The sequence below is a fragment of the Homarus americanus genome, unplaced genomic scaffold (genome assembly GCF_018991925.1).
Source record: "Homarus americanus isolate GMGI-L3 unplaced genomic scaffold, GMGI_Hamer_2.0 scaffold47790, whole genome shotgun sequence".
NCBI classification, from domain to species: domain Eukaryota; kingdom Metazoa; phylum Arthropoda; class Malacostraca; order Decapoda; family Nephropidae; genus Homarus; species Homarus americanus.
The window spans coordinates 129,334-270,000 of record NW_024747575.1 but is presented as its reverse complement, the minus strand read 5'-3'; the positions used below and the strand labels follow the sequence as shown (position 1 = coordinate 270,000).

General features: G+C 41.8%; 8 protein-coding genes across 18 annotated transcripts in view; 4 read left to right on the top strand and 4 right to left on the bottom strand.

The window, feature by feature from the left end:
* The first annotated feature begins 21,992 nt into the window (after positions 1–21,992).
* LOC121879645 lies at positions 21,993–74,679 on the top strand. Of its 7 annotated transcripts, none has more exons than XM_042386322.1 (3): positions 21,993–22,240; positions 44,708–45,106; positions 70,246–74,679. In XM_042386322.1, exons 2-3 carry the CDS (start codon positions 44,761–44,763, stop codon positions 73,950–73,952), a joined length of 4,053 nt encoding a protein of 1,350 aa, XP_042242256.1. In that variant the 5' UTR covers positions 21,993–22,240; positions 44,708–44,760; the 3' UTR covers positions 73,953–74,679. The 7 variants fall into 7 exon arrangements, with proteins under 7 accessions (XP_042242256.1, XP_042242257.1, XP_042242255.1 ...); XM_042386323.1 differs by lacking the exon at positions 21,993–22,240 and adding an exon at positions 22,650–22,978 and having other exon boundaries at positions 44,711–45,106; XM_042386321.1 differs by lacking the exon at positions 21,993–22,240 and adding an exon at positions 22,650–22,978.
* A 3,925-nt stretch (positions 74,680–78,604) lies between these two features.
* LOC121879648 (protein argonaute-1-like) lies at positions 78,605–83,335 on the bottom strand. The gene is made up of 6 exons (XM_042386328.1): positions 83,327–83,335; positions 82,886–83,076; positions 82,046–82,255; positions 80,987–81,104; positions 79,406–79,578; positions 78,605–78,692 (listed from the first exon to the last, which is right to left on the bottom strand). Exons 1-6 carry the CDS (start codon positions 83,333–83,335, stop codon positions 78,605–78,607), a joined length of 789 nt encoding a protein of 262 aa, XP_042242262.1.
* Positions 83,336–92,402: 9,067 nt separating this feature from the next.
* On the bottom strand, positions 92,403–95,592 carry LOC121879646. Its single transcript, XM_042386327.1, has 4 exons — positions 95,468–95,592; positions 93,767–93,938; positions 92,841–92,967; positions 92,403–92,653 (listed from the first exon to the last, which is right to left on the bottom strand). Exons 1-4 carry the CDS (start codon positions 95,478–95,480, stop codon positions 92,459–92,461), a joined length of 507 nt encoding a protein of 168 aa, XP_042242261.1. The 5' UTR covers positions 95,481–95,592; the 3' UTR covers positions 92,403–92,458.
* Positions 95,593–98,978: 3,386 nt separating this feature from the next.
* On the top strand, positions 98,979–105,599 carry LOC121879644 (carbohydrate sulfotransferase 4-like). Of its 4 annotated transcripts, none has more exons than XM_042386315.1 (5): positions 98,979–99,328; positions 101,052–101,311; positions 101,993–102,665; positions 103,499–103,603; positions 104,464–105,599. In XM_042386315.1, exons 1-5 carry the CDS (start codon positions 99,279–99,281, stop codon positions 104,720–104,722), a joined length of 1,347 nt encoding a protein of 448 aa, XP_042242249.1. In that variant the 5' UTR covers positions 98,979–99,278; the 3' UTR covers positions 104,723–105,599. The 4 variants fall into 4 exon arrangements, with proteins under 4 accessions (XP_042242249.1, XP_042242253.1, XP_042242251.1 ...); XM_042386319.1 differs by having other exon boundaries at positions 98,982–99,096; XM_042386317.1 differs by having other exon boundaries at positions 98,982–99,101.
* Positions 105,600–106,775: 1,176 nt separating this feature from the next.
* Positions 106,776–115,233, bottom strand: LOC121879640. The gene is made up of 6 exons (XM_042386313.1): positions 115,158–115,233; positions 109,429–109,918; positions 108,980–109,133; positions 108,532–108,666; positions 108,195–108,306; positions 106,776–107,717 (listed from the first exon to the last, which is right to left on the bottom strand). Exons 2-6 carry the CDS (start codon positions 109,883–109,885, stop codon positions 107,481–107,483), a joined length of 1,095 nt encoding a protein of 364 aa, XP_042242247.1. The 5' UTR covers positions 109,886–109,918; positions 115,158–115,233; the 3' UTR covers positions 106,776–107,480.
* A 6,633-nt stretch (positions 115,234–121,866) lies between these two features.
* On the top strand, positions 121,867–129,118 carry LOC121879643 (luciferin sulfotransferase-like). The gene is made up of 8 exons (XM_042386314.1): positions 121,867–121,965; positions 124,538–124,731; positions 126,350–126,446; positions 126,995–127,169; positions 127,381–127,501; positions 127,900–127,994; positions 128,246–128,434; positions 128,541–129,118. The coding sequence occupies exons 1-8, from the start codon at positions 121,880–121,882 to the stop codon at positions 128,649–128,651; spliced, it is 1,068 nt and encodes a 355-aa protein (XP_042242248.1). The 5' UTR covers positions 121,867–121,879; the 3' UTR covers positions 128,652–129,118.
* A 277-nt stretch (positions 129,119–129,395) lies between these two features.
* On the bottom strand, positions 129,396–133,502 carry LOC121879638. Its single transcript, XM_042386311.1, has 4 exons — positions 133,229–133,502; positions 131,837–131,930; positions 131,138–131,277; positions 129,396–130,612 (listed from the first exon to the last, which is right to left on the bottom strand). Exons 2-4 carry the CDS (start codon positions 131,910–131,912, stop codon positions 130,367–130,369), a joined length of 462 nt encoding a protein of 153 aa, XP_042242245.1. The 5' UTR covers positions 131,913–131,930; positions 133,229–133,502; the 3' UTR covers positions 129,396–130,366.
* A 6,564-nt stretch (positions 133,503–140,066) lies between these two features.
* The window catches only part of LOC121879651 (serine/arginine-rich splicing factor 4-like), a 12,905-nt gene continuing 12,304 nt past the window's right edge, over positions 140,067–140,667 (top strand). For both annotated transcript variants that reach the window (XM_042386337.1, XM_042386336.1), the window contains exon 1: positions 140,067–140,196. The gene's annotated coding sequence lies outside the window, so the exon portion shown is untranslated. The remainder of the gene's footprint in view (positions 140,197–140,667) is intronic.

Below are 140,667 nucleotides of genomic sequence, written 5' to 3'. Positions count from 1 at the left end.
TTCTTCTTCTCTTCCTCCTCCTCATCATCACCATCATCGTCTCCTCCTCCATTTTCCCCTTCTCTTCCAACTCCTTTTCCTCTTCCTATTCCTTCTCCTCTTTCTCATCCTTCTTTTCTTCCTTCTCCTCTTCCTCCTCCTAGTCTCTCCAACAACTTTCTTGTCTGTTTTCTTTTGTTTCTTCCTCCTCCTTCCCCAATTTCTCCTTCATATTTTTTTTCTCGTCCGTATGGCTGACAACATGGCTTGCTGGTGAAGCCTCATCAGCCATCACCTTTAACGGCACTTTAATGTCACCTCCTGCGCCGTGAAAGATAACACCAACACAACGCCAACATAAACAAACAAACACCAACACAAACACCAGCACAAACAAATAAACAACAACAAAAACACCAGAACAAACAAACACCAGCACAAACAAACAAACACCAACACAATGCCAACATAAACAAACAAGCACCAACATTAGGAACACCACACAACACTAGCATAAACAAACATAAACAAACAACGCCAAAACAAACAAAACGCCAACATAAACAAAGCATAAACAAACGCCTTCAAATACAAACACACATTACAACAGCAACAAAATAAGCAAACACTAACCACACGTACAGCTGCTGTCCTTAGTGGTGGTGGTGTACGTGATGTTACGGACAAACACCAACATCTTTATTCTAACACCTGTTGTTTGTGAGAACGTGTACTGTAAGGGCTGTTATGTTGTTATAGGGGGCAGTTATGTTTATAATGAGGGGGGGGTTTTCGTAGAAAGTGTAGATAGAATATTTAGCTGTAGGATTGGAAACTGAGGAAGTTTGGTAGCGTGGCCGGTTAGTTATTCAAAAGTAAATACGTTCTTAGGGGAAATCTTTCTAAAACACTGCTTCAATACAACTATTTATTAATTAAGTGAATGACATGGACACATTAATAGCACATCATATTTACGTTACTAGACACTGACTCTCGGACACAAACGTGAAATGGATACACTTCCCACCCTATGGATAGCTCTGACAATGACTCGTGTGACCTGAGGGAGGCCCAGCGGGTGCTACTGGACTATTTAGTCTCCTATGGGAGACTCTACTAGCTGGAGACGCGGTGCTGGGGAGGGAAGCTTGACTCCGTCTTCTGTCTTCAGTGATGTGAAAGTAATTCCCGTAGAATGAGCTGCAGGGCCTTTATATTAGAGGAGAGCCGGCAGATGACCTCTCCTAATTAACACTAAACTGGTTAGATCTGGACGGCTGTGTTGCGTGGTCTTGTCGCCGGTTGGTAATGCTTCATTATTATTACCACCCGGGTGTGTCTTGACTGGGTGTTGTTTCTTTAACACAGCCATGTCGCCGGGTTAAGGTGAGGACTCTGGGTCAGGTCTTAGGGTGTGTCAACCTATGTGGGCGTCTTCTTACTGGTATATTGTATGTGGTGTTCTTCTCTGGGCTGTAAGCTGTGGTCTGATAAACAATTATTACATGTTGTTATGAGGGGCTGTTATGTTGTTATGAGGGGCTGTTATGTTGTTATGAGGGGCTGTTATGTTGTTATGAGGAGCTGTTAAGTTATGGGGGGCTGTATGATCTTGTGTACGATAAACTAACTATAAGAGAACATGTTGCTTTATTTTGCCTTTGTGGGTAATAATAATAATAATAATAATAATAATAATAATAATCTGTTGACGTCTTGTTCTCGTCTTTTAGTGTCTCTCTCTCTCTCTCTCTCTCTCTCTCTCTCTCTCTCTCTCTCTCTCTCTCTCTCTCTCTCTCTCTCTCTCTCTCTCTCTCTCTCTCTCTCGCGGCCCTGCTATTCAAGCCAGGGAGCGCTATTGTTAACAGGTAATACACTGAGTCTGTGAATTTCTACAATCTATGGACTTCTAATAAAAGCATCAGCATTATTTACAGCTATTGTTTAAGTCGTCGGAAATATCTGTACCCGGGACAATACAATACAGGAACTAACAATAGCCCCCCACACTACCCCACCCACCCACCCCAGTCTCATAGCTATTGTTAGTAAGATGGATATCGTTTCAGTCGACGGAGATATCGTAATGATTGTGGTAGTCTTAGTAAATAAAAGTAACTCGGCTATTTTTTTCTTTTAGAAGTATCGGACTTGGCATTAAAAGTTCTATCGTAATAATAATATACTCGTGTAGCAAAGAAACGTTATTAGACCTTTTTTTTTAGCTATTGTTTAATGTCGAGGGGTTTATCGTACAGGAGGATACAGTATTAACGAACAATAGCGATAACTAGCTATTATTTTTGGAGGGTTCTTTTGTTAATAATATCTTGTTAAGGGTCTATCGTAAATACCTCCCCCCCCTTACCCTTTAACAATAGTATTCTTTGTGTCTATTGTTTGTATTGTTAGAAATAATGGGGCGTGGGGATTATGGCCCAACAATAGCGCCTGCACTCAAAGCAATTTTTTTTCTATTGTTATGCTCAGTGAGGTAAACTTCTAGAGTCTAGACCAATCAGAACTGAGATACGCTAACTACAGGACCAATCACGGCCATTGTATTGGAAGGAGAATTGTAATCTCTATCTCTCTCTCTCTCTCTAATAGCAGGGCAACATTCTCACTCCATTGATTAGGTTGTTCGTGGTAATGAACACAACATTGCGAACCACTAAATAACAACAACAACGACGGGCATCGGCAACAACATTAGGGAATAATTTATCTTACGTAATGAATCTCAAGGCTTAGATTAACGAGGGTACGAAATATCCTTTGGTTAACGTGAGACTCTGTAAACACAAACATCAAGGAACACCTCAGAAGACTTTCGATAATATAATGTTAAAAGTTGAACAAATATTAGAGAAATGTTTATGTTTACTGATTACACACACACACACACACACACACACACACACACACACACTGCAGAAGAACAATGCATGATAACGACAGGTGTACGGAGATGCACCAGGTACGCCAACACTTGAGGACAACAGCCCCTCTAGCTTTATCACCTTCCTGTACGGATTCACTCTTATGTGATATCCAGCAGTCTCCGTCAGATCACTCTCACGTATCGAGTCCCGCCTGTACCTCATCTCACACACACATACTCAACTTGTTCCTTAGACACTATATGGTAGCTCCTCTTCCTCCCGTGTGGTGATGCTGGCAGGTGGTGGTGGTGTTGCTTTTATCAGTCAATTAGTAAAGTCATTAAGAAATAGACGAGTCAGGAAAATTTTGTCTGATTTTCCCTCTCTAGCGATAACCATCAATCAGAAAACTCTAGAACGCGCTCTTTGAAACAGAGATGATAATCCTTGTTTGTTAGAAGTGCTGACACAGGTACGGCTCTCAGGTGAAGGAGCAACCCTTACCTCCCACAGCAACAGTCATCTCAACCACACCAGCGAATTAGTGTCGGTAAGGTCCCCCCCCCCTCCACACACACACACACACACAAAGACTGATATGCCCCGAGCCCTCACGCCTTATACTAAGACCGGCCTTGCTACCCCGTAAGACGTTTTTGTTCTTTTTATTCCAATTTAATCAGAATGTCACCATCCCTCTGACAAAAAAAACAAGAAAAATTAACTGAGGTTGTAAATTCATTCATACAGCCAAAGACCCATAACCAACAACCATCTTCTTATCACTTCACAGACCAGATGAGGTCACCTAGTTCATCATCCTCAGGTACAAGAGAGAGCCAACGACCTGTAATTCTTTTCTTAGATATCTGTAAACTTTTTAACCCACAGGTAGGTAAGTCAATTAGTACATCAGGATCAAGTAGATGATGGACTTGAGTAGATGATGGACTTGAGTAGATGATGGACTTGAGTAGAAGATGGACTTGAGTAGATGATGGACTTGAGGGACTTAGAAGATGGACTTGAGTAGATGATGGACTTGAGTAGATGATGGACTTGAGTAGATGATGGACTTGAGTAGATGATGGACTTGAGATGATACTATACCTGTGTTGTTGTGTTTTATGCTTGTTTGGTCTGTTTGTTTACATCTTTAAGGCTGAGACCCATCCAAGAATTATAACTAGTTTGGGTCATATAGTTGGGCTGGTGGTCTGTTACTCACTGTAGGTTCGAACTCCCTTTTGAGAGTGTGATTAATATCCAGTGTGGGACGGTGCCAATACCTACCCGACTGGAGAGTACTTACCTGGCTGGACAGTACCTACCTGACTGCACAGTACCTACCTGGCTGAACAGTACCTACCTGGCTGGACAGTATCTACCTGACTGCACAGTATCTACCTGGCTGAACAGTACCTAACTGGCTGGACAGTACCTACCAGGCTGGACAGTACCTAGGCTCACCACGGAAAGATGTGACACCATTATCTCAAGTTGTGATATGTGACGTACAGGAATTTTATGATAGATTTTTTTAAGGAATTTTTTGGGTTTGGTGTTACACGGGGGATATTTTTGTAGCATTTTCTTATACCAAAGTTGAAAATGTTAACGCTCACCTAACCTAACCTAACCAAACCCCTCCAAGTAGCGTTAGTTTATTTAATCATCAGATGAAATAAACTGGAAGGTTAATCAACTAATATTTCAACTGTTAGGTGAAAAAAATACACTCTGAATATCGTACAGTATAATCAAACAATACTTTACTATTGTTATTTTATGTATCGAAGTATTACGTGTCCATCTCTTGTTATACACATTCAGTATTAGTGTGTGTTGATGCGCATGATAATTGTAATGAAGCGTTTTATGTAAATGTATTGCTGCCACTAGTTGCTGTATGCATGTTTGGTTGAGTATACGACTGCCTGTTGATTATTACCTGTATTAAGGTTAGGTTAGGTTAGACTTTTGTTAGGTTAGACTTTTGTTAGGTTAGGTTAGGTTTGGTTAGATTAAGTTAGACTTAGTTAAGGTAAGATTAAGCTACGTCGGTTCAAGGTAAGAAGCCTTAATTAAGTCTTCACCTGCCATGGCACACGCGGTCGGGCAGGAGTGACTGTCAATTAGCAGGTGGTGGGTCACTACGCCTCCCTCAGATGGAGAGCAGTACGCTTCAGGCGGCCGCCTACTCTGATCAGGCCGTCTGCACTCGGGTACCTATCAGGTTTGATCCGTTTCCCGAAATGTATTGTGATTGGTATGACCCCTGGGTAGCTTGTTCGGATGATAGGTTATTGTTTCGAAAGTGTAACTGTTCAATTTGAGTAACGTCGTTAATAAATGAAGAACCATTATGATTAGTTCTCAATTCCCTTGTGTTGACTAAAACATTGTCATGCATGTCTTTGGTGTTATGCAGTAATACAGTGAGTCCTAAATAATAAGTGTTTCATATTTTCTCCTCTGAAGTGCTGTATCTTAGTTCCCCTGACCAGCCTCCCTCAGTCTCCCCTCAGACTAACAGCAAACATAAACAAACACCTTCCTCATCTCACAAGTATAACGAACACAGAAGAAAAGAGAATTGGATTAATAAAGAAAGAGTAAAAGTAAGAAAAAAATGAATAAAAGATTAAATAAATGAATAAATAAATAAAAAAAAATTAAAAGACAATATAAGAGTAATTTGGTAGATAAAATATGTTACATTAAACAAGTAGGGACATAAAATTTGTTACATTACTATCCCACCATCACAGGTAAACAGTGTAGGTACCAGCAGTGACAGTCTACCCTGCGGCACCTTGAAGACCATATTATTTCTCCTTTTTTCTTCTTTTTTTCTTTTTTTTTTACATTCAGTCACCAGGTACACCACGTAGGCCACACGCATATAGCCCTGTAGGATCACCTGAAGATTAGACACCCCAGTTTATTTCACCTGAAGATTAGACACCCTTACGCTACCTGGGGAAAGTTTTGGGTAGGTAGAGAGAGAAAAAGCGAGCGAGAAAAAGGATGGATGGAAAGAGAGTGAGAAAACGGATAGATAGGGAGGAGAGAGTGAGAGAGAGAGGGCGATTCAGTATACACCATTCCTACATCAAGAATTCCCTCAGACCTTTTCCACTCTTGTTGATAGCAACAGGAGTGCAATATGGTCTTGACGCGGAGGTGCAATGTACCTGTAAGTCACCTGAGCTCGTCTGTGGTAAGGAGGGGGTTTTTGGGGAGGAAAGGTTGTGGATAGGGTAGTAGTTGGGTAGTGATGGGTAGGGTAGGAGAGAGAGAGAAGAAGACTTGATAAATACGTAATAGAGAGAGAGAGAGAGAGAGAGAGACTAGATGCATATGTAATAACAAAGAGAGAAAGAGAGATAGATTAAATACAAACATGACGAAAGAAAGAAATAAACAGAGAAAGAGAAGCAATTAAAATCCAGACACTCAAACACCCAGCCAAACGGACAGACAAACAGACAAACTCGACACCCAAACGACAAACAGACAAATTCGACACCCAGCCAAACAAACAGAAACAGACAAACTCGACACTAAAACGACAAAGACCATTATATTTGTTTTTGTCGCCATAATTCACATTGGCTGACAAAATGCATGATAACAACCGCGTTTAAGGTGATTAGCTCACCTGTGTTTTTCACCTGGTGTGTGTATGTGTATGTGTTTTTATCTCTTTTGTTTTGTAACTTGTAAACTTTGCTGAATACTAAAGCAGAGGGTTCCTCACCTTACCTGGATTTTAATTGAAATTTACCTGTGTATTTACCTGGACGTTACCTGTACTTTACTTGTACTTTACCTGGATAAGTTACAAAGCGTTGTGTGTGTGTGTGTGTGTGTGTGTGTGTGTTTGTTTGTGTGTGTGTGTGTGTGTGTGTGTGTGTGTGTGTGTGTGTGTGTGTGTGTGTGTGTGTGTGTGTGTGTGTGTGTGTGTGTGTGTGTGTGTGTGTGTGTGTGTGTGTGTGTGTGTGTGTGTGTGTGTGTGTGTGTGTGTGTGTGTGTGTGAGTGAGTGAGATATATTCATAGATTATTATAGATGTGGTAGGGATATGATTACAGGTACAAATGTAATTAACAGGTACGATACAGAGATTTTGAGTGTTTGTTTGGAGATACAGGGAAGAAGGCTACAAACATTACAAATATCTCTCATTCTGCCTTCTACCCTCACTCTGCCTCCCTCCTCTCCTCACCTCCTACCTCACTCCTCTACCCTCCCTCCTCCTACCCTCCCCTCTCACTACCCTCTCCTCCTCTCTCCCCTCACTCTACCCTCCCTTTCTCCCACCACCCCCTTCAGCTGTATCTCACTGTGTCAAGCCACACTCATTAAATATTCATGGACACAACTCATCTACCACCTCTCACCCCCTCCACTTACCCCTCTCCCCTCACCTACAATACAACCTCTCACTCTTCTGTCTTACGACCTCTTATCTCTCCACTGTCCACAACCCCTCACCCCAACTCCTCCTCACCTCACCCCCAGCCCCTCACCTCTCACCAGCAACTCCTCCTCACCTCTCCTCCCCAGCCTCCCCTCACCCCTCACCACAACTCCTCCTCACCTCTCACTCCCACAACCCCTCCACCTCTCCTCCCCCAACTCCTCCTCACCTCTCACCCCTAGCCCCTCCTCACCTCTCACTCCACAACTCCTCCTCCACCTCACCCACAACTTCTCCTGCTCTCTGCCCACCCAACCCATTTACCCTCAGTACATTACTACTGACAAAGAGAGAGATTCAGCCCTTACACATTCTCTCACTAATCATTGGGTGACCTTTAATTAGCAGTAAACACCAGAAAAAGGTCACTGTATTTTGTCCTTTCTTCATCAGTAAGTGTTATTAAGGTCTTATAATATACCTGAACCAATTAACAGGTAGGACAGGTGTTGGTCCAAGCTAACACTTGTCGGACACTTGTTTATACCTCATTAAAGTCTATTCAAGAAGGCTTAGATAGATAGATTGATAGATAGATAGACTCTTTCCATTGGCCATTCACAAGACACCTGTACCCCCCCCCTCCCCTTCACCTGTCAGTTGTGGGCCTCAAGACACCTGTTTTATCTGCTTGTATTCATAGGTAGCACAGGTGGGTGGATGGACCAGGTGGCTGAGCCAGGTCGGTGTGCCAGGTGACCGAGCCAGCTGGATGAGCCAGGTGAACGAGCCAGATGGGTGAGCCAGCTGGATGAGCCAGGTGGACGAGCCAAGTGGATGACCAGGTAGACGAGCCAGGTTGGTATATATTTGAAGCTCGTATGCATGATAACATGATAACAACACTCATGGTCACTGTGTTATCATAGCCGTGTGCATGACAAATATAGCTTGGTAAGTCCTTGGGGAGGGGATGTATTCTACTCGTGTATGATAATACTACTCGTGTATATGTATGAAGCATGTATACTCGGCATGTGTATACTGTCTCTCATTGCCAAATACAGCCTCTAGTTGCTATACACCGCCTATAGTTGATGTTCGAGGAGAAATAGTGAACTCTAAAGAAGAAAGATATGAGCACCAAACAAGAAGGAGTTTAACACCAAACAAGGAGGAATTGAGCACCAAACAAGAAGGAATTAAACACCAAACAAGGAGGAATTGAGCACCAAACAAGAAGGAGTTGAACACCAAACAAGGAGGAATTGAACACCAAACAAGAAGGAATTAAACACCAAACAAGGAAGAATTGAGCACCAAACAAGAAGGAATTAAACACCAAACAAGAAGGAGTTGAACACCAAACAAGGAGGAATTGAGCACCAAACAAGAAGGAATTAAACACCAAACAAGGAAGAATTGAGCACCAAACAAGAAGGAATTAAACACCAAACAAGAAGGAATTAAACACCAAACAAGGAAGAATTAAACACCAAACAAAAATGAATTAAACACCAAACGAGGAGGGGGGAAGGAGGAGGGGGGGGGGGCTCTTAAACATAGGCTACTCGGCTCTTTTATGGAGGTTTATAATGGCGCTTTTTTATGTCCCTGTCTTAATGGCGCTGTTATAGCTCTTTTATGGGGCTCTTTATGGTACCTTGTGTAGAACTTTTATCAGGGGGCTTTTTTATGTCAGTTTTAACGGGACTTTTATAATGGAACTTTTTTTAATGGGACTGTTTTAATTGGACCTTTTTATTGGAACTTTTTAATGGGACCTTTTAATTCGGCCTCAATTCCCCTCTGCTGGGTAAAACTTACGACTACACGGGATTAGGAAGCACTATTCTTCCTCCCTCTTCCTTAACTCTTCTTCCTCCTCCTCCTCCTCGTCTTCCTTAACTCTTCCTCCTCCTCCTCTTCTTCTTCCTTAACTCTTCCTCCTCCTCCTCCTCCTCCTCCTCCTCCTTAACTCCTCCTCCTCCTCCTCTTCCTTCATCACTTTCTTCCTCCTCCTCCTCTTCCTCCCTCTTCTTCCTGCTCTTACTCCCTTCTCCTCCTTGCTCTATCCTTCTCCCCTCCCCTCCTGCTAATTCTCCTCCCTTCTATTCCTTTTAATCTTCATCCTCCACCTCTCCTCTCTCCTCCTCCCTCCTCCTCCTCCTCCTCCTTTCCTTCTGTCCTCCTCCTTCTCATTCCCTCCCCTCCTCCCCTAATCGCCTATTATCACTTCTCTTCCTTCTATCTTTTCCCTCTCATCCTCTTCCTCTTCTTAATAATCCTTTTCTCTCTCTCCTCCTCTTTCATCTTTTTCTTCCTCCTTTCTTCACCCTCTTCTTCTTCACTGAGTTCTCCCCCTCAAGAAAAGGATTACATTTTTTACGTAGGGCAGTGGGGTCTCTCTCTCTCTCTCTCTCTCTCTCTCTCTCTCTCTCTCTCTCTCTCTCTCTCTCTCTCTCTCCCTCTCTCTCTCTCTCCTCTTTCTCTCTCTCTCTCTCTCCCCTCTCTCTCTCTCTCTCTCTCTCTCCTCTCTCTCTCTCTCCTCTCTCTCTCTCTCTCTCTCTCTCTCTCTCTCTCTCTCTCTCCCTCTCCTCTCTCTCTCTCTCTCTCTCTCTCTCTCTCTCTCTCTCTCTCTCTCTCTCTCTCTCTCTCTCTCTCTCTCTCTCTCTCTCTCTCTCTCTCTCTCTCTCTCTCTCTCTCTCTCTCTCTTTCTCTCTCTCTCTCTCTCTCTCTCTCCTCTCTCTCTCTCTCTCTCTCTCTCTCTCTCTCTCTCTCTCTCTCTCTCTCTCTCTCTCTCTCTCTCTCTCTCTCTCTCTCTCTCTCTCTCTCTCTCTCTCTTACTCTCTTTCTCTAATGATAGAGTCAGTCACAGCCCTCTAAAGCGTCAGGCAATGTTTTCCGTTGTGTGACAGATTGCGTGACATTACCTGGCATAATCAAGTCAGCCCTACCTACTCTTGTTTACCTGGCCTTACCTACCTACTTACCTGCCTTTACCTACGTATTTACCTACTTTTACCTACTTACCTGCTTTTACCTACCTACCTACCTACCTACCTACCTACCTACCTACCTACCTACCTACCTACCTACCTAATTTTACCTACCTACTTACCTATCTAATCTTACCTACCATTAAGGCCCAGAATGTATTGTAATCTCTTTTATGCACCAGTAAGACTCTGAAGGTAATTTTCTTTTCTGGGTCATTAAATGTGTGAAGGTAATCTCTTTTATTTAGCTTTTATGTATATTTTATGTGTCTTTTATGTAGCTATAACAGTAATGCTATAATATATTACTATCACCTAAATCCTATTAACCAGGGTGACGGTAACCTAACCTAACCATTACCTTTTCACCTGAACAAAGAACAACATTATTTTCGTGAACAGGAGATAAAAAAATAATATGAGCTATAAATGTAATTAAATTTTTATGCATGAATAACTGTAATAAATTATTCATGAACGTGTGCGTCATCAATTCCTCTCATGCACGAATAATTGTTGTATGAATTTTCTGTCATGCATAAATAAATGTTGTAAAAAATTCTGTCATGCGTGAATTATTCTTGTAAAAAATTTCTCATGCACAAATAAATGTTAAAAAATATATCCACTAACTTTTGTCTCTTAAGAATTTTGTCATGCATCAATATGTCACCTAACCTAACCTGTCACTCACCTGTCATGCACGAATAAAAATAAGTAAATCATAATCAACTCAATTTCGTCATGCAGCATTAGGCCGTATACAGTCATTCGGTCTTTGTCACGTACAGGTCTTGACTGTAACGTGACTCACTCTTATGACAGTCGCTATTGTATGCATGACACACACACACACACACGTGTCTAGGTACCGTGATTCATAAGACATTGCATGACATCAGCTCATATATATGTCGTTTTGTTTCTTGTTTCATGCACGCTTGTTTTGTTTTTTTGGCTCATACACGCCTTCGTTTTAATGCCTCACACACGCCCTGTTTTATAGCTCATACACGCCCCAGTTTTATAGCTCATACACGACCTCATTTATTAGCTCATACACGCCCCTGTTTTATAGCTCATACGCGCCCTCGTTTTAATAGCTCGCAATACACATTGTTATCAGCTCATACAAGTCTTTTGTTGTGCGCCGTCATCGTCATTATCTGGGCAAATTGGACTCTTATATTTGAAACCCAATTTACGTCACAAAACATCCTATTATTGCACCTGTAATTGGCCTTCCTATTAATACCTGTAATTGGCCCCCCTCTTCCCCCTATTAATACCTGTAATTGGCCCCCCTCTTCCCCCCTATTAATACCTGTAATTGGCCCCCTCTTCCCCCTATTAATACCTGTAATTGGATATAATTGGCTCCCTCTCCCCTATTAATACCTGTATCATTTCTCACCCCCTATTAATACCTGTAATTGGTCCCCCTCTTCCCCCTATCTAATATACTATAGGCGTGTGTCTGTTTGTCTGTCTGTCTGTTCTGGGCAGCCGAAACGGCACAATCGTTTTTCATCAAACTTGGTGGAAAAATCGCAAAAAATTCGTAGAGTGGAACAAACCTGGTCCCATGTCGATGGTTTCTTTAGGAAAGCATTAATTAACCATTTTATTTACGATGGAAAACGATACAAGTCTACGGACTTGGCACACCCCCATTCGCTGTACGCTGTCACGAGCGTTCAAACTCTCACAAGGGCACGAATGTGCCCGCGATCACTTGTTAATACCTGTAATTGGTCCCCCTCCCCCTTGCCGAAAGAGATTTTCCTCCCACAAGGCTCTCTTATCCTTTCTAAAACTTTCAAAATCTTTCTAAACTTTCTAAATCTTTCTAAAACTTTCGAAATCTTTCTAAACCTTTCTAAATCTTTCTAAAACTTTCTAAACCTCGCTAAACCTTTTAAAGAACTTTCTAAGGCTACCTAAACCCTTCTAAAGCTCGCTAAACCTCTCTAAAGCTATCTAAAGGTGTCTAAAAGCTATCTCTCATCATGTCATTATACTGAGCTGTGTTCATCACCGCTCTCATTTAATTAGCATATCAATCTAAATTAACTGCTGAAATGAATACGGTTGTAATGGCGAAACGAATGATAATTAATATTTTTTGAGGGGGTAATGTTCAAGTTTTTTATTATTATTATTGTTTTTGTTCTATACGGATGTTCTTTGTTTGGGGTTTTGTTATTTTTTTGTTTTATGGCGGATGTTCTTTGTTTGTTTTTTAATTACTATTTTGGGGGTCAGTATGTGTGTTTTTGTGTTGATTCTTATTTTTTTGGGGGCGGGCAGTACGTATGTTTTTGTTTAGTGTGGGTCTTCTGGGGTTTTTTTCGGTGTTTTGTTTCACTTTTGTTGTGTGTTTTTTGTTCAGTACACGTGTTTATTCTTCAACTTTTTATTTTTGTTCAATAGAGATTTAAGGGATGGAAGGGAAGGAGGGGGATACTGGAGAGGTGCAGTGGGAGGAAGAACAGGAGGGATGAAGGAAGAGGTACACACACACACACACACACACACACACACACACACACACACACACACACACAAAGACACCCACACATTCATACACAAGCACACATACAAACTTAGTCATACACAAAAACAGTCATGCACAAAGAAGTCACGCATACACACACACACACACACACACGAAACAGTTTTAACCCTCTCCAAAGTCCATGCAGATCAGCCCGGGGGGTTGAATTGTTTCAGAATAAAGTGTTTTTGCGTCAACATCATCCAACACAGTTCAATTTAAATGCTAATTTCTGAGCTAGCAAGTACAGCTACACCGTGTGGGGCCCACCTGTTGTTCACCCACCACACCGTGTACGTCCACTACCCGACACACACACACAACAAAAAATAAACATGTACGTTCTGGTTACATAAACAAAAACACATTAAGCTGGTGATAAATGTGAGTCGTGCAAATACAGTAAGAAAAATAAATACAGTACATAAAAAAGCTTCTGGTGAGATGAGACAAAGACAGAGGTTGTGGTGAGCTGAGACAAGAACGATGGAAGGGTCTTGTGAGCTGTGACGTGAGCAGTGGAGGGTCTTGTGTGCTGTGACGTGAGTAGTGGAGGGTCTTGTGTGCTGTGACGTGAGTATTGGAGGGTATTGTGAGCTGTGACGTGAGTAGTGGAGGGTCTTGTGAGCTGTGACGTGAGTAGTGGAGGGTCTTGTGTGCTGTGACGTGAGTATTGGAGGGTCTTGTGAGCTGTGACGTGAGTAGTGGAGGTCTTGTGAGCTGTGACGTGGTGAGTGGAGGTCTTGTGAGCTGTGACGTGAGTAGTGGAGGGGTCTTGTGAGCTGTGATGTGAGTAGTGGAGGGTCTTGTGTGCTGTGACGTGAGTAGTGGAGGGTCTTGTGAGCTGTGACGTGAGTAGTGGAGGGTCTGTGGAGCTGTGATGTGAGTAGTGGAGGGTCTTGTGAGCTGTGACGTGAGTAGTGGAGGGTCTTGTGAGCTGTGACGTGAGTAGTGGAGATTTCTGTGCGCTGTGAGAAAAACAAACAAAAACAAGAGAGATGGTAGTGAGCTGAGAGATGGTGGTGAGCTGAGACACACTTCAAAACAAATTCCTCTTTTCTCTCGTCTCCCCTTCCCCTAAATTCCTCCTCCTCCTCCACCTTCCAACCCTTTGTCAACCCTTTCTAGCCCACCCCTCCCCTCCCATCCTGCCTAGAGGGTCCGCCCCTTTCTCCTAGTCCCCTCCCCCCTCACCTTACACCTCCCTCACCCTTTTAGTTATACCTCGACATCCTCCCTCATGTCTCCTCCGTCCTCCCTCATGTCTCCTTCATTCTCCCTCATGTCTCCTCCATCCATATCCTCTCTTCTCCGCCCAGCAGTGTTCATTCTCTTTTCTCCTCCAGCCCTCCATCCTTCCCTTCATCCCTCCATCCTCCCTCCATCCCACCTTCCTCTTTCTTCCCTTCCACCTCCATCCTGTTGGGTTTATGAGGGAGGGAGGGGAGGGGAGGGGGGGGGATGGGGGTAAGGAGGTGGAGGAGGGAGAAAGCCACGCCCACCAACACAATGACCTCACATACCAGAATACACTCACTCACACCACTCACTCACACCACTCACACCACTCACTCACTCACTCACTCACTGCACCATTAAATTCTTAGTAGGTTGTAAACTTTTAAGGTCTACAGTAAACCACAGCTGTCTGGGGTGTAGCTGTGAGGTGTAGTGTGGTGTAGTGGGGTGTAGCTGTGAGGTGTAGTGGGGTGTAGCTGTGAGGTGTAGTGTGGTGTAGACTCGTGTATACATTGTGGTAATGTGGATGTAAACTTTAGCTTGGGTGTTTATATACCCAGGTACACTCAGGGGTAGGTACAGGTACACAGATACACAGGTATATTCAGGTAGACTCAGGTACGCTCACACAGGTACACTCATAAGAACATAAGGTGCATACACAAGGTACACACAGGTAGACTCAGGTACGCTCACAAAGTACACACAGGTATACACAGGTAGACTCAAAACTCATTAACCTAGAAAATATATCAGGTTAACTACAGAGGTCAGAGGCCGCTATCACTTGGCCTATGATATCAAACTAGACCACATGATAACCAGGTTGACCAGGTGTTGTCTCGGTGTGAGTGATGTCAGGAGAGTGTGAGTGATGGTAGGTGGCTATAGGTGATGTCAGTTAGTGTCCCCAAATGATGTCAGTTACTGCCGTGTCTTCAATTGATGTCAGTTACTTTCGTGTTTGCAAGTGATGTCATTTAGTGTCTTCAGGTGATGGCATTTAGTTATTATCTCACACCATACCGTCGTGTTATCTTGAAGTAGCCAACAGTACAAACCTGTTATCTTGAGGTAAGGTCGTTAAGTGTTACTCGAGCTTATCTTTCCCGTTATCAGGACACGATAACAGGGAAGTAATGATTTGTATTTCTTATTAAAACTACAACAACGGAATGAGTTTATCCCCAGCTTATTTCACCTGAAGATTAACCACCCTAATATAACCTAACCTAACGTAACTTAACCTAACCTAATCTAACCTAACCTAATCTAACCATACCATATCTAATGTAATCTAATCTAACGTAACCTAATCACCACTAATCACACCATACCTAATCACCACTAATCATTACCAATCACTACTTATCACTACCAATCATCTCATTACGACTAATTACACATAATCATTAACGTTCATATAATTACTACTAATGACGTAATCACTATCAATCACCCTTACCTGTTTAATGATATAAAACGGAATATAATTATCATACGTAAAACTTTGGTATAATGTGTATGATGTATCTTCTGTGTATAATGACAGTATACTTTCATTGTGTGTATATTCTGGCATAATTATATCCATTGTGTGTGTATATTTTGGTATAATTACTTGTATATATTACGAGTATGTTACAGTATATCTCAGTATATCTCAAATACGGTACAGTATAGTTCAGTAGATTCTTCAGGCACCAATCAAATCAGTTTATGTTGTATATTGTATTCTCCATGTATGAATTGTTGTGGTTTATTGTATGAATCTTGTATATATTTGTTGTATAGACTATGTATATTGTTTTCATCTTACAGTGTATGAATTTGTGTATGAATTATGTATGATGTATCACTATGTATGAATATCAGTTTAGTGTATAGTTCTTTTGTATAAATTCTGTGTATTATGTATATTTGTATGAATTTATCTGAGATAACATCTTTAAATCCCCTGTCAGCTGACGTCACTAAATCCCTGTGAGCTGACGTCTTTAAATCCCCTGTAAGCTGACGTCAGTAAATCCGAGTGAGCTGACGTCTTTAAATCCCCTGTAAGCTGACGTCAGTAAATCCCCTGTGAGCTGACGTCAGTAAATCCCCTGCGAGCTGACATCACTAAATCCCCTCTGAGCTGACGTCTTGTTATAAATTCTCGGTATTTTCTTTTTTTTGGTGTAATTTTTTGGTTAAAAATCCTTGAGTTAAATTCCTTTTATGTAAGTTTTTATATAAATTCTGTGTACTTTCACCTGGTGTAAGTTCTGAGGTGTATCATTTAATCTGTACTCGTGCGGTGTAACTTCGACCATAAATTCTGTAAATTATATTAGTTTGGTAAAAGAAAGTTCTAGCATGGCTGTAAATCGTGATCTGGTGGTATAAATTCCGGGGAGTGTCTTTCTGGTGTTGGTGTTTACTCCCTGAGCACCGTGTTCCCCTGGTGTAACTCCCTAAGCACCGTGTTCCCCTGGTGTAACTCCCTGAGCACCGTGTTCCCCTGGTGTAACTCCTAAGCACCGTGTTCCCCTGGTGAGCACCGTGTTCCCCTGGTGTGACTCTGAGTACCCCCTGGTGTAACTCCTAAGCACCGTGTTCCCCTAGTGTAACTCCCTAAGCACCGTGTTCCCCTGAGTGCTCCTAAGCACCGTGTTCCCCTGGTGTGACTCCCCTGACGCTCCCTAAGCACCATGTTCCCCTGGTGTAACTCCCTCCCCTGGTGTAACGTGTCTCCTAGCACCATGTTCCCTAACTCCCTGAGCACCATGTTCCCCTGGTGTAACTCCCCTAAGCACCGTGTTCCCCTGGTGCTTCTCCTGAGTACCGTGTTCCTGGTGACTCCCTAAGCACCGTATTTCCCCTGGTGTGACTCCTAAGCACCGTGTTCTGGTAACTCCCTAAGCACCGTGTTCCCCTGGTGTAACTCCCTGAGCACCGTGTTCCTAGCACCGTGTTCCCCTGGTGTAACTCCCTAAGCACCGTGTTCCCTGAGTACCGTGTTCCCTACTCCTAGGCACCGTGTTCCCCTGGTGCTTGACTCCTAAGCACCGTGTTCCCTGGTGTAACTCCCTAGTGTGTAACTCCTAAGCACCATGTTCCCCTGGTGTAACTCCCTAAGCACCGTGTTCCCCTGGTGCACTCCCTGGTGTTCCCTAGTGTGACTCCCTGAGCACCGTGTTCCCCTGGTGTAACTCCCTAAGCACCGTGTTCCCCTGGTGTAACTCCCTAAGCACCGTGTTCCCCTGGTGTAACTCCCTGAGCACCGTGTTCCCCTGGTGTGACTCCCTAAGCACCGTGTTCCCCTGGTGTGACTCCCTCCCCCCGTGTGGTGAAGGTAGACTTGAGCAAGCGGCGGGTGTACAGGGCTGGAGTGGAGGCAGTGTGTGTGTGTGCGTCAATACACTGGTGTGGTGGTGGTGGTGGTGGGCTGGGGAGGGAGGAGGAAGGTTAAATCCACCCCAGCAGAACCCCGGTTGAGTGAGGGCTCGTCCCCCAAGCACCCCAGCCCCAGCCAGTCTCCCTCCCCCAGCGAGCCATTAGAGAGGGTGTAGCCGCGCTGTGTGGGGACACTCAGCTGCGCGGGTGAGCCAACGCCCGGCTGACAACACCACCGACCCTGCTACACCCGTCCCCTGGCTGACATCCACTCTACACCCTTGCCAGGCAGCCAGCCAGCCCACCCTGCTGCTCTTCCTTGCCGCACCCCACTCCCCTGGACCTGACCCCGGCGACCAACACCCGTCTCTCCCCCACCCCTCCCGGTACCCAGTAATAACCCCCCCCCTTCTCCACGTCCTCTCTCTTCCCCACCATACCACACACACACACACACTCCTCCTCCCTCACCCCCCGCCACAAACACAGTCATCTCTCCCCTTACCTCCCTTATTCTCCCCCCCCTCCCCTTCTCTCCCCAACCTCGCTACATCACCACCACCACCACTATCATCATCACCACACTAGTCATCATTCCCAGTCTTCTCCCACCACATATTTCTCTCTTTCGCTCCTCCACCCCCCCCCCAGCAACACTTCCTCCCCTACCCCCACCCCCACCCCAGCGTCGTTACACTTACACCACATCACACCCTCCTTCCCTCCCTCTTTCTCAACACCACCCTCCCCTTTCCTTCCCTCTCTGTTTTTATCATTTTATCTGCCACCCCTCTTATGGCCAGCCCCCTTCCTGCACTGCACACTCCTCCCCTCCTCTTCCTGCCTCCGCCCCAGACGGTGTGAGTCGTCCTTCCGCTAGCTGGGGTTATGAGGATGGTGGACGGCGGTGGCGGCGGCACCAGCAGGCTACCCCAGCGGCCTGCCAACCCCTCCTAGGCAGACAGGGAGGCAGGCAGGCAGGTCGACTCGGCAGGTCGGGTCGGCCGTCCCACCCCGTTTATGGGCCCCTCTCTAACCCCCCCCCCACACTACTCCCTCTCCCCCTCTAGACCTTATTTCGGGACCAATCAGGAGAGAGGGAGGGTGTCTGGGGTTCTCAGATCTTTATTTATCTCTCTAAGTCTGTGGCGTAGGCAGTTCTGGGGGTGGTGACTGGTGGGTGGAAAAGTTGGCTAGGGTGCTGGTTAGAACTGGGATAGCTGGTAGTTAGAACTGGGATAGAGGTTAGAAATAGGATAGGTTATGGTAGAACATGAGATAGGTGGTGTTTGAAGCTTGGATACTGGTTAGAACTGGAATATTTGGTGATAACGGGATAGTTTATGTTAGAACCGGGATAGTTGAAGCCAGAATTAGGATATTTGGTGTTAGAACTGGGCTGTGTGGTGTTAGAACCAACTGGTGTAAAAACCGGGATGGGTGGCGTAAAAACCGAGCTATTTAGTACTAGAACCCGGAAAGATGGTGCTGGACTGGGAATGTTTGGTGCTAGAACGGGGACGGTTGGGTTGACTCCTTTGTCCAACCCAACACGTACCCCCAGGCCCTGTATCTCTCCCCCCCAAAAAAAAAAATATCCTCAGGGACGAGCGAGTTCTTTCGACTCTTGGGGTACAGCGTTCACTTCTAAGCTGTCATTAGGTCGTTAGATGCGAAAGAACCCATGTACTTTACGGTTTAGAGTTCCGGCGCGGTATCAACACCATTTCAGCAGCTGGGGTTGCATTCATATACAGTTAGCTACGTTGTTAAGAGTCCGAAGCAAGGAAAAAAATAAACGTACTGTACGAAGCTTTAAGACTGTGAGCTGGAAGAGAGCCAAGACTTGTGACAACGGATGGCGTCGTTTGAAACTGCTGCACCCATAAAAATGGATATAAATCAGCATTACTGGCAACCATGTATTAAACAACGCCATTATTCATTTTTTTTATTGTGAATAAGACTAATGGAAACAAGATAGCCCCCAAAAGTATATACGTGTACGTGAATAAATTATATAATGGTAGTCTTCCTACGTAATCGCGATGGTGTTGTGTTTTTTCATTTATTGTCGCTTAGTTGCATAATCCACACCATTAGTCAAAACATTTATAATCAATCAATATTATTTCATCGTAATCTCACGGAATAGATTATGTAAAAACGTTAGATAAATTATTATGCTCTTTAGTTCCACCCTACATTAAGTTTCCTCCAAGTCAACTATGCCGAAATATAAACACAAACAACCAAACTTTGTCAACCAATTACGGCAACACAAGCAGCTCACCAATTTGGTAAATAAATGTGGAGAACAACAAGCTTCAGGCAACGCGAAAATCATCCAACATAAAAAAACAAAAGCTTCCCTGTGGCCTGAAGCCCCTCGCAAAGCCCTCATGAAGGCAGAATATATCAACATAACTCATACAGTGCAGCACCCACCAGCCCCCGCACCCGACGCTCTCTAGAAATACACCACCATCCACCATACCGCACTTCACGTCAACCGAGCATGCCTCGCCCTCATTCATAATTTACATTCGACTCATGTTCATCCGTCTGTGTCAGTGGAATGATCCAATGGGGTGGCAGCGGAGGGGCGTTGAAGTATACAGTCATACAGGGGAGGGTGTTGTATACATAGGTGGTGTATACTTCCCGTGGTGGATTATCAGCCCGCCGGCCCTAGGGGTGACGCCACACTTGGTGGATTATTATTTTAACGGCGCTCGTGCTGTGTATTTAGACGGTCTGTTCTGTGTTTTATTTATGGAATGTTTGGTTGGGAATATGGGTGAATAGGAACGGGGATCTAATTCACTCTGGGATGCTGATTACATTAGCGTTTCATTAAATCCACATGAAACTTCATAACCCACTTCTATCGATTGCGTCCTTTTCCCTGATTGGCTGCTTAGGTTGGCTCATGGTTGGCGGGTGCGCGATAACAACGCTGTGTATGGTATACTTTTAATAACTTTCCTTGAGAGTTGTTTTATAAAACATTGTCAAGTGCACTACACTATAGTATATTAACGTTTACAACATCCACCAAAATGTGGATGATTATGCGTGAATAAACAAAAGCAATTTAAAAAAGAGTTTCAGCAACTGTAATCATTGCGACAGATCTATTAAACATGTGTTTGGTTGGTGCAGAACTGAAAAACAGGTTATCTTATTTCTGGTGTTGAGCACCACCAGCACTCGACGGTGCTAGCTAGCCTCGCCTCGGGTGCTGACTCACCATCCCTGCTACTTGAGAGAGCGCCCCGTATGTTTGTTTGATTATGTTTACCCTGTAATATGCGTTTTCGTTATTTGCATATGTGAAACTCGGAGTTAAATAAATCACTGTAATGAACTGACATGCTGATGAAAAACGTGACAGAAAATGGTGAAATATACGAGTCCGTCAGGGAACGCCAGCCAACCATTACGTGGATAAATGGTGAGGCGTGCGGGACCTGGTGCGAGGCTACGAGACAGACGCAGCAGTGCTCGCTTCCCCACTCCCGCGCTCTAACCCGTGCTCGAATACCAGCCCCAGACTTTAGTTCCGTTTGAATTAATTATAATCGAGCACGAGTCAGCATTCATGAGACACAATAGCTAGACGGCGCGCGGATTTCTAGGTGGATTCGCGGTCCAGTTCCCGTCGGTATACATATCCCGGGTAATTTTAATCTCCCCCATTGTAAAACCCAAGTCGGTTGCAGCTGCAGGGTTCGAATAAGCGTGGTTGTGGTTGTCGCTGTGGGTGTGGAAATGTCCCGGTGCAGCAAAAACACACCAAACTGGCTGACAGCTTCAACCAATTACAAATTCTTACCAGCTGTACTAGAAATGGCATGAGGGATTTATGCAGGATATTGCTTTGAAGGTTGGGTTAATAGGGCTCTTAAACGGCTAAAATGGTCGGCATGTGGCGATTGTGAGTATAGAATGTCATGCTTTACGAGTATTGAACGCGTGATTGATCTATCCAAACATCACTGTAGCGTCACATGAACGCTGCTTCTGAAAATGTAATAAAATCATACATACATAATCCCGAACGCATGTGATAAAGATAATTTAGAACACCTCTGTGTATTTTTTCCAGTTCACTATCAACCAATCTGAATCCCCTTATCAGGAAATGTATCTATACACCCCAATTAGAATGCGCTTCAGTGTATATCCTTTGTGTAAACATGCTGAATGTTGGTGAATAGGAACACTGGGGCCGTTACCATGCCAACCGGGTGTATTTCAGACCATCAATTTTCTTCCCCTGCACCCCTAGGCTGGTACGTTCCTCACGCTGATTGGTTAGGTGGCGTGGAACGCGACCGCTGATTGGTCAGGTGACTGGAAACTCGCGCGGGGATTGGTCAGGTGGTGATGATAGTGACTGGAGATTGGCTGTGTGTAATGGTGCAGCTGGTTCAAGCTGGGGAGGGCTTGGGGCTGGTCCATGGGGTCTTGGGGGGACTGGGGGGTGATACAGCGAACCCGGGAACCTTCTCCAACCTAGCCATGGCCTGTAGACCTGGACTTGCCTCAACACAGGCTACAGTGCCACCGGTTCTCCTCACTGTACCGTGCATTATAAAAACACTATACTGTAGTGGTGAAAGTTATCTATATACATCGGTGCCTCGTTGGACTTAACGATTTGGGAGAGTTGCCAACTCATGCATTAACTTGTCAAGTTTATTTACCATACGCGACGCCATCTTTGAACCAGCTGCACCATGAGGAGAGCAAGACATCGACTGTAGATGGTTAGTGAATAGCCCTATTACCAATTTTTCCCAGTTTACCCCCAGTTTACGTCTGGATATGCGCTGTGGAGTTGAGTTTACCCAACATTGGTGTTTTAATCGGCTATTGATTGTTTAACGACACAATCATATGACAGGTGCGTGTATACATAAACTATACATGAGTTCATGAGTGATAAGTGTTTTTATTCTGTTTATGCGTTATCATCTTTATGTGAGTGTTTTGTGAGTTAAATGTTTTATGGGAGTTAGACAGTCAGTGAGTACGTTCAATGACCGTTATGAGTGGGTGACTCGGAGTTAGCGTTGTTGGGTGACTGGAGGAGAGAAGGGGGGGGGGTGACGGAGGGAGGGACAGTCTCTACATTGCGCGGGAACTTTAGAGTTTGTTGTGAGTCATACGAGGTGGTGGTGTAGCGCGCTAGTGGTGGTGTGTGTATACCGGTATTAATATACGGTGTGTGCGCTAGACTGGGAGACGGACGGACGTACGGACACGGTCGATCCCTCTCTCACTCACCCACATACTCTCTCTCACCCGCGTGGATAGTGAGTATACATACGTATTGAGCGTCACGGATATGGTGATGTGGTGGTGTTGTGTTGCGCCATCTTGACTGAAGCGGAGTGAGTCATTTGCGCAGTGACTAGGTTGAGCATACAGTGTGGTGCTATAGCAAGTGAAGTGTGATGACGTCAGTGTGGAAAAATACCGGCCTAGTGTGATGACATCAACCGGTAAGAATATTGTTTTGGTATTGACATCACTGGGATTGTTGACTGTGTGGTGTTAGTGTGATGACATCAGTGGGAATGTTGAATGTGTGGTGACAGTGCAGTGACATCAGAAAGAATGTTGACTTCGTGTGTTGACGTCAGTGAAAATATTGGCAGTATAGTAACACCAGTGAGAATGTTGACACTAGTGACATCAGTGAGAATGTTGACACTAGTGACTTCAGTGAGAATGTTGACATGATAGTGACTCATTGAGAATGTTGACACTAGTGACATCAGTGAGAATGTTGACACTAGTGACTTCAGTGAGAATGTTGACATTATAGTGACTCATTGAGAATGTTGACACTAGTGACATCAGTGAGAATGTTGACACTAGTGACATCAGTGAGAATTTTGACACTAGTGACTTCAGTGAGAATGTTGACATTATAGTGACTCATTGAGAATGTTGACACTAGTGACATCAGTGAGAATGTTGACACTAGTGACATCAGTGAGAATGTTGACACTAGTGACATCAGTAGAATGTTGAAACTTCAGTGCCATCATGAGAATGTTGATACTATAGTGACATCAGTGAGAATGTTGACAATCAAATGACGTCAGTGAGAATGTTGACATTAGTGACATCAGTGAGAATGTTGACAGTATAGTGACATAAGTGAGACTGTTGACAGTATAGTGACGTCAGTGAGAATGTGGACACTAGTGAAGTCTGAGAATGTGGACACTATAGTGAAGTCTGAGAATGTTGACTCTTGACTTCAGTGAGAATGTTGACAGTATAGTGACATCAGTGATAATGTTGACAATATAGTGACGTCAGTGAACATTTTGACACTATTGACTTCAGTGAGAATGTTGACACTTGACTTCAGTGAGAATGTTGACACTATTGACTTCAGTGAGAATGTTGACACTATTGACTTCAGTGAGAATGTTGACACTAGTGACCAGTGAGAATGTTTACAAAATAGTGACATCAGTGAGATTGTTGATACTATAGTGACATCAGTGAGAATATTGACAATAAAGTGACGTCAGTGAGAATATTGACATTAGTGACATCAGTGAGAATGTTGACAGTATAGTGACATCAGTGAGAATGTTGACGCTGGTGAGTCAGTGAAAATGTTGACACTATTGACTTCAGTGAGAATGTTGACAATATAGTGACGCCGGTGAGAATGTTGACACTATTGACTTTAGTGAAAATGTTGACAGTATTGTGACATCAGTTAGAATGTTGACAGTATAGTGACATCAGTGAGAATGTTGACATTATAATGACGTCAGTGAGAATGTTGACAGTATAGTGACATCAGTGAGAATGTTGACAGTATAGTGACGTCAGTGAGAATGTTGACAGTATGGTGACGTCAATGAAAATGTTGACAGTATAGTGACGTCAGTGAGAATGTTGACAGTATGGTGACGTCAATGAAAATGTTGACAATATAGTGACATCTGTGAGAATGTGAAAATATAGTGACATCTGTGGGTAATAATGTTGGGTTAGTGTGATGACATCAGTAGACAAGAATGTTATCATGCAAGTAGGTAAAAATGTTGATAAAGGTTAATGACTTCATTCTGTGAGACTCGACTAATGTGAAATCATGTGAGAATATCTAGTATGATGATGTCAGTAGATTAGAATGTTTACTCTAACATCCGTGGGTTAGAATGTTACCGTAAATACATGGTGACATCAGTGGGTTAGAATGTTACCGTAAATACATGGTGACATCAGTGGGTTAGAATGTTATCGTAAATACATGGTGACATCAGTGGGTTAGATTGTCGGGAATGTTTTAAGTGGGAGAGAACGTTACAGTTGGTGTTCGTACGTTGATTACTGGAAGATGGCTCACACAATGTTTCCTGTTGACATTCTGAAGTGACATCATTATTCTGTAGACTATAGTGTTATGTTTCCTGTTGACATTCTGAAGTGACATCATTATTCTGTAGACAATAGTGTTGTTTCCTATTGACATTCTGAAGTGACATCATTATTCTGTAGACTATAGTGTTATGTTTCCTGTTGACATTCTGAAGTGACATCATTATTCTGTAGACTATAGTGTTATGTTTCCTGTTGACATTCTGAAGTGACATCATTATTCTGTAGACTATAGTGTTATGTTTCCTGTTGACATTCTGAAGTGACATCATTATTCTGTAGACTATAGTGTTATGTTTCCTGTTGACATTCTGAAGTGACATCATTATTCTGTAGACTATAGTGTTATGTTTCCTGTTGACATTTTGAAGTGACATCATTATTCTGTAGACTATAGTGTTATGTTTCCTATTGACATTTTGAAGTGACATCATTATTCTGTAGACTATAGTGTTTTGTTTCCTATTGACATTCTGAAGTGACATCATTATTCTGTAGACTATAGTGTTATGTTTCCTGTTGACATTCTGAAGTGACATCATTATTCTGTAGACTATAGTGTTATGTTTCCTATTGACATTTTGAAGTGACATCATTATTCTGTAGACTATAGTGTTTTGTTTCCTATTGACATTCTGAAGTGACATCATTATTCTGTAGACTATAGTGTTGTTTTCTGTTGATTTTCTGAATAGTGACATCATTCTCTTGACTATAGTGTTGTGTTTGCTGTTAACATTCTGAATAGTGACATCATCATTCTGTTGACTTCAGTGCAATATAGTGTTTCCTGTTGGCATTTGGTAGTGACATCATCATTCTGTTGACTATAGTGCAATATAGTATTATGTTCAGCATTGTGAAATCACTGTACTGCTGACTATAGGCTCGTGGCATTATGTAATAGTGTCGTGTTATTGTGACACTGAGTTAAACTTAGTGTTACGTGTGTTTAAATGAGTTTATATAATGCAGCTATGGTGACAGTGTCCTTGAGTTAGTGTTATGTTGTACAGTGAGGCAACTTAAGTGTATAGTGTGATTGGCAGTGATATGAGTTGGATAGTTTGTTTGTCGGTGATAATCATCATACAGGTTCACGTTAGTTGAGCAATTACGTTCACACTACAGGTATACAAACAATACACATAAACAGTATAGGTATGCAAACAATATACGCAGACAGTACAGGTATGCAAACAATATACGCAGACAGTACAGGTATGCAAACAATATACGCAGACAGTACAGGTATGCAAACAATATACGCAGACAGTATAGGTATGCAAACAATATACACAGACAGTACAGGTATACAGACAATGGTGCATAATAAATGGGTCAGCTATCCGTAAAACTACCAATTGCTTATTACTAACTACGGCACGTAAGTAAGATTAAAACGTTAATTATAATAACAGAGAGAAACACAACAACCTACTATATCTTACCCCCAAAATTCGACTGGTGTGTGTGTGTGTGTGTCTGTCTAAAACGTGTCTTTTGAACAGTAAGATAATTTAGGCACAAAAGTTATGTCATCCACTCCAGAGTTTAATAAAGACACTAACTGGCCTTAACATACACATATTGTTTATTAGATCAAAGGTCAGAGTGAGTTAGTTAATAGTTAAGAGGGACTTGGGGGCTGGGGGGAGTGAGGTAGACAAATGCTTAAGTTACCCCTCCTCCTCCTCATCCCTGCCTCCCTCCCTCCCTCCCTCTCCCTTGATAGAAAATTTACAATGGAAAACGTACTCTTTAAAATGCTCGCTTGGTTATTTGTGCATTATTGGTGGCGTAAGTATATAGTGTTTATGGTGTTGTATGGTGGATTTTATGGTGTCGTGTGGTGGATTTTATGGTGTGGTTTTATGGTGGGTGTTATGGTGGTTGTGTTATGGTGTTAGTGTATGATGTTGTTATGGTGTTAGTGTATGGTGTTGTTATGGTGTTAGTGTATGGTGGGTGTGTTGTGGTATTTGTGTATGGTGGGTGTGTTATGGTGTTAGTGTATGGTGGGTGTTATGGTGTTAGTGTATGGTGGGTGTGTTATGGTGTTAGGTGGTGGGTGTTATGGTGTTAGTGTATGGTGGGTGTGTGTTAGTGTATGGTGTTGTTATGGTGTTAGTGTATGGTGGGTGTGTTATGGTGTTTGTGTATGGTGGGTGTGTTATGGTGTTAGTGTATGGTGGGTGTTATGGTGTTAGTGTATGGTGGGTGTTGTTATGGTGATGTGTGATGGGTGTTATAGTGTCAGGTGTTATGGTGTCAATGTATGAGGGGGTGTTATGGTGTCAGTATGGTGCCTATCTTTATCCTTACATAGTGCATGTCCTTTGTAGTAACATTTGTATGGTGTCATTAACCATATAGTGCATTTGGATAAATTATAGTGACAGCATTTCACAGTATCATAATTTGTTGAGTTATGGTGACAACCTGAATTATGAACACTAATTTATGGTGATATATTGTGAATTATAGTGCAATAGTGAGTTATGGTGATATATTGTGAGTTATGGTGAAATGCTGAGTTATGGTGCAATATGAGTTATGGTAATGAGACAGTAAGTTAGTGATTCTTCGTGAGTTATGGTGAGTGAGTTTCATACATTTTCTCTCATAGTGACATTTTCTGTGATCTATGGCACCATTTTCTGTGAGTTATAGTGACGTTTTCTGTGAGTTATAGTGACATTTGCTATGAGTTATAGTGACGTTTTCTATGATTTATGGCATCATTTTCTGAGTTATGGTGACATTTTCTGTTAGTTATAGTGACATCTCCAAATAGTAGCAGTGCCCTTATTTATGATCTATAATTAACCTTGAATTATAGTGACACGCCTTAAGTTATAGCGGCCATAATTAGGGAAGTACTGTAGGTATAACTCGCTATAAGAGTTGCTAGTAATTATTTTGGTCATTAGTTTTTATGATTATATATAATGACTTGAGACTGTAGTGACATGTATCTTATGTATGTATGTATGTATGTATGTATGTATGTATGTATGTATGTATGTATGTATGTACTAAGTAAATTACGTAGTTATGTAAGTACTGTATATACTGTATGTGTAGCTCATGTTAGTGTGCTGTAAGGAAATACGATTAGTCATATATGTATTTCATGTGTATTTATGTAGTGTAAGGATATTATGTAGTCATCTGATTAATGTGTGCGTGTGTGTGTGTGTGTGTGTGTATATATATATAAACGTACATGAATGCCTGTATGTATGTATGTATTGTCACAGCAGGGGTTGTGACTGATGTGTGTACACCATAATGTACCATGCCATGCTTCACTGCTGTGCCTCAGTGCCCAGTGTTACAGTGCCTCAGTTAGTGCCCGGTGCTACAGTGCCTTAGTTAGTGCCGTGTTACAGTGCCTCAGTTAGTGCCCAGTGTTACAGTGCCTCAGTTAGTGCCCAGTGTTACAGTGCCTCAGTTAGTGCCCAGTGTTACAGTGCCTCAGTTAGTGCCCAGTGTTACAGTGCCTCAGTTAGTGCCCAGTGTTACAGTGCCTCAGTTAGTGCCCAGTGTTACAGTGCTCAGTTAGTGCCCAGTGTTACAGTCAGTTGCCCAGTGTTACAGTGCCTCAGTTAGCCCAGTGTTACAGTGCCTCAGTTAGTGCCCAGTGTTACAGTGCCTCAGTGCCCAGTGTTACAGTGCCTCAGTTAGTGCCCAGTGTTACAGTGCCTCAGTTAGTGCCCAGTGTTACAGTGCCTCAGTTAGTGCCCAGTGTTACAGTGCCTCGGTTAGTGCCCAGTGTTCAGTGTTACAGTGCCTCAGTGCTCAGTGTTACAGTGCCTCAGTCAATGCCCAGTGTTACAGTGCCTCATTTAGTGCCCAGTGTTACAGTGCCCAGTGTTACAGTGCCTCAGTAGTGCCCAGTGTTACAGTGCCTCGGTTAGTGCCCAGTGTTACAGTGCCTCATTTAGTGCCCAGTGTTACAGTGCCTCATTTAGTGCCCAGTGTTACAGTGCCTTAAACAGTACCAAGAGTAATGCACTATAAGAGTCAGAAACATAACACTGTATTCAGACAATCTCTGTACAGTACGTGTACAATACAGATGTCATGTGCTGCCGGGTCTGTAATATTTCCTCCCTTGTGGTCAAGTGGTCACAAAGCTGTATTTTGGGTACAGTGTCGTGAACCAGTGAAATGCAGTACTGCATTCCTGACGACTCTCTGTATTACTTAAATTACAGAATACATTATGACCTGATGTATTATTCTCTTTGTATTAAACAGGAGATATTTAAATTACTGACCATAAAGGGGATTTTTTTATTAACTAAACCAATATAGATGTTGATTGATATTAGTGAAGAATACATTAAGAAAATGTAAATAAAGTGTGTGTGTGTGTTCACCTCTGTAGGAGTATGCGTAGGTGTACCTGTATGCATGTGCACTATATATATATATATATGTGTGTGTGTGTTCTGTGTATATGCATTTATATATTTGAATGTATGTGTATATCATACCTTAAATACTACAGCCAATGTTTGTAATATGTGACTATGTAGTCACTATTAATACGTGTAATTATTGTAATTAATGTGCGTTTCTTTATATGACCGTATGATATTAACTTCAGTACGACATTATTCTTGTTGTTATTATTGATGTTGTTTTATTGTTCATCGTAATATAGCACAACAGGTGATGCATTGTGGGTCACCTATGTACCCACACTCCATGGGTTCACCTGTGTGGGCCAGACACTGCAGTATCTCCGCCATATAATTGATCGGTTCACTTTCAATTACAAACCAAGAACCATCAGCTGTTACTTCACACACAACCAGAGATGGCACCAAGATAAAAAAGGTAGTGGGGGCTCGCTGCTGTTGTATTCGGCGGTTTTGTGAACAGCTGATCAGTTCCCAGGTGTTGTTGGTGGTCTGGGAACACCTGGTGGACGAAGTTGATTGTGTTTCAGGTGTTGTCGACGCTGCGGTAACATCTGGTGATTTCACAGGTGTTAATTATTGGTTCTCTGGGAATAATGGTTGTATAAAGTAGTGTGTTTCGTGGCATCTCTTATCACACCTGTACGAGCACCTGGGTGGATCACCTGACAGGTGTTGTCGGTTCCTCGGTCACACTTGTACCGACTACCTGAAGATGAGTCACTCCACAGGTGTCGCATGTCCCTGGTCATACCAGTTTGTATGAGTCTGAGTCAGTTCACAGGTTTCGTGGACTCTCTAGTCGCATCTGTACGTTAACCTGAGCGTGAGTCATTTCACAGGTGTGGTAGGTTCCCTAGTCGCAGCTGCACGTGTCCCTCAGTCAGGTGTATGTCAACACGCCTGGGTTCCTCGCTTGTGGCTCAGTCAGTATTGTGTAAGTGGGGGTGTTCCATGTTGCACAAGGCGGAATGAATCAATAATGTGTTGCGTGTTGGAGTGTCGTGGCTTTGTGTTGACACGTAATGAACACAAGTTTATAACACACACACACACACACACCTGTATACACACTAAAGGTCATCTTTTGGGGGTCATATAGGGTCAATACACAGTCAGTAGTTAGTGTTGTGCTAGTTTTGCACTCAGGTAAAACTTAACTCGATATAGCGTCGTTGTTTCTAGTTTAGCGCCATTATTATGCAAACGTCATCATTATGGTGCAAAAAAAAAACGTAGATGATACCGTGTAAGTTTGGCATTAGAGTGGTGACAGTGTGGTGTAGATGGTGGTTATTGTGCAGAATCGCCTGTAGTTTCGTGTATTGTGACGCAACGCTAGTCAAATAGTGATGCAACGCGAGTCAATCTTTTCTAGTATGACATGATATTGCATCTTTTGAGTATTAATGCCTTTTGATTGCAACGAGTGCATGAATGGGTGACATCAGTGTGGCTCTGATTGCAACGAGTGAATAGGTGACATCAGTGTGGCTCTGATTGCAACGAGTGAATGAATGGGTGACATCAATGTAACTGATTGCAACGAGTGAATGGATGGGTGACTTCAATGTAACTGTACTCTACCAACTTGCTGCACATTGAGTCAGTAATATACAGGGGTGACATCAATATCGCTCTGGTGACATCAATAATATCATAAAGAGGCCATTATCAGCTGACGTCACCATATGGATCATGATACTTTCGAGATGTACAAATATTTCCTCGGGTGGGAAAGTGTACACAGGTATTTCCTCGGGTGGGAAAGTGTACACAGGTATTTCCTCGGGTGGGAAAGTGTACACAGGTATTTCCTCGGGTGGGGAAGTGTACACAGGTATTTCCTCGGGTGGGGAAGTGTACACAGGTATTTCCTCGGGTGGGAAAGTGTACACAGGTATTTCCTCAGGTGGGAAATTATCTCCTGAGGATTTCTCCATAGTGAGGATGCTCTTCACGCACCAGCGGTAAACCAGCAGGTGGATGTGAGAGACCGACTTGTGGCCAGAGACCCATCTTCTGTGGTCCATCCTGTTGGTCCATCTTGTTAGTTCATCATGTTGATCCATCCTGTTGGTCCATTCTGTTATTGTCGTTGGTCCATCCTGTTGTTCCGTCGTTGGTCCATTCTGTTGGCCCCTCGTTCGTCCATCATGTTGGCCCATCCTGGTGAGCATGAGCGAGTGAATGAACCGGACCGACACCCCGTCATGGTGATGCTGGTGCCTGGTTTTGTGATTCTCTGTCTATCTCTCTCTCTCTCTCTTTCTCTTTCTCTCAACATCCGGGTCTTGCTCACCAACTTCCAGGTTCTATATTGCTTACTTCCGATTTCCGTTGGCGAATTAGTGAGGTCTATCTGACGATTGATGAGTTACGTTGGCGATTTACTGACAGCTACTTGGCGATTTTAGAGTCCCATTGGCGATTTCTTTAGTCATTGGCAATTATTTTTGACCCACAGGCGAAATCTATTATATCTGGCGATTTAAGATTTCCATAGCAATTAGTGAAATCCTCTGGCGATTTTTTTGGGGGTTTAAATCGGCATATTTTTACGTTTCTCTCGTCAACCTTCGACTTTTATTGGCGAGTTATGAATAATGTTGGCGAGTTGTGAATAATGTTGGCGAGTTGTGAATAATGTTGGCGAGTTATGAATAATGTTGGCGAGTTATGAATAATGTTGGCGAGTTGTGAATAATGTTGGCGAGTTGTGAATAATGTTGGCGAGTTGTGAATAATGTTGGCGAGTTATGAATAATGTGTACATTTATGAGTCATTTGTATTCCTGTGAGTCATTCTGGCTTTGAGAATTAAATTAACTGACTCGAGAATAGTATTATATGAGTCGTGAGTCGTGAAGTGTTATGAGTTACGTGTTAGCTTGTGAGTATCCTTGTGAATTATGAGTTGTGAAAGTAAGCCACAGGAAACCAGATGTGTATGTATGTATGTATGTATTTGTGTATGTATGTATGTATTTGTGTATGTTTATATGTATATGTATGTTTGTTCACGGGACTGTTTGCACTCCTACGTTTATTTAATGTAGGAATATGACGTCATTTCCTTTGACTCATAACCTGTGAGTGTAGATTGTGAGTAGAGAGAATCTACTCGCTCCCATAGGTGACTCACACGGGAATCATTTATGAGTACCTCGTAGACTCATATTACTGTGTTGAGTGTCTAGATGAAGTGTGTTGATAGCGGGTGTGTGTTGAGTGTCTAGGTGAAGTGTGTTGGTGAAGTGGGTGTGTGTGTGTGGAATGTGTAGTGGAGTCTAGGTGAAGTGTGTCGAGTAGGTGTGGCGAAGTGTGTAGATGGAGTGTGTTGGTAGGTTAAAAGTGGGCATGGGGAGTGAATGTGTAATAATGATGTTAAGGATGGTTGTGTGGAGAGAGGGAGAGATAGTCGCGTTGTGTTGTGAGCAGTGAGGTGTGAGAAAGTGGCGGTAGGGGTGTGGTGAGTGGTAGGGGTGTGGTGAGTGGTGGGGTGTGGTGAGTGGTAGGGGTGTGGTTGTGTATTGATGGTAGGCTTGGTTGTGTAGTGGTGTGGTGGTGGTTGTGTGGTGAGCGGGTGGTGGTATAGCGTGATGAGTAAGTGGTGGTGGTGGTAGTGGAGCTTGGTTGTGTGGTGAGTGGTGGAGAGTGGCTGTGTGGTGAGTGAGTGGTGGTGGTGGTGGCGTGGTGAGAGTTGTGAGAGAGTGGTGGTGGTGAGTGAGGTAGGGGGTCGATAAGCCTCAGGTCGGAGTGGGCCGGGAGCCAAGAGCCGTAAAGAGCCGCCCCGCGCGTTGCTCTTCCACTCTGTGGCTCTGCCTCCTGGCTCTCTAAACCCCTCCTCCTCCTCCACCTCTTCCCGCCTGGTCGCCAGTCCCCCCCTCCCTCCCCCCCTCACGTCGCTCTAACCACTCCTCCTTCCTCTCTCCCTCTCTCCACTCGCTCGCTCGGCCAACTCGTGCACTCCCTCCCTCCCTGGCTCTTTTCTCCCTCGCTCTCTATCGCCAGTGTCTGGCTCGGGGAGCGCGGCGGTGCGTGCGTGCGTTTGTTCGAAAAGTCGCACTGGGGAGAGACCCGACTCTACTCAGCATATTCTTCGCGCCAAGCCTGTGTGTTGTGTCGGCATATTCTGGTGGCTCTGTGTGTTTCCGCTGTTGAACGTGACCTTGGTGATCGGGCACGTATTTAACCCGCGAATTAAAAAAAAGTTTATTGTGTATTATGCGGATGGGACTGTGTAGTGACGCAATGTTTACCTCTTGGCCCTGCCTGGATCTACTACAGCTGCTGGGGTTGCCTTTGAGCACGTGAGTCTGAGTTAGAGTTTGGTCTCTCTCTCTCTCACTCTCACTCACTCTCTCCCTCTTCCTTACCTGTGTATTCAAGACGTCGCCGCTACACCCCTGCTGAGGTGAGTCCTGTGAGAGGTACTGGGGAGTTTTTTCCCTCTCTTAACGTACCCGTTCAGTGATCTCAGTGATGAACTTAGTCTTATGTCAACAAAGTGTGTCGTCCACTAACTCACTCCAGCGTGTGTGATGTTATTGGCATACAGTTATTAACATTTCTCGCTGTTATTTACCGGACGACAGTGTTGTATCAAGACCATAAAACCACGTTATTTTTTGTGTTTAATAACGTTTCAACTCACGTGATTGGCTGGATGTTATTGATACTGAATTATCATCTTAGGTCATCAATAATCGTAATTTATCTGAATTTAGTGATGATACAAATTTTAAAGCACAAACGTAGACAACATTTGTTTACTCTGGACGTGTTGTTTATGCAACAGTTATTTACATGTTTGTGATGTTCAGCAAAATGTGAATGTTTACCTACTGTTTATTCTCATACTGCAAACAAATGAAAACATTGTTACTATGAAGAGCTGGGAAGTGTTTGTGACAAAAACACAGTTGGATCACAGTGTGTGTACACGTGTTTGTGTTATCAGTACTTGTTATCGTTTCCCTGTGTTTTGGTGATGTTTTATCTCACTATGCTCTAAATAATACGGCATGATCACCACCTTGTTATCAATTCAAGGTAATGTTATCTTTTACTTGTGTTGTGATAACGTAACGTCTATAATAACAGTTGTCCGCTTTTTTACTATGTTTGTGTTGGGATGTTGTCTTGTTTGTGTTGGGATGATGTTGTTTGTTGTTGTTTATGTATGTTTGTTTTTGTGCATTTATTTTGTGTTTGTGTCTTGTTAATGTTCTTGTGTTGTCATACTGTCCTGGTTGTGTTGTCATACTGTCCTGGTTGTGTTGTCATATTGTCCTGGTTGTGTTGTCATACTGTCATGGTTGGGTTGTCATACTGTCCTGGTTGTGTTGTCATACTGTCATGGTTGTGTTGTCATACTATCATGGTTGTGTTGTCATATTGTCCTGGTTGTGTTGTCATACTGTCCTGGTTGTGTTGTCATACTATCATGGTTGTGTTGTCATACTGTCCTGGTTGTGTTGTCATACTGTTTTGTTGTCATAATTTAATAAAAATAATAAAAATATTTTTATTATTATAATTATTATTATTATTATTATTATTATTATTTTATTATTATTTTATTATTACTATTATTATTATTTTATTATTATTTTATTATTACTATTATTATTATTTTATTATTATTATTATTATTATTATTATTATTATTATTCACGATATATACAGTACAATTTCCATAATTTTATTTATATCGGATTGTTATAAATGTACCGTTATCATATATTTCTGTTATATAAAATTTATATTCCCTGTGCTTTGGTTATCTTACATGAGTCACTTCTCTTGCATGTGTTATCTTATTTTATCAGAGTGTGTCACGTTGCACCGGTTATCACATTTGTCTCTGATACTGATATATGTGTTTCTGTTATCTTACCTGTGTCTGTTATCTTACTTGTGTCTGTGTCTGTGTGTGTGTGTGTTATCCTGGGTCTGTTTTTGCTATCGTTCTTGGTCTTATGTTTGGAATAGTGTTATCGACTTTTGGCGTTGTTATTGTCTTACTTGTGTGTTTGTTTATGTTATCGTGTGTTTGTTTGATGCTATTGTTGTGTGTTTGTTATCTGCTTGGATGTGAGTTGATATTTGCTTTCATGCCTGTGTGTGTTTGTTGAGTGTTATAATGTGTTTGTTTGTGTATGAATGTTATCGTGTGTTTGTGTATGGATGTTGTATGTCAGAATAATGATGAGAATGTGTTGTGTATGTCTACGAGTTTAATAATGCGATTGTTTGTTTAGTTAGAATATTCATGTGTTTGTTTTTATATATATACACGTGTTTATCCTCACTGTTATCACTAAGGAACGGTTGGATCAGGTCAGGTATGGCCAGGTGTGAACGACGGGATAATGACCTCATTCTTCGTTTTATTTACACCTGTACGTCATGGAGTCGAAATTTGTAAAGGTGTTTAATGTGTTTCTCTCTCATTAGTAACTCTATTTATTTATTGGTTTATTTATTTATTACTGTTGAGTAGTTTTGTATTTTATTTATTTATTTATTACCTTTTTTAGTTTTTATTTATTTGTATTTTTTTTATTACCCATATGAGTTGTTTTATGTATTGTGCAATTTTTTCTTATTTTTTGTTTTTTGTTTATTTGGATGTTTTAATGGAGGGGACGAACGTGGTGAATCGAATCAGTATGAACTAGTGAAGCAAAGTGTGTGTGTGTGTGTGTGTGTGTGTGTGTGTGTGTGTGTGTGTGTGTGTGTGTGTGTGTGTGTGTCTGTGGCTTTGTCTGAGTTCATGTTCTCTCGCTTTTCTACACTTTCCTCCATTACTGCTCCCCTACCTCCCTCCTACTCCTCCCCTTCCTACTCTCCCCTTCCCTTCCTACTCTTCCCCTCTCTACTCCTCCCCTCCTACTCCTCCCTCCTACTCCTCCCTCCCACCTCCCCTTCCTACTCTTCCTTCTACTCCTCCTCCTACTCCTCCCCTCCTGCTCCTTCCTACTCTTCCCCTTCTACTCCCTCCCTCCTACTCCCTCCCCCTTACTCTCCTTCCCTTCCTACTCTCCCCCCCTTTCCCTTCCTACTCCTCCCCTTCAAGTATTGGTTAGTTACGTTAGATTAGGTTAAGGTAGATCAGGTTAAGTTAGAATAAGTTAGTTTAAGGTTAAAATAGGTTATGTTCGTTCTATGTTCGGTATGTTCAGGCGGTTGATAATAAATGAAATTATTAAAGTAAAATGAAATGCAAACGTTTTTTCCTATTAAGTTGGCAACACTGACACCTGTTAAACGATTATAATTGGCAACACTGTAACCTTGCCCTTCTTTCAATATTTTTTCAATTTATTTATTTATTAAATTTTGCTCAACGAAAATAAACTGATTTGTGTATTACAGTAGTGGGAGAGTTTAAAGTGTCTGTAATTTGTGATGGTGTACACGGTTTAGTAACCTAACCTAAACCAGGAAAAGTTGGGACTTACTCGCTGTGACATTTTTTTCCGGCCGTCGCACTACTCACAGATGCTGGCTGCTCTGTTTACATCTCAGTCATTGAATTGTTAAGTAGGGTCGACGCTGGAGTACCTAATTTGTTTTTATTTTAGGAAAGGGACAAGTAGTAGTAGTAGTAGTCGTCGTATTAATAGTGGAAATAATAATAAAAATCATACCAATAGTTGTAGTCATATTAATAGAATAGTAATAGCACTTGTAAGAAGAAATATTTTAGGCTCGTTATGCATTTGAACATATTATCCTTTATAGCGACCGATGGCAACTTTAGTCCCTCCTCTGATGAGTTGCCGATTATCCCTTTTATCAGCAGGTGGATAAATATATTTTCCCGTGCAAGATACAAGTATTACTCACTACAGTAACCTTAATGTAACAGCTCATTCATGGTGTTAGTGGAGAGATGCTTCATTAGTCTTTCTTCTTTTGTTATGTTACTCTTTCGTCTCAGTTAACGGGTAATGATACGTTTTTTTTTTCAAGAAGTATTTTTGTTTTTGCTTAATACATCCCGTGATTCAGGATGTGTTTGTTATTGCTGTTCTTATTAGTGTTGTTGTTTCTGTTATTATTATTGCTGTTATTGTTATTACAGCATTATTATTGTTCCTGTTATTGTTGTTATTGTCATTTTATTATTATTATTATTATTATTATTATTATTATTATTATTATTATTATTATTATTATTATCGTTTCTGCTGTAATTGGCAGTGTGTGAAGGAGGGAGGAAGGGAGAGGGGCATTTGTATCTCTGGTATTCCCGCTGCTCGCTGTAATTTATCAGAAATTATAATTGAAACGTTTATAACTCAGCTGAGGCCTTTGATAACCCCTTTCCATCCTCCACCCTTCCCACCCTTTCCAACCTTCCTACTCTTTCTACACCCGTCCCACCCTTTCCACTCTTTCCACCCTACACACACTCTATACACTCCACCCTTAGCTCCCTTACTCTTCAGACCCTCCACCCACTACACCTACACCCTCCACACCTCCACTCACCACAATTAAACAAAAGCTCTATTATCTACACCTCTACACCCCGCGTCTTCCCTCCACAGTCTGTATATTCAATACTTCCCTCTCCCCCCTCCCTCACCCTCCCTCACCCTCCCTCCCCTCTCCCTCACCCTCCCTCACCCTCCCTCCCCCACTGTGTCCCCAATAAGTATCTCCATCTACACTCCATCACACCTTCCTCCCTCTCCATCTACACTCCATCACACCTTCCTCCCTCTCCATCTACACTCCATCACACCTTCCCTTTACACACCATCACCCGGCCTCTGCGTAGACCTGTCTGTGTGTCCAAATCTGTTTCTCTCTCGTAATGAACTTTGAATTTAATGAACCAACTATACTCCCATTTGTGTCTCTACCCACCCTAGGATAGGTTAGGTTATATTAAGTTAGGATAGGTTAGGTGAGGTGAGGTAAGGAACAGTAGAGCGGTGCAGCAGAAGGTGGGGGTATGGGCCTCGCCAAAGCTCCTCCTCCGTGCTGTAGGTCAGGGTTGTTGGCTCGTCCTGCAGGAGAGGTACTGTGTGTGTGTGTGTGTGTGTGTGTGTGATGAAGTATATAGTATTTCAGGGGTCACTTGTATATTAGGCACCCCAGCTTATTTTACCTGGTGATTAAACACCTTAACCTAACCCCTCAGGTAGCGTCAAGGTGTTTAATCATCAGGTGAGATAAGCTGTTGTTTTCTAGCACACACAGACACACACACACACACACACAGACACAGACACAGACACACAGAGACACAGACATACACATACACACACACACACAGACACAGACAATTACACACACACACACACACACACACACACACACTGACACACAGACACACACACACAGACACACACACACACACACACACAGACACACACATACACGCACAAAAGCACACACTGACGGAAGATATTTTATTCAATTTTTGAACTTAACTCTTTCCCCGCCAAGGTCATTTGTGTCACAGTCCACTTAAGGTGAAATATGACGTCACACACCCACCAAACACACCTCTATGGTCCATTCCCGTGGAACATTTGTTTGTTTGTCTTATTGATGTGGTCCATATATGGTCCACTTGGTCCTTGTTGGTTCCTGTGTCTGGTTCACGTGTGTGTGTGTGTGTGGTTCAACGGAGGGTCAGGCAGTGTATGTCATTAGCATTCTGTGGAGGGTGACGGCCAACTCACCGGAACTGTTCGTGTATGAGAGAGAGAGAGAGAGAGAGAGAGAGAGAGAGAGAGAGAGGTGGCATGTGTGTGTGTAGGTGATAATTATAGGTTCCAGAATTTTTATGTACACACACACACACACTACCAGTCAAAGTAGGAATCTCAATACGAATTTATACCATTTAAAGCTATCAGTTGAGCCGTACTGAGTGAGCTTATCTAAACAAAACACAATTAAATCCTTTAAGCCATAAACACAGAAGAACAAACATAACCTCATCTCTACACATACAAATGGCTACGAAACTCTATTAAGACTCTACATTAACTACAAACATTTATTCATACAAAAAACTCACTCGAAAATATTCATAAACACGATGAAAAATATTAACGCAACTACGAATGTTTTTTTTTGGGGGGGGGGGTAGGGGGAGGGGGATCCAAGCGCATTTATCACCAGGTTTAGTGAGGATGGGGGAGGGCGAGAGGAAAGTGAGAGAGGGAGGGAAAGGGACCTGACTTAGTAGGCCACCGGGGACACCTGCTGGGGGCCTAGTAGGAGGGGGGGGGGCGGGTGGTACTATATAGTAGGCAGTCCGCGGCCCATTTTCCGCCTCCTTCTCCTCCTCCATTGGCAGATTGAAGGTCATAGCAACAGGTCTCTCCTCCATTTTTAAAACCCACCCGACTTTAATTTCTATCCTTACCCCTCCTCCCCCTCTCTACCCCCTACCTACCTACCTAACTCTTCGTTTTTTTTCTGTCCCCCTATTTATTGTACCTACCTATCAGTTTCTTTCTCCTACCTCCTTTACCCCTATTCTTCTTCTTTCCTCCTCCCCCTACCTACCTTCCTCTTTCACCCTTCCTCCCTCCCCCTCTCTTCTCCCCCTCTCCTCTCCCTCTCACCTTATCCTTTCCCCACCCCCCTCCTTCCCTCTCTTTCCCTGTACTCCCTCAACTTTCTCTTCACAGTAAGTCAAATATTAATCGGAAAAGAACTCCACAAAACACTAAACTATTTTCACATATTAAAATAATCAGAGAGGTAGGATCAAGTGACGTCATCATGTAAACAAATAAGCAACAACAACATGGTCTGGACACGTGACGTCATCATGTAAACAAATAAGCAACAACAACATGGTCTGGACACGTGTAAACAAAGTACCTTAAGATGGTGAACTATGACATCACTGAGTAAACAATAATAACAGGAAGTGACGTCATGATGTATACACCAAAACATCGTAGCAGGAAAAATAAACAGCATACATCCGGAAGTAAACAAATGACGTCACGATATAAAAATACTTGAACCTATTTGTAGAAGTTAACTTATAAAGGTAAATGACCTTTATTTGTGCAGGTGAAAAAAGTATGTTATGTGTACAGTAATTTCCTAGTACTGAGAGAGAGAGACGTCCTCATTACCTCTCTCTCTCTCTCTCTCTCTCTCTCTCTCTCTCTCTTAATGTAACCAGTATTTATACCATCGTTCGAGTCTTTTTCCTCTATCGGAAGAGTGACACGGCTGAGTTTAAAGAGGGGTTGTGGGAAGACAATATAACCAGGGGGGGGGAGGGTAGGGATGAGAGACACCACCATACTGTGTGACCTTCATGTTTACTTTGCGTGGGAACTACCTGACACACACGGGTCGCTGGCTGTAAACGATCCATACTGAAGGACGGTTTTGTTGAGCACCTTTTGTGTTGACATCTTAACGAAACTCACCTTCCCTCTCTCACCTCCCCTCTCTCACCTCCCCTCTCTCACCTCCCCTCTCTCACCTTCCCTCTCTCACCTTCCCTCTCTCACCTCTCACCTCCTCCCACCTCCTCTCACCTCCCTCTCACCTCCACTCCTCTCACCTCCCTCTCTCACCTCCCCCTCTCTCACCTTCTCTCACCTCCTCTCTCACCTCCTCCCTCCTCCTCCTCTCACCTCCTCTACTCCTCACCTCCTCTCACCTCCTCACCTCACCTCCCCCTCACCTCCCTCTCTCACCTCTCACCTCCTCTCACCTCCTCTCACCTCCTCTCACCTCCTCCTCCTCCCTCACTCCTCCTCTACCTCCTCTTTCATCTCCTCTCACCTCCTCTCACCTCCTCTCACCTTCCTCACCTCTCAACCTCTCACCTCCCTCTCTCACCTCCTCTCTCACCTCCTCCTCACCTCTCACCTTCTCACCTCCTCCTCCTCCCTCCCTCCCCCTCACCTCCCACCTCCCACCTCCCTCACCTCTCTCACCTCACCTCCACCTTCCTTCTCACCTCCTCTCCTCACCTCACCTCTCTCTCTCACCTTCTCTCACCTCCTCACCTCCTCTCACCTCCTCACCTCCTCACCGTCTCATCTCCCTTTTCCTCTTCTCATCTTTCCTCTCTCACCTTCCCTCTCTCACTCTTCACTTCCCCTTCACTCTCCCCTTCACTCCCTCTCTCACCTCCCCTCTCTCACCTTCCCTCTCTCACCTCCCCTCTCTCACCCCTCCCCTCTCTCCCCTCTCACTAAGAATTCTCAGAAGTTTATACGTGAACATTTTATTTGCGGTAACTGGTTGTAGGAAAATGTTGAATCTTTATCCGTCCGAGATTTTCAATGATTGTGTTGTATGTTGTTATTATTATTGTTATTTATTATTATTATTGTTAATTTTATTATTATTATTAGTAGTAGTAGTAGTAGTGGTTGTAGTAGTAGTGGTAGTAGTAGTTGTAGAGTGAGAACGTTAACCTAACACTCCAGAGAAAATTATGTAGAGTTACTGTAGTCATACGATAAGACCTATTTAATTCCTATTTTCATTCATGGGCAGTACCTATGAATGATCTAATAGGCATTGACCTAACCTAACAACTTTCCTGAGGTAATAAGCCCCAAAATCTGAACTTTCCTACTAACCTAACCAGTCATTGAAAGTAGAATAAGAGGCAATAAAACGGTCAACAGAAAACGGGTTGCTGGTCAAGTAGATTTTACAAAAAACGTAGAGAGAGAGAGAGAGAGAGAGAGAGAGAGAGAGAGAGAGAGAGAGAGAGAGAGGTGATGTCACGTGCTTGGAATTGTCGCTTGTGACCTTCTTGTCTGGGATGAACTTGGGGTGAATATTTATCCTGGTTTTTCGCATAAAATTGAGGTCTGGTGGTGAAGGTGTGGGCAGTGTAGTGGGGTGGGGAGGGGGGGAGTAGAGCTGTATATTAAGGGTGTATTGGGGTGTATTAGGGATGTACTGGATATATTAGGGGTGTATTAAGAGTGTACTGGCGTGTATTAGAGTTTTTGGGGTATAAATGAGTGTATTAAATTGTATTATGAGTGTATTAGAGTGTATTATGTGATAGATTATTATTGTATGAGTGCTAAAGATCAAAACTATATACTGTATGTGTTCGTCAACTGTCATACACGTGTGGATCAAATATTCCCTGTGTGTAAGGAAAAACCACCACCCGTGAATACCAAATTTATCTTGCATGTGCGTTTGACTGTATAAGTGTGTGTTACTGTGTCGGTTTTTAATGTGTGTTTTTGTGTCTGTTTTTCAGTGTTTTAATATGTGTGTGTGTGTCTCGGTTTTTAGAGCGTATGTGTGTGTATGTTTGTTTTAGCGTGTGTATGTGTCTGTCTGTCTGTCTGTGTTTTAGTTGTGAAATTCCTTTTCATCATCACACATGAAAATCCATATAATAATCTTTTTTTCTTAAATATTATAAAGTAAAAATAACATACCATAAATAACATAAAATAAGGTAAATGATTCACTAGTCCCGAAAGACAGGTAATATAAATTAGTCTGAACTTAACTCAAGTTTACCTGTTACCAGTATATACAATAAGTGACCGGACGAAAGGTTATGAGAACAAATTGATGCTCTGGGGTGGTCAAGACTAGTGTGGGAGGCCCAGCTAGTGAGAGGCCAGTCACCTACCTAACCTGGGGTGGTCAAGACTAGTGTGGGAGGCCCAGCTAGTGAGAGGCCAGTCACCTACCTAACCTAGTCGAGATTTAGGGGAATATATCAAATGGAGGGACAACTGGGCCAGAGAGGAGTGTCAGTGATGGTAGCAATACTCCTCAGGCGGCCACTGGAATCCACATAGTGTTTGGTTTGGTTAGGTTAGGTTGGGTTATGTTTGGTTAGGTTAGGTTTGGTTAGGTTATGTTTGGTTAGGTTGGGTTTGGTTAGGTTGGGTTTGGTTAGGTTAGGTTTGGTTAGGTTAGGTTAGGTTAGGTTTGGTTTGATTTTGTTTGGTTAGGTTAAACACTGAAGGAAGAATACAAAATAGTGAAAGATTTTGGGGTTACTATTAACTCTTCAACAGGAAAACGACCACAGAATATTATCCTTGTATTAACTATTAAGTAACATCATCAACTCCATAACAGTGAATAGACTCGTGTAAATAGTTAGTTTGTTAATGAAATACTGTCGTGAAGGAGGTTTTAAGTGAGGTTACTAAGAGATGGTGTGAATGAAGTTAATCTTATTACTACGAGTTTATCCTTGCTGGTTGGGTGATGGAGGGGAACTGGAGAGCACAGGGGAGTTTTTTCTTTTCTTGCCTATATGCTTTTATTTACCCTTCTCTTCCTCCTCTTTTTCTCCACCCTCCTCTTCCTCCTCCACTTATTTTTATTCATCCTCTTCTTTCTCTTCTCCCTCTTCTTTCCCTCCTCCCCCTCCTCCTAGCCAGATGGTGTAGGTCAGGGGCTGTGTGGACTTGTGTTTAGTGAGGTGAGGAAGTGGTAATTGTAGGTTATCATGTTTGTCTTATTTACGCACACACACACACACACACACACACACACACACACATTCTCTCTCTCTGGGTGGGTGTGTGGGGGATGATGTGTGTGTGTGGGGGAATTGAGTGTGGTTGTGGGAACGTTCCTTTATGGAAATGAATTGAATAAAAATAATAACCGTTAAGAAAACACAAAAACGATCAAAACACCAATGAAAATTATAAAAAAACACCGATCTTAAAACACCGATCTTAAAACACCGATACAAAACAACCGATAACAAATGAAAGAACAAACAATCATAACCCGACATCAGTACAATAACAACAACAACAACAACAACAACAACAGGAATCAAACTCAGCATTTGTTTATTTTTAGACATTTGGCTTTTTCCCGCCATCAGAAATAGCCGCGCCTTTATAAATTTTTTTTAGTAAGACGCGCCATTCATATCTAGCGACCGAGACCCAATTTAATTTTAAAGATAAAGACATAAATCGGATTGTTGAAGGTAAAAGCAGTTCTTGGGACCTTAGAGACGGTGATGGTGTCATTTGATTGGTCAGTGAGAATAGCGGGCTACTTCCTGATTGGTTGGTTGCCATGGTGAACAAAGGGGGACTTTACCTAGCAACAGATGTGGGTGGGAGGAGGGAGGGGGGGGGGGTTGTACCTAGCAATGTATGTGTATGTTTTGCTTTTGTTGTTATTATTAGTTTGAGTATGTGTGGATGGTTATTATTATTATTATTATTATTATATTACTGTTGTTGATATATTTACGATGAATATTACTCTTTATAAAGCTATTTAATTTACTGTAACGTTGTTTACAAATATATACTGTTGCCTTAAGCTATGATGCTATTTAATATTTGTTTACTATTGTTGTTAATGTTGTGGCAGTTTGTTTACATCTTACGTCACCTTCCACAGCAGCAGGAGCAGCACCAAGGGGCCCCCCACACACCATGTAAGGTTGAGGTGCCATGAACAGCAAGTTTGAGGTGTGCAGCATCATTAAGAACGCCTCTAACAACAGCACCAATAACAGCAACAACAACAATAACAACAACAACAGCAACGTCGTTAATACCACCATTTCCTTAAGTAGAGGTGACGTCATCGATACCATCACTACCACCACCACTACTACGACCCCTCCAAGTAGCAGTAACACCATCGACACCACCATCACCACTACTACCACCTCCACCACCACTACCTCCTCCTTCTCAAGTACCAGTAACAACAACAATACCGCCACCTACAGCAGCAGCAGCAGTGGACTCCAAGGTGCACCATCGCCAACACTGCCTCCAACAATCCCAGCGAGTTAGTAAATGTAACTTTTTGTTCTCCCACGTCTATTCTTACCCTATTTTCTTTAATTTACTCTTCCTTACTTTACTGGAAACGTTTCTACACTTACTTATTTACTTTCTAATTTATTTGCTTTTCATTGCTTGACTGGAAATGTTTTATTTTACTTATCACTAATTAATTTACTTCGTGTTTACTTCAATGGAGACCATTTTTTCTTTATTCTACTTAAGAACTTGTTTGTTAAAGTACTTAGATAAGTTTATGTATGTAAGTACTTAAGGGGCTACTTATAAACTATGTAACTAGTTAGGAAGTCATAACAAAATTGATTTTTTTTAATTAAATGAAATAAACTTTAAATTAATACACAGAAGAAAGTGTTGAGATTATACATATTGATATTATGATTAACAATGCTTCTGTGTTTGGTGGTGGCGTGTGTGTGTTGGGGAGGAGTGAGGAAAGATGAGGGTGTTAGGGGGATGTGAGGGGAGAGATGTCCAAGGTACGATTTTGTTCATGAACATAAGAATGAAGGATACTGCAGCGGGTCTTGTTCATGGTGTGGTTTTGTTCAGGATGTGGTTTTGTTTATGATGTGGTTTTGTTCGGGGTGTGGTTTAATTTTGTTCTGGTTTTATCATGGTATGTTGAGGTTAAGTAAAACGAGGGAAGAGACATAAGGACATAAGAATGGAGGGAACTGCAGCGGGCCTATTGGCCCATACTGGGCAGTCCTATTTACACCCAACTCCTATCGCTCATACATCCATCCATTAACCTGTGTTTGAAGCTATCCAGCGTATTCGAGTTAATGATGATGTTTGGTAACTTGTTCCACTCATCCACTACTCTATTTCCAAACCAATGTTTACCTATCTCGCACCTAAATCTAAATTTGTCTAATTTAAAACCATTGTTACGAGTTTGCTCCTGGTTGGATAGTTTGAGTACCTTTGTTATATCACCTTTGTTTAGCCCTGACTTCCATTAATAAAACTCGATCATGTCGCCCCTCGCTCTACGTCTCTCAAGGCAGTGCAAATTAAGATGCTTTAACCTTTCTCTGTACTCAAGGTTCCTAATGCCCGGGATTAGTCTTGTCATTCTCCTCTGAATTCTTTCTAGGGATTCTATATCGATTCTGTAGTACAGTGACCAGAATTGAACTGCGTAATCCAAGTGAGGTCTCACAAGCGCAAGATATAGTTTTAGGATGACCTCGCTAGTCTTGTAACTAACACTCTTTTGTATGAACCCAAGTACTTTATTAGCCTTGTTTCGAGCAAATACTCATTGTTTACTTGGCCCAAGATTCCTACTTATCATTACGCCTAAATCTTTCTCACAGTCGGATTTCTCTATAACATCGTTGTTCATCTGATATCTGGTGTCTCTGTTTACATCTCCTAAATTAAGTACTTTACATTTGTCCAACAGTCCATATTAAATTTCATCTGCCATTTTTTCAGACCATTCGATTTTTTTTAGATCTTCCTGTAGTTACGTTAGGTCAGGAAAGGGGAGGTCAGGTGTGGTCAGGTCAGGGTATTACAGGTCAGCAGAGTGAAGGGGCAGGTCAAATCATGGTGTTACTGGTCAGCAGATTAGGGGAGAAGGTCAGGTCAACAAAGGGGGAGAGAAAAGGTCTCATATCAAGAGAAGAAGAAGGAGGCGGGGGGGGGGGTAGTTTTAGTTAAAAAATTATTGACAAAGCTTGTAGTACAGTTTGCCTATTCTGAGTAATTCAGTCTGGTTTTGACACTGAGGGTGCTATTACTTTTCACTGCCACGCAGGACAGTGGTTCATATACATTTAGGACTAATCAGTGTGGGCTAGCAAAATTTGGATAAACAGCAAGAATGTCCTCAAGCACCCCTGATTCAATGTAATAATTGCCAAGTTCATGATACAATAAGTCAGGTGGCCTGAAGTCTTTGACAGTGTCACATTCAATAATATAGTGTTCAAGTGTATGTTTTAAAGGTTTATCACAAAGTTTTCATCCTGAGTGTTCCGGTATGGGTACAGCGTCACTAACTTGCCAGATGTGTCTGTATCCTAGCCTAATTCTGGCCACGACTACATCACATTGTCTAGTTCTGTCCTTATGCTGGCCATACCGGTACCTCTTGTCACAAAATTTGTCATATTTACTAATGCTACAACTGCCAGGTCTCTCTGTATTTGTGGTTAGGTTAGTAGAGGAAGAGGAGGTCAGGTCAGGTCAGGCTAGCAGAGGAAGAGGAGGAGGAGGGAGGAGGTCAGGCTAGTAGAGGAAGAGGAGGGGTAAGGAGTCTTGAAAGAGTGTAGGGAACAGATTAGCGGAACCCTCGTAAACTTATTTACAAAATCATTAGACACCGGAGTTGTGCCAGACTTGTGGAAACAGGCAAATGTAGTACCCATATTCAAAAAGGGAGACAGAGCATCAGCGTCAAATTACCGGCCGATCAGTTTGACGTCAGTAGTGGGGAAATTTCTTGAATCAATTTTAGCAGATAACATCCGATCGCATCTAGAGAAAAGCAAATTAATCTACGACTCTCAACATGGGTTTACAAAGGGAAAATCTTGTCTAACAATCTGCTGACGTTTTTTAGGAAAGCATTTGACAGAGTACCGCATCAGAGACTTCTGAGAAAAATTAAGGCTCATGGTATCGAGGGGGAAGTTTTAAATTGGATAAAATCATGGCTCACCGATAGAACGCAGAGGGTCAGCGTAAATGGTGTTAAATCTGAGTGGGGCTGTGCAACCAGTGGGGTTCCCCAGGGGTCAGTACTAGGCCCACTCTTGTTCATAATCTACATAAACGATCTAGATACTGGCATCAGCAGTGACATAAGCAAGTTTGCGGATGACACCAAAATAGGGCGGCAGATTAATTCAGGGCAGGATGCAAATGCATTACAGGAGGATCTAAATAAACTGCAGGGGTGGTCTGAAAAATGGCAAATGAAATTCAACACCAGCAAGTGCAGCGTACTTAATATTGGAAGAACAAATACTGATAATGTATACAGCCTTAACAACATCAACCTAGAGAAGTCGACTTGTGAAAGAGACCTAGGGGTACTTGTAAGCCCGGACCTACGGCCTAGAAAACAGTGTGTTAATGTTCGAAATAAGGCAAACAGAGTATTGGGTTTTATATCTAGAAGTGTAAGTAACAAGAGTGCAGAGGTCTTATTGCAACTATATCTTGCGCTAGTCAGGCCTCACCTCGATTATGCTGTTCAGTTCTGGTGCCCCTATTATAGAATGGATATATATTCACTAGAGTCGGTGCAGCGAAGAATGACAAAAATGATTCCGGGACTTAGAAACCTTCCATATCAGGATAGGTTAAAGAAACTTAACTTGCATTCCCTAGAAAGACGAAGAGTGCGGGGAGATATGATAGAAGTATTTAAGTGGGTGAAAGGAATCAATAAAGGGGATATAGATAAAGTTCTTATAATATCCGAGCAGGATAGGACTCGGAGCAACGGATTCAAGTTGGATAAGTTTAGGTTTAGGAGGGAGATAGGAAGAAACTGGTTCACAAATAGGGTGGTGGACGAGTGGAACAAGCTTAGCAACTTTGTAGTAAGTGCGGGAACTCTGGAAAGTTTCAAAAGGAGGCTAGATAGATTCATGGATGATAGAGAGTGGTAGTAACTCTCGACAGGAGCTGCCATGCACAGGGCAACCGGCCTATTGCAGACTCCTTATTTTCTTATGTTCTTATGTTAGCAGAGAAAGAGGTGGAAGAGGTCAGGTCAGATTAGTACAGGAAGAGGAGGCGGTAAGGTTAGCAGAGAAAGAGGTGGAGGGTCAACAAAGGAAGAGGTGTAGGAAAAGGGGGGACACACACACACCCTAACAGCCTCCACGCGATGTGTATTAAGCCAACTTAATAACCATGTGTTGTTGTGTGTGTGTTGGTAATGTTGACTGGTGTTGTGTGTGTGTGTGTGTTGGTAATGTTGACTGGTGTTGTTGTGTGTGTGTGTGTGGTAATGTTGACTGGTGTTGTGTGTGTGTGTGTGTTGGTAATGTTGACTGGTGTTGTTGTGTGTGTGTGTGTTGGTAATGTTGACTGGTGTTGTAACTAATCGCTTTCCACATTAATTCCTAGCACATGTTAATCTCGTGCCCAGACAGACACACTTATCTTACACTTATATGACTCAGATACACACTTAAGTAACTGTGGTACTTAGGTACACACTTATGACATACTCAGAGATGAACTTATGACTCGTACGTAGATACACACTTATGACTCATACTCAGAGATACACTTACGACTCATACTTAGATACACACTTATGACTGCCAAACACGGGCACACGTGTGAGTTAACTAAACAAACAAAATACCAAACAGCTTAAAGAGGTTAGTACATGACTCTCATACTGAACACACTACGCACTTGGAATATATGATGGAGTGGTGTATAAGAGGTGGGTGAGAGGGCTGTGTGGTCTGGGAGAGAACATAAGAACATAGAGAAATAAGGAGTCTGCACCAGGCCGATTGGCCTGTGCATGGCAGCTCCTATCGTCCATGAATCTATCTAGCCTCCTTTTAAAACTTTCCAGCGTTCCAGCACTTACTACAAAGTTGCTAAGCTTGTTCCACTCGTCCACCACCCTATTTGTGAACCAGTTCCTTCCTCTCCCTCCTAAACCTAAACTTATCCCACTTAAATCCGTTGCTCCGAGTCTTATCCTGCTCGGATAGTATAAGAACTCTATCTATATCTCCTTTATTGATTCCTTTTACCCACTTAAATACTTCTATCGTATCTCCCCGCAATTTTCGTCTTTCTAGGGAATGCAAGTTTAGTTTCTTTAATCTATCTTGATATGGAAGATTTCTAAGTCCCGGAATCATTTTCGTCATTATTCGCTGCACCGACTCCAGTGAATTGATATCCATTCTATAATAAGGGCGCCAGAACTGAACCGCATAATCGAGGTGCGGCCTGACTAGCACAAGATATAGTTGCAATAAGACCTCTGCACTCTTATTACTTACACTTCTAGATATAAAACCTAATACTCTGTTTGCCTTATTTCGAACATTAACACACTGTTTTCTAGGCCGTAGGTCCGGGCTTACAAGTACCCCTAAGTCTCTTTCACAAGTCGACTTCTCTAGGTTGATGTTGTTAAGGCTGTATACATTGACAGTATTTGGTCTTCCAATATTAAGTACGCTGCACTTGAATTGAATTGAAACAGTTTATATAGCCAGAAAAACACAGATACAGAGTGGTTAATAATAACTATTAACATGGCTGGTGTTGAATTTCATTTGTCATTTTTCCGAGAGGTGGGTGAGAAGGGTATGTGGCATGGGAGAGGTGGGTGAGAGGGAATGTGGTAAGGGAGACGTGGGTGAGAGGGCTGTGTGGCTTGGGAGAGGTGGGTGAGGGCTGTGTGGTTTGGGAGAGGGGGTGAGAGGGAATGGTAAGGGAGACGGGGTGAGAGGGCTGGTGTGGCTTGGGAGAGGTGGGTGAGGCTGTGTGGCTTGGGAGAGGTGGGGTGAGAGGGCTGTGTGGCTTGGAGAGGTGGGTGAGAGGGCTGTAGGCTTGGGAGAGGTGGGTGGAGAGGAATGGTCTGGGAGAGGGGGTGAGAGGGTAGGGAAGGAGAGTAGGGTGATGCACAGAGAGAGTGGGGGAGGGGGGGAGAATAGGAGAGGGGAAGACGTGAGTGGGGAGAAATAAGAGTGGTGCAGTGAGAGGGAAGTATGTGTATGTTAGGGGAGGAAAGGGATGGCAGTACACCTGGAGAAGAGAGGGGGGAGGGGTTAAAGAGGAGGGTGGGTGACTGTATTGGAGAGGGGAATGAGAGAAGGGAAGGGAGAGAGAGAGAGAGAGAGAGGAAATGGGAGCTATTGTACTGGGGAGAAGGAATGAAAGAGGAGGAGGAGAGAGAGAGAGAGAATAAAAGAGAGAGGGGAGTAGGAATAAGGATGGAATTGTACTGTGAAAGAAAAATGAGAATGAAAGCGAAGAAGAGGGACAAAGAATGAAGGGGAGAGTGAAAGGAAGGGGAGAGGGAGAAAGATAGAGGGTGTAGGGGGAGGACGAGAGGGGGAGAGAGAGTGTTGAGAAAGTGGATGAGTGAGAGGTGAAGGGAACGAAAGAGAGGGAGAGAAGGGTGTAAGAGGAGGAGAGGGAGAGAGGTGTAGGGGAAGGAGATGGGACAGTTGGTCAAATGGGTTGGACACAATTGGGCAGAATATACCATCAGGCGAAACTGCCCACTGGACTCGAACTCACGATGGGCATGGGGATAAAGTAGGAGGAGGAGGAAGGAGAAGAAGAGGAGGAAGGAAAAGAAGAGGAGGTGGAGTAAGAAGAAGAGGAGAAGGAGTAAGAAGACCATAAACTAGAAAGAGGAAGGGAGAGAAAATGGGAAGAGGAAGAGAGAGGAATAAGAGACAGAAAACGACGGACGAGAAAATAAATTCACACACAAGATGAATCGTCAGTAGAAATTAATGGATTGGAAGGATTTGCCTGGAACACTGGCAGGAGGAGGAGGGGGAAGAGAAGGAGGAGAGAAGGGGATGATAAAGAACAGGAGAAAAGGGAGGAAGAGGAGGAGGGGGAGGGAAAAGAGGAGGCGAGGAGAAGGAAGAGAGGAACAGGGGAAGAGAAGGAGAGGGCGAGGAAGTAAACAGCAAGGACAATGAAGGGGAAGGGAGGGGAAAGGAACAAGAGTTAGGCAAGGAAGAGAAGGAACGAGGGAAAGAAAGAGGGAAGAAAAAAGGAAAACAGAAGAATGAGGAGGGAAAGTGCATAGGAGGAGAGGGACGGAGGAGAGGAGAAAGAGAAAAGAAGAAGGGAAGGGGAAGGAGGATGGAAAGAATAGAAAACAAGGGAGAGAGAGAGAGAGAGAGAGAGAGAGAGAGAGAGAGAGAGAGAGAGAGAGGAAAAAATGTGGAGAAGAGGAGAGGAGGAGGAGGCGGGAGCAGGCGTGACTCCAGGTAAGAGAGGAGGAGTTGAGAGACGCAGGAAGAGGGAAGGAGGATTATAGAATGAGGGGAGAGGAGAAGAAACAGGAGGAAGAGAAGGGGGGGAGAGGAAGAGGGAGGATTAAGAGTAGGGGAGGAGATGGGAGGAAGGGATTAAGGAAAAGGGGGAAGGGAGGAGGAGGATTATGGGGAAGGAAGAAAAGAGGGAGGAGGGAGGGGTGGATTAAGAGAAGTGGGGTAGAGGAGGGGAGGGAAGACACGACCCGGGAGGTGAGAAGAGGAGAGAGTGTTTTGAAGAGGGGAGCTGGAGAGGGAAGTTGTTAGGGAGTAGAAGCTGTGTGAGAGGGTGTATTAGGGCAGGAGAGGGGAGGCGAGAGGGAGGTGGTAGGGGCAGGGGGAGGTAACAGTGGCAGACAAACCACTGGGGAGGAGAGAGGGGAAAGAAGGAGGGAAGTTTGGGTGAGTGTGTGTGTGGGGAGGGGAGTCCATCAAGGCCAGGCATGAGGGGGAGGTGGGGGCTGCACGAGGCCCGCGTCTCTGTGGGAGGGGGAATGTGGGATGGGAGGTGAGTGAGGCGATGGGTCAAATTTGAGACGAGAGAAAGGGGGAGAATACCAGTTGATGGAAGGGGTGAGGGTGGGGAGAGAGGTAGGGGAGGAGTACCATTTGTGGCGTGGGAGGAGAGGGGAGGAAAGGGATGAATTTAGTGTGAAGGGGAGGGGTGAGAGGACGTTGGGGGAAGGAGAAGAGAGGAGAAATGAAGCTAGGGAGGTGGATGAAGAAGGGGTAAGGGGCACGAGGAGGGGTGGCAGGCAACTCTACTCAGCCAGCAAGGTGAACTCTTAGTAATGCGCCCCGCCCCTCTACTGCCCCTCCTCGCCCCGTATACCCTTCCCATCTTCAGCCCCACCTCGCCTCGTCCTTCTACCCCATCCACTTCAGCCCCGCCTCGCCCAGTTTTGCCACGGCTCGCCCCGCCCCACTCGCCCCGTCTTGGCCAGTCCGTCCGCCCCTACTCGCCCTGTACACCCTGTCCGCCCAGGGAAGGAGCTGAGGGTGGATGGCGGTGGCAGGGTATGTGTACTATACATGTCCTGGGAGACACACACATAGCAGGCCAGGGTACATGTCCTATAGGAGACACATACTAGGCTAGGATACATGTATAGGAGACACATACTAGGCTAGGATACATGTATAGGAGACACATACTAAGCTAGGATACATGTCCTAGGAGACACATACTAGGCTAGGGTACAAGTATCGTGGGGCAGTGAAAGTATGTGTAGCGTACCGTGTGTGGGAGGGGGTGATGATGATGGTAGTGGGCGTGGGTTTGTGTAATAGGGGGTGCCTGGGAGGGAGGGGTAGAGCGAAGAATAATGGAACATGGTTGGGGGGATGTGGAGAGGGAGTGAGTAGCCAGAAAGAGAGGGAGGGAGTAGCCAGAAAGAGAGGGATGGAGAGAGGGAGGGATGCAGTATTACTAAAAGGAAGGGAGGCAGGAAGGGGTGTTGAGAAATGGACAGGATGTGGGTAAAGGGGGCGATGAAAAGGGATGGAGGAACGGCATCAGGAAGGGAGGAGAGATGGAGGGAGGGAGGTACGGAGAGAAGGGAGGGATTTGGAAGGGTAGCGACAGGGGTCAATGGGGGGTGGGTAGAGGGAGGGTCGAGTGGTATGTTAAGCCTAGAGTGGGGGTGAGGGGTGTGGAGGGGGGGGTGTGTGGGAGGGGGGTGGTGAGGGGTGGGGAGGGGAGGGGGTGGTGGGGGGTGTGGGGTGGGGAGGGGTGGTGAGGGGTGTGGGAGGGAGGGACGTAGGATGGGATAGGTAGATAATTAGTATGGGATGGGTGTAGAGAGAGAGATGTAATGGAAGGGTGTTTGGGGCGTGTGGAGTGTGGTGGGAGGGGCACAGGGATGGGGCGGTAATGGTAGGGAGTGTGGGAAGGAGAAGAGGTAATGGGAGAGAGGATAAGAGAGCACCTTGGGATGGTGGGAGGGGTGAGGTTAGGAAATGTAAGTGAGAGGTGGAGTGGGGTGGGAATAGAGTGGGTGGATGGCACAGTGGTGATGTGGAGGAGAATATATATAGTAGGAAGGAAGGAAAGAGGATGATGACGACGGAGAGACAGCGGAGGGTTGTGAGGAAGAGACGTAGGGAAGGAGAGAAGGGAGTGTGAAAGAGAGAGAGAAAGAGAGGGAGGGAGGGAGAGAGTGGTACTGTGTTGGAGTGTGAAGTGGAGGGAGAGGGTTTCGGTGGTGTGGGGGGGAGGGAGAGTGGGGAGGCGATGGGGGATAGTGGGGAGAGGTGGTGGTGGTGTAAGTTGTTGAGTTGCCAGTGGTGGTGTATTGTGTGTGTGTGTTTGTATGTGTGTGTCTGTGTGTGTGTGTAGGGGGTAGTGGTGGTAGCGGTGCTGGCTGGCCCGTGTACCTTCAGTGTTGTGTTCTGGCCGATTAGTTGTGTTGTGTTGTCCCCGCCCCCTCCCCTCCCTCCCCACTCGTCAACAAGTGTCGTCCCCTCCCGATTATAAGTGTTCCGTTTAGCCTCAGATAAGGTGGATCATAAGTAACATGCTCCGTGGGTTCCTTTAGAAGGTAGGTGTGTGTGTGTGTGTCCCCCCCCGTGTGTTGTCGTTTTGTCTTGTTTTTCATTAGTTTCTCTCAACACGATATTGCATTGTTTTGTTGCCCAACTGTTTATTATTATGGTTATTGCTGTGACGTATGTTTATTTTGTTTGTCTCTTTACATTCCATCGTTACCTTTAAGGGGGGGGGGAGGAGGGGGGTACTTGAATCGATCAACCAATCATCTCATAGTTGTGGTTGAGGGCAGCCAGTCATTATACAGTTGTGGTTGAGAGTTGTCATAGTTCACTACTGAGGTAATTTTTTTCTGTCAATAAATGATGATTGACGGGGTTGGTTGGTGTACTGGATCTTATGTTTGGTGAGCCACTGAACGAAAGGTGTCTGTCTGCCTCACCTTCCTCATATGAGTCAGTTATTGATAGTGGATAAGACTATAGAGACATCCTACGGTATACCTGTCACTAGTACCTGCCCTGCCGTGCGAGGTGATGATCCTACAGACCAGCTAAAGACGCAGACGAAATGAATTAATTTCGCGCCAAAAACAAGAAATCTTTCGCGCCAAAACATGTGTTGCGCCTGCGCACCCGACGAGGATACCAGCGCTCTTTAGAGGTGATCCACGGTCGGTTTAGGGTGTAAACTGCGCTCTATGCCGCTAAATATTGGACCATACTAGCGACGTGCACCTGTAATGGGACCGTAATAACAACAGGTGAAATAGGAGTGGTAGTGTTGTGGGCGCGTTCATTAGTTTAGTGATAAAATTCATCGATAAATAATATTTAGGGAGTTGGTGGAAGTGTCGAGTGTTGGAGGAGGAGGAGGGGAAGAAGGGGAGGGAGAAGGAGGAGTAAGGGAATTGAGGAAGAGGGATAGGAAACAGGATGGTGAGGGAGGAGGTGGGAGATTGAGGAAAGAGAGTTATGAGGGTGGAATGGAGGAAAGGAAGTGAGGGAGGAAGAGAGGGCGAGAAGCAGAGCGAGAGGAAATAAGAGAGGGAGAGGCGGAGCAGATTGAGGAAAGCAAGTAATGAGAGTAGGATGCAGGAAGAGAGAGAGAGAGAGAGAGAGAGAGAGAGAGAGAGAGAGAGAGAGAGAGAGAGAGAGGTATGCTGTAGTTAGGGTCGTCTCAGGATACAGGGAGATGAACACGATTCATTTACACCTGCCTGGTAGTGTACGGCAGGTAGTAGGTGGAGGTGTGGTGTAGATGGTGTGGGTAGTGGTGTGGAGAAGGTATCACACAGGTGGTTTGGTACAGGTGCTATGATACAGGTGGTGTGGCTGTACAGGTGGTGTGGCCGTACAGGTGGTGTGGCTGTACAGGTGGTGTGGCCGTACAGGTGGTGTGAGCCCTGGCAGACAATCGGTTGCTCAGGAACAAGGTAGTGAGTGTACAGTAGTGTGTGTTGTGGCGGCCAAGATCAAGGCTACTCGCTATATCCGTCACTAGTATGGTAGGTGATTGGTCGTGCGGGGTGCCAGGTAATGGTAGGGGTGCCAGTTAATAGTAGAGGTGCCAGTTAACCGTAGAGGTGCCAGTTAATGGTAGGGGTGCCAGTTAATGATATGGGTGCCAGTTAATGGTAGGGGTGCCAGTTAATGATATGGGTGATAGTTAATGGTAGGGGTGCCAGTTAATGATATGGGTGATAGTTAATGGTAGGGGTGCCAGTTAATGATATGGGTGATAGTTAATGGTAGGGGTATTCTTGGTGGAATGGTTGCTGAATAATGACAGGTGTACCATTTGTTTATATATGTCATCCTTGCCAGTCTTTTGTCTTCCCCTCACCATCAAATCTACCCATTAATATATCCACCATTATCCCCCATCATCCCTAATTATATGGCTAATGTATCATATTTCTGTAGATTCCCTGTGTTTGTTTTGTTATTGTGGTTTATGTTCAGTTTTCTCCTGTAGAAGTGCATGTCGATAGTCTCCGCCCTTCTTCAGGTATCTGCTGTAGGTGTCGACGTCTTCGATCTACATGACAGCACCGATCCTTATGTAGTATTTTTGTAGTTTAGTCAGGCTAGATAATGGTAGGGTGGCTAGATAATGGTGGGGTGGCTAGATAATGGTGGGGTGGCTAGATAATGGTAGGGTGGCTAGATAATGGTGGGGTGGCTAGATAATGGTGGGGTGGCTAGATAATGGTGGGGTGGCTAGATAATGGTAGGGTGGCTAGATAATTAATGGTACGGTGGCTAGATAATGGTAGTATGGCTAACTATTCCAATGGTAGGCAAACAATGGTAGGGTTGGCTAGACATTCGCAAGAATTTCTAATTATTTGCACACAGTTGCCAGCTAGTCGTGGGGTTATTGTTTACTCTCGTGGTTGCCAGCTGCTTGAGAGGTTGCCATCTGGTCGTACAGTAAGTTGCCAGACGTACGATTGTTTGGCACCTGTTTATGTCGTCATGCAGTTCATGCTTGTAAGGGAGGGCTTTATCCACGGCCATGCAGCAATAATACAACACAATACAAGAATTCCTGGATACACACATGCATACAGTACAGACACTTGGGTTGTATTGTTATGTAGAATACAACCACTGGGTGAATGTGTATTGTTCAGATATTGTTGGTTTTGTCAATGCCAGCGACACTTGGCAAGGTGTGTGTGTGTGTGTGTGTGTAAGTAAAGGGAGGGAGTGTCAGAATATGTTGTATTATACAATCATATACAGTAAATGGTGTATGTGGTACCGTGGGAAGCTGTTTAATTGCTGACACACACACACACACACCTTGAAAATTAATAAAACAATCATCTTATTTTCTTATCAATTAATAAAACCACATGTAATACTATATACCACCTCACACCCAGCAAAGTACCATATATGTGTCTTATAATATACACCGTAACCTTATGTATCACCAACAGGACTCGTTAGTGTCTCGTATTGTAAGAGTTTTGAGTAAGTGTTGTGTTACAAAGGAGGGAGACGAGGATAAAGTGTGTTACGAGTGGGTGCAGTGACCTTGTTTGTGATGAGAAGTAAGATTACCTGGGGGTCAGTTACAGGTGCTAATATACCCCAATGTAATAGACCCTAGTCCTAATACACCCCCAATCCCATTAGACCCCATCATGATCAAAGCTGATAATTACGATTGTTGGCCATTAGGACTGTGCCTGTCATAATGGGTAGGTTAATTAGGTTTTGGGGTCTTATTAGGACTGGGGTCTATCTAGCCAGTCACCAACCAGCGTCAGGTGTTTTCGCTGGAGTCTCCTGGCTCTTCATTAACGGGTTAAAAATTTGCATAATAAACACAGCAGGTGTTGTGAGGGTGACACCACACATGGAGGCTTGAACCTGTGTGATGTTATAAGCCTCCTAGTGTGTGTGTGTGTTTTGTAATGCCCCTTCATCATACTTAAGCCGTATCAGGTCACTGTTACACACACACACATGTACACACACGGACAAGCACAAACTCGCTTGTAAGGGTCTGCGTCACTCTTGAAATGGTCTGCGTCACTCTTGTAAGGGTCTGCGTTACTCTTGGAAGGTCCGCGTCACTCTGTAAGGTACTGCGTCACTCTTCGAAGGGTCTGCGTCACCGTTGGAAAGTCTGCGTTATTCTTGTAAGTGTCTGCGTCACTGTTGGAAGGTCTGCGTCCCTCTTGTAAGGGTCTGCGTCCCTCTTGTAAAGGTCTGCGTCACTTGTAAGGGTCTGTGTTACTCTTGGATGGTATGCGTCACTTTTGTAAGGTCTGCGTCATTCTTGTACGGTCTGCATCACTCTTGGAAGGTTTGCGTCACTTTTACAAGGTCTCCGTCACTTGCCAAGTTTGCATCACTCTTGTTTCTTCACTCATTTACTTTCTCAACAGTATGGCCAGGTGTCTATTGTAACCTGACCCTAGAACACCTGGAAGAGGTTGTTCTGGGGTGGAGGTGAGGTCAAAGTGGGTCAGGTGAGTCCTGGGTCTTATCGCAGGTGAGGTCAAAGAAGGTCAGGTGGGAGATGTTGACCTGGGGCGGGTGGGTCCTGGTGGTTAACCCCGGGCCTGGCTATTGATCAGTACCGCTTCAGGTGACCTTGTACCCTGCCGAAGGAAGAACCAGCCCAAACCTGTGTTTTACCCGAGCTGCTGCCTCCACACACACCCGACAGTGGCACACACAAACACTCACACCCGACACACACACATGCATGCATACACACACGCACATGCCATGTACATAGCCTCGCACTCGCACACATGAACTCTCTCTCTTTCTCTCTCTTCCTCCGATCTTCCTCCCCAATGCCACACACACGGAGCCCCAGACCTTTCCGGACACACACGCACCTTCACACTCCCCCACCGACCGACCTTTCCCCAACAGGCACACGGGGGCTTCCATCGGCCTTTCCCGACAGACAAATGACTGTTTAGGGAGACATATTGATCCCTCTCTTGGGGTTGGGAGCTGCTGGCTAGTGGCTGTTTGGGCTACTGGAAGTAAGTGTAGCTGGATGGCGGGGTAGAGAGGCATCCATCTGGTGGCTGGAGTCATCCGTCCCCGTCCTCCCCCCCACCCTCCCCACAGTGATGCACGACTCCCACCTTCCTCTACCATGAATCTTCACTCGGATGCCCAATGGCCTCTCATCCATCTCCAGTAAGGGGAGGCAATATCTCGTTAAGGAAAATGTTGAAAAATAATGAAAACTAGAGGCGCTTCTGCAGTCTTGGTGACGCTGCCGGGTTTTTTAGGGGCGGTTTGGGAGAGAGGAGCCTTGTATTCTAACTAAGGCTAAAACAAAAGTGCTCCAGATATTTTCCATCCTGGATAATTCAACAGTTTTTTCCGTCGCAATATTTTCTTCCTGGATAAAACACGGACATGTTCAATAAGGGCTGAAAAATAATGGGCAACCTCGTAATGGGAATTCTGTCCAATCGTAGCCTTGCGGAGGCGTGGCCGGGGTTCTCGCCCGGCCAATGGCGTGCGAGGGAGCAGGAGGCGGGAACCAATCCCAACGCAGGGAAACTAATAAGGCCTGCCTGAACTTCCCAAATTGCTAACATTACTTTTACGGCAGCCCTAATCTTTAATATTTCTGAGCGCGGGGATCCCAGAAGCTCAACATTGCTTTCCCCAAAGAACGTAATGCTATTTTGTGTGTGGCGTGAGGATTTGGGGCTGGGGTGTCCGCCGGGTGGTCATCCACACAAACACACACAGGCTCCGTGTTTGACGCCTCGTGCGTTATTATGTGCGTTAATAACGTTGAGTTGGGGCGCCACTTTAAGGCTTGGGGTTGTGGTGTATAGATTTTGGTGGCAGTAAAGGCCGTGCCTCCTCCTCCTCTTGCCTCACAGGAACTCATAATTCTGATAACTTCCTCGTCAGAAAGTTGGGGAGGGGGAGGACGATGACGACGCATCGATCAGACGTAGTAGTTGTCATGGCAACGTTGGTGGAAAGGGGGGAGGGGAGGGATGGGGATAGACGGGAAGGGGGGCGGGGACGAGGGCACGGTAACCAAGACCAATTTGATCCCGGCGTCCCGAAATTGGATCCCAACTTCACTCCAGCTATTGGGCGGGAGGACACCAGCCAGAGTGAGGAGGTTGTTGGAGGAGGAAGAGGTTGGAGTGAGGGGGTGAGAGGGAGAGTGACCTAAGAGGAGTTTGGAGTGGATTGTGATGGAGTGGAGAAAGACCTAAGAGGAGGAAGAAGAGGTTGAAGTGGATTGTGAAAGTGAGAGAGAGAAGGGGCTTGGGGAAGGAGGAGGAAGGAAAGGAAGGGATTGGAAGTGATCTAAGGTGAGAGGGAGGAGCCAGTGAGGTACAAAATTTGCACTCCCTCACCTGTCGATTTGGGGAAAGGGAGAGGGGGGGGGGGAAGTTGAGGCAGTTGTATGGTTTCAGGAAGTTTGTTATTGTCCTCCCCCCCTTGAGGCTGAGTGATCCACCTCCCTTTCCTATCTGTGGCTTCCTAGCAACCCTCTCTTGTGTGTTCGTTTTTATACTCCAGTTTGGCTTAGGGGAGTGAGGGGGGTACAGGAAGAGGGTAAAGGGAGAGGAAAGGGGCAAGAGAAGGAGATTTGGGAGGGCGAGGGGAGGGGAGAATAGGGGGTAAAGGGGAAGATGAAAAGTGGAAAAAAGGGAGACAAGAGCAATAGGGCAAGCGGAAGTGTACTTAAGGGTGAGAAGAGGAGGAAGAGAGAGACGAACATATCATGGGGAGAGATAATAGTCTTTTGTGTTTTGTTTTTTCATTCAACCTCAGAGAATATTCTTGTTTTTTGTTTTGTTTTTAAGGAAAGGGAGAGGGAGAGATGGTTTTCCTCCCTCCCCCTCACTATTTTTCTCTCTCTCTCATATTCTCTACCTCTTTCCTCGTTTGTGGATTGTGAGAGCTGCCCTATACCACCACAGCCCACACCCCTATTAACTGTGTGAGGGAGGTGTACTGTATGTAAGTAAGGGCTGTTTCCTTTACTTCCTCCTCCCCCTCTTCTTCCTCCTCCTCCTCTTCATCCCCTTCTTCGTCTTCCTCTGTGGCATTAAAGGGTTCTTTCTTTTGATATTTATTGCTGATGAACCTTCCTTCCTTCCTCAATTCCTTCCCTTCATTTATCGGTCATTAGTTTAGGAAGACTTAGGGGTTACTGAAAGAAAAACAAATAGAGAACCAGAGAGAGAGAGAGAGTGAGTGAGACGGGGAGGGGAAGGGAGAGAGGGGAGGAGAGAAAGAGGTAGGTAGGTAGAAAAAGAGAGGGAGGGAGAGGGGGGGGCAGGGAGGGAGGAAAAGAGAGAGAGAGAGAGAGAGAGAGAGATACGAACAGCCTTTTTTGGTTTTTATGGTCCTCTTAACATGAACAAAACAAGAGGAGCTGCATTAAAACAACAGCAACATTGTAAAGACTTTTGCTTCAGTCTTTTTTAGTTTGTTCTTTTGTTTATTTAATTAAGCATTTAAAAAAATGCATAAAAAGACTTGGATTTTGTTTCGCTTTTTTTTGGGTCCAACATGAAAATGACATTGACTTTTTTTTCACCCTCTTTTATGCCTAACGACGTCAAGACAAAACAAAGATAGAAAAAATAAGAAAAAATAAAAGAACTGGGGGTCTCTTTTCACACAAGGATGGGACAAAAACGGGTATTTTTTTCCTTCTCTTTTTTTCGTTTGCTTTTTTTTCTAAGTCTCTGCATGAACAGGAACACAAAAGGTCTTTGTCGAGGTCTTTTATGTGAGAACAATTGCACCTTTTCTTAAAGGGGGGAGGGAGGGTCTTTCATATGCAGTGGGAGAGGTCAGGTCAGGTCAGGGGGTTCTTGGCATTCACAGACACAGGCAATTGGTCCTGACTTCATTGGAATGGTGCCAGTTCTGACTTCAATGAAATGGTGCCAGTCCTGGCTTCCATGGAATGGTGCCAGTCCTGACTTCCATGGAATGGTGCCAGTTTCGAGTTCAATGAAATGGTGCCAGCTCTGACTATAGTGGAATGGTGCCAGTTCTGACTTCAATGGAATGGTGCCAGTTCTGACTTCAATGGGATCAAGTCGGAGATGGGATATGTGCGTCGAAAGTTAGGAAATGGTACGTGTCTAAAGTTAGGATATACATGTCAGAAGCCAGGCTACGTGTGTGTGTGTGTGTGTATGTCAGAAGCCAAGTTACCGTACGTGTGTCAGAAGCTAATGACACCTGACACCCCCGACACGCTCTCAATCGGAAACGTTTCCTGAACATGTGGCCTTGTTGTGCGGAGATGGAACTGGGAAGACCAACCCTGAGGCTCTTACCATGTTAGTGTAGTAACCCTGACGGTGTAGCCCAAGGCCTCCTGCTGTAGTCTTGTTGCCTCGACATGGGTCTTTACCGTAGTCTTTCGCCCGTATTATTAAACATCTTCCCTTGACGAGGGTCGTCGTGTTTTAACCCGAGTTTTTAACTAAATGAGTCCTGAGGGACACCGCAGTACTGTACTTAACGGGGTGGTGTGGCGGTAAAATTAACTAATTCCAATAAAATTAATTTATAATATTGGAATTAGTTAATTTTACCGCCACACCGCCCCATTAAGTACTGTACTGCGGTGTCCCTCAGGACTCATTTAGTTTAAAACTCGGGTTAAAACACGACGACCCTCGTCAAGGGAAGATGTTTGTTATCGCCGCTGGCTTTCACCACCACCACCGCTGGCTACATCCGATCACTACCAATCTACACCACTTCTGTCTAATCACCAGTCGCCACTATAGCTCTTTACCACTCACTCCCAGTCACCTTTCCACTTAATTACCTATTCACTACAGCCGCTTCCAATTACCACTTCTATCAATCATCACCACTAACCCTTTACCAATCACCACTACTACCAAAAATCACCACTAACACTCACCACCACCGGTCACCAGTAATTAACCTGCATTAAACCAGGTGAACTTGGCCCCAGGCTGAGTGCAAGAGGGGTGTATGTGACGCTACCCATTGATTACAGGTCGATACAGTCTTATTACCTACACCGTTCACCTCTCTGTGTTCTTCATTCACACGGACTGTTCTATCTTTCTCTCGCCTGTCTGTTTGTGTATGTTAGCTCTAAGGTGACTGTTGAATAGTGTAACTGTGAACTGGATGAGGTTGACGTCTGAATGTATAGACGAAAAAATAGATAGACGAATATATACAAAAATAGTACGAAAAATATCACCTATTTGCTCAGTTCATCCTATGCTTAATAGTGGTCCTCGGATCACCTGAAGATTACCTCCCCCCCGCACCACCACCACCAGTCAGCTTATTTCACCTGATTAAAACACACTAACACTATCTCTATGGATAGGTTGGTAAGCCGAGTTATCCCTCCCGTTTTCTGTGTTTATTTTGATTTTAATTTTCTAATTTGTATTTTTTGGTTTGATGGTGTAATTATTTTATTATTTATTATTATCAAAGAACGCTTTTTATTATGGGAGTCTTGGGTTTGTAATTTTTTATTTTGTTGTAATTTGTGTAAAAATCTGTTCTTGCTGACGATTTCGCTGCCCATTTTCAGGGGAAACTTTCCTTGTCGACGCTGAATGAAGGGGTAACTTGTGTGTTTTTCCTTTCCCTTGGTAAGATGTGGACTTTAGGGCTTTCTTTTGATAAAAGTTAATAATCTTTATTTTTTTAGACAAGAAAACATATCAATTTGCGTTGAGACTTTGTTTGAACCTTGTGTGTGTATGCAAAGAAGACATATACATCTTAAAAACATAAAAATTACCCTTTGTGTTTAAGAAGGGAAAAAATCTCGTTCTTGACATTTATTCCAAGGAAAAAAAATATTTTTGTAAAATTTTAAGAGGTTAAGTTTCTAGTTTTTTTCCCAGGATGAGGTTGACTTTTATGACCGGTCCCCCGCCCCCAGAACAGGTCAAGACTTGTAATTTTTTTTTTCTTTTTTTCATTGGAAGGTCAACTTTCTTCCTTTTTTCCCTCGAAGGAGCTTATCTGTTTTACTTTTTTCCCAGGAAGACCTTTTTTTTTACTTATTTTCCCTCTGAGGGCAAAATCATCTTCATTTATTCCCCATAAGAGGTCAAATTTCCCGACCTCTTTAGGACGAGGTCAGCTATTATAACCTTTATATTTTTTTAACTATATTTTTCAAGGGAGAAAATTTTCCCTGGTTCATTATTTTTTCCCCCTGATGAGTTAATCAGGATTCTGAGGAAAAAATCCTAACAATACTTTAACAGGGAAATAAAGCCTTTAAGGATGGATTTTTAGGTGTGCATTTCTAAAAAAAAGGGTTTAATTACCTTCCCAGAATCGTGTGACTTAAGTGTGTGTGTGAGATTCATCCTTTCCCATTATCCTTCTTGCCTCTCCATCCTAGCTCTAGTCTCTCTCTCCTAGCTGTATATCGCAACAGGTGTTCGGTCCTTCAGCAGGTGTGTGATCCGTCAGCAGGTTTGTGATCCCTTCAACAGGTGTGTGATGCGTCAGCAGGTTTGTGATCCCTTCAGCAGGTGTGTTCTCGTAGGTGTGTGATGCTACAGCAGGTGTGTTCTTGCAGGTGTGTTAGTGTGACTGTAGGTCGGTTATATGCGGTACCACCCCGCTGGATCGTACCAGGAGTACTCCGCTGCCCCACCGCAAGGTACTGCCGCTACCACAACAGCTACCACAACTACCACAATCAATCCCACCACTACTAGCATCACCACAACTACTGCCACAGGTGTTTAACTGCTACCATTACTACTACTACTACTACTACTACTACTACTACTACTACTGCTGCTGCTGCTGCTGCTGCTGCTGCAACCACTAGTAATGCTACTACCACAACTACTACTATCACTACTACTACCACCACAATCACTCCTACTATCATAGCATACATTATTACTACATCTACTACTACTACTGTTACTACTACTACCACACCTACTACTACCACCACAACTACTTATACTACTACCAGCCACAACCAAAGCGTTCACTGCCACCACCACGACCGTTCACTGCGAGCCACAACTAAAGCGTTCACGACTACCAGGTGCGTCAATTAACACCAGATGCGTTCACTGTTACCAGGTGTATTTACTACCAGCACTGCCAGCCACAACCAAAGTGTTTACTGCCACCACCATAACCGTTCACTGCGAGCCACAACCAAAGTGTTCACTGCCACCACCACGTGCGTTCACCCACATAAACACAGTTCAATAGCCATAACTGATGATTCATACATAAACACATAAAAACATTAACACTTGGTTTGTAGTTGTTGACTTGACATGATTAACAAATGTTCGCTCTTAACACAGGTGTGACGGCTCAGTCATATTTTATTTAAATTTCATTGTCATTGTTATATTATTTCATTATTATATATTACTATCAGAAACGCCTCCTTTCGGGCGGCTCATCCGCTAGGCCACGGTAGGACGCCACCCTCCGGGAGGCTCCACATTGTCTCACTGTTCGGTCCCCAAAACTTCTTACATCAATAGTTCTTTAACGGTGTATGTAAGTTCCACCATGTTTTTCACTACAACGGTACAGCAAAGTATATTATTTTAGCATTAAACTGTTATTATTTTATTGTCTAATCATCACTACATATAACACCACCCATCACCACTACATATAACATCATCCATCATCACTACATATAACACCACCCATCACCACTACATATAACATCATCCATCATCATTACATATAACACCATCCATCATCACTACAGATCGGTAAAGTAGTTTCCGAGATTCTCGTGCAGACACACACAAACAGACATTCTTCTTTGTTTTATATAGACATATAGATCATATCTGTGTGTTGTTCATGTTCCCATTTACGTGTGTACATTGACGCGCTCGTACACACAAATATACAAAATCGTGTACTAACATTCATTATTTGAGCCTTTTCCTCGAATTTTAAGAAAGATGTGTAGGCCTACATAAGGGTTTTGACGTACATGCATACTGTAAGCAAGTATAAACACCATTGATGACACACACACACACACACACACACAATTTCATAACTACATAAAGATATAAGATATAAATAAAATCATATGCCTGGCCATCTGACCACCACAGACAACACGTATTTTATAGCATGGGTATATTACAGCTGAGAACAAGAAGTTATTACACAAATTACCTCAAATATATAGTATTTTGCTATTGTATTTCTCAGTTAAGTTAGATTTATAGCTTTTACTCGTAAGAAAAAAATAATAATAAATTCCCTCACCTTACGCGGTCATCAACATCGTTCCAACACTTGTCGCTGCAGCCTAGTCACCACTACCGGTTAATGGAAGTCTTTTTAAAACTAATACCAAACATTATCTGGGAATAAATTAGAGTGTGTTATTATAATTTTTATCGCGAGTTGTCCATTGCCATAAAGTAATTTTTAATGATCTTGGCGGAAATGCTGAGTTTTACAATGACTAAATGTTTGTTGTTGAACGAAGAATTTAAGACTTGCTAGACGATGTGTAACGAATCATGGACGATGAACCTGCAAAATGCGCTAAAACAACTACAACTAGACATCGTGAGTAATGAATATAGCTGAACTTTTAATGTTATTAGTTGAACACATTTTAGAGGCAGTGAACGGTGTTTAATAACCCTGAATGGTGAACGGTAAACACAAGAACCATGTTTGTTGTAGACGCTGGAAGTTGAAGCAGCAGAAAAACAAGTAAAATAAAACACACACACACATGTGAAAGTACAATATGCCCACCAGTTAAAACATCTACCGAAAATAAACAAAATAAAACCTGCACATTCACATATCGGTTTGTAAATGTTTATTGTTTGTATGTTGTTTTGTTGATGTTATCTGTGTTGTTTTTTGGTTGTGTTAAAAAGAACATTGCCTTGATTGTTTTATTTGTTGGGGCTGCTGTGGTTGTTTATCTTATTCTATTGTTGTCTTGATTGTCTTTTGTTTCTTTGTGTGTAGTGGATTGTGTTGTTTTGTTTGTCTCACCATCACGGATCTTTATTTTGATTTTGTGTGTGTATATTAGCATGACTTTTGAAACCACGTTTTGTATACAGCATTTTGCACTAGTACACCGTCTACCATCCTCGCTACACTGATGCTTGTTGTGAAGATTTAGTTTTCGTGTTTATGTATACCTACTATCTACTTATTGCCTATATCCACCTGTATGTCTATATATTTACTATCTTTGCATGTTAAAAAAAGCCTTAATCTATGTATTCTCGTGTTTGTGTAATTAATATTGGCCAGTATTATTAAAGGGTTTGTATAAACAGGTATATACTCTTTATATTTTTTAATGTTTTGCTTGCAGTGTCTATATATATATATATATATATATATATATATATATATATATATATATATATATATATATATATATATATACATATATATTGTTTGCTAGCCCAGGCGTAAATATATCTCATTATTTTAAAAGATCAATTTTAATCAGTCTCAGATGAAGTTTAATTTTCAAGCGGCCCGGTAGAGTTGTCATCAGGAGGAAGAAGCCCGCGCATTCTCCTCCTCGCGGCTGGGGTGGGGGGGGGGGACATAATACACATCTCTTAAAGCTTCAATCCATCCCCTATTTTGCTTTCATCTGGATCGTAGTAGTCCATCCGCCAGTTGAAGTTGCCAAGCCTTTGAAACTTGGTATTCTCATACATCCACTTGATATGTTTAAAAAGGGCTTCACGTAACCCCAGAGTGTGAGGGGGAAAATAGCCCCTGTGAGAGAGAGACTCGAGTGTGTGTATCGTGTGTGCCATGACGTGTTGCATACGACTCTGGTAAGTTTTGGTGAGGTTGGTTAGAAGTTGGTGCTAGTTGCCAGACGAGACTATTTTATGGAATTTTACCTGGAATGTTTAGATGCTCTGCGTTTTTTAAAATAATATGTGTGTAGATTAATTTAATGAATGTTCAAAAGTTGTGTGTTCTCGTGAATGCAGAGATCATCCCCTTTATGTTTTTAATTTAATGTGAACGTGTTGGCATGATGAATTCTTAATTTATCTCCCGGGGGGTGGAGTGGAGTTAGACGAGATAGCGTTTACAGTACGATGGGGGAAGTGGATAGGAGAGAGGAAGAGAGACAGAATAGATCTATAACTGGTGGTTAGAAATGTTTGTATGTGAAGTTAGGGATTTATTTATGGTGGATAGTGATGTGTGTGTGTGGATAAGGGATATATTTATGTGGATGAGGAATGTGTGGGGATAAGGGATATCAGGATATGTATGTGTGGATAATGAATACGAGGATGATGAATGTAAGTGTGGATAAGAATATATATATATGGGCGCTCATAGGTAGACATTGAGTGTGTGTGAATGTTTATAGGTACAAATGTGTGTGTGTGTAGAAATCCCCAGAAAAAAATAGAAACAATAAATATAAGAAACACATTAGATTTAACGAGCGAAAAAATAAAACAAAATAAATGTACATAAATAAGATAGAATAAAGCACAGGTGGAAGAAATTACCAATTACGAAACCTTAATGAAAATGGCAACAAACGTCTCAGCTGACGAGACAAGACGAAGGGGGGTGGAATGAGATAATATAATGAATGGGTCGGACGGTAAATGGTTAAAAGATTAATTAATAAAAAATAAGAAAAGTAACTTATGGGAAGTGCTTAATGAACCTCGATATATTATACAGAGATGTGCGTGTATAGGAGGGGAACATGGTCAAAATATTTAGACCATTGGGGTAGGGGGAGGTAGTGGGCATCAACTCTTAAGATTCAAATCTTTCCTCACGCTGCTTATTGGGTACACCTATTATCCTTTTGCATCCTGCTTAGGCGAAGGACAGAAGCATTACAGGGCCCTTCCGGTTAAGTAGCTTGCCTTTGACTTAAATAAAGCCATAGGGTATTTATCTGGCTTATCATAACCATTGACCTTTTTATTATTATAAAACAGACAAGGGAGCCAATCATTATTTGAACTGGGTCAACTCCTCGGAGGAGGTTACAGTACATAATGATCTCTCCATTCCTGACAATTTTTGTCCAGAGGTGACGAAAAAAATTACAGTATGAGATGACTCCTTGGTACGAGTCATAAGTTCTCTTCTTAGAGATTGTAAAAGTGCTGAACGAAAGTGGCACAGGCAGTGAACAGACTGTACTAAATCAGAGTACAATACTGTATATGACCGCGTAGGGCTATTGTTTGTGCAGTGAGGAAATGCGAAGGTAAATACTACAGAAGTCAAGTAGCCTCTTGAAGCAGTGAATTTTTTTTATGCAGTTATGAATGGGCTGTTGGGCCGGAGGTCTGAAACTACTGGGCCCTCTTCCACTTCAGATACTTTTTGGTACTTTTTTATTGAGGTCCTTGAGTTTGGTGTTTTGAGCGTTAGTGAATTCTTTAGGAGAATTGACGATGCTTTAAAGAAACAAAAGACCAGTTATTTTTATTGTTATCAGTACACTGAGAGAGAGAGAGATGTAAGGAAAACATTACAATGCGATTAAGAAAATTTTGATTTACAGTATATACAGTAGTGTACCATACAGTAAAGTTGTTTTGGGTTTTTATAAGATACTAGTACCGTACTGGTAACTATTTATAGTACAGTACTGTACTGGTATATATTTGGCCAATGTTCCTATTTTAGAAGATGGCTACTGTCTATCTTTCACTCTTCAGATATTATTCCATAGTTATTTAATTTTGTCATTTCTATCTTTTTTGTCTTGTTTGGTATTATTGCTATTGTACTGTGTGTATTTCTAATTGGCACTACTACTCTCCTTTGAAGACTTTGCGTAAGGATATACACAGTACAGGGTATATTATTTATTAATTTCTTGTAACAATATTTATGAATCATGTATATAACATTCCAAACTAAATGTAATGGACCTATTGTGTCATCAGTCTTAAAAGGGCCTGTGTTAGCATGTTAGCAGCTATAAGGGTCATTGAACCATCTATAAATATTTACTCTTAATGATCATTTTTAAGTTCATGTTACCTTTTTTGTTAAGTTTAAGTGTTTGCTTTATACTAAAAGACTTTGTAACTCATCCTTGTTTTATATACAGGTGATCTCACAAGGAACGGTGCAGTGAATCACTGGACGTATGCACTGAACGAACAGTACCAGCAGAATTACTACCCACATTATCAGTACCAGCAATTACAGTACTACCAACAATCCTACTATAATCAACAGGCATATCAGCAACAGCAAACATACTACTCCCAACAACAGCAACAGTATTTTAACCAGAGTTCATACACTCCCGAGCATCAACAGCAGTTCGCTGTAGGTGCACAACAACAAGTTGGGGAAGGCGGTCAATGCTGGGAGTGCGGAGCAGCATTCCAGGATGTGGCACTCCTCCGTGACCACCTGGCACTTTTTCATGCCCATGTGCTCACCCACTCTTGCCGTTTGTGCCCAGCTGTTTTCCCTAGTCAAGCACTACTTGCTCAACATTTCAGCACATGCCATGTGGTAGGTGAACCAGTTGAGTCACCAAGAACGCCCCAACTGGTTACTAGACATACTGCGTCTACTGCACTACAACCACAAACTGGAGAACCCCAACTCCAGGACAAACCAAAATCTGTTCGCAAGGGTAAAGAATCTCAAAAAGGGGGTCAAAAAGTAGATTTGTGGTGTGTACATTGTAGGATAAATCAGTTTGCCAGTGAGAAAGATTTTGAGGCTCATCACTTGGGCCACATTCATCAACGGACCCTAAAAGTGCGACTAAAACGCCTAACTGCAGCAGAGCTGAAGAAGGTCAAGGTGGAGTCACGTAGAAAGAGGAGTGGGTCAAGTATCAAACTGAAGCTCAAGATTTCCAAAGTGGGTCGTGGTCGCGGTCGTAAGCGAAGAGAAGTGCGCATTGTTAGCAACGAGGGCATGAGTGAGAGCCAAAACAGTTTTCAGGCACAAGACGGACTGGAAGCTGAAACTCGGGAGCAGGAAGAGGTGGATGGTACGGAAGAGGGTGGTGTACCTGAAGAGAAAGAGGAAAGTGGAGGTGAGAGTGAAGGAGAACAGGTTGCCAGTGGATCGCCCACAGAACCCCAGGATATAGAGGACCAGGGAGAACAAGATTCATTGCCTGGGCATGACGACTTGGATTGTGGCAAAGAGCAGGATTACGAGCAGGAGGAGCGTGATTCTCAACAAGACAGTTCTGAGCTGCAGGAACAAGACCAAGAGAAAGAGGAAGAGACTGCTTCATCACAACAAAAAGAGGCACAGGGAGATTATCAACAAGCCTCAGGAAGTGGTGGTGAACCAAGTGACAACAGTAACAGTGAATTCAACTCTAACTTTGGTGAACAAGATCTTGGATTTGTAGGTGCTGGATCAAGTGACACTCCTTCTTCAACTTACCAACCTCAATTTGAGTCATTTCCTACCAGTGACTGGTTCAGTGAATACGAATCAGGATCAAGAATAGCTGCTGCCATGGCAGGAGCAACAACTGCAGAGACTGCCAGTGAGAGTGGTGCTTGGGAGGGTGGAACAGAGGGAACAGCCGACCCTACTTATAGTTCAGCTAACACTCCACCAGAAAAGGATGCCTCCAGTCCACCTGTTAATGGTGGAGGAAGTGATGGTGATGGGGAAGATGGGTTATTCAGCCAGGAAGTGTTGGGTCAGGAATCTCCAGAAAAGAATGATCGCCAGGGCAGCTTCGAACAGCTATGTTTAAATGACTCTTTCACTGGTCAGAGCCAGAATAGTAATGAGGAGCAGTCTCAACAACAGCAAGATCAGTCACAGATGCCTTCCCCACAGGAGCAGCAGCAACAGTCTTCTGGTGTTGCAAGTGATCTTTTATCAGAACTGGAATATTTAAATAATAGTGGTCAGTCATCACAAGATTCACAGCCGGACTCACAGCAAGGATCACAGTCAGGTCAAATGGATGGGTCTCCACACAGTGGAGGTCCCTCACCTCATAGTGGAGGACCTACCACTCCTTCACACCTTAGTTCCCGGGGCTCTAACTCAGGAACACCAACTTCCTCTGGTGGGCAGCCAACACCACCACCATCTGATACATCCTTTAGAGCCTTGGCCACCAGTCCCATCACGAGTCCAACTCAGCAGCCAACTTCACCATCACTCCACAAAGGCCCAACTCCACCTGCTACTTCACCACTGCAACAGCAGCAGCACTCGCCACAAGCTGGTGAGCAGCAGCAAGCAGGAGTGCCTCGGCTAACTATAGCTAACAATCTTATGGCCCCAGCAACTAGTGCTCACATGATGGCAACAACAACTGCTAGTCAAGCTGCAGTTGGGGGTATGATGTCTAGATATGGTAATCAGTGGTCACAAGGGGCAGCAGGATACAGTGGCACAGGAGGTTATGCATCTTTGGCAGGTACAAGTATGGCAAACACAAACTTAGCTGGTCCATTACGTGCCCCATTACCCCCAAGTGTTGCTATGCCATATCGTCCTAGTCCACCACCACGAGTTAGAGGAAGACCTCCCCTAATGGGTCATGTTGGTCGTCCTCCCCTTCATCAAGCAGCCCACCTTCAACCTTCACGTGGACCTGGCCGTCCTCCAACATCATCCATCCTTCCACCACCACTTATGCCAGCACCAGGGGGACGTGGTGGTATGATGCCACCTCTACAACGTATGCATCAAACAATGTACTCAGGTCAGAGACAAGCATCTCCACAACAACAAAGTGCCGCTGGAAAAAGGCAGCTTTTGGGTGCTGCTGGTCACTCGCCAAGCAAAACTGCCCGTCGGGAGGATATCAATGTGCCATCCCGTCAGAAAGACAATGAATGTCAAATCATTGCAGTTGCAAACCGAAGTGATGGACTACCGGTAATATCCAATGTACAGGGAGGCTCTGCAGCACCTGGTAACCAACACCGGGGCTCAGGTGTCCCAGCAACCACGGAGTCCACAATTAATCTCAGTGATTCCATTACCCTGAGTGTACGAGCATCTGGTGGTAATAAAGAAACAGCTTCACGTGGTGAACGAGGTGGCCCTGAGGCTGGAGCTGTTGCTAACCTATTGGCTTCACGAGGTATCACTGTTACCCCAGCTGCTGGTGAACGCCAGGATGGTGTCGGAGGAAGAGATGATCGCCGCTTGCCTACAGCACAAGAGCTAAATTTGTCTTCAGCCATATCTGTTCACCCACCAACACAGAGAGAACGGGAAGCAGGTGGAAGAGAACGGGATAGAGATGGATTTGCTGTCCCGCAGGCACCTCCTACTCGAGGAAGTGTTTCAAACAGTAATGTAGAACGTCCTCCTCGTCCTCCCACTGTAGATTTAACTCAAGATGTTCCCTCTTCTGGTTCTCAGGGCACTCGTCACAAATGCCATCAATGTGACCGCTCTTTTCCAACCGCAGCATTATTGTCAGAACATAGTCGTGTGCATCAACAGCAGCAACAGTCCCGTATGCCTTTTAAGTGCCACCTGTGCACTGCAGGATTTTCTACTCAAAAGGGTCAGCAACATCATTATCAGCAGTTCCACCAGTTACACCTCTCAGCTGGTGATGTGGCTATTCCTTTAGTAGACCTGCGTAATCCTGTTAATGTGCAGCGTATGGCAGCCCTTGGAATCCGTTCATTCCTTCCACTGACAAACCTCCAAAACAGAGGTGCTGGTGGTGTGGTTGGTGTCCCTATACTAACCCTGGAAAACTTGAGAAATGGTCATATGACCTTGCAGCAATGGGGTGTCAGTGATGTGTTGTCCCTCGGACCTGCAAAGACTCTAAATATCCCCAGGTAATCATTAAAGGTGATGTGACACTTATCAGTTCCAAAGTTACTGTGTGGACGTCTGGTGCAATTTAAGACGTTCGTTTTCCTTTATTTTGGCACTGATCATTTTAGTGAAGAGCAGACAGAAATGGGTGCTGCAGTTAAACATCACCCTGAATGGACAAAAATGGCATTAGGTTTTCTTGTCAAAATGTACAAACTTACTTGAGTGTGCATTCAAAATGCTAGAACTGTAATGTATACGAAAGATCTCCCTATGTGTATGTATTTCTGTTTCCGGATTGTAGTTTTAAATTTTGTTTATATTAAACATTGTTTTGATGTTTCATTGTTTTGGAGTGCCAAAAGAAACTACAAGGATGAGGATTTGTTTTGTATATTAATTATGGAAAAATATTTTTTTTATGTGGATACAGTAACTGAATAGAATATTTATTGATAATACAGGATGGCTATGAAAAATTATAAAACTTTTTTTCATCAAAAATCTTAGGAAATATTTATGGAAATACATTCCTTGTAAGAAAACAGCATAGAAGGGATGACTTCGTTAACATAGCTGACTGTTGTGCATCTATACCTTGATTAATACAGTAGTTCTATTCAGTTCTTAACTAAGGAATGCCCTTTTTTTGTATTTTTTACCAAATAATTTGATTTTGTAAAGTGAATGTACAAATCTTTGTATATAGTTTTATATATTTTCTATAAATGTGAAATAAATTAGAACTGAAGTTTTTGGTATATTTTCTCCTTACATCCAACAAACGAAGAAAATAATCCTCGGAAGGCCAATCGGTTACAGATGATAATGAAAAAAGAGGGGTACAATGATCATAATAAGCAACAAATACAGCTCCTCCCCGACTTACAACGGGGTTAGGGGCCCAAATCCAGGTCGTAAGTCGGAAATGCTTTAATAATACATAGAAAATCGAAAATGGGTGTTTCTTTTTCTTCTCAGCACCACAAAACACTCACTTTTAAGCTTGCCAGCCATTTTAAAGTGAATTACAAACAAAAAGTTTGTCTGTACTGACTTTGGGACTCGAAAATATGTAATTTTACCAAATTTTAGTACGACTGAGGCAGGTCGTAAGTCGGGGAGGAGCTGTAGTGGTGGGTATAGGCAAGCAGTGTTTAATTTTTTCAAGGGTCATTAACATTAATCACTCAAATTTTTAAATTAGGATTCCAGATCCTTCATCGGCATGTAAAAAGAGAACCTTTGTAGGAAATTTGAACAAAATCTACGTCCTGACTTCACGTGCCGAAACGTAAGTTAATAGGTTTGGCATTTTCAGGGTGACCAATGTTTTTTCTCTTAATGAAAGCATTGAAAAATATCATTACAACCACTAATTATCCCACAATCGAATTGTGAACCATAGATTCGGATTCAGCATGCTCAGGAGTATCTATACTGAAATTTTCAAAATAATTCCAGAGATCAAAATCTTGGTTATTAATTAACACTAATTACTCAAAATGTCAATTTCTGAATCCAGATGCTTAATCAGCATGTAAAAGAGAACCTTTATAGGTAATTTGAACAACATCTATGTCATGACCTCATGTGCCAAAATGCAAAGTAAAATAGGTTTGGCGTTTTCTGGGCGACTAATGATTTTTTCTGGTGAGTTAAAACTAATGTGCTTCAATGGTAAAGTTAGTCCATATTCTTAACAAAATGTAGATAAAGATCATCTAAAACTTACGGGAACAGTGTAATTCACATTTTAAATATTTTAAATGCATTTAATTATTTCAAGGGTCATTAATTAACATTAAATATTCAAATTTAAAATTCTGAATGTATAGTAGCTCCTTAATCAGCATGTAGAAGAGTACTGTACCTTTGCATGAAATTTGATGAAATTTGAACAAATTCTAAGTCATGACCACATCCCCAGAATGTTTGCGGGTGCTGGGGAAAGTTTTCTGAGAATCTAAACTACACATCTCATATGGACAGACACAGAACTGTATTTATTTATGCAAACACCACTATACACATACAACATATTGTAAATGAATAAAATACTACTGTATACACTATACTGTATAAATAAACAAAATACAGTGCCTCATACTGTGTATTGTACTCACCAGCAGATATTGTTGCCTTGAGCTTGTGATACAGGCAGGCCAAATGGTGATATGATGATGCAGGATGGTCTGCTTTGTCCAGTACTATCCATGTGGCAGGTGGCAGCATACTATGAACTAAGTGTGTCATGATGCAAGGGTTTGAGGGGATATGCATCAGCCTATCATAGACATCCCATGCAGTCACATGACAGCATTAGTGTGAGCTGCTAAGTGGTAGAAAGGATAAATTATTGCATTATCTTCAAATAATTATCATAGCAAATCTTTTTTCACTGATGTATACTGTTCTGTCATGATATAATTTATAGCTAAGATCATTTGCATTTCCTTTACACTAAAGCACATATGTACAGTACTATATATAAAATGTGTGTTAGATAACTGCCTTAGCCTCCGAATGATGGTTGAAATAGAGGATTATAACTCTGAATAATATCAAATATGTGTTTGAAGGAAAAAAAAATATGATATACCTATACACTTAATAAGTGAATTTTATTATGTACAAAAGATATCCATTGAACAGAACAAAAAATCTAATATCCTCCTCAAATACAGCTTATACCTGTAAATATTAATCCCTGTAAAACACTCAAAGTACCATTTATGTCCTTACAAACCCAGAGTCCATGTTTATATTTTGTACATGCTATCAAAAAAGCACGCACTCATATCATAATCCATAAGAATAAATATAGTAGAGACTAACACTGTGTACTACAAGTTCGGTACTTTGTAAAATAAAGGTTAGAAGCGAAAATAATGACCAGTAATTAAATCCACTGTCAAGTCATTGAACAAATCTGTCCTTACAACTCAATCAAATCCCTTACACTGACAGTAACAAAGTGAGAAGAACAGTGTTGTATGTAATTAACAAGAATAAAATTTACCAAAATACTCTTCCAGTACTGTACAACACAATATACATTATCACAGTGAGAGTCGTGTTCTCTTGTCATAGCTGGTCTACATGTAACACGTCTATTTCAATAATGGTTTATACTTCAAAAGCCTGTCATAATTTATAAGTTAGAGAGTGTATTTGAATCAATTTTTTAGCCAAGAATTGATTTAGTGTTGATAAGGACTCTGTCTTACCCCACAACCATGGGTGTAAATCTTATGAGACAGGAGGAAACATGTAACCCTTTCATACCTAATTTTTTATCTAAAACATAGTACTGTACTTATATCTAAATACCCCCCAACTATTTTTATACAGGTACTCCCCGACTTACGACCAACTCGACTTACGTCCACCCGCACTTACGACCTGCCTCAGTCGTACCAAAATTTGGTCAAATTATGTATTTTTGAGTCCCAAAGTCAGTACACAGACAAAATTTTCATCTGTAATTCACTTTAAAATGGCTGGCAAGCTTAAAAGTGAGTGTTTTGTGGTGCTGAGAAGAAATAGAGTTCCAAATTTTTTATTTTCTATGTGTTATTTAAGCATTTCCGACTTACGACCATTTCGACTTACGACCTGGATGTCGGTCCCTAACCCCGTCGTAAGTCGGGGAGTACCTGTAGTGCTTTTTGCTCATACCGAGAACTAATACAGCATATATAAATACATTATCCTGAGTCTAGAACTAACATAGCATAGATGATGACCTTGTCTTACTCCAGGTTAAACTATATAGATGATGACATTGCCCAAGCCTCGAATTAATACAATAGTGTTGGGCATGACCCTCTCGTATCATATCATATCAGTACAGTAGTCAAAGAGTGCATGACAGAAACTTGTTTTAGCTTATTAAGTAATATGAGGTTAATGGAGCAGTAAGCTACAGTTTACAGGTAGTATAGTGTTGTGCTCAACGAGTTCTTCTCATCCATTAAAGAGGCATATATGCCTAAATATTCATTACGCACAGCGTATGGGGATATCTCCAACCAGCTATTCAATTCAAACATGTGAAGGCGACCCCTGTGAATGAATTCTTATTAATTTCTTTAGGGAAGAGAGTGAAAAAAGAAGAAAAAAAATTTACTACCAGTTCAGACATGGGACCATTTATCCGGTGTCCCAGGTCGAGTGATGATATTTCCAACCATTCCCCACTTGTGAGCTGTATGTTATGCAGTGGCAGATCCAGGAGGGGTTCAGGTGGTTTGGTGAAATCCCCCTTTTCTCCCAAAACTCACCTGACATGTGTTAGATGTCAGCAGGTCTCGTGTCAACTCATGCTAAGACTAACTCGTACACATTTCTGGCTAGTGGTATAACATGTGAACAGACCATTTTTCAGCAGTATACCAGGATTTGTGACTTATGTCAGGTGCAGTTAATTTATATCTCTACATTAAGCTGCCAGCCCACCTCTAGTCAGATGGTGTCAAATTGTCAAAATTTCAATGAACCGCCAAACTGACAGCCAGTAGATGTAAGGTGACAGGAGTTACAACTTCATATGACAAGGGTTACTGCCACTGACATGAGAATATAAGAGGGGGGGGGGGCACTATATGCCACTTTAATCTACAAAACCTGATACAAATGAAGATTTAAAGATAATTTTCCTTTCGTTTGTGTGTTTACATTGCTGGTGGCATTGTTGCTAAGTTAGAATCATCACTGTAGCCATATCCCCCAAGCCCTCTCGCTACCAGGTTGAGCTGTGAGCTGTTACGGTTATTTTTCAACTCGTAATTTCGGGTAGATATACGTATCTTAATGCTTTATTTTGTTTTGTTTTACTATTACAAGCACAATCCTACATACAGAATGTGCAAAAAAATAAAAATAAAAATAAATAAATACAAAATAAATAAAATAAATAAATACTGTAATCATCATAAGGTCAAAAACATGAAGGGAATAAACATTTCTTTAATTTTATCCTCTTTGCCACTGATTGGCTCGTTAGCTGCTTGAGTGGTCAGTTACCGGGTATGTCTCTGTTACGCACTCATGGCTAGTACTGGCTCCAGAATGTATCTGTACCTGAGCCAGTGTGTGAGAGTTAACACACTAAGCGGAGAGTCTGAAGCCATTGGGATAAATCAAAGGTTTTGTTTTGGAGGAACACTACAGTAGAACACACCAAATAAAGCAGTTAAAAAGTATGACTGACAGCAATTAAAGATTTATATTGATTTTGACTTTGGCTGACCTTGTAAATGTAAAAGTAAAAAATATAAACACAATTAAAACTGATAATCATAACAATAAAAAAAAATTATATGGACACAAAACAGAATCCCCTGAAATATATTTTTATGACTTTTGCAACATTTTAAAAGGAAGCTTAAAAAAAAATATTAGACAAGTCCTTGACACTAAATCATGTGCAAATGGTTGAAGACTGAAATACTGTAAAAGAGAAAGAAACTCACCTTTCAGAAGCCAGTTGAGCATAAACTATGGGCATTGGTAAAGAGGTTGAGTGAGCACAGCGGGCATTGAGGTGACACAAAATATATGTCAGCACCTCCACTTGGTCCATGGTCAGATTGTTTTCATCCAACAACACAAAGTAATGAGTAGGTAGGCTTGTACTCTTTTCACTCTGAAGTACAGTGCAACACTCATCATATAACTTTAAAATGTTTATATGCAAGTATCTACTGTACCGGGGTATTTGTTTTCTTCATTTTATATATTTAACGGTGTTCATTAGAGGATACAGAATCCTCCACAAAAGAGGGGAAATGGTCAGGAAGAATGGTGCAAGGTAAGTATAGAAAGTGAGAGGAAACAATATGTAAAAATAATTAACCCTAATTTGCTCTAATCTTCAACTTGCATACACAGAAAAAGTAAATGTTTAATCTATGTTCATTTATAAACATTAAAATTAATTTACAGTGCATACAGTGTAAAGTTGAACCATCAGCTCATTCATATTAACACAATCATGTATGAGTATAATTCATAATCAGTCTCCCTCCATTATCTAACATAACACCTCTTATCATCCATAATTCACCAAGAGAGGCTATCTACCTATTCCACTTGCTCACTTCGTTCAAGTGTGCTGTTATAAATCTATCTTTTTTCTTCTCACCCAACAGGCACTCTATATGACCATACCACCTTAGTGCACACTCGTCTATTAGGCTCCCAAGAGAGTTTTTGATATGGTACCATACATTCTTCATTAATCTAGCTTTCAATACTCTGTGCTTCCATATTTCACACTATCCATCATTACTGCACATCAGCTTCACACTCACACCTTAAAAGTGGAACAAGTAGTCCATGAAGTCTCCATGTATGTACACTCAAACTCTTTCCATTAACCAGTTTTCTCAGAGCTCCACTTGTTCTACCTTACACTATTCTGAAATTCACTTCAGGTTTTTAATTAAAATCTAGGATGAACCTAACTTCATTCACAACTTCCACAAGCGTGTGTGATTATGTGTGCCTCCTCACACTCTGCCACTTCTGCGCACCTTACATTTACTCTTGGTAAAAGTTTTAGCAGGAATAAAGCAAATACGATATTTTATGTGTAATCATTGTTATTATTTATCGAATGCAAAATTATTGTACTGTATTTGGGTTTTAATAACGTTTCCCCTAACTGCCCAGCATAAACATAACCTTATTTTTCTCAATAGTTAAAAGTTACACTGGTCAAATCTACACACTTGATCATTCACAGGTTACCTAGGAATGTAACCCCGCACAAAATCATGAGCCTACTGTATTTACCTAAGTGGCTAACCCCATTTCAAAAGGAACGGGTGTAATAGATGTTCTGAAATGCATAAAAAATTATTTATCCTCAAATCTTACTGAATGAATCAACGTAAATTTACTTCCACGCTGCATAAATACTTCTTCACAATCCACTTATGTTGGCCCCTCAGTGAGACTTGAACACTGGGTGAGAGCCAAGGCAGAGTGAGAGGAAGGGGATACATACTGGGTGAGACCAGGGGTACAGTGAGAGAAAAGCGAGCACGTACCAAGTGAGAGCAGAGGTAAAAGTCCCGGTATGTGTGATGTGTGATGTCATTGTCGACCACAGTGCCAGGGGCAATGTTACCCGCTGATCCTGCACTGTCCTCCTCCTTACAGAAAAACCTATTAAGGTAAAATATTGTGAAGCAAGTGTACAACATCTCAACTGAACTTTAATGTATCACCTGAGTAGTTTAACTCAACTCAACAAGTACTGTACTGTATACCCAAAATTATTACAAATATACATACTGTATGCAATAATCATCTTTCTATCTCAGATTAACTATCAAAGGAATACCCTTTTCCCTTAAGCACAGTACAGTACTTGTACTGTACAATTCTTAATCAATATAAAAAAGTAACTTTTGAAGATGACGTTTCTCCTTGGCCACATAAGCAGGACTGATGTACGAAATGTATGAATGGTCAGTCTCAACAGTAATGAACAATCTTGACATGAATACATCCATTTATATAAGTACAGTACCCCAGTTAACAGAATCTACTCCAACACTATCACCTACATGTGTAAGTGTGTAATGGTAATATTCATTGTGTGTCTATGAGCTTAAAAAAAAATCAGTGTCATGTCAAATTAGAACTTGAGTTTCACTAAATGTTTAAGTTTAAGGATTCAGAGCTAGCATGACACTGATTTTTGATCGCACAGGCAAAATTATCATTACTGTTTTCTGGCCATTTTCCATGCTTGTGTGGATTAGCCATGATTACCTGTACAGCAGTGTCCTGTTTGCTATCAGGAAAATCTAAAGCAAGTTTTATGAACCCATTTTTAAAGCGGGAACAGGGCTTTACATTAGGACTTCCAAGCATCCTCTTACCTGTCATGGCAAGGAATCAACAACTACTTGCCTGACCACAAAAATTTGTGGAGTCTCATACTATATTGATCAGCAATAGCATGCACACACGCACACGCACACACACACACACTATAAATGTCCTTTTTACACACAAACACACACATATTGGTTCCATAAGCAATATTGATCGGACTTTTCACCAGATACAACCTCTGAAACCTCTGTTGTAGTAGTTACCTTGTTTGTCGTTGTTTCTCGGCGACAATGTATGTGATTTGAGGGTTGTAGTTTGTGTCCTCCTGTACCTCATCACAAGCAGCATGTATTGCTGCCACCTCCTTGGGAACCACAGTGGAGAAGTAAGACTCTGGGATCCCTATCCGGTACATGATAATCCGCTGCGGCTTCGTGCACCTCATTAAACGGTAGTACTCCAACAATAGCCTTCTGCAAAGTAAGGAGTTCGGTAGAGCTGCACAAGAGAAAAATGTAAATTCTCTAGTATTAACTTAACTATCATATCTCAACCAAGATGTCAAAGATGTACAGTAGGTCACAGAAAAGATCCCCCAGCTACTCTTATCTAAACATCCTGCTGGCCTGCTAAAATCCTCACATGTGACTTACTCTCCATGTAATACTCTTCTTTGCTCTTCTAAATAAGGATACTTTTTAAACAATTTAGCTCCTACATTTCACTTTTTGGCCCAACTACCCATCAGTCTCTCAATATACAGTATTTGAGCTGTCTTTATGATTGTACTCTATGGCTATTCCACATATCCCATGCACACCACTGATGTTCATCCTCCGTCTGTATTTTAGAGTTGTATCATCTATGTTTTGGTCACAATTCATTTGAGAGAGAGAGAGTTGTGTGCAGCAAAAATGTGACCAACTGCCCAAGTGACAATGATAAAGTGAAAGTAAAGTGAGGGAGGACAATTATATATTCTGGTCATGAGCTAATATGATCAAGTATTGTGTCAGATCCTCTCTTGGGTGAACCTGGACAGAGTGCTTGTAAAATAGAAAATCAGAGATAAATGAATTTAAACTTTCCTGTTTTTAACTTACATGGTAATGACCTTTAGTTGGTATATGTCATGTTGCACGGGTTGAGGCAGGACCTGGACTGCATACTTACCCTTGTCATGGTCTATGACAGCCACCACAGCTGCTATGGAACATTTCCCTGTATCCGGCTCTTGTGGATGGTCAATTGATCCACCCAACACCAACACTGATGAGCACATGAAGTCCATCTGCTGCAAGATATCCCAGTTCAAGAAATATAGTTGATAAATTCATTTATTTGCTCTTAAAAGAATGTAATGTCTGAGATTAAATAGCTCATCATCTTGTTTTATACAATGAACAAGTTGCAAAGGAAAATGTTAAACACCAACTAAGAATTTATTACCAAACTCAAGCACTGTATGTGTATTATAATTTATTCTAACCCTTAGAGAACAATGAGATACCTTCTTGATTTTGAGTTATAATCTAAGTACTTACAGGCTGCATGGCTTGCCAATCAACAGCAACATTTGTGCCACCACATTTGGCATTTATCTTATAGATAAGGTTGCGTAAAACTTGTTCAGTAGCATTCCTACGGTACGTGTGAGGCCTCACACACTGGGTCACTACCCTCTCAAAATTGTCAGCACAATATTTGACAGTTTCTGAAAGGAGAAATGTAGATATATATATTTTTTTAAATTGATTTATTTACAGTAATGAAGCAAGCCCTCGTGGGTGTTACCGGAAACTTGCTTCATCTAATGCAGTGTTTCTCAAACTGAGGGCCACGGCAAGATTTTAGGGGGGCCATGGCGGGCTATTGTAAGTAGTATATGTTTGGAGAAAATGTGGAAACTCTGATTCAACTCTTTATTGTTACTTTGCCTTGTTAGGGGAAAAATCTTTTTTTTTTATTTGTCTTTTTTTTGTCATTGTGTGTAATCATAATACGCGTGCGGTACAGTTTTGATATTTACATAGTATGGTGCAGCAACTAGTTTTTTATTTCCAACAGATTCGCTCAGATTGCACGATTCTAGTTCCTGTCAGCAGGGTGACGGGCGCTGGACTGAGTCAATGATCTCACATGTTCTGTACATGTCCGTGTACAAGTGGTGATCAGACCGAATGTTCTCAGTCTTTCTCAAGATATCATTAGGAAAATATGTGAGTGTACTGTGAGTGGACTGTATGTGTATGTTTTATGTGTGATTGCATAGGCATTTTATATACCCTATGTTTACACACAGTATGTATGGGCTTCATGCATGTTTGCCATTCGGATCATTGTCTCATTTTAGTTTTTTATTATTATAATTTTTAGCCTATCATTCATCTGTTTCTGTGATATTCTGTTTTTTTTAAAAACTAGTCAACATTTAGAGAGAGAGAGAGAGAGAGAGATTACAATTTTTTTTAAAACCAAGAGATTCATGATTGTCTTATATTTCTGTTTTTTATTATTATAAGGTTTATTCTTTATCATTCGTCTGTTTCTGTCTGTTTGGCATTGTTTTTTTTATAATTTTCTTGGAATTGCAATGGCTGCCAGTGTTGCTAAGAAGCGGAAGTAAAATGATGAATATATTAACTACGGATTTATATCAATCCTCGCTGATGGCATCGAGAAACCTCAGTGTGTGTTGTGTTTCAAAGTGCTGGGGAGCGATTCCATGAGGCCTAGTAAGCTGAAGCATCATCTGACGACAATCCACCCCCCAGTATGTGGAGAGAGACCTCGATTTCTTCAAGCGCCATGAACGGAGGTTGGGAAAAGAGAGACTGGATGAGAGTGGTGCCTTCCAACAACAGAACTGAAGTGTAGTTGAGGCATCATATGAGGTTTCCATTGAAATAGCAAAGAAGGAGGAGGCCCACACGATTGGTGAAACTTTAATTAAACCGTGCGCTTTAAAGATGGTCAAGCGGGTTCTTGGAGAGGCAAGTGAACGTAAGATTCAGCAGATTTCCTTGTCAGACGACACGGTGAAATGGAGAATTAGTGAAATGTAAGATGATATCATGGAACAAGTGATACAGGAAATTAAATCGTCTCCAACTGTTATGTTTGCTATACAGTTGGATGAGTCAACGGATGCGAGTTCTTGTGCACAGCTACTCGTGTTTGTTAGGTATGTATTCTTGCATGACATCAAGGATGAATATCTGTTCTGTACACAGCTTGAAACTACCACAACAGCTTTAGATGTGATGGAAAAGTTGACTTCTTTCTTCACAGCTAAAGGGATCACCTGGAAAAATTGTTGTGAAGGCTGTACTGAAGGGGTTCCGGCGATGCTGGGATCAAAATCGGGGTTACAGAAGCACGTCAAGGAAGTAGCTCTGAATGCCAAAGGGATTCACTGTATGATCCATTGTTTTGCACTGGCATCAAAACCCCTTCCTGATGCCCTTAGCAAGATCTTGCGTCAATTTTGTGAAAGCAGGAGATTTGAACTCTCGCCTTTTCCAGAACCTCTGTAGAGGCATGGATTCAGAGCATGAAACCCTCCTATTTTACTCCAAAGTGCGATGGCTTTCCACAGGTAATGTTGTGAATCGAGTGTTTGAACTTTGGGGAGAACTTAAGTTGTTCCTGTTCCTGTTGTGGAAGCCACGTCTTGCGTACCTGGCAGACATATTTGAGCAGCTAAACAGGCTGAATCTCAAGCTACAAGGCTTGGAAAGACATGTGTTTCACCACATGGATTGTATTCGTGCATTTCTTGACAAACTCCAGAACTAGCAAAGGAAAGTCAGTGCAGGAAAGGTTGCCATGTTTGAGAATCTCTCAATTGTTCTTGACGAGATTGAAGATCATCTACTTGACCCATTACTCAAAAATGAACAAAAATTAAATAATTCAGCACTTGAAATCCTTGGAAAGTGAGCTCAAAAGGTACTTCCCAGAATTCGAGGAGGAAGAAGGGAAGTTGGTGAGGAATCCTTTCTCTGGCACTCTTGATATTGCTGCCATTCTCGAAGATGGTCAGGGCAAATTCCTTGATCTCAGAACGATTCTGCTGCCAGAGACCTCCATGAAGAAAAATCTCCGACTGTATTATGGTGCTCAATGTATCAGTCATATCCAAAAGTTAGTGAGATTGCACTTAAGAGTCCTCTTGCCATTTTCTACTACTTATTTATGTGAATCTAGTTTCTCCACCTTCTTCAAATAAAGAATAAAAGCCGAAACCGGTTACATGTGGACCCAGACATGAGATGTGCTTTATCAGTGACTCAACCTCGAATTAGTCAACTGATTGAAAGGAAACAATGTCATCCATCCCATTGAAATGTAACAAAACATGCATTCTGTTTGATGATTGTAAGCATTAAAATAAAGAACAGTACCAAAACAGTTTTTTTCATCATTATTTGTGAGGGGCTTGGGAAAGAACTGAAGGGGGCCACGAGGATGTTGAGTGTTCCTCATGGCGGGAACGGAATGAAAAAGTTTGAGAAATACTGATCTAGTGCAAGGCTCCACAAGATGAGGAAGCAAATACTGGCACAAATTCATTCCACTAATTCAAACTTGCGCTAAAAGGGATTCCGTTATGAGGAATGATTACTGTATGCAGTACTGTACTGATATCACAACACAAAAGTCCTGTTTTCATTCACAGGAATTTTTCAATAAGAACTTGAAGTTTTTACTCACACTTTTCAAGAATTAATGTTATTTTGCAAGTCTTACATTCAAGTGCAGCATTATAATAATTGAGATACTGAGGCCTGAGTTCCTTATAACAGCAGCCAAAAGTTACAAGTGATAGCAGACAACCTTGAGCTCCACCCAACAATTATTGGTGATGAAAATTGATAAATCCCACAAACTGTTAACAATCTAGTCCTTACCGTAAAGATCCTTCTCAGTGGGCTTAAGCATGAACAAAATTATCTGGACATCAGGGAAGAAATACATGTAATCGCCCAAGTCCCAGTTTGGAATGGGTGGTTTCCTGATCACTGATATTCTGGGTTCTTCCATTTTCATCCCCATTTTCCTGCCAACCTCCGTCAACCTTTCCATGAATGGTCTGGGGGACAAGTTCATAATTAATTGATATGGAACTAACTGGTCATCTGGTGAAGTTTAACAGGGAATATGTTACTGTTGGGTGACCATCCCTTTGCCTATTAATATGAACTTTATGGAAAATTTATAAACTAGAGGTACAGTCAAGATGCTGGACTGCTGATAAAGTATTACATTGTCAATAGGTAGTACTGTACTTCAATATGTGTGAAACAATATGAATACAAATTTAATTTATCAGCAAGGTCTTGTAAGTCATTATATCAGTAATAAAGGTAAGACTAACTGATGTTAATGACCATAAAAATATATGCGAGTGTAATTAGAATTTTTTTAATGCCCCCTCAAAAAAAAAAAAAAAACATTTAAAAGTATAATGACCTCAAGTAATGACCTCTGAGGTCTTCAATTTCTATTTCAATTTTAATTGTTTATTCCTTGATAGAGGAAGCGGGATCCTAGTGCTGTCACTAGGTACCCCTGTACAATAACACCAGAAGCATCTGGCAAGTGTGACAAGTATATACAGTATAAATATTATAAAGGGGCTTACTGAAGCCTAAGGAAGGAAGGATATTCCTTTTATCCTTAAACACATAATCAATGTTATTTACATAATATCTGGCCAGTATGGGGAGGATCATTGTGTCTCCGTCAGGGGGTCGTGGAGTGGTGGTCCAGCAGGCGTCACGGAAGCGTTGTGTGTGGGGACATCTTAGGAGGTAGTGGATAAGGGTGCGGCTGTCGGGTCTTCTGCATAATGCACAAGAGCGTTGCTCAGGGGATGCGGGGATACCAATCTCCCAAGCAAAGTCATACCCAATGATGATACGGGCAGCAATCAAGTCCCCTTTCCGCGACCCTTTCCCATAGACATACGAGAGGTCAGGAAGTTTATGGAGGACATCGTACCAGGTGGGCGGGGAGTCCAGGGGGATGGCTGCTTCCCGAGCTTCTCTCTGTTTGCGGCGAATTTGGGTCCTAAGCTGCAAAAGTGTTCGAGGAACAACGTATTCAGGTGTGGCCGTGTTGCAGCCAGTCTTGGCATCTGAGGTCTTTATAAATTTCTATTAAGTCACCACTTGCCCACCTATAGTATAAGCTGTATAACTGTATGCATTCTAATCTCTCTGAATACCTGAGGTGCCATAGTGCAGGCACCAGTCTGGTGGCCCTTTTTGGCATATTTTCAATCAACTGACAGTCTCAGGCACATCTCAAGGACCAGATGGGGTGACAGGACTTCAAATGGATAAGCACCTCATTTTTGAAGAGCATTATAAGGGATGGACCATCTAGGTATTTGAATGCCCTTCTTTTAAGATCCATTAGTTTAGTTACTTATGAAATGCAAATGACTACACCTTTCCCAAGACTTGAAATGAATGATTACAATACTTCCACTATGAAAACTAAATAATAAAAAAAAAACCCTTACCCATCTTCCCAAAACAAACATCTATAGGGATGTACCTGTGGAATTTATTTGGCTTCATGCCCCTTTTACCTTCCATATCATACTGGACAAGGGCCCACATGCGGAGGTGGGCAGGCCGGTAGAAGGTGGGGTGTTCTCCCTCCCAGGACCCTTCAGTCGGTTGGATGGCACTGCTTGTTATCAAATGAGGTGCAGGCAAAACTCGTCCTGTAACACTGAAAGGCTGGAAAAAGGGTAAGGTAAGTAATTAGAACCGCACGAGAAGTCAGGTCTACAAAAATTTGTTTGAGCGACCAAACAAGTCAGGCTGATGTGTGTAAGGTAAGCTACTGTTGACGTTTAGATGCAGCACACTTGTCACTTCCTCAGGGCACATCTCTGTTACTCACTGTTGGCAAGTACTGGGGGTGTACTGGCTCCACAATGTATCTGTACTTGCACAACATAACTCACATCAGTATTATTACCCATCAGGAGGTACTGTATACTGTACTGCCATATGTATCTCCCCTAGTAACACAAAATGTAAAAAAAAAAAAAAAAAAAAAAAAGGAAAAACACATGAACCAAAATTATTATTAAAATATATAGAGAAAGATAAAAAAATGACTCTGAGGTGCAGTGAACTGCAGAGTCTAGTTGAGGAAGATGTACCACACCTTTTTGGAAACCTTCAATTTCACAAGCTTGAAGTCAGGATCATTTCTCAAGTCACACAGTCTGAGAAAGTTAGAGAGGTATTGTTGCCGGTCTACTGGTAGTACTGCTGATAATTGGCAGTGCTTCTGCTTCTCCTTGTCTGTCAACCTGTCTGTCACCTTTTGACCTCCCAGGATCATGCACACCTGCAGGATAGGATGACACTGTACTACAGTGTTTGCATATTATGACAATAGTCACACACATTAATTTTTCCATTCAATTTCTTCAACATAGAAGAGCAAACCAATGAACGATAGAAATCAAATTTGTACACAAATCTGGAAGACTCTCGTAACCCCATATAAAATAGTTAATATTTACCAATACAGGCATCATATTTGCCAAGTTCAGTACAGTGTAGGTTGTAAAGCATAAAAAAAAAGGCATAAGCACAACTATTTCACAAATATCAATCAGTGGTTTCAGACTTCTGCTCAAGCTTTGCAAATTTTTATTTATTTTTTATTATTATAAAAAAAAGTCAAAAGATAATTAAAAAGGACATCATGGACACCTTGTATGTACTGTACACTAGCAATTTGGTTATAATTGTTGACGTTAACAGTCAGACCTTTAATAAGATACGTACACTTTCTGTTAAGTAATTTGTGAGAGAGAGTGACCTCTTACCTCCATGGGAAGGAAAATATTTTTCTCCGCAGGACCAACTTGGAGACAGTTCAACCTGGGGTATTGGAGGATGATGCCATAGAAGGTAGCAAAGTATTGTTTTATCGTCCACAAGCTGGTCTTCTCCACCGGCAGGTTGTGACCCATCTCGAGCTTGATCTTATCAGATCCAAGTAAAGAAATGGCCACCACCCGGTACACCCGACGACTTTCACTGTGTACTGCACGAACCTGTACCTCCAAACACGAAGACACTCACTATATAGACACACAGATGTGGATATTCACACATGGAAGCAAAGAAATGAATATTCACCAACGGATATGAATAGTAAGAGAATGAAGTATCTTCCTGGGGTTTTGACCAATACTGTACATCGCAGAACAGTTCAGCCATTTGACACATGCATGTGTGGAACCTATGCACAGTTGGCAGGACTGTGGAACCTTGAAAAGGGATCACCAGTGACACTATTCACTGTGTTGGGTAGTCAAGTTTCATTATATTTGGCCAAAGCTGGGAAGAAACTTCAGTCTCTCACTGTACACTGATGTGGATACAGGACACGACTATTACAAATATAAGGAGAGATTCTCCATGTGATGCATTGTGGTCATCTCAACAAATTTCAAGATGATGATGATGGCTACAGCATAAATCATTAGTAACATCATACACCAACCTAGCCTAAAAGGTAAGGTAAATTAATGACTTCAGCTTATTTTAGTGGTGGGATTTTGTTTCTTCCAGACATCTACCGTAAAAGTGACTACAGTTTAAGTGTCTCAAACACATGTTGGTTGACAAGATCATGGTTTTTCATATGAAGAAATTCTCTTTATTTTATATTCTTTTTCGAAAATTAGAAATTGCTAATAATGTCAACACTGCAAAGCTACAATGATGACAGACAAGGCAAGGGAGCCACTCAACGGAATCATGTAGGATGAGGTGGGACAGGAGAATGACTCACCTTGAGATTTTCTAGGTATGATGAAATGCTCTCCCTTATGTCTGGTTTCATTTTCCAGTGGAAAGATGGCTCATCAACCCCAAATTGAATTCGTAGAAGAGAGAGGAGTGGTTGTTCCTGTGTCACCAGTGGCCGACACACTAATAATAATAAACGTACAGTAACATTAAACAAGGATTGAACAAAGTGAAACGGAAACACAAGAGGAAATTTGGAGAAAATGTTATATTCTTCAGGTGAAAAAATTAGGAAGTTTTAATGAATATTAATTATTACAAGTAACCTTGAGTACTGCACAGGGTAATACTGTATACTTTAATTATGCTCGCTCACATTCAAAGCAATATACAGTTCGTATATGTCAATGGGAAGACATACTTTTATAAGTTTAGCTCTTTAGGAACCTATAGCTATTGTCTATAAATGCTGGGGTGACAAATGCTGCAAGCAACAAATTAATTCAGAATTATATAAAAATGGATAAACCAAATTTACAAAGCATTTTTTTTCATTAAAGTTAATATGAATTTGAACTTTGTTTTAACTTCATCAAAATCCTAGGTTTTTATTTAAGGTATTGTACATTCAAGAGACTGTATACATGCCCAGTATATGTACTTGCCAACAATGAACACTAGAGATACGACTGATTTTTATTCGGAGGAAGGGCACCATATCATGTTTTACCCCCGAGCATCAGTCACTCTCTCACTACACCACTGATCCATACAAAACAATATGTAATAAATGCCATTGAAGACTAGCGGTTTGTATTCCACAACTTATGATTAATCATGAATGTAGTTTACTGATAGGCAGAAATAGTTAACACTGATTGCTATGTCCTCCTTGTCAGGGGGACACAATATACACTTGACACCTAAAACAGTACTTTAATACAGGTAGTAATGAAAAAAATCCTATACTAGGACCAAGTCAAAACCTTAATACTGTACTGTATTGTTAAACACAACAAAAATAGGTTTTAGAAATCTAACGCTAAACAAAGCCTGTTCGGGAAAATATAGATCCAGTTCATACGATGACAAAAAACCAGCTAAAATAAGTGTAAAAACTACAACAAAATACAAGCACTGTACTATGATAAAACAAGACAGATACAAAGCTGTAACACACTAAATTTTCCAATGGTGTAGAAATGGTCAAGGCCACAGTTCAGAGAAGACTTTAGCATTTCTTACCATCAATATTGAGGAGAGGAATACCCCCCACAGTAGCACGGTCCAGGCAAACAGTGAAACCCTGCTCACAGTGCTTGGTTTTGTTCACTGGTTCCAGACACTGCAATTGGCTATGCTCACTATAAGGGAAGTAAGTAAAGTCCCGCCACTCGTAATGTTGTGACAAGCTGTGTCTGATTATTGTAAGCAGTATCTAAAGGAAGATAAAGAAGGGAAGAGTAAGATAATAATGGGGGAGGGGGCACATCTAAAGTTGCAGAATGATTGACTGTTGCATGTACCCATCCACCCACACACACAAGAGTGTGTAATCCTCTTTCTTCAAGTCAAACATTATCTTCTTACCATATTTTATCCTCTTCAACTACTGGTTAGCTCTCTAGCATCACCTGTTTTCTTAAATTTTTGTACCTGTATTTTAAAATTTTCCATCATTTATAAGCTTACTAGGCATTCAGGCAGTCAAGAGCTGTTCTTATAGATCTCTTGTAGAGTTATGCATAGTTTAATTTTGCTATCAGAATAATTTGTGACTGATATAACATTATAATTTCAGACATGATTACTGTAACATGAATAATAATTGGTGACACTTTTGGGGATATAAGGCTGAAGTGAACAGTATTTGTCTCACTATCAAGGGCGTAAAGTACATGAGGGTAGTACTAAATACAGTACCTTCAGGATGGAGAGGGGGTGCTGGTAAGAGGAGACTGGTGTATCCTGAAGGGCCCGCAGCAGTTTCTTAACACGCACCTCATTATTATTCTTCTTCTTCTTCAGATGCACCTTAAATAACCTCTTCCTGTTATTTTCATCTGTATGCCACACCTGCAAAAGATTAGTGTACAGTAATTTGCGTTCAGCCCTTACCTGTTTCCGTGTAAATGACATGTACAGTACAGTCTACAAAAATGCCTGATTTTTTGTGATACTGTAAAAACATACTGCATAACTGTAAATCTTTCCTAACATTGACTTAAAGCATAACAATTATCCATGGAAACACCAAACTTACTAAAAACTCAGTGCATTCAATATCAGGGATCAACCCAAAACTAAATGCAGTTGTTGACGAGATGCAAACGAGAAGCCGCTCACCGAATACCTCAGGAAAATCCTTCCTCATGTTTTCCACAACCTCACTGCAAAAAGGATAAAATGTTTATTATGGAAAGACGATGTAATAAAAGTTTTCAGGGCTACACCAACACCCCAACCAGCCTACTGCAAGTGGCGAGGCCAGTTTCCCCTTTTCTTCCCTGTGGTGAGGTATTTCAGTGGCTAATTCTAACATAACTGTAGCCAAAAAGGCCGGATGATACCTGGAATGTTATTTTTTATGATTACAATAGATATAGTTTAGTCAAGGCAACCATTTAAAGGCCCTATACTGTACGTCTTGCTGGCCTTAAATGCCAACACCTGTTTTGAGGAACTTTGTCCCTCTGACACCATGGACCAGGTATGGTTGGAAGTCCTAAATGGCAACAAAGTATAACCACTACACTCGAGGCATGAGAGGGTATCACTGCCACATGAACAAAGTGTAACTACCTTGGGTTATCCAATTCCTTTAGATCATAAAAGATGTAGTATGGGGGAACTCTGGATTTGGAATTAGGGCAGGAAAACACAGGCTGCTTGCTTCTTCTATTCTCGTCTAGGTCCAAGTGACTCGCACTTGTTACACGATCTCCCAATTCAATTAGGTTACCAAACAGATCGGGAAGTGAACAGCACCACATCTGGATACTATCTAGAAGTGGAAATGCAACCCCATCTAAGAAGCAGAGGTCACTACATGACCAAAGAGATTCCAGGATCTACCTCTATTTTTCCACAATTATAATACACTTACTGTATACAATCATTCAAACAGGCAACTATATACTGTATGTCTTACAGGAGAATTAAATAACAATGTACAGAACAAAAATTCACCTTGTAATTTTGAATGAGAGGTCAGGGTTAGGGTTCATATCCTCAGTTATAACCAGACGGTATGCAACGATGATAGCTCTGTGGTCGATGGCGGTTATACTGAACAGATTACTGTCCATCACCACCTCTTGTCCTGCTTGGCCATGCTTGATCTTAGTGGCAAAGTTCCACTCTGCAAGACCATGAAAACATAGATAAAGTACTAAGCTCCAAATAATTGATATAACTAAATTTTATCAGAATATAACTAGCAATGGCATATGTGGCAACTAAACTGACTTAAAAAAACATGAAATGACTCATCTGTTATTAAGTAACAACACTTTCCCCTAATAGTTTTTATTGTCTGAGTTATCTTCTTAAGTAAACAGGGTATTTGGCATTTAAGTTTCATTTAGAAGATGAATTTAGTTAAGACATGCAGGATTAGAGTAATGAAAAACATTGGACCGTTACTAATTTGTGCAAAAGTTTGGTCTAACCTCACAAGAAACCAAATCCAAGATGGACTCCTTATGGTCAAGGTTGAATATACATTATTATGCAATGGTATTACAGTATTTCATAAATGATTCAACTAATACAGACACAAATGACATATTGGTATACTATAGGTTAGAGGATAACAGCCATAGGAAAGTGATATGAAAACAAAGATATTAGTAAATAATCCTACTTAAAATACATGTTTATAGTACAAAACAATATTTACCTTCACAGTACAGTACAAACATTATGCATAAAACTGATGTCCTAATCAAATATAAAAATGAAAGCAAATGGTTGAAAGGTTCTTCTTGTCTATACGGAGAAATTATTTAAAAATGTTGCATTAATAAAATTGTTCCACTAGAAAGCAGTAATTAAAGTACAAAACTTGCTGAGTGAAATATCCAAAAGTTAGTTAGCCGAGTAAAAAATATTTCACTGCACAATATCTACACTGTTCTTATTACTGATCATGATACCGTACTTCAATAATTGCGATGTCCAAACTCGGTGATTTTTAATTTCACGAAGATTAGGAATTGCTGCTTATTTCACCTCCTGTAATGCTAACCTAACCTAACCCCTCCTACTTAAAATACGTTGTTTAATCATCGGGTGAAATAATTAAAGGTTCCTAATCATCGTGAAATGACAGCACTTGTGGTCTATCTTGTCTCTTAAGTTAACTATTGCAGAGCCCCAACAGAAACTAACAGCATCAACACACACGCTAACACATCAACACAAGTTAACAGCATCAACACAGACGCTAACACATCAACACAAGTTAACAGCATCAACACAAGTTAACAGCATCAACACAAGTTAACAGCATCAACACAGACGCTAACACATCAACACAAGTTAACACATCAACACAAGTTAACAGCATCAACACAAGTTAACAGCATCAACACAAGTTAACAGCATCAACACAAGTTAACAGCATCAACACACACGCTAACACTCTAATAACACGAAATCCACATAATTATAAAATAGTCAGATTCACAGCTTAATTTATACCTGATATTATCAATAATCTTACATCATATTAAGTTGTCACACTCAGAATGGCTGTATAAAATTAATTATATATTATTAACACGTGGTCTGAGAGCTTGGGAAGGACATCAAAATCATTCAGCTTTTATTCTTATCTTAATAACTCGACTCAGTAAAAGACAAAATATTAATACCACTTAACATTACCTTCCGTTAACATGATTTTCTTGGTGAATATCCCGGTAATATGATGTAAAGGAGCCGATATACTGTACAGTGTTGAGAGCGAGCTTCTCCACCACCATCACTGCCGCAAAGTTAGCTTGACTTTAGATATTCATTTGATTCTATTTTCAGAGGTTGATATCTTTTAACTGAATTATCTAAATATTTCATACCAACTGTATAATGTACAGTACTGTATTTTTATGTATTTTCTTTTCTGTCAGTCATATTAATATGTTTTAGAGAATAAAAAAAATCAAAGTCCCCACTGGTGCAGTGCTGGGACTGCTGTTATTCGTTTGTTTCTATAGTAACTGCAGAACGATAACATTTTGTAAGAAATTTCGTTAAGGAGTTATATAAGAACATAAGAAAATAAGGAGTCTGCAATATATATATATATATATATATATATATATATATATATATATATTATTCAAGACATCTTCAGAGGCCCTGAAGATGTCTTGAATAAAGACGAAAGCTAAGGTAAGTTGTTTCCATTTTCCCGTGTGATTTTATCAAAATATATATATATATATATATATATATATATATATATATATATATATATATATATATATATATATATATATATATATATATATATATATATGCTGATAACCACGAAAGCGCTTGAGAACTTCGTGTTTTCTTCTTTCCTTGTGGTTATCAGCATATACCTAGATCACGCGCACCTACAGTGATTTACTTGCATATACAGTATATATATATATATTGCATTTAATTTTGGTATATTTAGTCAAAATAATATTGAATAATTACCTGAATTGTAAACAATTACTCCAGATTTAAATAATATTCTTGCACAAGTCTACATTCCTTTGACTGCGCGCCCATCCTACTAGCTACCATTGAATGTCGAATTACCTGCCGACTGCCAAGTCACCAAGTACCATCGTCAGTTCCTTAACGATCCTGACCAGAGAAACACAACATTCAGTAAAAGCCGGTGCTCAGGGAGAGGCTCACTAACTCCGCTCCACTGTTAATTCCTGACCTCCATCCACATCAGCAAACCTTGAGTATCAATTTATATTGTAGGATATCCTAACTTTATACTTTGTACGTAGTTTGATTTAATGATGTAATATAAACTCCGACATTGCCACTAGAGGTAATCGCTCATTTCGAGTGCTTAATTCGTATAGCGAATGTCAATATTTCTTGTTCTGATATTGTAATGGTGTGGGGTACGAAATGTTGGTTCACACTCAGCATGGGATGGAGAAAGGAAACTCACAATGTGCTCTCTGTATACATGTTGTATTGGATGTACAATGCAGCTTGGTGCTGGGAAGGCAGCATGGTTTCAAGCGTTCAGTAGAGAGAGCTGGTTGGTGAGGGTTCTCAGAGGAGGACCAGCTTGTGGATCGCCATGGTCGCCGGCGGGAGCGAGGGCCGCCAGGCAGGAGGAGGAGGAGGTGTTGCTTGCTGGTTGGTGCAGGTAGAAAGAGGTAGGTCACCACGAGGCCAGGTCTTATATCGCGGAGATAGGCGTGGCTTAACAGCGGAGATAGGCGTGGCTTAACAGTTGACCTCTGTCATATAAGGCGGCGCTGGTTGACCTAGAGTCCTAGAACACGAGGCATACACTGGGGAATTCGCGGGGTCGGCTACTCAGCGACCAGCCGACCCTCTTCGAATTCCCCAACGTACACCTCGTGGTGAAGGTCGGCAACCAGCGCCACCGAACATAGCGGAGGTCAGCTATCAACCCACGCCTACCCCCGCTATATAAGACCTCACCCCGCCGTGACCTACCTCTTTCTACCTACAGCAAGCAGCACCTCCTCCTCAGCTCCTTCCTGGTGGCCCTCTCTCCCGCCGGCGACCATGGCGACCCACAAGCCGCGTGTCCTCCTCTGAGCACCCTCACCAACCAGCTCTCTCCTACACCACGCTTGGACTCACGCTGCCACCCCCCCAGCACCAAGCTGCAATGTATATCCAATACAATATGTATACAGAGAGCACATGTGAGTTTCCTTTCTCCATCCCATCCTGAGTGTGAACCATTATCTCATAACCCCACAGTATCAACCAATTCAGGACAGTTTCATAAATTATAAGATTGTTGCTATTAATTCCATGTTACAAACGTTTGCGGACGACGCTAGATTCAGGAAAATTAGAACCTAACCAGACAAGCGTAACCAGTCTCGATTAAAAAAAAAAGTTTTCCTCTGGTTCTCGTGATTCAAACAAATCTGACTTTCGTTTCTGGTGCTAGCCTCCCGTTTTAGAGTTAGCCCCCTCCCCATGACAAGGATGAGGGAAGGACCTACCCTAACCTAATTAGCTACTGCCTTCCCACAATGCCAGAGATTAAACAAATTACGAATGGTCCACGTTTCTCATAATGATTTTTCTCCTCGGTTCATTGTTTACCCATTGCCGAGAACAGATCTCTTCAAAGGGATTTTTTGTAACTCGCTTTATCTCCATTATTTCTCTTCAGCGCAGAAAGTTCCATAGAAGAAATTCGTCTTATTTTTGTAAGGTAAAGTAAATAAATTATGAGGATTTATACGAAGAGCGTTCACATAAGAATTGTTTTAGGTGTTGGGTGTTTTATGAGTGTGTTCGTGTTTTAAGTGTGTTGTTTTAGGTGCATGTGCTGTTTTAGGTGTATGTGTTGTTTTAGGTGTTGGTATAACTACAGTTTCGGACAATATTGATCTCGAGTTGACCAATGTGTTTTTCCGATGGTCTAGTCTAGACAATTTTTAAGACTTTTCTTCTATGACGTTTCCCTCACAAATTACTTAAATCTATTGGCGATTAGAAGGTTAGGTTAGGTAATTTTGGGTCTTTTTAGGTATTTTGCAACGGAAACGTCATAGAAGAAAAGGGTCATAAAATTGTCTAAACCATCTGAAAAACATATTGGTCTACTACTCGGGTGTTTTGTCTGAAAATGCAGGTTTACCTAGGTGTCATACAATGATCTTAAAAGTTAATTTTTAATAAAATAGAGAAAAAAACCAAAGAACATTTATCAGTTATTACTCTTACTTTCCTTGAACAGGACTGAACATGAGAATGACATAGAGAAACGAAATAAACAAGGAAAAAATAAATCGCAATAGAGAACGCCATCTAATAAATTACGCGAGGAGTCAAAGCTTAACGTGTACAAATTATTAAAACTCGCACAGTCTTCACACCCGGACACTCACACTTGCTGCTCCTCAATCATCCTCAAATGATATACAGGTATCAGTTACCTTATTTCAGCACTAATTTTCAAAAGTAATGTAAAAATAAATATATTCTAAGCTGAAAGTAAATAAGATTATTATACTTAGATGTTTCAGATATATTTAATCACTTTCACATAGCGTTAGTTTCTACGGCACACTGCTTCAGAAATTCGAGTCTGTAAATTATCGGCTGAAGTAGATTTTGATGGTAAAATGGCAGTACATGTTCATCAGGTGGTGGGAGGAGGTGTGGTAACGGGTGAAACTTGAGTTACCAGAATCCGGACTCGGTTAGTACTCAGCCAGGGTCTCAGTAGTTGGAGTTGCGTCGTTGAGTGCGCATACTTTGCCCCACACGTCTGCTTGATACCCTCCTGAAAAATAGTACTGTAAGAGTGGTTGTTAAAGTAGAATTAATACTTATTGAAAACAAAAATCTATAAATTCTCCTTATTGGGAAACAGTACGTTATCTAGAAACAAATTCTGATTGACTATCGAAAGAACAGTTACTGGAAGTTGTGTACTGTATTTCGGTGAGGACAATTTTGATAAGGGAAATTTTAAATGATAGAAGCACACACGTGGGAGCCGCGAAGGAAACATTCAGATATACTGTAAGTATCCTGTACACATACACACTATCAACGTCTCCTACACACACACACACACACACTATCAACGTCTCCTACACACACACCAACACTATCAACGTCTCCTACACACACACACACCAACACTATCAACGTCTCCTACACACACACACACCAACACTATCAACGTCTCCTACACACACACACACCAACACTATCAACGTCTCCTACACACACACCAACACTATCAACGTCTCCTACACACACACCAACACTATCAACGTCTCCTGCCCACACACCAACACTATCAACGTCTACAGTATACAGGCATGGGCTCCGAAAATAGTGTTGTGCAAACTACGGATACCTGACACCTCCCAAATATCTGCGGAAAATTAAGTTTAATTTTGTACAGTCTCCGACAAAATACTTTCAATGCGTCTGGTAACACTATTATACTCATACAAACATTCAGGTAGTGTTAAATTTTGTTGTCTCCTATCCCGTGTTCTATAAAACAAGGCACACCAAAATGTTACGTAAAGATGCATAATTTTTGGCCTTGATGTATGTTTATGTTGTCTCGGATGCTACCAGACGTGCAATAGAGAGGAACCTAAAAATGAGTAAGGATAAAGTTGGATCATTGTGAAGAACATTTTGTTCATTGCAATATGATCAGATTTTTAGGTTCCTGTTTATTACACGTCTTAAAATATAATCATTAGGGTTCTCGAATAACAAAATGACGCTGTGTTTTCTTAAGGTGTCTCACTTGTTGGAAAGAATACATAAATAGGGATGATTGTTACCCGAATTTATAGTTTGAATTATTACAAGAACGAGCGTTAAACGTTAAGAAATAATGTTTATCCAAATAGTGCAAAGGACACTTCTATGGGGGAGGGGGATAAATGCAGGTCACCGTCATTACATAACTCAGTGTCGGTATTTATATTTACAGTTCCAAGGTGTTCATGCATTAGTTTGTTGCCCACGGAAAATTGAAGTAAACCGGATTAGTAACTGATGTAAAGCGGTTACTTCCAAAGTGCGTGTCAGCGGTGTGGTGGTCGGGTGGTGGCCGGGTGAGTCGTTTGCAATTCGCATTAGCATTCTCGACACACTGACGTCCACTCATACAAAATAACCACAGGTGTTTTGTTATTTAAACAAAATTAATAAAACAAAAGCTTGTCAAAGAAGAAAATAAACAAGTTGGTAATTTTAACTATGGAAATGACGGTGTAAAGTTTTAAACGATGGAAAAGTCATCAGTTTCCAAGAGTTTTGCCCACAACTTGTGTGTTGAAACCTGGCTCATGCGACTTCTCTCGTTCATCCCAGTGCTGTTACCTGTTAATTGGAGAAAGCGCGCACACACACACACACACCACATATCACACATACATACACACACGTCATACATGGCCATATGAGATACAGGTGTTACCTTTGGTGTGATTTTCACAGCTGTATCTGACATTTGAGCCCCCAGCACATGTCACTAAATTCGGTACATGGGCTTTTTCTGCCACATATGTTGGTGTAAAGTGGTGTCAGGTGTTGGTTGTCAGGTATAGACGAACGAAGAATGTATAGACTGTACCATTTAACCATCACGCTTACCTTACCTTACCTTGTACAGAATTAAACACAGGAACGATATACATACACACACAGAAAGATAATTAAAACGAAAAAAAAATGAAAAGAGTGATATAGTTAAAACTGTTCTCCACCTCAGCACTACACACGACATGATAGCTGGCACAAGGAGGAAATTCTTCAATAAAAAACTTACGGTGATAATAATCTGGGTGTTGGCTGTGTTACTTTTGATATGCATTTACACCCCCGCCAACACCTGGAGAGTGGGGGGAAAGGACAACTCCACGCGAGCTAACACACGCAAAGAAGATGAGGAGAAGGGAGAGGATGATGTGAGAGACGACGGGGAAAAAGATGACGAACCACAGCAACAAGCCGTAGATGTTAACCATAAGGGTGAGTGAGAGGTCTTGAGTAATAGAGGCACGGGTAATACACACGGGCAATAGAACCTAAGTATGGAAGAATCTATGTCATGTGTGTAGTATCAAATATACAATAGGTTTAATACCAAGAAGAGATTATGTAGGATTCATTATATTAACATATTAATTTTTTTTCTAACCTAACCTAACCTGTGTTCAGTTCTGTGTACTTCTCTCACCCCCCTCCTCGTAAAACTCAAAAACAACTGTTTATTTTTTTACGGGCATTAGCCCACTCGGGCATAGGTAATTTTTAATGACCCACATCAAGGCCTGGGGGACGAAAATATAATAAAACAATAATAATAATGAGCTATATATATATATATATATATATATATATATATATATATATATATATATATATATATATATATATCTCAAGAGTGAGATGATACAGTATATGTATATTGTGTTGTCAAAGTAAGAGAAATAATTGAGACCCTGCAATTATATGTAACAGGCAGGAAGTCGGATCAGGAACCTGGGACTTGGTCACAATTTTTGTGATGCCATGTGGCAGCAGGGTCTACCATTAGACAACACATTATGCTTCCAATATCTTCCCAGGCAGTAGTACTCCCTGTTTGATAGCTGCCAACTACCTATTACCCTGTAATTAATTCATTTTAATCTATTGGTGTCCTTACAGATCCTACCCAACATGCTGGAGTACACCAGAAGTCACAGCACAACTCGTCACCTGCATTCAAAGAAGTTAATCCGTCACAAAACCAGGCTCAAGGGGGAGTGAAAATTGAACGAAATAAGAAAAGTGCTGAAGATGTCGGCACTCGGTTCAATGTTCTTCTCCTAAGTTCAATGGGCCGAAGCGGGTCGAGCTTTGTCGGGGGTTTGCTTCGGTCCCAGCCTGGCGTATTCTACTTCTTCGAGCCGTTACATAGATTAGGGAACAGCGGGCTCATAACGCCGCAGACCGCCATACAAGAGTTACAAGGTATATTCACCTGTAATATTAGCGATGTTCTGCTTAAGGGTTTCCGAAAAGAGCCAAAGTTCACGATAAGACACAATTACATACATACTTGTGGGAAGGATTGTTTCAAGCCCAAGCAACTGAACCAAGCGTGCAGGAGTGAGCCCATCCGTGTAGTAAAGACGATCAGGACGCGACTATCTTGGCTCCTGCCGCTGCTAAACGACTCCTCCAGCAGGGTGAAGGTGATTCACTTAGTGCGGGACCCCAGGGGTGCTTTAATCTCGGCCTGGAAGATAAAATGGACAATTAGCTCCAGCGTTTCCTGTTGCGATATCAGAAAAGACTTGTACAGTGGGAAAGACATTCTTCAGGTCTTCCCTAATAGGTAAGTCAAATACTCTTGGATGGTTAAGTGTGTTGGTACAGAAGTCATTAACCAATCAAACAAAATGATGAATTACAGCCAATGCGTACTGACAACCCCATCAGCCAATCAACATGAAGAATGCTGATGAACTATGGTGCTATTGCCCACACAGTAATCAACTCTCATATGAACTTTCCCTTAAATATGATGGAGTCGGTTTATTCCATGCAGTATTGAGCACACTTGCCTAGGAACCTTCGAATTACCTGAAGATTCGTCCCCCAGCTTACTTCACATGAAGGATAACCACCCTAACGTTACCTAGGAAGGATTAGATTAGCATTATGGTGGTTGAATTTCAGATAAAATAAATTGGGAGGATAATATTCAGGTGATCGAACCCTCATGCGAAAACAGGTGAAACTTCAGGTCACATGCCATTAGCTGCCAGAGTCATGCTCGACTCTTCATTGGCTACGGAACGCGTTTACACACACTCACAACAACACTGATGACCACTCCTGAATTATTAGTATGAGTATGACTTCTTCTGGTGATTACTATGGTTGAATACAAGTAGTGTAGTAACCTGGGCCTCTGACAGTTGATTCTGTTGCCTGTGTACATCAGCGCATCTGCTGGTAATATGTTACTATACAGTACTCTGTCAGATATCAAACTGTGCTCACCTCTCAGCTGAAGAGGAAAATTACAAAACTAAATTTCTAGTCAAATAATGCCATTTTTTTCGAAAATTGCCCATTAACTCGGGAACTTTTAGAATTGTATTCACTTTGGTTATAAGTATTATAAAGTTACACCGTACATTTCTAATTTACATTGTTGGACAGATATTTAGCAGTGCGGTACGAGGACTTGTGCAGCGACCCCTGGGGGATGGCTCGCCTCATCTTCAACTTCCTGGGTTACCAGACACTCCCGCCCTCCACTGTTGCGTATGTTCCTACTTGTCTTCTGTAACGTTTGTTTTGGCAGCTTCTGGGTAGTAGATAAGGATCTCAATCTATAAACTAGTTTTTCACGAATGAACGGCGTACCTTAAGGCACTGTGTCACGACCGGTGTTGTTTGTTTGTTTCGTAAGTGACAAGCTTAAATACTATTTATTCGTTCATAAATGCCTGCTGATGAATTGTTAAATCTTGCGGTATGATCTATCGGCTTCAATCATGTGTACAAAAGCGAATGTTAAGTTTAAAGTGAAGTAAAACTGTATCCTACTTAAACACACATTTACTTGACTTAAATGTTATCGATGTAATATTGTATAACGAACAATGTCCATCAGCAAAGGGACTGATTACTCCCACAGTCCCACTCCTTACAATACCAAAGATTGTCTGCGAAAAAAAATCTACACCATTAATTCTATTATTAAAAGTGTACTTGTACAGGTGAACATACTCTTTGTCATTTTAATGCTATGAAACTAACACAAAACTCTGAGCTCTTATTTTTGCCGTCATTCAGTATCGGCGTGTATATTGTGCCATTAAAACTCTCCTTAACCGGCCGTACTACAGTAAATATAGCAGTTGACGGCCAGTAAATTATATCAATCAATCAAATCAGTTACCCTCGCCTTTAAGGTTTGAAATATATACTGGATGTATTTTATTGTCCTTACATGATATTTGTAACAAAGAAAGTTAGTTAGTCTCATGTTCTCTGGTGATGTGGAGAAATGGTCCCAGTCTTGATCGATGCAGATGTGGATTTACAGATATTAAAACCCCTAACATTTTTACCATTTTGCTAATTCCCATTGTGATATCTTATTTTCTGTATCTTTCAAGGTTTGTGAAGTCTTATACGTCACATGGTAACCCAGAAAGAACATTTGGCATCAAGAGAAATACACACAGTATGCAACAGAAATGGAGAGGAGACATCACCGAGGCAGAGCTGAAGAAGATAGAAACAACGTGTAACTCTACCATCATCGACATTGGGTTCAATCTTTTCCATAACCTGGACGCTGCAAGGAACTTATCACTTCCTTTGTATATTGATTCTAAAACCAATCAGTTTTTCCCAAATAGTACCGTCCATTAACCAAGTCTACAGTGTGAGTTGAAACATTACAGTGTAGCCTACAACTTGGGCGGTCATCTGAAATATTGTTACGTTTTTTCTTTTCTTTATCACGCCACAGGTAAATAGACGTGTATGTGCTGGTATGGAAATTACGATGCAGTATTATTAAAATTGGTAAACAAATTCCCAAAACACCCAAAATCATAGTATAACCACAGTAACTTTGAGAAAAATAAGACTAGTATACATAACAGGGCGTTTACGTACAGTACTTCCCTCTGTTTACTGCTGACCATCATGGTTATTACTGTAGGAGGAAATAGTGTAATTGTGAAGGATTTCTTTGAGTACAATGATTTAACCCCTCGAGTACAATGGTATCTTGCTCAGTGGAACTATCTGCCAGACAGCGTTGTGACGGCACAGTGTGACATTCAGGAGCCAGTGCATGCCCAGTACTTGCCAACAGTGCGTAAGAGACGTGACCGATCACCCAAGCGAAGAGGATAAAAGTAATACTCGATAAAAACAAAAGAACAATTAGCTGATGCTACTTTATAAAGGGGTTGTTTTGGGGGATCAATGGGGACACGATACTGTATTTGTAGCCGAATAGTTTTTGTACATATATAAGTGTAAGCTTAGACGTTCCAAATTAGTGTGACAAGATTTTTAAAACCGATACAATAAATATACTGTATATTTTTTATACAAACGCGCGTCTTCAAAAACAGCTTCGTACTACTCTGTACTTATAAAATTCTGAAGCTCGATTACAGCTCCAACCTGACTACGCAGTTCAATTCTGGTCACCGTATTACAGAATGGTTATAGAATCCCTAGAAAGAATTCAGAGGAAAATGACCAGACTAATCCCGGGCATTCGGAACCTTGAGTACAGAGACAGGTTAAAGCATCTTAATTTGCATTGCCTCGAGAGACGTAGAGCGAGGGGCGATATGATAGAGATGTATAAATGGAAGTCAGGGCTAAACAAAGGAGACATTACAAAGGTACTCAAACTACCCAACCAGGAGCGAACTCGGAACAATGGTTTTAAATTAGACAAATTGAGACAAGCGCAAAAAAGGTAAACATTGGTTTGGAAATAGAGTAGTGGATGACTGGAACAAGTTACCAAACATCATCATTAACTCGAATACTCTGGATAGCTTCAAACATAGGTTGGATGATATACGAGCAATAGGGGTTGGGTGTAAATGGGACTGCCCAGTATGGGCCAATAGGCCCGCTGCAGTTTCCTCCATTCTTATGTTCTTATGATGTCTTCGTTCAACTAGTCCTGTGTGCAGTATATACATCATATTATTTAGTAAAGTTATACTGTACACAACCTCTACAAGGTCTTCGCTCACGACAGAAAACGAATATGGTAAATTCACGGGTAAACTAAACTAAGCTTTCATCTAAAAGTTACACACCAAGCAGCACGTTTTACATTGATGATTTTTGTGGTGAAAATGCGCTTACTATAAAAAAAAATAATTATGAATCGCTTAAATCACGCTTCAAGTTAAAATTTTTCTCCTATTAGAAAATGTAAAAATTTAGTTATGAAGTTGGTGACATAGTTTAGCTTACAGTTCATCCTCCACATGACGGTCCTGTACCACCCAGCATCATGCTTATAATGCTAGGTTGTATATATCTATATATTTTTCTCAGCATAATAAAGCAATATGATTTTATCATTTGGCATTATTCCTTAACCAATAAACGTCATTTATACGATGAATTATGTTAGCAAATGGAAGGTTAAAATTAAGGCCGTAACCATTTTTTTTAAGAGGTACAAAGTCACAAGTGGGAGGGGTGCGAAGCGAACCCATTCGGCTTTTTTTTTTGTAGTTCAGTCCTACGCTTATAAAATTAGAATGTTTGATATTGGCCTTTTAACTTAGTGTATGTCGATGCGCCCTATTAAAAATCTCTATAAAATATTTTGGTCCTCCTCACTTGCCTCGGACCTATGTACACACTCCATGGTACACCAGCTTAACAGGGAACAAAGGTATAAAGGAAACGGTAAACAATAATTGATAGTGTTTAGTTAAATTATTGTCATTTAATAATTTACAAACACTCCTCATCAAGTCGCTGTTTTATCGTCATAAGTTAGGGCACTGTTGATACTCCCAGCTGTGGTTGTCGTGCGTCCCTCGGGCAGGGTAACAAGTGACAGCTGTTTACGTCTTTTCTTCTCTGGACTTTACAATAGGTTGAAGTTCTAGTCCTCAACTTCTAGGTATAGTAATCGGGTATTGCTTTATTCTTGATGACTGTGTCCACTCTCTTACCAGGTGCACAGTATATCAACCTGCGCCTGTCGCGATACTGTCAAAGTAGAAACAAATGTGTAAGAGTCAACGAACTGTGCCTCGTTAGCTATTGGTCAGTCTCTCTCTGGCTTAGTAGCGGCTAGAGATCGGCTCTTATAGCGCTATAGCGGCTAGAGATCGGCTCTTATAGCGGCTAGAGATCGGCTCTTATAGCGGCTAGAGATCGGCTCTTACAGCGGCTAGAGACCAGCTCATACAGCTGCTAGACCATCTCTTACAGCGGCTAGAGATCGGCTCTTACAGCGGCTAGAGACCAGCTCATACAGCTGCTAGACCATCTCTTACAGCGGCTAGAGATCGGCTCTTACAGCGGCTAGAGATCGGCTCTTACAGCGGCTAGAGATCGGCTCTTACAGCGGCTAGAGATCAGCTCTTACATCAGCAAGGAATCTGTTACTGTAGAGGCCAGACGTGAGCTAGGATCTGAAGAGCGCAGCCTTTTTGGTATCAGGGTCGAGGAGCATAGCTACGACATGTGACTCGTCAGGGTCGACCTTAGTGTTGTCCCTCAGCCACTGCTCCACACGGTCGTGCACCCTCCTCCACTCCAGCCACTCCGCCTCCTCCCTTGCCGGCTCCTCGTCTTCCTGCGGTGGCAACACATCTGCTATCAGGCTCTTCCTCCGCATCTTATTCACACGAACCACACGAACCTGCAGTACAGATTGGGATGTAGTGTACGTCAAACTTAAGTACACGTCGGTGTGGAGGATACATCTGCAGTGCATGTCGGTCTGGAGTAAAAGTAAGCCTCAGTATGCAGTGCATGTCACAGTAAATGTAAAAGGTACCAGCAAACATGGTGCCCAGCTGGTGAGTGTCACAGATCTTATGATGCCCAGTTGCATCACCAAGGCAGTGTGGTAATCTAATATCAAGAGGAAATAAAGGTTAATATCGCTCTTAAAACAGTAAATATGCTCAATTGTTCACAGGATGAGTCACTTTTTTGACCAAAATGCTCCGATACAAATTAACATAACATACAGATCCCACCGAAGAAAGTGATTACAACATTACCTATAACCATACACACACACAGTTATAATCAAGAGTTACTTTTCGCAGTGTACAGAGAGAAAACAAACAAAGCTCAGGAGGGAGGTGCTCGGCTGTAACAAGAGCCTTACCTTCTTGGGCTTGTCGAAGGTGATGCTGAAGGCTCTGTTGTCTGCCGCCAGGATGGGTTGACTCCATGTTACCACATAAGCGTCCTCGAACATTTTCTTACCCACCCGAGGCCTGCAGAGGTAAACAGCTGGTACTGATATTGAAACAGTTTATTTAGCCAGAAAAATACAGATACAGAGTAGACAATAATAACAATATTGACATAGGTGAGCCAATTGAAAGCCTGAGTATTTTTTATAGATGAATGTTTTCAGTTTGCTGTGATATATTAACCTAGTGAGTGTATACCAGGTAACACTGACACACACACACACACCGCTTGCCTCTGACCCTCACCTTTCAGGCTTCCTGCTGGAGGCACGTTCTGAGTGGTCATCGCGTCGCCCAGCTGACACAACCTGCTTGGTGGTGGCGCCTTTACGCAGCCCCAGCGCCTTCATCTTGGACGCTGCCATGGCTACCGTGAATGATCTGTGCAAATACAGGACTTCCTCAGATATTGAGAAAGTTAAAACAAAAAAGGATCACCTGAAATTTGGACACCCCAGCTAAGGTTAGCTAATCTTCAGGTGAAATAAGCTGGGGAGGGGGCTAGTCTTCAGGAAAGAACAAATTAAACTTACTAAAAATATCATGACCCCCGTGAGTTTATATAGAACGCACTGGTAAAATAATTGTAAAACGGTAACGTAACGTTTGTGCTCCCATCACCTAAAGATGCCAAGTTTGTTGATCTGTGGGGATATTAAACGTTCCCTGCAGCTATACTTTGATATGAGCTAACCTGATGTTGATGGGAAGCTGGTCGGGTTGGGTAGGGTGAAGGATGACGTTGTCGTCCCCAGGCAGGCCCAGCAGTACCACACTGTCGTCGGGTGTCGCGCCACGCACCTCCCTCACCGCCCGCTGGTACGCCCCTGAACACCCGCCCATCACAACTGCACCGTCAAGCAACCATTATGCGAACAAGATCCCGTAGGTAATAATCTAATTCTTAGAATATAAAAACGTTCACAAGATTAAACTAGTTTAAGTGCCTTTTAAGATTTAATACCATGTTAGCTGGGATTAGATAAGATTAGGTTTAATTTTGTCATTAATCCCAGCCAATCATCACCGCCTCGAATACTCTTTGGGAGACGTTTAATTTACCCTCTCAACAAACAAACTATCTAACAGTGGTGTCCCGCCATGAGTTGAAAATATATGATTTTATTTTGTACTCTCACTTACTTGGTCGTGGTTTGGGTGCGGGGTCGTCGGCAGCGGCCACTTCCGTGACACTCTTGCCGCTCTCTACCTGTTTGTCTGGTCCCACAGTAACCTTGCCTTTATGCTTGCCAACTTTCCCTCCTCCGTCAGTCTTCTTTAAGGCGCTGGTGCTCGTCTTCCGCGTCAGATGTCCCGGTGAAGTCTTCTTCTTGCCCACTGTCATCTCGGCTGTCGCATCACTACGTTCATTTTTTTTCTGAGGAGGTGTAGGAAGAAGAGGAGGATCATCTTTCTTTATAATAGGTCGAGGGTTGGGAAGGGGTTTAGTCTTGTCCTGTCTGAGTGTTCGTCGTCCCTCCTCCCAGCAATCAGGTTCAGGAGGTGGGTGGTGGCGAGGGCTAGGCGGGGTGTAGAGGTCCACACAGCTCTGTAATAGCCCCGTCACTGACCCTCGACGCTCATCCTCCTCCTCCCCCATGATTCATACTGCTGTTGCTGTTCTCGAAGTTACCTACACATGACAAAAAGAGAATCAGTGTGATAATTATCAGACATAATCCCATTTCTACATAATCTAACTTAACCTAAAACTCTTAATTTAACAATCTTGTATTGGAGATAATTTCTATGTAATTATTTAGATGGTGGGATTTTGGGATAATTTATTTCACCTGATGATTATCCTCCCTAATGTTACCTGTGGGAGTTAGGTTAGATTAGGTTAGCGTTAGGTTAGGTTATATTAGGGGTGGTTAATCTTAAGATAAGCTAGGGTGCCTAATCTTCAGGTAATTTGGATTTTGTCCACTGGGTACATAGAACTGTACGAATACACAGACAGACAACCTAAGTGTATTCTCCATGTGTACTTATACTATCTATGTATACATATATTGTATACATGCCTTATCTATATACACACTGAATCAATATAAACGTGTATGAGGATTTTACCGAATAAATCTATCTATCTATCTATCTAACTCTATCTGTATCTATCTTGAGAGAGAGAGAGAGAGAGAGACAGAGAGAGAGAGTCACCACCACCACCACCACCAGTCTTCGTAAATTACAAGCCAGATGACTCGTAAAGTGAAGGTCTGGGAGCGCAACACGAAACTCTCTCTGGACGGGATGACAGAGACCATGAATAAACGCTTGTGACTTTTTGTGTTTGTGAAAAAACTGTATGATATTGTATGTGTGTTTTTGATGTTTGTGATGTGCGTTTATGAGTCTTGTCTATGTATGTCATATAATGTTTTTGTTGTATATGCGTGTGTAATAATATTTTTGTTTGTTTGTGTGTGTGTGTGTGTGGTGTGTGTGTGTTTGTTTGTGTGATATTATTTATGTAATGTTTTCTTGCGTTTGTGAATGCCTTAGTGGCCTTGTGTGCAATGTTTGATAATGTTTATGTTTATTTAAGTATTGTGTTGAGGTTTAGATTCTCTGTATGAATGTGGAGATAATGCATGTTTAATACTATTCCCCTGTGTGTGTGTGTGTGTGTGTGTGTGTGTGTATTATTGTATTCGTGTGTAGTGACTACAACAGCTGCGTGTATCTGTTCGTGGTATTGCGTCATTACTTGTTCTATATTGGAGTGATTTTGTCAGAAAGAATGTGTGTATGTGTATGTGTGTGTGTGTGTGTGTGTGTGTGTGTGTGTGTGTCTCTCTCTCTGTGTATGTGTGTGTGTGTCTCTCTCTGTGTGTGTGTGTGTGTGTGTGTGTGTGTGTCTGTGTCTGTGTCTGTGTGTGTGTGTTTACTAATCCATATTTGTGGATAATGGCGTGTTTTTGCCTTGAATCCACCAGATGAGAGAGAACATAAGAACATAAGAAAATAAGGAGTCTGCAATAGGCCGGTTGGCCTGTGCATGGCAGCTCCTGTCGAGAGTTACTACCACTCTCTATCATCCATGAATCTATCTAGCCTCCTTTTGAAACTTTCCAGAGTTCCCGCACTTACTACAAAGTTGCTAAGCTTGTTCCACTCGTCCACCACTCTATTTGTGAACCAGTTTCTTCCTATCTCTCTCCTAAACCTAAATTTATCCAACTTGAATCCGTTGCTCCGAGTCCTATCCTGCTCGGATATTATAAGAACTTTATCTATATCCCCTTTATTGATTCCTTTCACCCACTTAAATACTTCTATCATATCTCCCCGCACTCTTCGTCTTTCTAGGGAATGCAAGTTAAGTTTCTTTAACCTATCCTGATATGGAAGGTTTCTAAGTCCCGGAGAGAGAGAGAGAGAGAGAGAGAGAGAGAGAGAGAGAGAGACATGGTTCAGCATATATCACCGCACCGACTCACTCTCGTCATACACACACACACACAAACAATGTAAACAATGCCTCCTCAGTATGAAAAAACTGTACTACTAACTCTTGTCACTCCCCGATACACACACACACTCTCTCTCTCTCTCTCTCTCTCTCTCATCTCTATCTCTTCTCTCTCTCTCAGCTGGGGTCTTCCTTGGGGAAAGTCTCCTGGTGCGTGATGGCATTTGTTTTACCAGAAGGTGCGTGGAGGTTGTGACGGGGCGGGGCGGGGCGGGGCGGGGCGGGGCGGGGCGGGGCGGGGCGGGAGAGGTGAGGTGAGGTGAGCGTGTAAAGGTCACGTGGATCACAAGTTTACATGATCGTCGACCCTCACAGATACCAACACTGACTCCCTCTCTTTCTCTCTCTCTCTTTATCAGCCTCTCTATCTCTCCCCTTTCTATCCATCTTTTCCTCTCTCTCTCTCACCCTCTCTATCTCTATCTTTCTTTCCCTGTCTCTCTATTGCTTCCCCCCTCCCTCTCTCTCTCTACCTCCCCCGTTCTCACCCACTTTCTCTGTCTCCTCTCTATTTATCTCCCTTACCTCTATCTCTCACTATCTATCTACATCCCCTCTCTCTCTCTATCTCTCCTTACCTGCCTATCTCTCTCTCTCTCTCTCTCTCTCTCTCTCTCTCTCTCTCTCTCTCTCTCTCTCTCTCTCTCTTCCCCCGATCAATAGCCTCGCCTTCACTAATTCCAACTCAGGTTCTAAAGTCACTCGAATAAACGTGTGAATATTTCTATAGCGTGTGTGTGACCGTCACGGAACAGCCCCCTGACGGTCGAGGCACGCGATTAAGATTTTTCGACCTTGATGAGGGAGACATAGGTTGATGAACGGAGACGTGGCAGTAATATAAAAGTGGTGAATTAATAAGGAGAGAGAGAGAGAGAGATTAACAGACGCTCTGCAGAGAAACGAGACGACACCCAGCCCAACTAATTGTCAACAAAGCACCGCCTCTTAACCATCACCACCACAGGTATATTTATCTTAAGAAACCCGACCATGAAATCGACTTCTGTTTCGGTAGGTCAGTTGCAGGAGTCCTGTCTCAAAAGCTGGTTTCACATGGACAGCCACCTACCTACCTACCTACCTATCCGCGCGGCAGTAGATGGACCCTGCAACACCTACTCGTCAAATGAGTAGTGAACAAGACGGGGCCCTCCTCTCACAGATGATGGTTTCTGTTGCACGTGTCTACATCTAGAGGGCGCACCACCAGGCTCACCACCGCTGTAGCTTGTGTGGCGGGAAGATTAATGACCAGCACAGGAAACAATAGGAGCCTTGGGTGGGTCGTCGCCAGTCGTCTATCACACCAGACGAACTATTCAAATTATGATGGCCAGAGAATCTATCGATGTTGCCGAGGTCAGTGAGCAGCAGGACCTGGGCTGCTGTTATTAATATCACCTGTCTGTGATTTTTCGGTAAGCAATATACTTGGTATAGAATGAGGCTGTCGAGTGGATACAGTGCTCGACTCCTACCCTCTGAGCCATTGGTTTGCTCCCGGGGCCACATCCCTATTCCACCTGTGAGTACCTAATTATACAGTTAGGGAAGTGAATACGGTCAAGTGCACTACTTCCTTACATACTGGAAATAAAGATTGGTATACAGTGCCCCTCACAGGCCGTCAGGGACAGACTTACCATGTGCCAGGAGTATAGGAGTTAACGCAAACACCGGGGAAGATCCCGTCTACTGCCCAGACTGTCCTGAGACAGTATCAGGCCTCGCTCTCACTCAGCATTGTGTCAAGTGAACGACTCACACGGGAGTAAGTCCTCCTTCCACCCAAGTGAGGCTACACACGCAAGAGTGCGGGGGTCACTCGGTCCAGGAGGGATGCGTGGGGAACTCACTTCCCCACAACACGATCATAGCGGCGCCACAAGATATCGAGGATTACCGGGAGTGTGTCTGGCTCACGCAGGAGTATATGAACACGAGTCACCAAGGACCAGTACTTTCCCACAAACTTTCTTGTGATAACCTAGCTTAATGCAGGAAGATTTGGCAGTGGTCCCTGACATTTACGGACCATCCTGAGGCGTCAACCGCGTAGGTCTGGCGTTACATATCACACTGAGACACTGAGATAGAATTAAACTCTACCTGAGGCGGGGGGCTAAATAAAGCCCTTGGCTCACATCCATCCTTTATGTTACATATTGTTGACTTGTCTGGACTCTGATGACCTGAAGACTCCGCCCCCAAATTATTCCACCTTAAGATTTACCACCCAAACACTAACCTAACCCCCAGGTAGTGTTAGTTAAAGGTGATTTACTGTAAACTGGATGGGGATAATCTTCTGTGATCCTCTTTTGTTTTTCCCAAAGTTTATTCAATATAAGCAACCTACAACTAACCCCTTATAAACGACCCTATAAACACACTAGCTTAACACACAAACACAACAATTATTTACTCATTTCATCCAACCATTTTCCTAAACCTGGACCAACGTTGTATTTATATATATTTTTCCTCCTTGTTGTTGGTCAGGCTACATTATATAGGATACGGATAGTGTGTGTGTGTGTGTGTGTGTGGGGGGGGAGGGGGTGTTGTGTTTGGGGTGTTTGGGAGTGAATGTGTGTGTGGAAGTGTATGTATTGGCTTGTGTGTGTGTGTGAAGCGTCCTTTAGATACAAAACACAAGGTCTTAATATCGTCAGACATACAATAGACATAACACCTTGATATCTTCAGACATACAATACACAAGGTCAAGATGAAATCGTGGTCCGTGTTGATGCCGTCAGCTGGCAGTTCCCGATAACGCGGCGCCAAGAATGATCACAGAGGCGAGTGAAGGAAGGCTGTTCCCACTGCCACCAAAATGAGTGTTTTCTTTCACTGAAGTAATTGAAGGCGTTTCCTCACGGCACCTCCAAGCACGACACACACAGGGGGCGGGGAGGGGGCAGGTTCTCTTATGCATCCCAACTTCCTTACCCCCAAGTCCTATACCGAGGTCTTTAGTAGTTCCAGTGGGACTTAAGACCCACCACTTGAGTGTTTAACCTCTTCACTACGGGGACGCCACTTATAATATTTTATTTGGTTCACGCCAGATGATTTTATTCAGCACTGAGAGGACCCCGTACACAAGGGGTTAGAAGGCCATCTTCGTTTAATATGCTCTAAATTACGTTTTGTCTTAACAACGGGAACTATTTTTAATGTTTTGTTCTATATGACGACTCAAGATAAACAAGAAAATTCGTAAATAATAAGTTTCGTTGTGGAGATCAAAAATAAATATTTACATAAAAAAAACATTGAGTAAAGTATATAAAAAAATCATGACATAAGAGGAAGTAAAGGAATAAAGAGGTAATATTCAGTGCTTATTACACACACACACACACACACACCCCTTATGGCTTACCGAGGATGTTTAGGAGTCCCTCGGGCAGGTCTGTCGTCTCTCCCAGTTGGTCCCGGGCTGGTCGCTCCCTCACCACACTGTGCCAGTAGGTCACTTGGCCTGACCCCCCAGCTGCTGGCGGGATACACTGCGCCGCCTGGACGCTGCGCTGGACGTTCATAGTGGCTCCAGTGAAGCAGTTCCGTATACACTGTAGTCAGGCCTCGTAGTGTGGCGCCTTGTTGCTCCCTGTGTCTAAAATGATACCCAGAAAAACATTTTAACACAAATACCCAAAACACCTTAATTATAATATAACCATGACTAATTTATCTAACCTAAGCTAACCCAATTTAGATACTGTGATAATGGTAGTATATTACCAGAGTAAAATCTACCCTATATATGCGTACGAATATATTCATTACCATCTATAAAGTTTAGTAGCGTTGTTTATGTTGTGTCAATGCAGTAATATAATTCTGTTATGCTCCACACGCTCACGTCTGGGGTTGTGAGCCTCTAGAATACTAGATGAAGTATGCCTCAACACACGCCTCATAAACACGAGAGAGGATGTGTTCCCCCCTGTTTCTCACTCTTATACTAAACTTACTTTAAAGTCTCTAGAACGATCAAATGTCCTTGGTGTGAAATGGCACGGTCTGTAAGGATAGTAGTTAATACATCAAACTATATTGCCAGAAAACACAGGAAAAGTTTAACAGTTCCGGAATAAGTACAATGTTATGATAAGCATATTCCCAGCCTCTTTGTCGCCTGTCTACTAGTTCTGGCTCTCGTGACATCAGAGAACAGTGTGGTCGGCGCTGCATGCACAACACAAAAACTATCCACAAGACACCGCTTTAATACTTTATATAAAATACCATTTTTTCTGGTTCTTAGTTGTTTGGACGTAAATAAATTCTAAACACGTTTCCTTGGCATGTCGCTAACACACACACACACACACGCCTGGCCTGGGACCAAACCTCACTCATATAACACCATCTGTGAAGGAATTACTACTCCACGTGAGGCCCCCTCATAACACCATCTGTGAGGGAATTACTACACCGTCAGGTCCCTCATAACAACATCTGTGAGGGAATTACTACACCACGTCAGGTCCCTCATAACACCACCTGTGAGGGAATTACTACACCACGTGAGGACCCTCATAACACCATCTGTGAGGGAATTACTACACCACGTCAGGTCCCTCATAACACCATCTGTGAGGGAATTACTACACCACGTCAGGTCCCTCATAACACCATCTGTGAGGGAATTACTACACCACGTGAGGACCCTCATAACACCATCTGTGAGATAATTACTCCACGTGAGGTCCCCTATAACACCATCTGTGAGGGAATTACTACACCACGTCAGGTCCCTCACAACACCATCTGAGGGAACTACTTCATCACGTGAGGTCCCTCCTAACACCATCTGGGAGGGAGTTACTACACTACGTGTTTGCTGTTCAACACGTACAATCCTACATTAATCTGTATGTTCACTGTATGTTGCTTTACCTTTCTCTAATGAAGGCTTTTGTTAAACCACCAATGTATGTAATAAGTCATTTATGGCCAATGTATATTTTCAGCCTTCGGGCTGCAGAACTTTTTCAATAAACTGTTAATTATTATTAATATTATTATTATTATTATTATTATTATTATTATTATTATTACACACCTTCCTAGCTTGGATCTCACTCAAACTGTCAGTCCATCTCCGCTCACTAGTATGAACACGCAGCACTAGTATAGTAAGATGATAAAGAGGAGTATGTAGCGCTAGTATGATCAAGCTAACACTTCTGCAGACCAATACCAAGCTTGATAGTATGAAACATACTCAAAACTATACACATCATACACCCAGTAGTCATATACAGGTAAAGAAGGACGTGATTAAGTAACATTAATAGGTGTGTGGATACCTGAGATACACCTGTGTGGGCTTTGGTGTGATTTACGACACCGGCTTAACGAAGACTAATGGACCCAGGGAGAGAGTGTGTTGTGAGGTGTGTAGTGTTATTAATTCTTATTACATGACGAAAATATGTATATTATTCCAGTAGTTTAAGCAGTGGCCAATGAAGGCGCGGGCCAGAGTATGTGGGACGCGTATATACGCTTTGAAATGATACGCTAAACTGTATTGGAATTTTTGTTCTTACACCTTATACGTCTTCTGGGTATAATACTTTATTTTTATTTCAACTCTTTTTTGGGGGGGAATTTTAAGCATTATTTCCTCGGTAAAATTGTTCGGTGTTTGTTATATTGGTGATGTGAGTGTGGTGAGCCCGGTACTAATGTATCTTACCGGTCTTACGAACCAGCTTTATGGATTGAGATAAGAGAAAACTACTACAATTTAGAACCTGCTGATAATGTCTCGTGCAGGAAAATCACTTCATTATTGAGCTATATTTTGACGCGCGTGTTAGTCTCAGCAGCATAAATTGCAAATGACGTGACCATTAGAGAACGGGTCTGCTCTTACTTTGACTTTGGTCATAATGGAGAGAAATATCAACGTTGAAGGTCATAGGCAAGTCCCGGTACAGGTAACGTCGGCCCACAAAAAGTGTTCGCACGTTCAGGTCACCAGGGATGCTATCATAATACGCATACCAACCTTTGTTATACCCCAAATAAAGCGTAAGCATGAACCCAAGGTGCAAGGACGTAAAATATATGATATAATCTGATATACTGTAGTACTGGACTGACACGAATATACATTTAAGTCCAAGTAAGTATTTCTTAAAGACTCCGTGCTGTGTCAGTATAAAGGCAAACCCAGTGAGCTAGGAGTATCACCAGGGTGAATAATTCTGTGTTTTGTTTGAGGGTTTAGCGTGTGTGACGGTGACCATCCATCACAACTGTTAGCACGCAGGCAGCCGGGGCAGGTCCTCCTCCACCAAGGTCACCTGCAAGTGCACAGTTGTCCCGCGATCAATGACTACAAGTGTCTCTGTCATATTTGTTCATCCCATTATTTACTACACCGTGGCATGAACATGGTGGTAAACGCTGCTGACTGCTGTACCCTACACGACTTTGTGATGAATTTATGTCGACGGAAATAATCATACCACCACTCGTCACTCCTTTCTAAAAATAAACTCACATGCATGTTTCGAGTATTAATTATATCACTCAGCTAAATCTGTTTACACAAGAACATACATAGTATACACATTGATAACGGTGGCGACAAATAGCTTTAGCTGCCGAACTTTCCTAAATATTCAATAACGTAACTAATGATAAAAAAAAAAAAGCGGAAAATAGAACCGAATAATAAACAATACACGAAACGATTTATTCCACCATAGATTCACGTAAAAAAAATTGACGATTTACAAGACAAAACCTAAAATTCCGAGGTCGTTTTTAGCGAGAGAATAGCCGCAGGTTTCATGTAAATCTTCCAACAAATGCATGAGATCAAAAACAAGACCGAGTAGTTAGTGGAGCTGATCAATACAACCTTGACGTGTGGGAACTTATGAAGAATATAAGTTATATCCTGGTCTATAATAACACAATACGATAATTAAAAAACATACTAAACTTGTAAAATATATACCGACTCATACATACATACGATATATCGATACGTAGACGAGACATTATACATTATACACTTTATATACTGTAGTGTACCAGTAACGTACAGTAGATATACCCAGTAACGACGATTTTAAAAACGTAGATGACTTGCTATGGGACCTATACATGCATACAGTTTGTCATTCATTATACACTCCGGTTATTCATTCTCTCTTACGTTTTCACCGCTCAACCATTACGAGTTTACGGTGAGTAGTACGGAGAACGGAAATAAAGTTACTGGAAAAAAGTCAGAGAAAAAAAGTTGCTCAAAATACTGCCCCCCCCCCCTCCCCACTCCTAAATTCTTCCTCATTAACTTCCATTTATTCTCTTACCATTTTTTTTATATTCAGTTTTCGTATAATTCCTTACGTCCGTTTGAGAAAAAAAAATCTCATAATTCGTTCATGGTAATTATTTCCCAAAGAACACCGCCAGAATAATTGCATTTGGTATAATTTGCGATAATTTCTAAAGCTTTCCTTTCTTATGTGATCTTTCAAGCTATAAAAGTCAAATTATCTTCAAATTAAGATTTTTTTATCGCAGGAATTGTGTGACCATACCAGTTTAACTACCTTCCCTGATATCGTGAATTATTGTGTTGTTTGTTTCTTTTGTAATTGGTAAAAAAAAAAGAAGTAGAAACAAGAGAGAAGAGAAGAGGAGAAAGACAATGACAACAAAATCTTATTAATTCATAACTGGATAAACAATGAACTACTGTACGCTTCAAGAAATACAATATCTCCAGGTAATTCCTTCACTATTAACACAAAGGCAAAATCTAGTCTAATTATACACAACTAACTTCCTGTACGACCAATTTTTGGGGGGTAATTAGTCACCAACTGCTTGGTAAACATTCTACTTGCCTAATTTGGCTAGTAGATGACCCTCCTGGGAAGTAGTTGACCTCCCTGGCACAAGCTTCACCTATCACTCGCCCCCTTGCATTAGCTCGTTAGGCTTCATCCATGCCAGAAATATTTTGTGCAGCCCTGCCACCTCCTAGGTAATCACACGAGACCAGGAAGTCTTAAAATATACTGTGGAAGTGCACGGTAGAGAGAGAGAGAGAGAGAGAGAGAGAGAGAGAGAGAGGATGGGGGTGGTCAAGATGTAAACATTGGTTGTGCGTGAGTGTTTGAGTCAGGTCTGGGTCACGGGAGGAACCAACCACTGGATCAATATTACCCCCCCCCCAACCCCCCCGAGACGTGAGAACCTCCAGCTTACCTCTCCACATTAACTGGGAAACACCACGCCACCTTCACCGCACATAAACCCGCATTACCCACCATTAAAACATCCGCCATCGCAAAGCAAATCTCGGGTATTTAATGTGAAATAAATGCTCCCCTCACGCAAGCACCGTATAGAGGTAAATATAGACATAATCACTATGATAAGAACGTACCCTTCGTGTTCATACTGGATATTTACTTTCAACATAAATACGCGCGAAATAGGAGGGAAATTTCTCAGCGCTGAAGTAGTACAATTGGGAAAGAAAGCCTAGCCATATATAGAGAACTCTTTTGACCTTGACCTGTGATATAATTGCATAAAACCACCCTGGTTCACTGGTAAGAGAGGATACACACTGAAGGGCATAATAGAACGAGGATAAACGGAAGCCTTGGTTTGTGTGTGTGTGTGTGTGTGTGTGTGTGTGTGTGTGAGCTGGCTGACAAACACACACACACACACACACACCACACTTACAGTATACCATCACTGTATCTTCACTGCATTACTTCATCATCACTATATAAAAAATGTTAATTATATTCCCATGTAAGTTTGTCTATAAATAATACACAAAAAATAGTTCCCCTTTGTATATATTTAATCATCTAAATTATCCCGTGGTCAAGGTTAGTATAATTATGATCAATTTGTGAATAAATATAAATTTTTAACGAAATCGAAAACTTAATGTTGGAAGAAAGGCCACAGGGAAAAGTCTCATACCAAACCTTACCTAACTTAATGTTATTCTAACCTAACCTAACTTAATGCTAATCCAACTTAACCTAACTTAATGTTAATCAAAACTAACCTAACCTAATTTAACCTAATGCTAAGCTATCCTAACTTATGCTAACCTAACCTAATGCAAACCTAACTGTACGTAATGCTAACCAGACTTAAAATAACCTAGACTAATTTAAACTAATGTTAATCTAACCTAAAGTAACCTAACTTACCCTAATGCTATCCTAACCTAACCTTGATCTATCCTAGCCTAATCTAACCTACAGTAGTGTTCCTTAATAACCTGTTGTAGTGTAGCTTAGTTCTCGAGGACAATACGCTTAGCATAATTAACAGTAAGGCAGAATAATAGAAAAAGAGCAGTGTGGCAGGAAATTAGGGCAGTGTGGTAGACGGTAAGAGCAGTGTGACTAAAGTACTCTCCTGTTCAGCCACCAACCCTCTCCCCTTTACGTGCCGTGACAGACATCGTGTGTACTCGAATATGTTAACTGTTCTTCGCTATGGAAACATATTGCCATTTAACTTCACTGTAGATGTTAATGATAATCTTAACTAGACCAGAAATAATCCACTGGCTAAGTTAATTTCAGACGTGATAACTCTGAGACATACCCATTTGATGAGGTTTAGATATCTGATATGTTTCAACAAAAGAAGGATTCGTGTGTAGCGGAGGTATTACTGTATACATGTATTTAGATCAGGTTCTCACCATTCATATACCTCCCAAAGTTAGCGTGAAGTTACCTTAGTAGTGGATCCTTATTTTCGAGCATGAAGTATATCCCCTTAAACTTGGTGATACTGGTGACTAATTATAATAGTTATGGAGACGCAGTCTTTGTAGCCGTGGCACCAGAAGCATGTGTTTGGTCAAAGGATGCTGTGAGTTTCGCATTGTTAATACTACTATAGTTTGTATACACTGTTGTCAGGGCTCTCATTGCTTTGATGTTAATATACAAAGCTTTTAAACAATGAAATTTCCCAGATCTATAGGTGTACCCGCATTAGGGCAGTTTGTCATGAAAATTAGATAAATAGATATAACGAGTAACAGCGCTGCCAGACGCGAATGGTGCCGATTTAATGCAGTGGGAGTTGTGTTGGCAGTGCGACTGTGTTGTTCATCACCAAGACTCCATCTCTGTGTTCCTGAGAATAAACATGGAGGGGTAAGCTCTTATATTGATGTTCTCTATTTTGATGTAGATTAAACATTTTATTCATAAAACAGAGAGCGTCAGGAAGTAGTTCTGCCCAGCCGTCAATTAGGATACCCCTTACTCAGGCTTACTGTCTTTCCTTCCAGCTGATGTGCCCGCATCCCCAAGTACAAGTGTTCTCATATCTCACTATATTTAGCTGTTTATGGGTGCCAGGGGATATAGTTAGACGTAATTGACTTAGTAGTATCATCTTATAAGATTTATAGGTTCAATAAGGACTGTACAGTCACACTACAGGCATACGATGTGTATAAACAGTGCAGGTACAGTTAGTATACGTGTATACCATGCGCCACGTACTGTACCTGCTGAACCAATGTGTTCTCCCTACGGCCCCTATCTCCGTATTAACCTAAAATTAACATATAATTATTCTTTGTTTCAGTAGCAGAACATCTGCCACTTATATGAAATAAAAATAATACTAGAGAAACACCCAACATACCCTCGACACCCTGATAACGCTAGACTATTATTACCTTGAGCTCTACCCAGGAGTCACCAGCTTTTGTTTTATCGTATTTGCTTTAGATCAAAACACCTGGAGCTATGGACAATATGAGTTAAACATCCTAAGTGTTAAAGTGATTGATAAATAGATATCCTGAATGAAAGATATTTAGCATGTACACAAACAGTACAAGTATACATTGTACTGCACTGTGTAAGTCAGTAGTAAATGCCTCTCTGTAACCATCTTATCTTTCTTATTATCGTACATCAACAACTTAATCGTGAATTCAATTCAATTTCAATTGTTTATTCCTTGATAGAGGAAGCGGGATCCTAGTGCTGTCACTAGGTACCCCTGTACAATGACACCAGAAGCATCCGGCAAGTGTGAAAAGTATATACAGTATAAATATTATAAAGGGGCTTACTAAAGCCTAAGGAAGGAAGGATATTCCTTTAACACATAATCAATATTATTTACAAAATATCTGGCCAGTATGGGGAGGATCATCGTGTCTCCGTCAGGGGGTCGTGGAGTGGTGGTCCAGCAGGCGTCACGGAAGCGTTGTGTGTGGGGGCATCTTAGGAGGTAGTGAATAAGGGTGCGGCTGTCGGGTCTTCTGCTTAACGCACAAGAGCGTTGCTCAGGGGATGCGGGGATACCAATCTCCCAAGCAAAGTCATACCCAAAATCGTGAATTTGATATTTTTTTTTATTTAAAGAGCCAAGTGTCTTCTAGCTAGAGCTTGTGATGCGTTCATATAACGTTAAAACTGGTTTCCAAGAACCTGACGAGAAATAATGTAAACTGTAAACAAATAAACAAATCAAAATGACACTAGTTCAATAAAGCCCATTGGTGATACAAATTATATATTTATTGTTTCATTTCTCAAAATTGTCAGTTCTATTTAAAGGCAATATAATCACCAGTACTCAACAGAATAATGATTAAGAAACCACGGAGAGACACACTGAGCATTACAACTATACCATTAACAACTTTAAGGAATAATAATGAAAATAAAGACTACAGTAGGTTCATTGCTCTAAATTAGATACTTTCTTCGTAATAGTGGCAACACATAACTGGGACAGAAATACGAACGGCGGGTGCATATGAACATACCTATCTGCAACCACTTGTACTTGTTTAACTTTTTTTTTGCCGTTTTGTCCTGTCTGATTACTTACCAACCTAGGTAAATGAACAGGTGACTGGCGGTAGCTCAAAAGTCCAACTAAAAGGCGGTTTCTAAATGTGAAACCAACGTACCTTATCCCCACACCCTTAACGCGTCATTCTCATTCACTCATGCTGATTCATCGACGTCTTGCCGCCTCGCATTCCTTCAGTTAACCATTCGTGCTTCTTTTGTTTTCATAGCTCCTCCATAGCTTTCGTTTCATGCTTCTATATCCTCTGTTAACGCTCATAGGAGCGTTATTGGTTTGTTGCTGGAGAAATAAACCCTCAACGTTGACGCGTACCATATAATTCGATCAAAACCTGTTAAAGAACATTTCTCATATAACAAATGCTGTTATCTCAGGACACATATTATGAAATACAATCAATATACAGTACATAGCCTGTTAACATCTTAAGTATAACTCGCATGTTATAACTATTGATACAGGAGACAATTGGTATAATATGATCAAATTGCAGTACACAAATATACTTATTAAAGTTATTTAGAGTTTCTTAGCAGATTCTAATACTTCACGATCACTCACGTTTTAGGGTCTAGTGGTCTGAACCAACGTGTTGTCTGTCCTGTAAAAATCAGTAGACTACCCTCGAGGGCAATCTCAGCCCGGAGGCGAGGGCCATATGTTTTCGTATTGAAACACCTCAGCAGATTGGTCAGCAAATTCGTTGTCAACACTATATCCCTCATCTCATCCCTTCTCTCTCTCTCTCGCCTAGTTTATCTTATTATGGTTATCCCTCTCTTTCTCTCTCTTCTAGCTTATCTTACTGTGGCGGTAACATCCTCCAATACGAATTATATCTCAATGTGTATTTACGCTGCTGTTTTTTTTTTTTTTTTTTTTAAGATTTTCGATGAAGTCAGTGGAGGGACCGCTGGGAGACAAACTGCGTAAGGAACTGCAAGGCTTCTACAAAGATTTTATCGAGATCAATCCCGGGAAAATGGTGATGCCTAGCTACTACCCGTCCTGGCACGAGCGCTATGCCACCTTCCCCATCAACAAGGACGACACCTGGGTCATCACCTATCCCAAGTCAGGTATAGTAACACAAGTGATACTAGTTAGCTATCCTATGTTTGCACCTGGTCGCACCTTGCTTTCCTTTACCCCATCCATCCATTCATTCTTCTATCCATCATTACCCACAAGACTCCCACTCCGTCACCCTACCTAATTTAACTATGATCATTAGGTAAAGATAGGTAGGTTAGGCTAAGTTTAATTTGTTCTTTTAACCAATTATAAAAAGATGAAGTGTACGAGATTCCCCTAAAATAAAAATCGAGAAATTTAAAGTTTAAGAGAGTAATTAGGACAGAAATGAATGAAAAAAAGAAATATCTGAACCAAAATCAACCGCGATGATGATCTTTACAGTACAATTACCATGTCCAGAACCTTGGTCCTTAAATACTCGCGACGTGGCAGTCAGTGGAAAACGCCATAAATACAGTCAACCTAATTAATCCATTATTCTATCCTATTTTGTAAACTCTGAGGGTAACGTTCGAGTAAGCCAGAACAAATAATTTTTTTGTAGATAGCTTGTCTCTCTCACTATCAACCTTTTTATAAATTGTCGTAACTTTATCACTGCACACCACCGCAACATTAAAGATAAGTGTTAGGCTAGGCTTCTCGTGTCGTAGCTGCTAAACTCGGTATCGATCAACACTCGGAGTTCAGTCAAAGATTCTGCTCTCAAGTTATTCATTACGTGCACAGGAATTATATTTACAGGCAACTTATAAATTCGAACATGGGTATATTTATAAGATCATGAACCCTGGTAACTTATCAAGCATCTAATTACTACCAGGATTAAGGACATTCAATTATTTAATCTACCATGCGTGACGATGCATTAAGTAGAGACGCACACTCCCAGGGTCCTCTTACTATGCTTGCCATGTTTCATGTTTCTAGATTTCATGGTGTTGAATCTGCTGTGCCGAATTATTGACAAACACACAGACTCAGTTTTAGCTCTGACTTAACCTTGCAAGGAAGGCTTCGTGAATGTGTGATCTGAATTTTAATAAAAACATAAATAGAGATGCACTGATCCGTTATTGACAACTGAGATCAAGTTAGTTTTGTAAACATCTGTCTTACACTTTCCCTACACCAGCCTTCAAATTTTCGCTGGTCAGTTGTGAAGGGCGTCTCTCACTGTTTATAGGTTCCAACATTATATCTAATATACTATAGGACTAGGCGTGTGTCTGTCTGTCTGTCTGTTCTGGGCAGCCTAAACGGCACAATCGTTTTTCATCAAACTTGGTGGAAAAATCGCAAAAAATTCGTAGAGTGGAACAAACCTGGTCCCATGTCGATGGTTTCTTTAGGAAGGCATCAATTAACCATTTTATTTACGATGAAAACGCTGCAAGTCTACGGACTTGGCACACCCTCATTCGCTGTACGCTAGCCAAGCACGAAGGTGCCCGCAATCACTTGTTTTGACTTATAGAAGCTCTGCTATTCAAACACTCAAAACCTCCTGTACTGTTAACTGCATGTCATAAGCGCCGTTACGGACAAAATTCCTTGAACACTTGAAAATATAGTATCTTACATATAAATGGTGATGTGTCAGAGTTCTTGTTGAATGGCTTCGTTGTATAGTGTTATTTACGCCTTGTTCATCTTCAGGAACGACGTGGATGCAGGAGCTTGTGTGGTGTTTAGTTCACGGCCTTAACCACGAAGCGGCTCACCAAAGCCTCATGAAACGGTTCCCTTTCTATGAGTAAGTCCTCCCTGGTCACTTCTCTCATAAACTGCTGATAATAATTCATGTGTTTATCTCTCTTGTACATTTTCCTTGATCGTGCACGTATTGTGATTATTATTGTACCCGTTTGTACATCTTGGGTGTCTGGCTAGTGTTGTTAACTTGTTTGTGTCCGTGTATGGTATGTGTACTTGTATATATTAGGTGTACTTGGTGTTGCTGGGTGTACTAGTGTTTACTGTAAATGTGTATACTGAGTGTAATAATGGTGTGAGCATCATACCATACACAAAAGATATATATATGTATGTAAGTTGATATATAATGTTCATACGTGTGTGTATTACATGCTTACTGGGAAAACAACGCGAAAAAATAAAGATTAACGTATTCCAAAAAGAAAATCGTTGTTGAAGTTGCAGTTAATACTTTTAAAGGCGAATTATTAATGTATAATTCGGGGAGAAATTATACACATGACTCTTTAAAATTGCGACAAAAACATAAACAAAGGCTCCAATATTATGTTGAGACTACCATAACGAGATTGTGTGAATGTACAGGTGGGATTCCCTTATGCCTGACGAAGTGGAGGAGGCCCCAGACCAGGATCCTGACGACCCCTGCCTCCCTGGTAACACTTGGCGCATCCTCAACACCATGCCCGCCCCCAGGACCATCAAATGCCACCTGCAGAAGCCCATCTTGCCGAAGAAGATCTGGGAAGTCAAACCAAAGGTGATTTTTTTTTTTTTTACACTAACCTACCAGTTTACTTCACCCGATGATGAAACGCCCTAACGCTACCTGGGCGGGGGGGGGCAGGTTAGGTTAGATGAATTTATGAGGGATTTAGAACTAGGAGATTTAAAAATACACACACCAAAAAAATTAATAAAGAACATTTCACCTAAACTACTGGAACTGAGAGAGTGAGTCGTTCCTGTAGGTGGTGTACGTGTGTCGTGATCCTCGTGACGTCTGCATCTCCTACTACTTCCACTCCATCAAGCTGGACGGCTACCAGGGAGAGCTGTCAGACTTCGTGGAGCTGTTCCTGGGTGACATGTGTGAGTACTGCTTCCTTGGCCTTCCTGAACTTAACTAAATTTACTTGGATTTAACCTAACATGCCTGAACTGAACCTAAACAACCAGGATGAAATTGTGAAATAGCCAAACTCACCTGGACATAGCCAAACTCACCTGGGTTTAATCAAATTTACCTCTACCGAATTTAACTTTCCTGAACATAACTTAGCCTCCCTATTTAGAAAAATTAGTAAGGCTACGAGACTAAAACATTAATTAAATATATTGTTTGTTCAGTTTGTGGATAAATAAGAGCAACATTATTATTACGTTAAAGAGAATACTAAATAAATATGTGCGTTAGTCTTACTATTTCTGCTGCTGTGTTTATTGTGCCCGCTGCTGCTGCCTTCTGTAACTCGGTGTCGTGCGTGCAGTACCGTGGTCCCCCTTCTGGTCACACACCCTCCACTTCTGGCGCCTCAGGGACCAAGACCACATCCTCTTCATCCGCTTCGAGGAGATGAAGGAAGTAAGTGGTTCTTGTTCTTCCTCTCACTCTAGCGGTGCTTCTCTCGTCCTTCGTTCTCCCATTTCTTTCGCCCTTTCCTTTCTCCTATTCTTCTCTTCTCCCTTGATTCTTTCCTTCCTCCCCTCACATTATTTTTTGTTGTAGTTAAAATGAAGTACAGATTGTTTATTCATTAAGAAATTTCACTATTTTTTTTTTCAGAATTAGCAGTACTGAGGTAAAAATAACAGGGAGGTTTGTTGTGTTGACAGGACTTACCGGCGGTGGTGCGGAGGGTGGCAGCGTTCCTGGGGAGAAAGGTTAACGAGAAAGAGGTGGAGCAGCTCGCCCAGCACTGTTCCTTCAGCACCATGAGCAATAACGCGTCTGTTAACCACGAGAGTATCCTAGCGATCGACAATGAGCGCGCGAAAGACATCAAGTTTATGAGGAAGGGCAAGGTGAGCTAATCCATTTAAATGTCTCGCTCTTTGCCCCTCCTTAACCTCTCCTTCTCTTACTCTCTCATTTTGAGGTTGTTATCTATATTCACCATCTGTCCCTCAGGTGGGTGACTGGAAGAATCACCTGACGGAGGAACAGCAGAAGGCCTTCAAGACGTGGACGTTGAAGCACCTCCAGGGCTCAGACTTCCCCTATTACCAGGACTACGAGTGAAGTTCTTGCTAGACGCCAAACATCACTTCCACCCCAACAACTCACACAGCACCCAGTGACTCTGTGGTGACTCTACTATCATGTATTGACTCTTCTGACCATCTGATGCCTGCTGATATTTTTACTGACCCGACACTGATACTTGTGACTTTACTGACCCTGTGCTGACTTTGCTAATCCTTTTACTAACCTGTCCCTCTGCTTCCTCTCTCGGCTTTCCCTTTCATTTTGCTGTCTTCAACTATATCTACTGATTCTGTAGACTCTGTTACTTTTGCTGTCACCTGCCCTCTAATTCCTGTGAGGTGCGGTGCTACTGAAGAACATTTACTCTTAAAACTGGAGGGAATCGACTGAGGGTCACCGTAACGTGGAGTGTGAGTCTGTCTCTTGTCAACAACGTCTGTGGTCACCAAGTTGGCTTACATTATTACCTTTGATAATATTCATAAAGATACTGCATATGATACTTTTTTTAATAATCTTTAATGTTTTTTTTATAAATTAAGTTTCGTGAAGAGTCAAATAAATACTCTCAAGACGATTATGTTTAGTATGTACAGGGGAGGTGTTGAGGTGGTAGTATCGTCTGGGAGTGAATCGTCGACTCTAGACACTACATGAAAACAAATGGGGATCGAGAGATATGACGTGGTTGAAAGCAACATGTGAATGAAAGACTAGTTAAAAAAATATATATAATTCAGAAATGGATAAGAGTAACATTTTATAATAGTAAGTTTAAGATAAATGAACACTTGGCATTTTATATATCAGGTATTTATTTATTAACTACATTTGGCATAACAGGGTAATAGTATATGAGATATAAATAGATAAATAGTTGTTGACGTCTTATATATAGTTCAAACAATACTCTACTCAACCCGTGGTCCTACATGCAAAGAAAAATATTACGTAACAACTGAAAGTGAGGAAACGTTCTTTATTATACTCTGGTCGTTCAGATGACTCAGTCCACTGGTTCGTCCATGTTGTGTTTGTATTAGATTAGCATCCCACACTCCACAGAAGGCTACACCCCATACAGTATAATAGTAATGTATTTAACATATTCATTTTAATGTGTGTACGTGTGTATGTATATATTTACATGTGAGATGAGTATTTTAGAGTAGGAGGATACATAACAGAGTACTGTACTAATACTGCATCACATATTTTACAGGTTGCACATTAATAGGTGAATATTCTGCCTTATACTAACTGAGGATAACAACACATTTTGTTACGGAAGTCTTAGTGTAATCAGGCGCCATTTTGTCCGTCATCTTTGAATTACAGTATATCTTTAGACAGGTGAACGTGTCCTTCATCGCCTGCCACGAGAAAAATGAAATTCGCATAAAAATCATTGTGACTCGCGGCAGTAGAATAATGCACCCTAATTTACACTTGTTAGACTTTATAAAAATAATTACTGGCCTGGAACATACATACTTAAATGTGTATTAAATAATTGACTAAACCGGCCACATATGTACAGTATGTTTAAACTGTAGACTCCATCAGTGTCAGTCAGCTTTAATATACTACAAACCCGTCCTAGTTAAGTCATGCTAGGAACACAGAAGGGGTTGCTTATGTACTAATAATCATAACAAATCCCGGACTTTAAGACACAGTCAGGTTGGTCAGTCAGTCAGTCAATCAGTTAGTCAGACAGTTAGTCAATCAGTTAGTCAGTCAGTTAGTTAGTCCCAGTACCAGAGTGAGGAGTGTGAGAGAGGCCGACCCCTGGGCATGTAACCTCTCTCCCGGGCCTGACGCCACGGGTTGTTCATCTGGTGTCTCGCTTGTACCAGAGGCAAGTGGCGTTGGCGGCGAGCACCCACACCCGACTCTCTTCTCTCTTCTCTAGATTCACTTGCTAGTAGAGGGTCTAGTTCAGTGTCATAGTGACGTATTGGCCAGGACGGATAGCGGCTCGACGAAGCGATCTACAATAATAAATAAGTGAAAGTAAACTCACCAGTTATCAAATGCATCAGTTGAAATTAAACCCTGTGAATAATATTAATTTAATTGATAGTAAGTACTTTAGATTGCAGAGACTCTGTGTTTTATAAGATTGTAGCGTACTTGTAGAAAGGTGTGGACTCTGGGGAAACGAGCCTAAAATTCCCGTAAAATATTGACCTCCGGGGGTAAAAGTACCTGTAGCTTGGTAGGCCCCTCCATGCTACGTGATCGCCCTCTCGTGGGGAGTAGAGTGAAGTAATACATGAATAACGAATGACTGATGTATGATTTGATTATAAGTGGGATCAGAAAGATGGCAGTCCTTGGGGATATCAAATACATTTTATTTTTCTTCACACCTACGCCTGGCAAACTAACTCCTCCCCGACTTGGACTGACCAGAGTTAGAAACTTTTGCGTACAGTTAGGATACAACACCTTGAACACCATTCATTTATTTAAACCATAATAAAGTGATAGATTTTAAAGAGGGATGAACCTACCATGCCCGGCTGGTGGAGGTGTCGACTCGTAACTCTGCCAGGGAAGACAATGCGGGAGGAGGAGAGCTGAGCCTCAAGACTGGCCAGCTCCGACGACCCGACTTTCTCCACGTCCCCCGTCGCTGCCGAATCGACTGAACCTGGCAACGGGACAAGACTCACGTATTATCTTATAGAGTATAAAGGTTAAAACATATTCTACATACAATGTTAAACGTTAGTGAAAGGTAAGGTTATTGGGTGAAGAATGCTTTGAGTAGTGCATTTATTCAGCGTATAAAAACTGAAGCTTAGACGGACCTGTGAAATCTACCCAAAGCTAGCAGTGTTCCCTAGCTAGTTGTTTACCTCCGCCTATGGTGATCTCCATGGTTTCAAGAAAAAAGTTCCTCTCTCTAACCAAAATGGCTCCAACCAGAACGACCTCTAACCTAACCTCCTTTGGCTTTGTGAGAAAATGACCCTAGTTAACTTTTTGGTTATAATTGGGTTGTTTTGGTCACACAATACAATAATTTTGCTTATTGTGGAGCCATTTTCTCCAGTCATATCTCCCATACAAATAGTCTATCCCTTCTTTTGACCTCGGGTCAAAACATTATTTCTACTGACCACGAAGTCCTTATATCCTGTCCTGTAGGTAGAATAACTGGGTTAACCATAAAGGTCATAACAAAGAGGTAGGATGAGGCAACTTACGGGAGAGAGCAGGTGTGGAGGTGCAGGAGAGGGCCAACACCAGCGTCCACGTCAAGCTTGTCATGTGGGCTATCATAATTCAGCTGGACCACGTCTGTACAAACACTTATATTATAAATCAAACTTTAAGCAATTAGGAGTTATGATACCATAAAATCTAGTTACTTATGGGTTACAATACCTTAAAAATAAATTAATTACGGGTTATAATACCTTAAACTTTAATTAAATACAGGTTATAATTCCTTAAAATTTAATTAAATACGGATTACAATATCTTAAACTTAAATTAATACGGGTTATAATAGCTTTAAAAAATCATATTAACACCGGGTTATAAGACTCTAAACTAACTGGGTATGAGTTATGATACCTTAAACTCTAGGCATAGTGAAAGTTAGTAAAATCGATAAAAGTTTCACCCTCGAGTTCCGGAGAATCACGTCTGATGTTACATGACGCGAGGCTACTTGTATCGGTTGCCACGAGTCGAACATCGGTTGCAAGGACACGTTCTGGACACGTTTCTGTTGTTTGTGTACATCAAGATCACTATTGACCACGTAAAACGGGTTATGAGTTTTTACCAAGGAAGAAAAACCATCTGAGGTTAGTATCTTTTAACCCTGTACTATGACCTTTTGTTGTGAGTAACCTTTGACCTGACCTTTATAACTATTTTGAGAATCTTGTATTTATCAATTCATTTCCGACATTGAAGTAGAAAGTAGTGTTGTTGTGTCTTTAGATTTCAGATGTTGTTAAGAGTTATTCGACACACGCCAACCTTGAACACACACACATAAACCAGTACAAGTATTTCAAGATCGAATACGTTTGTTGATATTAATAAAAGCAGGTTATTGATACACGACCTCATAAAAGCCATTGACCACAACACACAGGAGTCACTGACCCCCTTGTTTGTGTGTGTTATAGATCAACCCAGGGCTGCAGGGGTGGCAGATTTCAAGGAATTTTAAGAATCCGCAAAAATTCTCTACCAAGAAAACACTTGACTACAGATGAGACATCAAGGTCACAGTTCAGGTCAAATAAGGTCATGTTGAGACGAAAAAAATCAACACCAAATGAACAAATTTGTAATAAAACTTGACCTAAAATATCTAGTTATATTAGAAACTGGTAAAAAGTAACACTCACTATTCATCCAGTGACGAACCAAAACAAACAACGATTACAATAGCCTCACCGCCGTACGATAGGGGTTAAATATCAACATAAAGGCTACGTCTAAATGCAAACAACTTAACATAACTCATTTATTGAAACGTGTTGGTGACTCCTGGTAATATATAATTTAAATGATCAATTCATATAAAGTGTGTATAGGTAAGTGTTGGTATATTGAAAAACAACAACAATACTTACCAGCCTATTTTGTTTAATTTTGTAGTTCCTCAACTCGCCTTAACACGCCCAGCTTGACGTCAAGGAACAAAACTTTAACGGGGTTGGTGGTCGTGGTGTTCTCAGGCAGATACTCAAGCGTCCGTGGGTACGTATATACTCACAACTGCGACTAACTTCCACAATTCGGTCGTCCGTATGTGTGTCTGTGTGTTGACTATTCTAAATCCAGCGTGTGAGTGAGTGGGGGGCAGCTGGGGCACCATGTTATGTACACCTCGCCGGCACCACCACCACCACTCACTTTCACCCCTCACCCCACATACCTACAGGGAAACGCCCCTCCCACTCCCCCCTACCCTCATCGGGGAAGTCCTGCCCGAGCACAATGACCCAGGACAGTTATGTAATAATTAGATTTATAGACAACTGTAGAGCTAATGTTTTGGTTAGGGTATTGAGTAAGCGAGACGGGTGTTGAGCGGGCTGCCTCTTACCCCAGGAACCACTCTCTCTCACACGTGCCCACAACACACACACACCAGCCACTCCACCATCTACCACCACCACCACCACACTTCCCAGGAATGGCAGCAGCACCCAGGTCACGCTGACACTCGCTAGGTCACTGTGGTCTGCTTCTTGGAGATGTTTACTGTACAATACTACGTCACACCAACCTGTTTTAATAACCTATATTACTTACCTGACGGTGAAATCGATGAAAAATATTGATCAGTGGTTTTAAGGATGAGTAAACACGCATTTGTAGAATAATTGCGGCATTGTGAAAATTTCATTATATTGTATTTCTGACTGTTCAAAAATGCGAACTGATTTTCACATAGGAGAAATTATTTAGATATAAATAATACAAACTATAAACGAATACAGGGGAACGAGGTCCTGTAATATCACTGAACCCACGAAGGATAAACTCCCCACAAACAAAGAGGTTGAGGACTTCGCAAGCAACAGGCCCCTTCATTATAAGCAAAATGGTAGAAAAAATAAATTATATATTTATCGGTAGTTGTCGCTATTATTTGCCCGGGTGACTAGTGCCGACTGTCTCAACAAAATTCTGTCTCGGCCAAACGTACCTTGTCATTAGATACGGCAGGACAGTTATTGTTTATCGATAAATAAGTTTCACCGTCCTGGTAAACGTTTGCTTGTGTTTGTAAAATAGAAGGAATTAAGCATGGAATATTAAATAACTTTGAATATCTAAAAAAATCCACAGAAATTATAATATTGAACCTGGCTTTAAAGCGTATTATTAATGGTACGAGGCTGGAGGCGTCAGCTCAATTGCCCAAACATACTGTATATGGTGCAGCTGCTTAATGACACCTCTCAATTAACTCACCAACTGCACTTATCAAATCTTCATACGGAGACTGAACACACATATGCTACACGGTAATACGTACACTGGATACACGTACACTAGACACGCACGTACACTGGACACACGATACCATATTCATATAAAGTTTGTTCCAGTTATGACCGCGGTCGAGTGAGGGTGTTGACACCTGGTGAGGAAGATGACTCATCATCTCCTTAGATGGCTTCTTATTCCATGTTGATATACCTCAAGTTTGTTAATGCTGAAAATACTTGTTTCGAATTACGATCAAGAAATATCATTCCTGGAAAGAAAGACGGTCACAAATTTAGATGCATATTATGTTAAAATTTCTGAAAGAGAGAGAGAGAATAATCAGAAATAAGTACAGTTCTACAAAAAAATTATCAACAATATTATAATTAAGACAACAAGAGACAACATAATTATGATACTCACGTCGGCTAATGATGTTTAGTTTGGGTGGTTTGCCGCGCATCAAACTAGGGAATCCCCGGTGAAGTACATACGTAAAACTCTGGGAAAAGTCTCGTGAGAGGTCTAGGAGAGAGAGGGGGTTGGGACGGTCAGTGTCATACGTACAACTAACGGCTCGTGTTCTTGGTAAAGGCTTCAACTGTATGCTTGATTGGAAAGTTCAAATTTAAAACTTTTTTTATGCAGAAAGTAACAGAATTCTTGATACAAAAGTTAAGTAAAAGTAAATATAACTTGGACAAACAGACAATTTTCCCTAGATTGCTCAAGTCGCTGGTATCTTTTACTTTTATCCTCTTCACAAAAAAGATCGCCTCGTTAGCCGCTTGGGCGATCGGTCACGTCTCTGTTACGCACTTTTGACAAGTACTGGGCATGCACCGGCTCCTGAATGTACCTGAACCCGCTCCAGTGTTGGTCAAGCCTTGTCTTGAAAGAGTTCACACTCGGTGTAGTCACATCACTTTCTGGTAGATTGTTCCAAGAGTTCACAACTCTCACTCCGAAAAAGTTTGCCCTCACAGTTTTCTGGACTTGCGGCTTCTTCAATTTTGAGCTGTGACCCCTTGTGGGGCGAGCGTCCGCCAGCTCCAAGTAACGACACTCGACTGAGTAGTGCCCCTTGAGATGCGTATACACCTCAATTAGGTCACCCCTTTCTCGTCTGTAGTATAAGCTAGGCAAGTTCAGGCGCGCCAATCTCTCACGGTAGCTGAGGTGCCGAAGGGCAGGCACCAGTCTGGTGGCCCTCCTTTGAACATTTTCAACCAACTGACAGTCCCAAGCATATCTCGGGGACCAGACAGTATTCCAGATGGGGAAGCACTTCACTCTTGAAGATCGTTACGAGGGACGGACCGTCTAGATATCTGAACGACCTTCTTATAAGACCCAATAATTTAATTGCCTGATTTACCTTCTTGCAATGGCCCGAGAACTTCAGCTCATTGTCAACATACACACCTAGTTCCTTCTCACATTCAGTCTCAAATAGTGCAGTTTCATCATCCCGTTGGGACATATGATACGCCTCCTTACCGTTGGTACGCCCCAGGTGCATCCTCTTACACTTCGTGACATTAAATCTCAGCAGCCATTTCTTCGACCATTCTTGGAGCCCACAGAGGTCCTTCTGCAGCTCTTTACAGTCCGCTTGGTTCTTGATTTCCCGAAATAACTTGGCGTCATCGGCAAACATTTGTATGGAGGAGTGTACAACGCCAGGCATGTCATTTATGAAACAAACAAACAACAGCGGGCCCAATACACTGTCCTGTGGTACCCCGCTTGTGACACGTACGGATGATGATTTCGTGCCATTAATCACCACATACTGCTTGCGGTCACGTAGAAAGTATTCTATCCACGCTAGGACATTTCCCCGAATTCCGTACCCTTCCAGTTTGATTTTCAGCCTTTCGTGGGGTACACTGTCGAAAGCCTTGGCAAAATCTAGGTAAATATTGTCGCTATTACCACCCCGTTCCAGAATATGGGTCCAAATATCCTATACCTTGAGCAATTGTGTTAAGCAGGAGCGCCCCGGCATAAAACCGTGTTGGCAATCCTTTACAAGGTTGTTTTGTAGTAGATATTCCATCGCAGCATCTCTGATAATACTTTCAAGTACTTTATATATTATGCTGGTCAGGCTCACCGGTCTATAGTTGTTCGTGGAGTGACGATCGCCCTTCTTGAAGATAGGACTCACATAAGCCACTTTCCATTCACTGGGGACCTTTCGTTCATCCAGGCATTTACAAAACATGATCTTCAGGGGCTCGGCAAGCTCGTTGCTCAACTCTTTTAGCACTCTCGGATGCACCATGTCAGGGCCGGGACTATTATTGACCTTTAGCTTTGACAGTTTATTTCTAATACCCTCTTCTGTGAACACAATGTGGGTCAGTGCTGTGTCGAACCGTATGTCCTCAAACGCAGGAAGGTTAATAGCATCCTCTCTTGTGAACACCGTGGAAAAGAAGCTGTTCAATGCCTCAGCTTTATCCTGGTCAGAATCTGCGTAACTACCATCTTCAAGCCTCAGGTCTGATACTCCTACTCACGTTTTTAATTTCGACTTTGCATAGCTGTAAAATGCCTTTGGGTGTGACTTGACCTCGCTTGCAACCAGCCTCTGGAACTCCTTTTCAGCCCTTCTACATTCAATCTTTGCTTGGTTTCTAGCTCTTGTATACATCCTCCTGTCCTGCTCATCATTTGACCCAACCCACGTCTTGAATTTCTGGGTTTTCTTCTTAACTTTGTCGACCGCCGCATGGTTCATGTGTAGGGATCCCCTCGTATTCCTAGAGGCACTGAGTTTGGTCTTGGGTATATATTTATATATCAAATGGGTCACTTTACTGGTTATGATATTCAGCGTAGTGTCTGTGTTCTTGTGTCTTAATGAGTCAGGCCAGTGGATACCCCCTCATCTGTTCCCTCATCCCGTTGTAATTTTCCCTGTAATATTTGCACCTTGGCCTGGCCTTATCTTGAATTAGGTAACAGTTAAATCTGAATGACAACACTATATGGTGACTGGTGCCAACTGGGGCAAGGTGTTCCAGTTTGGCCACCATACTCCCTCGTTTGTTATGATGAGGTCTAGTGGCTTGGGTGTTTGCTCCCCTCTGTAATGTGTCGGGTCTCTAACATGTTGGAACAGAAAATGATCTCTTAGAGTTTCTACAAAAAGAGTAGCAGGGTTATTCAAGTCATTTTGGGTGAACTCGTTTCTCCAGTCGATGTCGCCATAGTTAAAGTCCCCCGTGATAAGGAGGTGGCTAGAGTTGAGCATCGCCACGTTGTCTATTAAGGCTCTTAAGTTCCTTTGATTTAGTGGGCCACAGTTTGGGGATCTGTAGATACACCCGCCAATAAGGAAGTCTCTTCCCTTTAGTTTAATTTCACACCACTTGGACTCTTCAAAAATATACTCTCCCTGTACCCTCGTCTGGCTGGGTCCAAGGTCTTGCCTATAGCATAGATAACCACACCCCTCTTGCAAGTTTCTTGAGAAAGGTTCGTAAATGAGTCACATCCAGCAATACTGAACTCACATTCCTCTTGGTCGATTCTCCTGTTCTTGTACAACAGTTCTACAACTCCTACAATATCTGGTTGGTGTACCTTCAGTAGTGTATCAAACTCCTCTCTCTTATCAAGGAACGTGTCAGTATTAGTGTACATGACATTCACGCCCGAATTTGTTATACTATGAATTTGTTTATGTTTTTTTTAAGGCGTCTGTCAGTGTCAATATATGTCTGTTGGTAAGCGTATGATATATTTCGTACAGGAAATAGTGTTTAGTAAATTCTCTGGCCATTGTGACGATTTTCAGTATATAAACATCAAGCTTCCAGTATAATTATGTGGGTGTGTCATAATTAAGTATACCCATCAATGGGTTCGTTTTCTGTCGTCCTCCATTTGCTTATTTTCTTTAATAGAAGAGTGACACCAACAAAGATTAAAATAATCATAAAAATAATAATTTATCTTAGTTAATTTGTCATCTACCAGAGCTCTATATCCTTAAGGAGTCTCTCAGTGATTGTAAATCTTGGAACACTCTGTCAGAGTGTTCTGACAACTTTCCGACTCCGACTCCGATTATAGTAGGCGTTTAAAGTTGCGAATAGCAAAAAGAAGAATAAAAGGAGGAATAGAGAGGGTACAAGCAGTTTAGAAAATATTTCCCACTTGGTGGATAAGCGAAAGAAAATTGATGGTGTGAGTCACTCTTCAACCATGATCAGTACAGCGAGTGTAAGCCCCATTGATGGTGTAGATGGCAGTAACTCTTCAAGGAGGCCACGCCTTTACTTCCCCAAGAATAATGGCATATCAAATATCACGGTTCTAGGTTGTTTGTGAGGAAAACGTCTTAGAATTGTCTAAATTATTGTTTGCAAAGAAAAATTCCGAGATTCGGCTAGTGTCAACAAATGCAATAATACTTAGCTTTTTTAGTAGTTTTCTGATTTTCACTCCAGATACTTCGTTTATAAGTAAAATGCGCCATGCGCGTCGTATATTATTAAATAGTTTTTCCTGAGCTTATCATTAAAAAAAACACGATTGAAATATGCCTTCTACTGTAAATTGACCAGAATAAGAGGCCGTTGTTCCGTCGGTCCACACATTACCACTAAAATCGCGCTTTGGAAATCCATCGTTGGCCAGTATTTAGCATTGAAACATGCCATTAAATGTCCCAAGCATTATTACAACCACTATTTACCCCGCAATAGAATCGTGGACCTTATATTCGAAATTAGCATGCTAAGGAGTACCTATAATGTTATTTTCAACAAAATCTAATTTTGGGCCAAAACTGTTGAAAATTAAGCCTTACTTAAACAACATAAATATAGTGTTAGGACAGGCCAGGAATCCAATGCTCTGTTTGTTCATTTGAGGGATAATAAGCATTGCATTGACTGGGATAATGCCTCCTAAATATTACCTTGTAATTCAATTGACAGTAGGAACATTATAGAATCCAGTCTCATTAAACATACCGAATCCGTCAACATGAATTTGAGTTATGGTATGTACAAACTGGATAATTTCGTAATTAAGAAGATTTGTAACCAGGTGAGAAGGTTGGGTCCTCTTACCCTCTGACCTGATTACGGACTGCTGCTGTGCATATGAAGATTAGTAGGTCACTGCCTAGTGATCGGACCATTGTGGACACTCACTGTCCCCTAGGGACTTGATCTCACTCTCGTTTACTGTATACAGTATATATGCTTTGTTATGTATTTCTCCTTAGTCTGTACTCACCCCTGACGATGTGAATTACACGAAAGGCTTGGGAACTTCATGTTTTCTTGTGGTTATCAGCATATATATATATATATATATATATATATATATATATATATATATATATATATATATATATATATATATATATTGATAGGGGTATAGGGGTAAAAATAAAAAAAATAATGAGCTCTGGAAGACTGGTGGCGGGGGAGGGAGGTGGGAGGGACCGTGCGCAGTGGAGTGACACGCAGGCAGCTCCCTCTTCCTCCACCTTCTTTCTACCGCACTACCACACGGCTCAGGCAACTGATAATTTACCTCGTATTTAATCGTCTGGTGCTCCATATATGAAGTAAGTTTAGCATAAGTATAAAACATATATTAACATTTAGGTACTGTACATTCCTGGGAGAGTATATCAGAGAGGGAAGGATTGTGAACAAAGTGAGGAAGGGAAGTTAGGATGTTTGAGATACTTCCTCCAGGTAGTCCGCCATATTGGATGTTGATATACTATTAAATGGATCAATAGTTGGCGATATTTGTAATACTAAACAAGCACAGGGTAATACAAGGTGTTTAAGTGTCTGTTATGTATTTCTATGACGATAGCTCACTAGTGTTGTGTTACTATAGCCGGTGAGAGTTGGAAAAAAGGTGTGGTAGTTCCAATGCATCGGCGTCCAGACTACAGTAGACCCAGCTTGGTTGTTTATTCAGGAAAACGGTTAAGGGGTTACACAAGTTCACATTGGTTTGGTATTAGAATAGATGAAGGCATTTAAATGTTTAATTATAACGAATGGTAGCCCAAGGCAGCCGT

Coding starts and splice junctions, on each gene's coding strand:
- LOC121879645 (XM_042386322.1), top strand. CDS start 44,761: ATGAACAGCAAGTTTGAGGTGTGCAGCATCATTAAGAACGCCTCTAAC. Junction 45,107..70,245: donor GCCTCCAACAATCCCAGCGA/GTTAGTAAATGT, acceptor TTTTATATACAG/GTGATCTCACAAGGAACGGT.
- LOC121879646 (XM_042386327.1), bottom strand. Junction 92,968..93,766: donor CTCTCATTCAAAATTACAAG/GTGAATTTTTGT, acceptor TCCTTTTTGCAG/TGAGGTTGTGGAAAACATGA. Junction 92,654..92,840: donor TTGAATGCACTGAGTTTTTA/GTAAGTTTGGTG, acceptor AATCTTTTGCAG/GTGTGGCATACAGATGAAAA.
- LOC121879640 (XM_042386313.1), bottom strand. CDS start 109,885: ATGGGGGAGGAGGAGGATGAGCGTCGAGGGTCAGTGACGGGGCTATTA. Junction 109,134..109,428: donor CGCACCCAAACCACGACCAA/GTAAGTGAGAGT, acceptor TTGACGGTGCAG/TTGTGATGGGCGGGTGTTCA. Junction 107,718..108,194: donor CCTTCGACAAGCCCAAGAAG/GTAAGGCTCTTG, acceptor TCTGTACTGCAG/GTTCGTGTGGTTCGTGTGAA.
- LOC121879643 (XM_042386314.1), top strand. CDS start 121,880: ATGCAGTGGGAGTTGTGTTGGCAGTGCGACTGTGTTGTTCATCACCAA. Junction 121,966..124,537: donor CTGAGAATAAACATGGAGGG/GTAAGCTCTTAT, acceptor TTTTTTTTTAAG/ATTTTCGATGAAGTCAGTGG. Junction 127,170..127,380: donor TCTGGGAAGTCAAACCAAAG/GTGATTTTTTTT, acceptor TCGTTCCTGTAG/GTGGTGTACGTGTGTCGTGA.
- LOC121879638 (XM_042386311.1), bottom strand. CDS start 131,912: ATGATAGCCCACATGACAAGCTTGACGTGGACGCTGGTGTTGGCCCTC. Junction 131,278..131,836: donor CTCCACACCTGCTCTCTCCC/GTAAGTTGCCTC, acceptor TCCCGTTGCCAG/GTTCAGTCGATTCGGCAGCG. Junction 130,613..131,137: donor ACCTCCACCAGCCGGGCATG/GTAGGTTCATCC, acceptor TTATTATTGTAG/ATCGCTTCGTCGAGCCGCTA.
- LOC121879644 (XM_042386315.1), top strand. CDS start 99,279: ATGATAGAAGCACACACGTGGGAGCCGCGAAGGAAACATTCAGATATA. Junction 101,312..101,992: donor CGTAGATGTTAACCATAAGG/GTGAGTGAGAGG, acceptor GTGTCCTTACAG/ATCCTACCCAACATGCTGGA. Junction 103,604..104,463: donor CTCCCGCCCTCCACTGTTGC/GTATGTTCCTAC, acceptor GTATCTTTCAAG/GTTTGTGAAGTCTTATACGT.
- LOC121879648 (XM_042386328.1), bottom strand. Junction 79,579..80,986: donor TTTACCTCTGCTCTCACTTG/GTACGTGCTCGC, acceptor ACTGTACTTCAG/AGTGAAAAGAGTACAAGCCT. Junction 78,693..79,405: donor GCTCAACTGGCTTCTGAAAG/GTGAGTTTCTTT, acceptor TAACCGTAACAG/CTCACAGCTCAACCTGGTAG.